Source organism: Solanum pennellii, chromosome 7, assembly GCF_001406875.1.
Source record: "Solanum pennellii chromosome 7, SPENNV200".
NCBI classification, from domain to species: domain Eukaryota; kingdom Viridiplantae; phylum Streptophyta; class Magnoliopsida; order Solanales; family Solanaceae; genus Solanum; species Solanum pennellii.
The window spans coordinates 77343191-77483813 of NC_028643.1; the positions used below are offsets into that span (position 1 = coordinate 77343191).

General features: G+C 31.6%; 19 protein-coding genes and 1 non-coding gene across 25 annotated transcripts; 13 read left to right on the forward strand and 7 right to left on the reverse strand.

Moving 5' to 3' along the window:
* Positions 1-5508: 5508 nt before the first annotated feature.
* On the forward strand, positions 5509-6713 carry LOC107025945. The gene is made up of 2 exons (XM_015226749.2): positions 5509-6074; positions 6476-6713. The coding sequence occupies exons 1-2, from the start codon at positions 5627-5629 to the stop codon at positions 6523-6525; spliced, it is 498 nt and encodes a 165-aa protein (XP_015082235.1). The 5' UTR covers positions 5509-5626; the 3' UTR covers positions 6526-6713.
* A 1769-nt stretch (positions 6714-8482) lies between these two features.
* LOC107025947 lies at positions 8483-11935 on the forward strand. 2 transcript variants are annotated; one of them, XM_015226752.1, is made up of 4 exons: positions 8483-8973; positions 10159-10327; positions 11155-11257; positions 11320-11935. In XM_015226752.1, the coding sequence occupies exons 1-4, from the start codon at positions 8600-8602 to the stop codon at positions 11676-11678; spliced, it is 1005 nt and encodes a 334-aa protein (XP_015082238.1). In that variant the 5' UTR covers positions 8483-8599; the 3' UTR covers positions 11679-11935. The 2 variants fall into 2 exon arrangements, with proteins under 2 accessions (XP_015082238.1, XP_015082239.1); XM_015226753.1 differs by having other exon boundaries at positions 11326-11935.
* On the reverse strand, positions 11793-15824 carry LOC107025946 (putative beta-glucosidase 41). Of its 2 annotated transcripts, XM_015226750.2 has the most exons (13): positions 15519-15777; positions 15240-15306; positions 14967-15025; positions 14251-14326; positions 14017-14088; positions 13842-13929; positions 13409-13664; positions 13107-13222; positions 12791-13014; positions 12674-12705; positions 12493-12595; positions 12313-12421; positions 11925-12217 (listed from the first exon to the last, which is right to left on the reverse strand). In XM_015226750.2, the coding sequence occupies exons 1-13, from the start codon at positions 15639-15641 to the stop codon at positions 12022-12024; spliced, it is 1521 nt and encodes a 506-aa protein (XP_015082236.1). In that variant the 5' UTR covers positions 15642-15777; the 3' UTR covers positions 11925-12021. The 2 variants fall into 2 exon arrangements, with proteins under 2 accessions (XP_027773986.1, XP_015082236.1); XM_027918185.1 differs by having other exon boundaries at positions 11793-12217; positions 12493-12705; positions 15519-15824.
* A 5446-nt stretch (positions 15825-21270) lies between these two features.
* Positions 21271-23243, forward strand: LOC107026236 (60S ribosomal protein L8-like). The gene is made up of 2 exons (XM_015227135.2): positions 21271-21771; positions 22741-23243. The coding sequence occupies exons 1-2, from the start codon at positions 21332-21334 to the stop codon at positions 23081-23083; spliced, it is 783 nt and encodes a 260-aa protein (XP_015082621.1). The 5' UTR covers positions 21271-21331; the 3' UTR covers positions 23084-23243.
* A 1017-nt stretch (positions 23244-24260) lies between these two features.
* LOC107024101 (organelle RRM domain-containing protein 2, mitochondrial) lies at positions 24261-28300 on the forward strand. The gene is made up of 4 exons (XM_015224996.2): positions 24261-24490; positions 26297-26365; positions 26455-26561; positions 27847-28300. Exons 1-4 carry the CDS (start codon positions 24331-24333, stop codon positions 27970-27972), a joined length of 462 nt encoding a protein of 153 aa, XP_015080482.1. The 5' UTR covers positions 24261-24330; the 3' UTR covers positions 27973-28300.
* Positions 28301-30089: 1789 nt separating this feature from the next.
* Positions 30090-30804, forward strand: LOC107025362. The gene is made up of 2 exons (XM_015226154.2): positions 30090-30438; positions 30631-30804. The coding sequence occupies exons 1-2, from the start codon at positions 30140-30142 to the stop codon at positions 30686-30688; spliced, it is 357 nt and encodes a 118-aa protein (XP_015081640.1). The 5' UTR covers positions 30090-30139; the 3' UTR covers positions 30689-30804.
* A 2168-nt stretch (positions 30805-32972) lies between these two features.
* On the forward strand, positions 32973-33758 carry LOC107025684 (organic cation/carnitine transporter 4-like). Of its 2 annotated transcripts, none has more exons than XM_015226446.2 (2): positions 32973-33393; positions 33504-33758. In XM_015226446.2, the coding sequence occupies exons 1-2, from the start codon at positions 33090-33092 to the stop codon at positions 33578-33580; spliced, it is 381 nt and encodes a 126-aa protein (XP_015081932.1). In that variant the 5' UTR covers positions 32973-33089; the 3' UTR covers positions 33581-33758. The 2 variants fall into 2 exon arrangements, with proteins under 2 accessions (XP_015081932.1, XP_027773952.1); XM_027918151.1 differs by having other exon boundaries at positions 33564-33620.
* Positions 33759-38562: 4804 nt separating this feature from the next.
* LOC107025443 (organic cation/carnitine transporter 4-like) lies at positions 38563-41783 on the forward strand. Of its 2 annotated transcripts, XR_003579602.1 has the most exons (4): positions 38563-39012; positions 39903-41074; positions 41188-41239; positions 41569-41783. XR_003579602.1 is itself a non-coding variant. In XM_015226229.2 (3 exons), exons 1-2 carry the CDS (start codon positions 38601-38603, stop codon positions 41066-41068), a joined length of 1578 nt encoding a protein of 525 aa, XP_015081715.1. In that variant the 5' UTR covers positions 38563-38600; the 3' UTR covers positions 41069-41074; positions 41188-41396. The 2 variants fall into 2 exon arrangements, 1 of the variants encoding a protein (XP_015081715.1); XM_015226229.2 differs by lacking the exon at positions 41569-41783 and having other exon boundaries at positions 41188-41396.
* A 39-nt stretch (positions 41784-41822) lies between these two features.
* Positions 41823-45693, reverse strand: LOC107024323 (organic cation/carnitine transporter 4). Its single transcript, XM_015225281.2, has 2 exons — positions 45159-45693; positions 41823-43239 (listed from the first exon to the last, which is right to left on the reverse strand). The coding sequence occupies exons 1-2, from the start codon at positions 45586-45588 to the stop codon at positions 42068-42070; spliced, it is 1602 nt and encodes a 533-aa protein (XP_015080767.1). The 5' UTR covers positions 45589-45693; the 3' UTR covers positions 41823-42067.
* A 2324-nt stretch (positions 45694-48017) lies between these two features.
* Positions 48018-51305, reverse strand: LOC107024279 (scarecrow-like protein 21). The gene is made up of 2 exons (XM_015225229.2): positions 51118-51305; positions 48018-50047 (listed from the first exon to the last, which is right to left on the reverse strand). The coding sequence occupies exon 2, from the start codon at positions 49974-49976 to the stop codon at positions 48225-48227; it is 1752 nt and encodes a 583-aa protein (XP_015080715.1). The 5' UTR covers positions 49977-50047; positions 51118-51305; the 3' UTR covers positions 48018-48224.
* A 15629-nt stretch (positions 51306-66934) lies between these two features.
* Positions 66935-72078, forward strand: LOC107024316 (calcium/calmodulin-regulated receptor-like kinase 1). Of its 2 annotated transcripts, none has more exons than XM_015225276.2 (8): positions 66935-67143; positions 67861-68230; positions 68797-68950; positions 69654-69780; positions 70533-70618; positions 70851-70922; positions 71092-71295; positions 71493-72078. In XM_015225276.2, exons 2-8 carry the CDS (start codon positions 67917-67919, stop codon positions 71826-71828), a joined length of 1293 nt encoding a protein of 430 aa, XP_015080762.1. In that variant the 5' UTR covers positions 66935-67143; positions 67861-67916; the 3' UTR covers positions 71829-72078. The 2 variants fall into 2 exon arrangements, with proteins under 2 accessions (XP_015080762.1, XP_027773978.1); XM_027918177.1 differs by lacking the exon at positions 66935-67143 and adding an exon at positions 67326-67357 and having other exon boundaries at positions 71493-72074.
* An 827-nt stretch (positions 72079-72905) lies between these two features.
* LOC107026312 (50S ribosomal protein L24, chloroplastic) lies at positions 72906-75662 on the forward strand. Its single transcript, XM_015227222.2, has 4 exons — positions 72906-73102; positions 74511-74549; positions 74860-75090; positions 75274-75662. Exons 1-4 carry the CDS (start codon positions 73010-73012, stop codon positions 75478-75480), a joined length of 570 nt encoding a protein of 189 aa, XP_015082708.1. The 5' UTR covers positions 72906-73009; the 3' UTR covers positions 75481-75662.
* A 1631-nt stretch (positions 75663-77293) lies between these two features.
* LOC107024260 lies at positions 77294-80097 on the reverse strand. The gene is made up of 2 exons (XM_015225198.2): positions 78894-80097; positions 77294-78116 (listed from the first exon to the last, which is right to left on the reverse strand). Exons 1-2 carry the CDS (start codon positions 79543-79545, stop codon positions 77485-77487), a joined length of 1284 nt encoding a protein of 427 aa, XP_015080684.1. The 5' UTR covers positions 79546-80097; the 3' UTR covers positions 77294-77484.
* A 13725-nt stretch (positions 80098-93822) lies between these two features.
* On the reverse strand, positions 93823-100505 carry LOC107024649 (formin-like protein 5). Its single transcript, XM_015225642.2, has 6 exons — positions 99687-100505; positions 97769-98865; positions 97483-97682; positions 95531-95766; positions 94332-95346; positions 93823-94242 (listed from the first exon to the last, which is right to left on the reverse strand). The coding sequence occupies exons 1-5, from the start codon at positions 99822-99824 to the stop codon at positions 94357-94359; spliced, it is 2661 nt and encodes an 886-aa protein (XP_015081128.1). The 5' UTR covers positions 99825-100505; the 3' UTR covers positions 93823-94242; positions 94332-94356.
* A 2894-nt stretch (positions 100506-103399) lies between these two features.
* Positions 103400-105249, forward strand: LOC107024530 (21.7 kDa class VI heat shock protein). The gene is made up of 2 exons (XM_015225518.2): positions 103400-103764; positions 104766-105249. The coding sequence occupies exons 1-2, from the start codon at positions 103452-103454 to the stop codon at positions 105023-105025; spliced, it is 573 nt and encodes a 190-aa protein (XP_015081004.1). The 5' UTR covers positions 103400-103451; the 3' UTR covers positions 105026-105249.
* A 1348-nt stretch (positions 105250-106597) lies between these two features.
* TRNAA-AGC lies at positions 106598-106670 on the forward strand. The gene has a single exon. It is a non-coding gene; the product is annotated as a tRNA-Ala (tRNA).
* Positions 106671-111437: 4767 nt separating this feature from the next.
* On the forward strand, positions 111438-116773 carry LOC107026423 (kinesin-like protein KIN-14N). Its single transcript, XM_015227387.2, has 17 exons — positions 111438-111491; positions 111811-112065; positions 112154-112298; positions 112380-112489; positions 112597-112716; positions 112801-113004; positions 113476-113685; positions 113773-113847; positions 113952-114098; positions 114173-114311; positions 114416-114525; positions 114940-115101; positions 115195-115394; positions 115569-115650; positions 115743-115847; positions 115929-116033; positions 116283-116773. Exons 1-17 carry the CDS (start codon positions 111438-111440, stop codon positions 116460-116462), a joined length of 2403 nt encoding a protein of 800 aa, XP_015082873.1. The 3' UTR covers positions 116463-116773.
* A 2525-nt stretch (positions 116774-119298) lies between these two features.
* On the forward strand, positions 119299-122933 carry LOC107026335 (transcription factor ILR3). Its single transcript, XM_015227265.2, has 5 exons — positions 119299-119588; positions 121240-121302; positions 121907-121984; positions 122063-122225; positions 122411-122933. Exons 1-5 carry the CDS (start codon positions 119452-119454, stop codon positions 122669-122671), a joined length of 702 nt encoding a protein of 233 aa, XP_015082751.1. The 5' UTR covers positions 119299-119451; the 3' UTR covers positions 122672-122933.
* A 2909-nt stretch (positions 122934-125842) lies between these two features.
* Positions 125843-129427, reverse strand: LOC107024439 (probable galacturonosyltransferase 12). The gene is made up of 6 exons (XM_015225423.2): positions 128641-129427; positions 128314-128369; positions 128022-128177; positions 127001-127591; positions 126475-126777; positions 125843-126387 (listed from the first exon to the last, which is right to left on the reverse strand). The coding sequence occupies exons 1-6, from the start codon at positions 128849-128851 to the stop codon at positions 126103-126105; spliced, it is 1602 nt and encodes a 533-aa protein (XP_015080909.1). The 5' UTR covers positions 128852-129427; the 3' UTR covers positions 125843-126102.
* Positions 129428-130776: 1349 nt separating this feature from the next.
* On the reverse strand, positions 130777-138740 carry LOC107026162 (autophagy-related protein 18f). Its single transcript, XM_015227026.2, has 8 exons — positions 137881-138740; positions 134165-134629; positions 133659-134087; positions 133219-133455; positions 132309-133127; positions 132056-132222; positions 131234-131560; positions 130777-131024 (listed from the first exon to the last, which is right to left on the reverse strand). The coding sequence occupies exons 1-7, from the start codon at positions 138115-138117 to the stop codon at positions 131236-131238; spliced, it is 2679 nt and encodes an 892-aa protein (XP_015082512.1). The 5' UTR covers positions 138118-138740; the 3' UTR covers positions 130777-131024; positions 131234-131235.
* Positions 138741-140623: the final 1883 nt, after the last annotated feature.

The window sequence follows — 140623 nt, forward strand, 5'->3', positions numbered from 1 at the left end:
AAGCATAATGATCCAACAACAAAACTATTTAGGGGAAATTTTGGTTAATTACCACCAAGTATTTCAATTGATACTTTTAAAACGTGTTGTCGTGAGATGGTTTGTGATATTTTATTTTTAATGAATGATCTCAAATTTGAGTCTTTCAAATATATGTGAAGAAATCTTGTTAGCTATGAGTGATGTCTCATCAGAAACTAACCATGCAATGTATAAATTTAAATTTAGTCTGATCACAATATAGATACAAACATCACAAAACACCAAAATGGAAAGATACTTTTTTATTTTTTCAAATAAATATATGTCGTTTTAATACATACATGTATATATGTGTGTAAAATGACTTGAAGTGACATTTTTCAAAGAAAAACATCTTCTTTTAGAAAATATAAAAGTATGCAATCAAATTTTTTTTTTTGTATTCATGTCGTATCTAATTGCTCGAGAAGTTTTTTTTTTTGTGAAAGGTCAATTTATATAAATAGTATCTTTTTATTTTTTATTATACGTAAATCTCAAATTACATTATTGATTTTTGACATCAATTTATATCAATAGTATCTTTTTATTTGTGATTGTATGTAGATCTCAAATCATCCTATCAATTTTAGCTTTATCATCTTTGGAATTGAGATTTTATTCAAATGAAAAATCTCTAAAATATTAAATTCAAACAAACAGAAATTTTAGGTGCTTATGTTAGATTTTCTATGTGACTTTTTCATCGTTTCGTTATTTGACATTTTATTGTAAAACAGTTGTGAGTCCAAAAATGATTTGACCTAATTAGTAAAATGAAAATTAATTATGGACATAAAATAATGAAACAAAAGGTCTACGGAAACATATTCATAATTTGTACTGTAGTTTTCAAAGGAGAAATTTGATTTAATGACTAATGTGTTACAATTTAAAAGTTACAACAATTTATGAATATGTATTCGTGAAAGAAAATCGTACTCAAATTTAATTAAATATAAATTTCTGCATTGCGAACCTTATTTTTCTAATATTAACATCCCCTATGCCAGTCCAAACATTACGTTTTTTCATTTTAATCACCCAAGATCATATATAGCAGTAAAAAAATCTCAATCATTTCAAAAAAAATATTCGTTCACTTAGCTTCGTTTCGTCCTTTTGTAATTTTCCTCTTTTATTTTTTTAGTTGCCATAAGTTGCAATAGAAAAAAGTCGTAAAAGTCTTCTTTGATAATAGTGTTTCCCCCTTATTTCAATGAGTTATCACTTTTAACCGTAACAAATAGATGAATTAATGAATTAATAAAGAGTGTTTAAGTTTGTATTGGTATTAACTAAGTGACATTAGATGTAATATCGCTAATTGTCGCTATTGAGCTATTGCCGTTAATTAATTGGCAAAAAAATATTTTTTTTGTAGTGTATTAATTTCTCTTATTGGGTACTCGGCTCCTCCCATATTAGCTAATCATTTTTTTATTATTTTATACGCATATTATAAATCATAACTAAGAAGACAATTTTACTAATTCACCCCTTAATTTTTTTTTTTAAGTTTTACAAAAACAAATATAATATGAACACTTTTAAAAACAATTGATTGCAAGGGTGACATAGAAAAAAATTCAATTAATGATTTCTTGTGTTAATAAGTTGGACAACTAATATGGGTAACTATTTCTAATAAGATGATCAACTAATATGTGACGAAATGAGTATTGTTGGATCAATGTTGATTTAGCATAACTCTTTAAAAAAAATTAAAAATAGGAGTATAACTAAACAAACTTTATTAATGATGTTTTGAAACTCTAAATTTGATTAATAATTTAATATAAATGGTAGAAATCAAAGGAAAAACTACAATAAAACTTTCATGATATTTTAGTTGGAAAAATAAAATGAAATATATTTTTTTTATATAAAGGCCAAATAATATGAAATGGAGGGAGTAATATATATATATATATATATATATCATGACTCGCGTAGAGCTACATGTTTGTTCAAACATATATAGATTCTCAAAAATTCAGTAATTTTGATTTAATTTTGTGTGTACCTAATATATTCGAAGTTTAATTAATTTACAATTCATTTGATGTCATTAACTCATTATCAAAGATTTGTTTTACTTTAAAGTATTAATAATGCTGTTAATGACATTTTTTTCATGCTACGAGTCCATAGTATATTTTCACACGGTATTTTATGATAGATTTAAATGGGTGCGTCATTTTCCAAATCTCTTTCTACGACAAATTTCAAATCTCTGAAAATCCCAAGGGTTTGTTGTGTTTTTGTTTTTGTGCTGACTCCCTTGGTTTGCCGATCCCTTTTCCCAATGGGTTGGATACCATTTCCGATAGTAGTTTCAGATTCAGAATTTTTCTACTAATAATAACTATAATCATAGTATTTACAATATAAATATACCATTGATTTTTCAAATAAAAAATATAAAAAAAATCAATGAACTTTTATTGATTGGCTATGAGAAAATCTCTACTTTTTTAGTGACATATGTTTTTTTTTTAAAAAAAATAACCTATTTAAACAATATAACTTCTTAATAAAAATGTAAATATCAAGTATTGCCCTACCTTGCTTGTATGAGATCATCTCTCTCTAGAACCAATTAATCTAGATTTATCTCATGCATAGCTTATTACAAATAAAATTAAATTAAGAAATATATTTTATTTATATCGCTCGAATTTAAGATTATGATTGAAGAATAAATATTATTCATTAAATTTTAAATTTTCATTCACGTTATTCAAATTTAAGACTTTCAATTAAAAAAATAAAATATTTATTAAATTTGAAATTTTTATTCAGATTACTCGAATTCGAGACTTCTAATCGAAGGGCGAAGGTACTCATCTATCCCTCTACAACCTTGCCAAAAAAAAAAAAAAATTTGCCGTCAATTTGAAATGTCATTTTTTGTTCTTTCATAAAGTTTTTCTTTTATCAAAAATAGTCAACACTAGCCAGAAAGGATATATTATATTGCTCAACAACTAACCAAAAGAATTATCCTTGATTAAAAAATTCTAGATATTGTACGATTATAAGAAAAAGTAAAAAAAATAAAATTAAAGTCAAGCCAATGATCGATGAAACAACAGAAACATTCCTCCCAAGAACAAGACAGAAGAAAATGCCAACAGATTTCAAAATTTTAATATTTTTACAACTCTACGTTTCAAAATTTAATAATATATTAAAAACTCCATAAAATTGCTTCACCTAATTTAATAATTTTTAATGTACCGCAATATTAATAATTACCACTTTAATAGGACAAAGAAAAAAATGACATTACCACTTTTAACTTTGACTATGAAAAATGAGAAGGTACATTAATAAAGAAAAACGTTTTAGATATGAATTAATTATTTCTCTATTTAATAGCATCCAATGTATTAATAGGTCATATAGTTCAATAGGTTATATACATTGAAGTCATAAGCTAAAAAAAAAGTTATTACATTAACAACTTCTTGGGGTTTAATGAGAAAGGACTTCGTAACTAAAAGATTCAAATTCGAGACATCTGATTAAAAATAGAGTAATTCTTACGACTTCAACACAATCTTAATTGATCTAATGAGAAAGACTTTCACTAAAAATTATTGGAAAGATACTGCTATGTTTGTTAAATGAAAAAATACTCCTCTTTTTAATAAATATGAGTATTAGTATGTATGTATAGAAAAAAAATCGAAAATCCATTGTTATGGCTAATGAATATGAGAAATAAAATCTCAAAATTTCATTGTCACGTTTTATCATTTACATATTCATTACGTATGATTGTATGAGGAGTATAATCACATCAACATAACCAATTTTAAAAATGATTTAAGTTATATATAAGTATTGATATTGTAATTTCATATATTATGGTTAATTTTTAATGGGAGATTGGTTACTTTTTCAATGGTCATATTATCAATTAATATTTTTTATATTCTAGTTAATTTAATCGTTATATATATTTTATCTAGTTGATGTATGGAACTTGAATTCTTTTAGGAAATAGAAAATAAATTGTCACTGGTAATAGATCAAATTATGATCATTATTTGAGACCACGTTGAATAATGAAACCTAGTACTAATACATAAAACTAAATGATGTTTACTTAGAAAAAGAGTTACTGTATAAAATAAGTTAATATGGAGTAATTTTTAAAAATTATGATGTTGGAATATATTCATAGAGTGTGAAAGTGGAAGTTTCCTTGTAAATTATTGACAGGATAATGATATCAAATATTTCAAAAGCAGTTGATAACGACGGTGATGAAATGATTAAAATTTATTAATCTTTAATTAATCTTTTTTTTAAGAATAAAAAGAGAAAAAAATGCTCAAATTACATATAAATAATGTACGCAGTATATAAATGTGAATGAATCAAATATTAATACAAATAATTATATTTCAAAATGAAAAATAACTAAAAAAAATTAAAGGCAGACAAAGTATATATAATAGCCAGCGTGACGTAGAATAATAATTCATAGTGACCCCAGGACCTTATTATAAGGAGAAAATAATTGAAACTTTGAAAGTCGTTAAGGCCCAATGCAAAGGCAAATAAAATCAATCAACTCAACTTTTTTTTTTCTTCTAGTATTATTTTTGATATCTCAATTATTAAAATTTTAAATTCAGATTTTTTAGTTTTTGAGATGTCCAGCTTATAATTAAAAATGTAATTTTTAATTAATGAGAATGTGTATTTTTTGAAAAATCATTCCTCTGTAAATATTTATACATTTATCACGATTATTATTGTTTTATCATTTATTTATTGATATTGTACTATTAAGCTTGTATTATTAATTTCACATTCGATATAATATAGTAATTCTAAAATATTTTAGATATAGCATATTTCCTACGCAAAGAAAAGAAGAAAAATATTCAATTAATTAGGAATTAGATATGTTATGTCGGAATTGGAAAGTTTAGTTTGATAATTTCGATTTTTAAAAACGCTCTAATATTATCATATTAAAATTCATTTGGTACTATACGATAAATTTAAGTTCGATTATAATATTTTGTGTAATAATAATTTAATAACAAAATTACTTAACTTCAACTTACATATAATCATATACTAACATCTTAAACATATAATAATATTTAAACCAAAGTGGACAAAATATCAAAATTTAAATATTTCAATAATTGTGTTTATACTAATACTAGTTTCTAAGAATATTAAATACTTCAACATTTTTATAATAAAACAAAACCAAATATTATATCAAAATACCAAGAAAATTTAAACACATACCAAATATTAAAATATTTAAAATTTCCAATATAATAATTCAAATCATATCAACCCCATAAACGAAAGGTATCTCAAATAATTAAGGAAGCAAAATTTTTTATTTTTTTATTTTTACCTAATCAATTCAATTGTAGATTATTATCTTCAAAGGCAACATAGTAAAATCAGCCTTAAAATCCTCTTTTGCCCTAAATAATCTTTCTATTCTCCCAAATCTCCCTCCTCAAATTTTTTCCTTAAACCATCAAAAAGGCAAAAACACAAAACCCACAAACAAAAAAAATCACTCTCTCTCTCTAATCTCTCTCTTTCATCATTCATCATGCCTTTTCTTCAAAACAATTTCACACAATTTTCACATTTGCTTTTCTTATTCCTCCTCTGTTTTTTACAGTGTAAATTTGCTACTTCTTCCATGTCTATTCACGATCTACTAAAATCAAAAGGATTACCAGCTGGACTTCTTCCTAAAGAAGTGAAATCTTACAATTTATCAGATTCTGGTTTTCTTCAAGTTTTTTTAGATGGGCCTTGTTTGGCTAAATTTGATACTATGGCTTTATATGATAGTGTTGTAAGAGCAAATCTCACTTATGGTTCACTTGGTGCTGTTGAAGGATTTTCTCAACAAGAGCTTTTTGTTTGGTTACCTGTTAAAGGAATTGTGGTTGATAATCCTTCATCTGGTCTTATACTTTTCGATATTGGTTTGGCTCATAAACAACTCTCTCTTTCACTTTTTGAAGATCCTCCTAATTGCAAACCAGATGGTAATTTCATTCCTCTGTTTTTTTTTTCGTATTCAAAACTCATTAATTTGTATATTTGGTGTTTCACGAGATCTGACTTAAAATTGAATTTATGAGCTAAATTGCTCCATAGTAATGCTAAGTTTAATCTCGAGATCTTCTCGTTAAAAATGAAAAATGAATTTGTCAATTTCACTAATATCCAGGGGACAAATGTCATTTTTAAGTTGAATTGTAAACTACTAGTTTTCCATGTGATTTTCTGAATTGTGTTTCTGAAAATGAAATGATTTAACTTTTTTTTTTCCTGAAATTAGTACTAGTGAGTGTCAAGTAGTTTTCATTATTTTTATTTGAATAAAGAAATTATATTTAATTGTTTAAATTTTTAAGAATTGATTTTTTTTTAATGGAAAATGCAGGTGTTTTGAAGAAGAATGGTAGGAAGGAGAAGGGATTTGAAGATCAATAATAAAGAAATGTCCATTTTGGAAAATTATTAAATATCCATAATAATTATGGATTTTGTGGGTGGGTGGGTGGGGGGTTTAAGTACAAATTACCATGGCTTGATTATAGGTTTATTTTAGACTCTAAATGAGATTTGGGGATGCGGCTGTAAAGATTTTGGGTTTATCAAAATATCTTTTTTCCTATTTTTGGATATAGTTTTATAAATTTGTTATTTATTTACTTCTCTTTTTCGATCGAAAAATAGTTTCTCAACTCTCTAAAAATCTTCATTTTTACGTTTTTAAGATATCATATCATAATATATAAGATCTTTTTACAATATATCATAAAGAGTTCTAATGCGTACTTCTCACCCTGCATTGGAGGTCGAGAAATAAAACACCACAAAAGTATACCTTATATAATGTAATGGGTTAACATTCATACGTAAAATTTCATAAATAAAACATTCAATATAATGTATCGAGTTATAAAGTTTCATAAGTAAAATTTCAAAATATAGATTATTTTTCAATTATAGAAATCGGAAATTGACTATTTGTGTTTTATTTTTTTTCATGGCCTGCAAATTTCATAGGATGCTTTTTCGTAACGTGCGTAAGATGGGCCCATTCAAAAAGGAGAAGGTTGTACAACGGGCCCATGTGGGCCCAATTTTATGGATTTTCTGCTGGACTTATTATAAGTGGGCCCTTAAGGCTGGTCTTACTGGATCCCAATTGTATGATTGAAAAGCCCATCATCACAAGAAAAAGGCAAATAACCTTTTAAGTAGAATTTAGAATTTAATAAAGAAATCAATTGGAAACAACCAGAATGTCAATATTGATTAGAATAAATTAATGGAAGTTAGTGATTAGTACATAATCTTTTTAAGAGAATGAATATACTTTTTTGGTGTAACTTAGGTTAATATAAAATGGACTTGTGGTCTACTTTAGCCTAAAAATTAAATTTAGACATTGGGATTAATGCCAATATCAGCTAAAAATATAACTAGTTCCATCACTAACTATGGTGAAGGCCGAATATTTGATGAATAAGAAATGAGGTGCACCTAACTCAAATCTCACAATAAAACAAAGAATATATCACTTGATTTAGTTTCAAAAACCAATTGAAGATACGTAAAATAGTCGAAATTTATCGATGGGTGTAGTAGACTTAATCTAAGTAGAAAGTAGGAGAATTTATAGATAACATGATAATTTTTTACTTGATTATAACAATTACACTTAATTTGAAAATAAAATAAAAATTAAGATGTTTTATAAGATCAATCTCTTATCATGATTTTATTTTTTAGAACTTACATTTTGATAGTCGTTTTGTGTTGCATTTTGATTTAAGCAATAGCTTTTGCATGCTTTGACAAAAAAAATGCTTAACTTTGTAGATTATTATTACTATCTTTCTAAAGATAATACTATAAACTTACGTTTTTATTATAGTGAAAATTATTGTCAAAGTTAAAAAAATTTGGCTGCAAATTAGGATTTCAATTCTTTTTTAAAAAATATATTCGGCCATATATACATATTTAAAGTTTAGCCTTGTCGATCCCAAAAATATCAAATATTTTAAAACTTATAACATGATTTTTATAATTTCGCTGGCAGTTTGTTCTCATGTAGCTAAATTTGAAAGTTTTCTATAAATTTGCTATAACTTAAATGTTGGTTCTCGATGGGGCACATAGTAAAGCCCAATAGGCCCTTTATCATAATTTTTGGAAAATTTAGAGGAGAAAATCAGTCAAGATGCGCTTAATTAAACACACAAATTAGCTTTTTAGGAATATAAGTCATTTCTAATCACACTTATAGCTCACATAATCTTCTACTCGTTGAATCCAATTCACTTTTCGGCTTCATTAATTCAAATAAAATAATTCTCTAATTTAATAATCAAAATTATCCTAAAAATATCTTGCTAACTAAGCAAGCAACACTTAGTCGCCACGTGTCCCATCGTGAGAGTCCTATTTTACCCCAAAACTTATACGCAATCGATCTCTTCGTTCCTGAAGGGTTGCCTCATTCGTCGAATTCGAATAGATAATTACGAAAATTATGGGTGGCGGTGGAGCATTTAGAGCAGCGGCGAAGGTCGCCGGAGCCGCCGCTGTGAACAGCGGATTCCGCTCGGTGACGGCGGAGCATCCAGTCTATGCAGCCGCACGCAACGTCGCTCGTCCGGTGGCGATCTCAGGTTTATCGTCAACATCGGAAGATGTGAAGTCTGGTATGGTTACGGCTTCTCACGGTGGATCATCGGATGTGTCGCATGTGCCTAAGATGGTTTCTGATTTTGATGACTGGGAGATGGCCGGCGGAGAGGAGGAAATGATGGTTAATCCTGGTGAACCGCTGCCTCGACTCGTATTTGGTGGAGCTCCTTCTCTCCAGGAAGCTACAGAGGCTACTTCTGATCTCAAAGATGCTCTGTATAATTCATTTCTCCTGCTATTTACTCTGCTTGCAAATTTGCTTATCAATTTGTTATCTGTTATTAGTGTCTATGCGTAGTATTTCTTTGTTTTGTGTTTTATAATCATAAATTGCAAGTCTTTTGTGTTCTAAGTCACCACAGAGCATTAACATCCCCAGTCCGAAAGCTAATTTGATGGTATGTTGTTGCATTTCGTGAAACTTAACAGTGATTGAGTGATTACTCAGTTGATTGATTCAATAATGGAATAAAGTTACAATTTTTTGCTCCTTAGAGTAAAACGGGGCATGTTGGAGAAATATTGCAATGTCCAATTCTATGTTGCTTGTTTGAATATAGCTTTGAATTATCCCAATATGAAACTTCACTTTTGAAAAGGGGATAACTCTTAAAACTGATTGCAAAGAAGCACCTTGAGATAGCATTTGCTGTACATATATACTATTCCCTCTGTTCCAATTTATGTGGCATTGTTGGTCCTGACGTGGAGTTAAAGAATTAAGGGAAGACACGTATATTTAGCAAATTGCCCTTATAAAGTTCACTTTTCATACTTGCTTTTAGTTGAATTTTCTTCATTAAAAAGTGTTAGGTGGAACTCAACAAGTATGAATGAGGATGATGCCATTACATAGTTGCTAAATAAGGAAGGGTGACATTCTTTTGGGAGGGTCTAAAAGGAGAGGGTGCCACATAAATGGTGAATATTAGGCAAGGTAGATCAAGTAAGTCATTTTTGCTATTAAGGTGTTTTGGATGAATTAAAAAAAATCCGCCTTTTCTACTTATCGCCATAAGCTATGCATTCTCATAAGTACTATGGTTGGGTGACATTTCAGAGTCCAAATGCACTCTTCTGTGTTACAGTTTCAGTGAAGAGAGACTTAAGTTTTGGACCTGAAATAGATGAAGGGAAAAATGAAAATGAACTTGTCAATTCGGTTGTTGCTATACTCTTTTAATATTGGTATGCTTTGTCTTTTCATCATACTTCCTTTAACCTTTAACTTTAGTCCCCACAAGGTTAATGATATGGGATTTGAAAGGCTATTGGACTTAGGTTGCCACATGAATTTCTCAGTGTCACTCTGCTGTTATATTCCAATAGATGTATATTTGCTCTAATAGATGATGTAAACAACTATTTCGTGTGAATTTAGATTTTTTGTTAAACTTACAGGGTATATTTGTCTGGATCTGCTAATGGAAATGGGGGATCTTGTATATCTGGCTCAAGCTCATCGCCCGTCTCCAAAGCCTGTGTTGTCAGCGAGACTATAGTCACAAAGTCTGTTCCGAAACATGCTGTGCAGGCATATAGGGTTCTGAGTGAAATTCCTGCTGCTCAGGTTTTCTTCTTTGTCATTTTTGTCTACAAGTCTCTTAGTTTTCATATTCTATCTAGTGTTGTATGTTCATATCTTAGAAACTGGATATAGCAATTTTTTCTTTTAATCCTTCGGTATAAGCCATTACTAGGGTGAGGAATGATTCTGAATTTTTTCAATTTGACCAGATAAGAAGATCCAGTCAACAAAAACTGAACTAATATTGTATTCATAACATAAAATGTGGAACTATTTAAGCTAGCCCCTAGTCCTACTAGTGAAATCTCCTCGAACAGAATCTGTTTTCTTGGAATTGCTAGTGTCAAGAAAATTTAGAGCTCTTCATACTTGAGGGTGTGCAGCTCATTTGATTATTCTTTAGGTACTCCTCTCTAGATGTTGACATCTAGAAGAGTATATTTGAGTTGAGTTCAATACAGAAGATACTTCCTTAAAATTTCTGAAGAAGCAGAAGAATCTCAACGTCAAGATAACTTGACTCTTAGAATGTTCAAGTATTAGATAAGTCCCCTCCCCTTGTGGTTCTCATGCTGGTATTTCCTTAACCTTTTTTCTTAAAATTTTCTGCTGTCAAAGTGGCTTTCTTTATTCACATTTTAGTACGAAGTATGAACATAAAGTGACTTAGATGGGTTCAGGCGCTATAGATCTAAAAGAGGTATTTCTTATGCATTTTCTTGGTGTTAATAATGTTGGCATCTGAGTAGAGATTAGACACTCATAATAACTTCGTGAAGCTCTTTGGAGTGCGGAGTGCCGTCTTTGTTGTCTGGAGGTTACGAGTGTTCCAAGTCTGCTAATGTTTACTTCATTTTTCTCCTTCCCAGAACGTTGTTGCTTCAATTGCTTGTGACCCAAATGTGTGGAATGCAGTACTGCAAAATCCAGCCCTTCAAGATTTCCTCGAGTCACAGAGATCCAGTGAGAAATGTATGTCCTTGATTTTCCTCTAATCTTTCATAATGATCAAACTTCTTACTACATTCCCATAGTTGCAGGTGCATCATTCCCAGACTCGGATCAAGAGAGAGATGAATCTGTTGCTAATACTGATTCCTTTTCTGAATCATCCCCATTGAAGGCGATTCCTGAATCTAAGGCGGAAGAGTCTAAATCCGGGAACTCTTTTACAAGCTTTTTGCAGAATGTTACCCAAACAGTGACACAAACGGTGGTTGATATGATGGACAGCTTGTCAGATTTCTTTAACAATCTCTTTGGAGGCAATAAGTTTTTTGTTGATGCTGATGGAACTGCTAAATTTGGCGCGGTGGAGAAGACACTTGGAGCATCTTTCATGGCTTTGGCTGTCATGGTTATGATGGTGGTTGTCTCAAAACGCAATCACTAATGATGTCTTCAATGTTTTAACTATTTGAATTTGCCGAACTTACATGACCAAGAGTTACAGTTTCTTCTAGAATACAGTTCTAAGGTTTTCGTCGAGGGTTTCTGGTCCAATGACTTGTGGAAGTTGCTTGTAAATAAAAATAAAATCATTATAGACAATGTTTCTGTTTTTGTTTCTTAGCTTTCTCATCTCAAAAGTTGAATTTTGCATTCAGCTTCTTTATGGTATATAAGAGTGAAGTTGCACTTTTCAGCAAACAATGATGCTATTGCACACAGTTCAAACTCTACAGTATCATCTTCATTTGCTTCTAGCATTGTTGGAATCAAATGAAAAACACATTTCATAATAACGCGTCCAGATATCTTTCCGTTGTCAGCATGCTTTTGAACCACTTAGCAGAGGATTTTGGTGTCCTTGTGAGATTGTTCTTGAAGTCTACATGGTATAGTCCAAACCTTACAGTATAACCTGAGTTCCATTCCCAGTTATCAAGTAGTGACCAAACAAAGTAGCCTTTGATGTTGCAGTTGTCTTCCCTGTGTTCATGTGATTTTTTCCCAGGTAAGAACAGAATAGCAAAGAATCTCGAAGCATAGTAATAAAAAGCAGCTATTGATTAAAGTTTGAGCACCTTATTGCAGCAGAGAGATTCGAAAGATAGTCTCTGTGGTAAGTTATTCTCCTTTCATCTTGTAAAGCATCGTTTAACGCTATATGTGATTTGTTAGGTTCATCCATACCTGAAATCAAGTAATCCAAGTTTTTGGCACTCATGTTCTGTTTGTTGCTTATGCAGGATGACATTTCTTACCGTTTTCAGTAATCATCACCAACGGGTTTCCATATTTATCTTTGATGTGATTCATCAACTTACGAATGCCCCAAGGAACGATACGTAGCCAACCAGATGCAGCCTGGGGGAAGATATGATCTTTAGGACAACGATCAGCAGTTCTCAAATATAGACGTATGAAACAACTAATCAGGTTTACCTTTTCTCCTATTGCGACTCCGCGTCTGTAAGCTGAAGTAACAAAGGTGATGATCAGTTGATAACAACTCGACATATTGTCCAATTTAAATAGTCAGTACTAGTTTTGATATCTTACGAGTAGTTACTACAGCAGAGTCGGAGTAAGCATTGTGAAACATGAACTTCATGATCCTTGCTCTATCGTTTCGTGCATATAACGTTGTATAGTGATTGATCCCAAGGAAATCAATAGATCCCTTTATTAGTTTTGCCTCATAGGGAGTGATCTTGGGCAGTCTTTCAGCCACCAACTTCTGCATTGAAAGAGGATAATTCCCAAGTAGTAGTGGATCAAGGAACCTGAGTCACTTTGTTTTTGTTAAATCGTTACGTTAAACACAATTTTCTTCATAACTCCATCCACATTATAAGAAATACATGACAAAAATTACCAGCCAAGTCCAAAATCCATTGCTCTACTTGCAGCAGCTCTGTCCTCTTTACAATCTGAACGTGGCTCGTACCATTTTGAATCTAATGCTATCCCAACTTTGCCGCGTTGACTAGCCTGGAATCAGTGGCGAAGCAAAACAAAGTAGTCATTAGAATAATTGTCGACTACCCTTCAGTCCATATGGCTACACCACTACCTGGAATACTAGTTACAGAATGTCCATACACTATTTCGCGTCCCTCTTTTTAACTCAGTAGTCATCAAATCGATCAAAAAAAGTTCTTTGTTGAACTGAGGTACCTTGAACATTTTGTGGTAAGCATGATATGCAGCAGCATGAGACAACAGAATGTTATGTGCTACGATATATGGCTCAACAGACGAATTTCCTTTCCTGCAGAACAAGTGCAAAAGAATAGAGCACCTTCCTGGAGCTTGAATTCCAAAGTCATAACCTTGAATTGTAAAACCGTGAGGCTCGTTAAAGGTGATCCAATGCTTCACTCTATCTCCAAATGCTTCGAAACAGGTAATAGCATATCGTTCAAATTCCTTTCTGCAATGAAATAGAGTTCATATATCAGCTTGAAATTTGTCTACTTCACTTATGCAATAGACTAATGGGTGATCAGTTGAACACCTTTCATCGAAATTAGAACATTATACTGCAATTTTTTTGTCAACACTCTTAACGAAATCCTCAACTGGAGGACTGTAAGCTATATATACATACATTATTCGATTGCTCAAAAATCCCTCGTAAGAATCTTCAAGCTTTTGTGGTAGATCCCAGTGAAATAAAGTTACATAAGGTTGAATTCCTGATCATATTACAATAATTATATAATTAGTTTCATATAAAGTTTAGATTTAATTTTCATATAACATGTTCTATACTTCAATTGAACCTTTTTCTAGTAAGGCATCTATGAGATTGTTGTAGTATTCAATTCCTTCTGGATTTGGTATCCCTGTTCCATCTGTGACATGTAAGGTCGTTAAAATAATATCTACACGTAAGTCTCCTTAAAATATGGAACTTATTACCCACTACAAAAGGTAAAGATACTTGTAATGATAATGACGTATATAACTTAAACTCGATAGGACGAGTAAATGATGATGAAAGGAGTAAATCTTACTAGGGAAAATTCGTGTCCAAGAAATTGAAAATCTATAGGCATCCATTCCTATATTCTTCATCAAGTCTATGTCACTCTGTAAAATATCATCAAAGCTAAAGTCATCTCATACAGGTAAGTTAAATAACAACAAAACAATACTTTTTTTTTTGTCAGACAAACTTATTTTCACAAAAAGGTTTTAGCCTCTATTATTTTTTATTTATTTTTTTGTACCAAGGGAATACTCTAATGTGGAAACAACTGGTTGTTCTTATCTTTTTAAAAATGATAAGTCCCATTTGTACTCTTTTATTTTATTTTCTTGTCGGTGCATATTAATGATATGATTAGGTGACATTACTTATCCGTAAAGTACGTAAATCACAAATTAAACATTTCAACTTGTGTTTCTAATAAAGTTTAAATTTAATATACTACTATTTCCGTCCATTTTTAATTATCATAGTTTCTTTTGTTATAGTCAAATTATAAAAAAATTTTGACTAATATTTCATAATTTTTTCATCATATTAATATGCAAAAATTTGTTGTTTATAGACGTCTTTTCGAATAGTTCTTGAGTAATTAATTTTTTTTATTTAAATTATTAAATTAATACAATCTAATTTATCTTTAAATATAAATAAATTGACTTTCGAAAAGCATAGTATAACAAATAAAAATGAACTGAGGAAACACTTTTTTTGGTCTAAGTAAATTGTTGGAACTTTTACCTCAAAACGATGATATTGATCAACCGCTGTGTTTGCATTGCTGAAGTCCAGTATTCTTCCTACAGAATTAGAAACAAGATGATATATCAAAATTTAAAAAGTAAGTGTTCAGATATTTCATTAAAAAAAAGGTGTTCAAGAAATTCTAATTAAGCAATTGAAAATATAATCAAATAAAGAATAGTTTGTTGAATATAATAGTCGAAGATTTTAGATGAGATGATTACGAGTTGAAGATTTTAGATGAGATGATTAGTGAATAAACGATTTTACCTGGTCTTTTGATGAAAGTATCCCATATGCTAATTCCCTTGTTTCCTTCCTCCACAGCACCTTCAAACTACAAGGCCAAAAGAAACAAAGACGGATTTAAAATTTTAAGTTTATGAATTTTGAATCGTGGTAGTTTTTGCTTATGGAGTTTTGAACATATTACTTATAAACACTAGCTTCATTTTCGACTCGTCTACAAAACATGAATCAGAAGCTACTGAATTCTGTTGAACCTGTAACATATATACGCCCCTCGATTACGAAGGGGCTATAACAAACCTGATAAGCTGAAGAAGCAGTTCCAAAGATGAATCCCCCTGGAAAATCAGAACGGCTAATGGACTCAGAATTCACCAATAAACATGATAGGCAAATGAAGAAGAAGGAAAATATGATTTTCATGGGGGTTGAAGAGTCTTTTTTAGTGTAAATAAGGGGGTAATTAAAATATTTAACTTTGGTTTAGTGGTGTTTTTTATAATACAAAAAGAAGTGCAAAATCCCAGCCTTAATATAGAGAAAACCTTTTGTATACTTCAAGAATCAGGCAAAACATTTGGAGTAGTTTTATATATGTTAAAATTTGGTCACGTAGAAAAGGGGACAAATTCTGTGTGACCATATTTTAACATCACTCATCCTTCTCTTAGCGTCATAGGAGGACTATTTTTTCACGTTTTCATACTCAGGACTCGATATTCATACTGAATATAAATTCAATTTAAATTTGTGAGAAATAAAATATTTTTCATAAATAAAATACTCAATTACCCCCCTAGCCTATACCCAAAATCCCTACGACACACCTTATCTTTGATTAGGTCCTATTACCCCCTTCAACTTTTTTTTAAGTAATTTATTACCCCTTGCGTGCCTACGTGGCAATAATAATCTGCAAGGTTGAAGTGTTTGTTGAACACACGCCGGGACCCACTTTTTCAGCTTTCGATAAAGTAACTTTACACTTCCCAAGTTTGAAAAGCTGGCGTTTTGTCTTTTCCAAATTAATTTTACCAAAAAGTAGATGAAGTAGAAAGAGGGAAAGTCTTGCATGTGTGGACGGGATCGATTTCAAAGGTTAGAAATTAGATTTCCAACTGAAATTTGATTTTCGATGTTGGATTTTGGGAGTTAATTTTAAACATTGTCAAAACTTATTCAACTCGGATTTTGTCATAACCCTAACTTTATAAACATTGTCAAAAAAAATTAAGAATTAATAATCGACATAAAAAGATGTAAAGAATATATTAAATTTTACTTTACCTTTTCAAATCAAGGAGCTATTTAACTTGAATGATAATGGATGGAGCTTCTTCAAAAATGAAGAACCATGAACATGGGGTTATTTTTTGAAAAGAGGAAGAAGAACTTGCTTTTGAGAGAAACAATTTTTGAATTTTTTTTCAAATTGCTTTGACATGTGGCTAACTTTTATTGGTCATTGTTAGTCAAAATCTGCACTCACTCTGCACACACTCTGCACTCACGCGCCCTACATGGGTGAAATCACGATTATTGCCACGTAGGCACGCAAGGGGTAGTAAATTACTTTAAAAAAAAGTTGGAGGGGGTAATAGGACCTCATCAAAGATAAGGTGTGTCGTAGGGATTTTGGGTATAGGCTAGGGGGTAATAGAGTATTATCCCCTAATATTTATATTCAAAGCTTGAAATTAAAATTGATGATTTTATTATATCATTTTTCATTTTTGTACTTTTGCTTATGTGTTGCGATACGATAGTGACAAGTGTTGGCATCCGCCGATTGAATTCCTATGTCTTTGCCTTCACGATTATTATTCCTCATGAAATATTTTGAACTCTTAACATCTAAGTAAGCTTCGAGGTTGCTACTTCTTTGGTTTAAGTGTTAATCATCATAATTAACCATAAAATGTGAGGTTCTTTTAAGGAAGCGATGTGCTGGATTTTAAATTTTTTATTATTATATCATGGAAATAAGGATAAATAAATTTTTAAATTATCGTAAATGGTATGTGGATACGCTTCCTCACACTTTAAGTATATTGGTGTTCCTATCGTTCAAAAATTAGACTATATATAACCTTTACATTAACGAACATATACGTGACATAGTGTTATCCACCGATCTGACATTTGATCGATGGATAAGATTGCACCACGTGTTCCTATTTAGTCTTCCGTTAGAGTTAAGGGCATATATGCTCTAATTTTTGGATGGCAAGGACATTAATATTTCTAAAGTATGACAAAGAATATCTGCATACCATTTACAATGGTTTAGAAATATATTTATCCTTTTTCCGTATATCATTGGAGGGGATAATGAAATGAAATGTATGCTATTGATGGGATTTGAACTTTTCGTTTTCGAAGTTTTCAATTATGTGTATGACCTAATGAAGTGGAATGAAAAATCGTGTGGTTTCAATGAATTGTTGATCAAACTAAGTCATAATATAAAGTAATTTATCAAAATAATATTTTTTTAAATTTTTTACAAAATTAGTATAAACGTATTTCACAATAACGTTTTAGAGTATATTTTGTTTTTAAAACACTAACAGCGTTAGGTTGATATACGTAACTGTAAGTAACGTTTTACTTTTAAAACGTCATTTTGAGTAACGTTTTATTCCTAAAACGTTACTGTGAGTAACATTTTAGGAGTAAAACGTTAGTCTAAGTAACGTGTATCAATCTAACACCGTCAGCTTTAAAAAAAAAATATATATACCCTAAAACGTTACTGTGAAATACGTTTATACTAGTTTTGTAAAATTTTAGAAAGACGTATTATTTTGGTGAATTACTTTATATTATGGCTTGGTTTGGTCAAAATCTCGGTTTCAAGATTAAATAACTTATTTTTGTTAAACTCGATCTATTTTTGTTTTATTATATAGAGTTATTTAATATTTATTACCGAAGAAGATAAAAATAAATATTGTATAAGCTAATTGAGATGTGCTTAAATTAACTCTAGAACGAGTCAACTATTTTAAATAAATAAATAATGGCATCTTTAATGAATTGAATCCATAATGGTGTGGAATTAAGAGAGGATTTTTGATGAACTCCAATTGCAGAATATTATACTGCAACTATAGTAAATTTCATTTTAAATGAAGTTGTACTCATTATACTCCACTTTTTAATACCACTCGTCAACACTTAATGTCTTTCATAATAAATTTACGTATAAACTCATTATATATAATATGTTTACATTATATGATATATCTCTATTTACATTAATATATGTATTAATTATTATTTTAACGAGCGACTACGGTATTAGTTATTTGTGCGTGTAAGTGTGTGTTTTTTTGGAGAAAAAAAGATTCAACAGAAAATCTTTGAGTTGGTCTAGTGCAATCATAAGAAAATTAATTAATTCAATTAATTATGTATTCAATATGGATTAATTAAAATTTTGTTACACCAACTATGAAATTAATTGTCTACAAGTGGAATTTTGATTTAGACATATTCTTGTTCCTGTTATTTTTTTTTTTCTAAAATTTTTAAACAAGAGGAATTAAGTTAATTAAATACTCTATTGTTCCATGACAATTTTTGTTTTATAGTTGGTTTGGGAAATAAAATATGTGGCTGAACCGAGAAGGAGGAATTTTTGTCTGTGTGCCACACGTTTATTAATAAAATTATATTCAAGAAAAATATAACTTAAAAGAATAACAATTGACGTTAAATCGAATACTACATTTATCTAAAAATGATAAAAATTTCATAAATGAATATCACAAAGTTATTTAGAAAAAAAAAAAGAGCTATTAATATTAAAAAATAAAGAATATAGATTATTGTATGGCAAATTTTAGTCCATATTACATTGAAATCACGAAATTCCTACAAAATATATTTGAGCTATTAGTATCAAAAAATAAAATATAGATTATTATATGGCAAATCTTAGTTCATGTTATATTTGAATCACGAGATTCTTAAAATATATACTTGAGCTATGAATATCAAAAAATAAAATATAAACTATTATATGGCAAATCTTAGTCCATGTTATATTGAAATCATCCCTAAAATATATATTTGAGCTATTAGTATCAAAAAAATAAAATATATATTATTATATGGCAAATCTTAATTCATGTTATATTTGAATCACCAGATTCCTAAAATATATACTTGAGCTATTAATATCAAAATATAAAATATAGACTATTTTATGGCAAATCTTAATCCATGTTATATTGAAATCACGAGATTCTTAAAATATATATATATGAGCTATTTATATCAAAAAAATAAAATATAGACTATTATATGACAAATCTTAGTCCATATTATATTGAAATTACGAAATTCATAAAATATATATTTGAGCTATTAATATCAAAAAATAAAATATAGACTACTATTTTGCAAATCTTAGCCCATGTTATATTGAAATCATCCCTAAAATATATATTTGAGCTATTAGTATCAAAAAAATAAAATATATATTATTATATGGCAAATCTTAATTCATGTTATACTTGAATCACGAGATTCCTAAAATATATACTTGAGCTATTAATATCAAAATATAAAATATAGACTATTTTATGGCAAATCTTAATCCATGTTATATTGAAATCACGAGATTCTTAAAATATATATATATGAGCTATTTATATCAAAAAATAAAATATAGACTATTATATGAAAAATCTTAGTCCATATTATATTGAAATTACGAAATTCATAAAATATATATTTGAGCTATTAATATCAAAAAATAAAATATAGACTATTATATGGCAAATCTTAGTCCATGTTATATTGAAATCACAAAATTTCTAAAATATATATTTGAGCTATAAGATAACAAAAAAAAAAAATAATTACCAAATTTAGGCCGAGCTGTGATAGCAAAATTCCTAATTTTCCTAACGCGATTCTATCATTTTTATCATTTGTGATGCATTTTGTTTAAAATGCATTTTTCGCTTACCATTTATTTTAATAATTTTTTTACTTGTAACAAATGACATAAAGAAACTAATATTGCCATAGAAAAATAATGTACTTAAGAATTGAGGCATAGAAAAAAGAACATTATATATATTAGCCACATATCATGAAGATATATAGTAATACTCTTTTTTATTCTCAGTATTTAAGATTTTATATCATAAATCTTCTTAAATTCTACCTATGTAGGATTAATATTGAATTGAGAGTTAAAGATTAAATAAATTGAAGTACGATAGAAGAAATTGGTAAGGTATTATAAGTAAAATGAAATAGATGTAGGGTAAGTGATTTAAGATAAATAACTCCTCCAGATTTAAGTAAGAGTTTAAAAATTTGAAATGTCGAAATAAACTTCAAATAAAATTATACTAAGTTTGAAACTACCAAGATTCATACACTCCGATTCTTATAAAACTTAAATGTCAATAAATTTGAAATCGATTCTAAAGTAGCTAAAATTACATATGTGCATTCTTAAAAGGAAAATTATGCGGTTAAGTAAAGTTATACTATTTAATTATTATTCATAGCTATACTTTGCTATAATTACCACTCGTGACTAACATTCTATGTTAATTACGTGGGCTGACTTTGAGTTTGTATAATTAATCACGTTTGTATATGTATAATTAGTCAGAATATAATACATATGTATAACATACGTTTATTTTAATAGATTTACATATACAATTCGTCTCTCTCCTCCCTCTCCCGATCTCGCTTGCCATCTATATAAATGCATATGTATGATATACAATTATCTAACCGATATAACTATATAATTCACCTCTCTCCCACTCTCTCCCCTCTCTCGCTCGCCTCTCTCCTCCCTATAACATGTAGTACGAACTGTAATTGTCAAATTATATCTATAGAGAATAATTAGGCTATTTTAAAATGGTTATATGTGAAAGTTTCTCATTCTTAAATGGACTTGCCCTGGACAGAAAATCAGTAGTGGGCCGAAATCCAAGACTGGACCCTGGTAAAACGAATCCCGGCCCAATTCGAAACTAGGTTTTCTTCCCTTCCCTTAAACCCTAATTTGTATTCTTCTTATAACCATTTCCTTCATCACCGCCGAGAGAGAGGAGAGAGACGGCGGCGAAATGGGTCGTGTGATCAGAGCACAACGTAAGGGAGCAGGGTCCGTCTTCAAGTCCCATACTCACCACCGGAAAGGCCCCGCCCGGTTCCGTTCACTCGACTTCGGTGAGCGTAATGGTTACCTTAAGGGTGTTATAACTGAGGTTATTCATGACCCAGGTAGGGGTGCTCCATTAGCACGTATCACTTTCCGTCATCCATTCCGTTACAAGCACCAGAAGGAGCTTTTCGTTGCGGCGGAGGGTATGTACACTGGTCAATTCGTTTACTGTGGGAAGAAGGCTACGCTCATGGTTGGCAATGTGTTGCCACTTAGATCTATCCCTGAAGGAGCTGTCGTTTGCAATGTTGAGCACAAAGTTGGTGACCGTGGTGTTTTTGCAAGGTGCTCTGGTGATTATGCTATTGTTATCAGTCACAATCCCGATAATGGAACCACTAGGTATGCATAATCAGTTCTTTTTCATCCTTTTTGTTAAGCTTTTGGTTACTGTTGCTCTGTTTTTGTATCAATTTGAACATAGAACTGGTCACCTTCTTAGTTTTAAGCTTTAGAATCTCTACTTATGCATATAATTGATTCTTCTTGAAAATAAATTCTATTGTGTTGTATTGTATCATTACATTATTATAAAACAGTAAAGATAATGACTCAACCAGACATCATAATGCAACATATATGTGACAACTAGGATCCAAACTATTTGTAATGGTTCTTTTTCATTCTTCGGTGACTGTTGTTCCGGCTTGCTTTTATTGGAACCTGAAAGTGTGCTTTATATTGTTATCGTTAACTTAGAATTGTTATACAACGGATGTAGGATCATGGAAGGTCATCCAAAATTATCTAGAGGTCTTTATAGTGCTGCAATCCGATTATGTGTCAATGTATATGGTGTGTATAATATTTTTCTCTGTGATGATGGAGCTGGTAGTTTAGGAAGGTGCGAGTTTTGATTAAATTTGTTAGATCAAGCACCTATGTAGGGTAGAAGCTTGGCACTGACTTACGTATGTCTAGTCTTGCATTTTCTTTTCTATAAGTATATCATCTGCGCTTACTAGAGACACTGAATTTCAGTTTGTGCCCACACACTGTTGAAGGAAGATTGTATCGCCTCATCCACTTAAGAATGAAACTTGCTGTTTGGAAGGGAATTTTCTGCAAGTTGTGTCCTTTAGGGTGAACCAGCTTCTGATAGTGTTGATGCTTAAATATTATATTGTGGTTGGGTCATTAGCAATATCATGAACCTGATATATCTTTTCTTGTGACAAACTGGTTATAGAGTGCATTTGCCCCCTAACCACAGCAGTGCTTTTTTTTTTGTCTTATCCTCAATGTGTTTTTGGGATTACGTTCAAACTTTCCTTTGTTGAAGCGTTCATTTGATTCATTTACTATTGACAGGATTAAGCTTCCATCAGGATCCAAGAAGATTGTTCCAAGTGGGTGTCGTGCCATGATTGGTCAGGTAGCTGGAGGAGGACGTACCGAGAAACCAATGCTCAAAGCAGGTAACGCATACCACAAGTACAGGGTGAAGAGGAACTGCTGGCCCAAGGTTCGTGGTGTTGCTATGAATCCCGTGGAGCATCCTCATGGTGGTGGTAACCATCAACATATTGGTCATGCTAGTACTGTCCGTCGTGATGCACCACCTGGTCAAAAGGTTGGTCTTATTGCTGCAAGGAGGACTGGTCGTCTTCGTGGACAAGCTGCCGCCACCGCTGCTAAGGCTGACAAGGCTTAAAAAGTTTACCTTATCATTGTTTTTACGTATTTGTTTCCGGATTAGTCTTTTAAACTATTTGAGTGCTGAAATTATACTAAATTTTGGTGGGATATTCAGTATTAAGTTTTGTCATCTAGACAAGTTTGCCAGTTAACATTATGATTCATTTTGCTCCTAACTTTTTCGTTTTCCATGATCTCAAAGCTATTGAACGATTTTTACAGGAATCTGTTTGTCCCTTTTAATTAGCAGAATCTATTTTCAACTTTCACAACTGTGCAAGTGATCAATTCACTTACTCAAAATTCCTTCTCTGCAATACTCATCATTAATATGAATTATGGCATATTAATAGATGGTATTTAAAGTCTGAAAGTGCCAACGAACCACACGTTCATGAATCTTTTGTTGGCGACAATTATTTAGTAAACAATCCTTTTTTCTAGTTATATTGAAAATCTAATTGAAATTGATGATTCGAAGAGAATTTTTTTTATTGATTTATCCATAATGGACTATTAGTTTAGTTATTTTGATAACGATTTTGATTTTTTTTTGTTATCAGTTATCGGTTCTTAGCATTTATAGGTTTTTTCTAATGAGTTAACTGATTGTAAATTAAACAATTATACTTATATCATTTGGAATGGTACTATGATGTCCTTGACTTAAAGATTGATTTCCTACTCTCGTTGTTGGTTGTCCTAAATTCTTGATTATTCTACAACATAAAAGTGTTTGTTTTTGAGAAAGATGTAACTTGTGAATAGGAGTGCATGGTTTATTTGGTTTGTCACCTTGTTTTAAAGTGTTTTTCAATGTTTTTTTCCAATCAAATTTTAACGTTTAAACTGATAACCAAATCGATAAAAATCAAAAATCGATTAACCAATACCGATAAATTAATATCTTAATATTCTATAACGATTTAACTAATAAATCAAATTAATAAACTTTAAAATCACATCGAAGCGAATCGATCATTACACATATTAGATAACATCTATATAATATGTGAACAAACATTATACTCAGAGTCTAAAATTGTCCGAGGACTAATTTTTAAAGGATTATATTTGTAAAAATGATACCTAAAAAAGAGCCCATGCAATCAGCGCCCTATTATGGGCTACGATTTTAGCCCATTGGACTGTTACTAGTAAGCCGACTTCACAGAAGTCATCTTAAGAAGCAAAATCAACAAACAAAACTCTCTCTTCTAGAAATCTCGGTAAAACCCCAGAGTCTAAGAAATTTAACCCATTATGGCCTTGCGAGCGGCGACGGCGGCGGCACCGGCACCGGCAGCGAGAGGTTTACGTGCCCTGTTATCTACCTTTTCCCCAAGCTTTCCATTTAATACACCCTCGAAGCAAGTTGAGAAGCCGCCACCAGCTGAACCATCCACCAATCTCTTCGTTTCTGGTATATTCCTATTTCATTCATCTTCCTCTAAATTTTCTCATTTCTGCTCACTTTTTTTCTAATTTTTAGTTGTATTGCAGATTCTATGACTATGTTTTGTAACTCAGTCTTTTTTTTTTAATTATAGCTATCCGTTGGTTTTAATTGATAGAATGAAAATATATTTTTGTTTGCATTTAGGTGCTTGCGTATATGCGATCTCGATTTTCAGTTAGCAGTTTCAGTAAATTTTAGGTTTAACAAATATAAAAATCATATTAGCACTTTAAAACTACTATTTGTAGGCATCTCTCGTTCGTAAAAAAAGCACAACGATTGTATATGTATGTATGTAACTACTATGTAGATGTATCAATGATTGTGCTTGCATATCGGTATAAAATTTGAATTTGTATGCTATTGAGTCGAAATAAATCATTTGTATCTCAAATATCTCTCTCGCTTTATACCATACAAATTATACATTGCAATTTGTATAATTTGAGAAAGAGAGAAAGTCAAAGAGAACGGGTAGGGAAACATCTGTATTTTTATAAATATAAATAAATATAAATGTATAAAACAAAAATATATATGTTTGAATTTGTATAGATAGTTTTCTCTTGCTTTATACAAATACAAACACAATTTATACATTAGATGCGAGAAAGAGTGTCGAGCAAGATTAGGGAGAGTGGCAAGCGAGATTTTTGGGGAGAGAGGCGAATTGCAAGTGTTTGCTAGGGATTAGAATTAAATGAAACTCTGGTTATAACATTTAATTTGAATTAATAGTTTGCTATTTTATACAATTTTTTAAAAAAAGTGACTCCACCTTCAATGGGAATAACCTTTCTAAACAAGCAGATATTGTGGCATAATATGTTATGGATGCGTATGTTAAAAAATTATGTTAAAATTTGGGTTATCCTTAATCATAGATGAATCATAAGTACCATAATATCTTTTTAGAAAAATGTAAACTAATTGAAACATTGTACTCTTTCTATAGGAAAGAAATCGAGTAGGAAAAAGGCTATCATCTTTTGCTATTAATAGATAGTATGTATATTCCTCCATCATGTAGGGATTAGATGAAATTAATTTAGGTGAAAAGCAAGAATATGTCTAGATTCTCTAATATATAATACATTGATACAACAATTTTTGGAATTGCAGAGCCTTAATTAGCTCTTTTGAGAAGTTTGTAGCCCAACATCTTGAACCCGATTTATCTCTGTCAATTATTTTTCGTATTGTTAGTTGTATAAGTTAAGAAACATTCTTGGATATGTTGTGTCAAATTGGTTGAATATTTGACCCTTCGGGGTCACCCAGTGGCTTGGGTTTGGAACTTCCATGTTGGAGGTCTCAAGTTCGAAACCTTTTGCCAGCGAAAGCAAGAGGTTTGCCTTCTGGGTCGAGCTTGTCGCACCGGGCTTACCTAGTGCAGGTTACTTCTCCTATGTGGTTTGCGAGCTATTACATGTGTGCACTCAAAGGATAGCGGCTGCGGGTTTCCCTTGTCATAAAAAAATAAAATAAAAAAAAATTGGTTGAATGTTTGCGATGGAGATTTGCATAAACTGAAGCTTTCAGGCTCCGTGATTTTACAGTGAGCAACTTCTTATTTTTGGGAATAATTATGTCTTCTATCACACATTGTGTTGTTAGTATTGTTAAAACATTTGTATGCGAGTTGCCTGTAATTCCTGTTCAGTACAATGTAATGGAAGTTGAAATGTTTTGGAACTTTTGTTTCAAATTGGGTATATGTTTAATGTCACCGGGATCCTGAAATGATTCCTATGTTTGTCCTTTTTCCAGGGCTTAGCAAACGTACTACCTCAGAAGGGCTTCGAGAAGCCTTTGTAAAACATGGCGAAGTGGTCCATGGTATGTTTTTACTTATCCTCATGCACACAATATGATAAGAATACAGTTTAAAGGAGGTGTAATGATTTTATTATCTTTTGTTTTTGCAGCCAGAGTTGTGACTGATCGAGTATCTGGTTATTCTAAAGGTTTTGGGTTTGTTAGATATGCTACATTGGAAGATGCTGAAGCTGGTATAAAGGGCATGGATGGCCAGGTGAGTTGTGACATAGAGGGAAATTTTCTACAACTGTAGTTATTGATTGCCCATCTATAAAATTCTTGTTAATGATTAAAAATATATTTAGTCACTAGAGAGAAAATAACGTTATAGTACTGAATTGAGTAGTAAAATATTTATAACTCTTTAGAAAATGATAACGATATGACGGGATGGGCTGAAATGGGTTTTGAACTTCTCAAATTTGTCGTCCTCTTTATAGGTTAAAAGTTCTATATGGCCTCAAGTTAATTAGTAACTTTGAGATCAAGAATCCTACAAATTATAACTTAATAACATATCTTTCAACCCTTTTTTATTTAGCGTAAGTCAGTTTCTTAGATCATATCATTTACGTTTTAGTAATTGTTATATGTATACATGTAATGTTTTATGTTGAATCTATGACTATACTTATCAAACCAAGATTGCAAGGTTGGCCTGGACTTGCTCGGTAAAATATTATGTCCTCATATTTCACGAGTTAGGGACTAAGGGTAAAGTTCGCGTATACTCTGTCCTCACCAGTCCCCATTTGTGGGATTTCTGTGTATGTTGTTGTTGTATAAATAGCTTCATGAACTTCCTTTCCTTATCCTAGTGATGCAACTGTAACCTTATCTTGTCTATGAATTATGATGAAGGTCTTAACTTGCTTCAGGATAGGGGAGACTGGAGAGATACTGAGATAGTAACTCCTCCTTCTCATAGGTGCTGTGGGGTCTAAAGTCTGAATTTTGTAAAACAGTGCATCATAATAACTGAGTTTTGTGGAGAAACCTAATAAAAGCCTGTTTGGATTGTCAGTTTTGACTTATAAGTTAATTCTAACTTATGACTTTTGGCTTATATTTGTCATTTTAGCTTAACGCTAAGTGCTTATTAGCACTTCATTCACTTATCCAAACACTAGAAAATTGCTTAAAAGTTATTTTAGTTTATAAGCACTTGTGTTAATCCAATCCAAGTAGGTACCTAAGTCTCACTAGTTTGATCCATTGGCAAACATAGTATTTTCATGAGATTCAAAAAAATGCCTCGTGCATCTAGGGGATCAAACAATATAATATGTACACAATTTTTTTTTTCACTTGCTCTGGAGTGGTTTAGTATTCTACTTTTATGTTTTTCGATTTATCATTTGATTCTCATGTTTCCTGTTTTTCAATTGATCATTTGATTCTCAAGGTGCCACCAATAAATAGTCATTGGTGATACGCTATAGTGCTCTTGAAAGTTAATTCATTACTCATGTTTGTCTGTTCCACCATCTGTTTTGTAGTTTCTTGATGGATGGGTTATCTTTGCCGAGTACGCAAGACCAAGACCACCACCTCCCTCAATGCAGAACAATAATACAACACCTGGATATGGCAATTACAATTCATCACCATATGGCAGTCAATGAGATGTAAACTATGATCAGTTCATCGCGATTTAAAAAGCGGCTTCCATGTTACAAGGAGGGATTTTTGGATCATGACACTTCATTGGTGTATACTAAACTCTCTCTCATTTAAGGAAGTAAAATTTCTGTTATAGATGAAATTTGGATATGATAATATGTTTGAAGTTTAATCTTTTATGAAAAAGACTTGCTACTTTTCATAACATTTGTGTTTCAGCACTCAATTTTGTTAAAGCACAAAAATTGTTCCATCTTTTGGATAGAATTGAAGTAGTGAAGTGTGAAGACAGATTGATTTTGACATGACATATATATTGAGATTAACATATGGTATTGCCTCGACTTCAATTGGCATTCAAGTTATATCAAATAAATGTTTCGTCTCTTTCAAAAATTTATATGGTTCTATAAGAGAAATTAATGTCATTTGCTTGTTACTTGATATTACATCTTTCCTCTTATTTATTCATTGTTTAATCCTAATTACTGCATTTGTTTCAATTTGCTTATTTGATTTTCATTTAATACAAAGTTCAATAAAATAAACTAGTGTTTGAAACTTTTTAGTTTAAACTTGAGTTATGTTGAATCTTGTTATCTTAATATGTCATATAAAAATTGAAACTAAAGAGTAATTAGAAAATGAAAGTATCTTTTTTTTTTTGAAACGAAAAAAAAAGAGAGTAAAATAAGACGGATGGAATACTAGTATTGGTCACAGTTGGCTAAAGATGATTCATTTTTGTTAGAATGTATGTAGTAGGATGTTGCCTTCATTCACAAGTAAACTTGATGTTTGCCATTGAGAGTAACTAATCATTTCTGATTTCTCATTTAATGAAAAACAAGTGGTTTGCTCAGTTTACCCCATGTGGCACTCCCTATGGTGTGTCATTGTGATCGATAGGTATGGGTCTTCAATAAATTACTTACTAAATTTGGCTACTCGATATTTATCTCTATTTATTTAATATTGTTTGAATCAACATGTAATTTAAAAGGTAATTTTATTAGAATATATAATCTAAAACCAGCCATATTTGATCCGTATAACTATAAATCGTTAAAATAATAACATGAAAAGTTATAAAATTAAAAAAAAAGTGTACCATATAAATTTATGGACGAGTAGTTGAGTACCACTACTTTGTTAGTACAACCAAGTAGTATATGTTGATTTTTTTTATTTTCTCATTTTACTTATTAATCACATTATTTATTAGTTTTAACGGTCACTTTGTGTGTGGTGTGTCACTTATTGTCTAATATAGCGGCCAATTGTGTGCAGGCTGGGTTGACAAATGCCAAAGTATTAATGGAGTAATAAAATAAGCATATGCTAAAATAAATAAAAGGTGGATTACATTTATTTATGTGACATTAGTGTTATTGCCTGCATCTGGGGTAATTTTGTCCACGTAATATATATATTTCTAGAAGTGTTGGATGTGTCATTATACCATTCTTAGATAAAATTCAATCATGTTTTATTTTGAATGTGACATTAACATGGATATTTTACTTACCAAATGTTGTGATGGTTCTGTAATGTACGAATTTAAATTAATCAGTGAATTATAGTTTTCTTTCTTACTTGATATATGTGTATTAGTGTTAAATTTCTTTTAAAAAAACAAAATACTTCCTATTTTTCAATATGATTCACAACTTCTTCCAATATTTTCCAATAAAAAAGTCATGACAACCAATTCAAATCTAAACTATTTGTTTTATTCTTAATAAGACAATTTTAATCACAGAAATGCTAATAATTAATTATAGATCACAAATAAATTCTCCTTGCTAAGCTTATCATTAAATAGTAAGATGTCTATTTGGATAAGTTCGAGAGCTGACCTCGAACTTATCCTATTCGTTCTTCTTTTCTAATCTTGACCCTAAGCGTCAATTTTGAATTTTTTTTTAAAAATAAATTTTATATCCAGATCAAATACTGTCACGAAATTAATAAGGAGTAAAAGAAGGATAGAGGTGGAAGTTGAGAAAACAAAAAAAAACAATAATGGGATGTGGAAACCAGAGACAATAACAACCAACTACTTTTGGGTCCCTCAATTATAACTCCAAGATTTAGTAGTTAGCCTTTAAATACAAAGTTTAATACAAATTAGCAAACTCTCTGTTACCCAAAAAAGAAAAAATAATCATGAAGTTCCTTTTGGAACTCATGGCCTGCTGTGGTTGTTCTTCTCGTTTGCCTCCACTTGAAGACATCGGGCCTCTCGTTCCTGGCCCGGCCCAGCCCATTAACCGTAAGACCAGAAGACGAAGGAGAGGTAGAGATAGACCAACGAGTACTGTTGATTCAGTACCTAATAATTGGAGGCCTTCACTTTCGGCCATTTCAGAAGACAACGCTCTGCCACCTAGAAATGTGAAGAGAAAAGTCATAACTACTTCCCCACCCGCCACTATACCCCGTCGTCGTAGTTGTGAGGATACTAGGTATGTACATTCTTTATTTGAAAGCTTAAATTGTTAGAAATAATATGTTTTTATTTATTTAATTTTATCTTTAACGAGTGAAAAATATTTATTTTTAATATCTGCATGTGTATATATTTTGAATCTCCTTTTAACGATAATTCTGATTTCACCACTCACGATTTCTTTTTCATCTTACTAATATTTTTGCAGGAGAATTCCAGTTTCAGCTTTGGCGCCAGCTTTCTCCCCAACTCCTTTTTTATTTTAATTTCTCTGAAACCTTTTTTTTTTGTGGGGTGGTATGTAGTTGTGATGAAGATGTATCATGTATGCATATTGTACTGTAAATGTTCTATACTATTGTCTCTTTTATCTTGTTAATTACCCTTTGTGATCTTCCATTTTTTTTTGCTCGATCTGTTTGCAAGTACTTCCTCCGTGTTTGCCCGGTTATAATTTGATACGTAAGTATAGAAAATATTTGAATCTTTTGATCTTAAACTAAAGTTAAAAAGTTAAAATGTCTTTATTTGAATACCTGTACAAAAATGTTGGACCTCCCTTGTACAAAAAATATTAAAGAAAGTATGATATTCAGTGCGACAAATGTTTTCACCGATTCAGCAATAGTCTTCTCTGATTTGTCCCCTTCAGAATACAACATCCTTTTCAAAGTATAACTCAAGAACTCTGGACATGATTTGAGTCCAAAGCTCCACAAAAGAGAATACCTTCCTTCAACTAATAAGAACATTATTTTTAACTAACTTTTTCACTCTATATTTTTTCTTATATGTTGTGTGTTCCAAACCAAATGAAGATCATCATTATTTATACTAGAAGAAGTGTTTCTAGAATGATGTAGTAAATAGTGAAGATAATGATCTTAGGAGTTACATATGTTACAAAAATAATGGAAGAATAAGAGCGAGGATAAAAGAGAAATAAGTTAAAAGAAGTAATGGCCATGTTTTACCAACTTCTGGGTCAAACAGTAACCTCCAACGGAATCAACAAATAAAGGGCAATAATGCCTATAGACATTGATTAACAAGTGAGTAATTAGGCACAAATGCAACAATGATTTAAAGGCAGGCTGCTCCAACATATACACTATTGTTAATTAATGTGGCAATTCAATGATACAAATAAATATAATATTAAAATGCCTACACTAACAAGTAGTACCAAAATAATTAGTTTCAAAGCATTCTATCAGTAAACTTAGATAAATCTCTTAATATTCAAAAAGACTTACTTATAATTATAAGAAATAAATGCACTTCTATATAATATATATATAAAATAAATACTGATATATTATTTATCTATAAAAATTAAGCTGTTGTATACCTTAAGTATAACGATATAACAATTTTTTTTGACAAGTGCTAGATATTTATTAATTAAGAATAAGAAGTATCCTATATGCATTATTTAAAATGTTACTCTCTTCGTTTAAAAAAAACCACTCCTACCAACAAAGAAAAAGCGAAAGAAATACTATCAAATTTCAATGATCAAGAAATAAGGAAAAAATATTTCAATTTGTGTATGCGTGTAAAAAATGTTACTTCCTCCGTTTAAAAAAAATGATTTATTTGATTTGAAACGAAGTTTAAGAAAAGAAAAAAATCTTTTTTAATTTTGTGATTCGTAATTAAAATTCATATCAAATATAACAAAATTTCCTTTAATAAGTTGAAGTTTAAGTACTGCAAAAAAAAAAAATATTCATTCTATTTTGAACAGACAAAAAAGGAAACAAAACCATTCTTTTTGAAATGGAGGAAAAATACTCTCGCAAGACATATACAAAAATCATATAGGTTTATTGATTTTTTTTTTAAAGGAAAAACGTGATTTTCTAAGAAGATAGAAATGAGATACTCAAGTGTGTATATATATATATATATATATATATATATATATATATATATATAAAATTGTTTACTATGTTTATAAATAATGAATTTATATAAAAATATTTGAACTGTATAAATGCATTCGCAAATTATGCAAATCTGCGAATTATACAAATGAAACCACTTAAATTATAGCTATAGCCCAAAAATATACGAACTCTAATTATGGTGCATAATTAAGATTATTATAGTGACTCTATTTGTGAAAGTTCCCCTTTTTAATAATCCATCAGCAATTCAAAAGCTACTCCCTCTGTTTCTTATTAGTTGTCACAATTTTCATTTTCAGAGTCAAACGATATATGAATTTTGACTAATAATTTGAGACGTATTATTTCATCATATTGATATGAAAAAAATAATTAATAATATTTTTTGTACAATATTTTAATATCTAAATTTGTATTTTAAAATATCAAATTAAAGTTATTCAATTTAAATTTTAAAATAAATAAATTAACCTCGATAGTCAACATGACAACTAAAAAGGAACAAACGAAATAACACATTAAATTCCTACCAGTATTTTTATAGTGACATGAGTTCCTCATTTCGTTTAAAAAGTCTACAAAAAGAGGTGTTTAAGATAAAATATACACAAATCTCATATTTGCAAGCTACACATAGGTTTTTGAATAATACATTAATAAATGTCATCGGCGTTATCTTCAAACAGCTGATTAGACAGAGGCGACCTCAGGTCGCCTCTCGTCCGTAAAGAAGCAAACCCAAAAAAAATTAACGATGGATGAGATGTTGAAGTACTGTGGGGATTTCGGGTTGTGGCAACTGAGACATCTTGTGTTAACCAGCTTGGCTTGGTCTCTAGAGGGGATTCACTCTATGGTCTTGATCTTAGCGGATCGTGAACCAGCATGGTACTATATGACGAGCCACGCTGGTACAACGAGCCGGTGTTCTTCAGAACCGGGCTCGTGGGAACGGACAGGTGGAACGGGAAGTTCTAACATCGAATTCGGATTAATATGTGGAGAAAAGTATAAGGTTGGGCTTGTTCAATCTATATTTTTTGCTGGCTGCATGATTGGTACGTACTCTTTTTTCATTTTATGCAACATCATTTAATTTATGTTTTAAAAAATGAAGAAAAAATTAGTATTGTATATGTGACAACCCCCTCGGGATCCACATATTCAGGTATTGTCTCTGCCATGGGCGGCCATTCGCTCTTTTTAATCCCCTCTTATTGGCATGCAGCCTCAAGGGAGAATTGAACCCGTGACCTATGGCTCCTTTACATCCCTCCCAAGAAGATCGCCTCTTACCAATTGAGCTGCAGATCGCCTTTATAATTAATTACTTTTATTATAAAAGTGAATTATTTAATTTATTATAAATAAACATAATTAATGAAAGAACATTTACAATAAAGACTCTTGGTATTATAATTTACAAGGACTCGCGCCTTTCTAATTTCTACTCTAAATATTTAAAAAAATCTATTTTTTTGACCTTCTTTTAGTTATAAATAAATATATATTTTAATCTATATCTATATTTACATAATATAAAACTATATGTAGAAAGTGATGTGGCATCTCTATGACCAAAATCTTGTTTATCTTTATTTTATTTTATTCTTTTGACATTTTTTTTCCAATTCTATACAATAATTAACTAAAAGAAAATAATTACATGGCCCAAGTTCTGTTTCCAATTCTATACAATAATTAATATAGCTTTCATTTTGTTTAATGAAAGAATGCGATCAAAACTATCTATTACATATTTATTCCATATAATATAACTTTTCTTCCATGTAATGAAAAAATCCGATCAGAACTATCTATACACAAGTATACTTATATATTTTACATATTCTTCTCATTTTGTAAAAGAAATTTCAAAGATTATCAATTAGTTGCAACATTTAGAGAATTATCCACCACTAATTCTTGCACATCACTATATTCATGAATAAATGATGAATTATATATATAATAAAGACATGCATAAATAAGATGACATAACTAGGGTGTGTATAAGTCGGTTTGGTTCGGTTTTCGGTTTTTTAAATATAAATCGATAAGATACTTTTTCCGGTTTTTGATTTGTCGGTTTTTAATCATTATCGGTTCGATTTTCGATTTACCCAATAAAAAAATGTCCGTAAATATTATATGTTTTCTCACTTCTCCAAATGCTTTGATATATTGAAACAAAAATGATAATGAGAAATTGCATCAATAAGAGAAAATATAGTATGAAAGCTATAATTACATGTTATCACGAAAATATAGTATGGTAAACTAAATTAAACTAGTCCAACGAAAATTAAAATCAAAATAGCTACAATTGTGAACCTCTTACTTTAATCTTTAGGTATGTAGTAAAAACTAATAAACTGTCCTAGTGTGAAGTTGTTAAAGTACTAATAATTTGATATAGTTATAGTGTCTAATTATATATTAAATTATTAGTATTTAATAATTAGAAAGGGTGAAATAATAAATTATTACGTCTTATTGGGTTATCGGTTTACCCAATAACCTAATAGTAAAAATCGATATCGAACTAATAACCCAATAGAATTTTTTTATAAACCCATTAAAAACCCAATAACCCAATAACATTTTTTTCGATTTGATTTATCAATCGATTCAGTTTTTGCACACCCCTAGGTGAAACGCCTCTTCATGGGTTAGAAGATTTTTTTCCTCATTTTTAAATTTTTTTAATTAATTTGCTATCTGTTAAAAAATTAAAATTTCACTCTCTCAATTAGTATATCATTAATTAATCATTACATCTCTTTAAGATCTGTATGAAGAAAAGCCATGAGATACGATCATCGATTCTTCTTAAGACATTTTATAACAATTAATGGCATTATTCATTGTATAGGTAATAATATTTGTTAAGTTACATAAAAAAAAATCACTTATTTGGATTTTCTATTTAAATAAGTCAGAATAGTCTGGTGGACCCTCGTACTTATATTGGATTGTGTTATGGATACTCATACTTAGACTTTTGTCTTCTGAACCTATCCAAACTAATATTTTGAACACTTTTTTTATGTGGCATCCTATGTAAAATTAACCCACATGAAGCGTGTGATTCAGTCGAAGGAAGAGCTTGAGACACCTTAAAAAGGCAATAACGGTCATATTTTGACTTTTAAAGGCTATTTCTTCTTCTTTAATTCTCTCAACACCCTTGTTAATGCTTTTTGAGCTTTTCTCTTTCTTTTTTTTTTTTTCAATTTTCTCTCTGTAAAAAGCTTCTTTTTTATTTTTGACGTCTTTTATTTTTTCCTTCAATCTACTTGTCTCTTTTTTCTTTTTTTTTGATTCTATTGTATTTTTTCTTCTATCATCCTCAATTTACTATGTTTAAGTTTCATATATACTCAACCACTATCTAAATTTTCACCTGATTGGCTATATACGACTAAAATGAATAGTAGAACAAACGAATAAAAATAAAACGTAATTGATTTATATGTAACCAAATTTAGCTCACCAAACTAATAGGGATGGAATTTGAAAAGAAGGCCTTAAAATAGGCAATATCATGCAAAGAATCTAGGGAATTCGTGCAAAAAAGGCTCTTTAAAATGTTAAATCTGCCGAAATTTGGAGTCTTAGCCCAATCATCATTGTATACTTGTTGTATATCGTCTCTCTAAATTTATATACTTGCTTCCCTTTTTATCTTTCATTTAATTCGACAGACTCAAATACAGATGTTCTAGTTTTATTCATACACATGCAAAAGAAAGAAAGAATTTTTATTTAATTTGATAAAGATCCTAATCAAGTGGTAATTTCGTCTCATGGTGGAGGAAATCAGTGTTTAACATTATGATATAAAATTTGCCTAATCAAATCGATATCTCTAAGGTTCACATTTAGCTTTTATTACGAATAAAATTAATTCGTGTAGGGATGAAAATAGAGTGGGATAGATGCGGTGCTGGATTGGTTTAAGGCTATGGAGGTGGGGCAAGTTAAAAGGCTATGCGGTTTGGGTGAAATGATTTTTAAAAGAAACAAATATAGAGCGGGGCAGGATGCAGGTATAAATAGTTTTATGTGAGTTGAAATTTGATTTTAAATTTTTACATGTTATAAGAGGGACAAAGCATTATGTATTAAGATAATTTTTCTAAAGCTACTAAAGATAATTAAATATATTTTTTGAGTCACTATTCTATTAAATTAATACAACTTAATTAAAAAAATTAATTTTATGAATTTCATTTTAGTATCAAACTTAACTAGAAAAAAAATATCAAAAAATGCAAACCGTGTTTATACATGGTAGATTAGGGCGGGCACATTGAAAATAAAAAAATTATGCAAGGCAAATATAATAAATTATAAATTTTACATTTTAAGCTCAATCCGCTCCGCCCTATTACCATCCTCGTGGGTGTGGAGAAAGGACCGAATCAATAACAAATTTGGTCCTAAATTGGACCAACTTTTGTCTCATTTTAGGTCCAAACAAATTTGCTACTTATAATTATTGTTTATTCTAATGTAAAACACTTCACACATCGATGTTCATCAAATAACTAAAATAATTTATAGTTATTATTTTGTTTTCCTAGTTAAAAATTCAAGCTTGTTTCATCTTAATTCTTTTTCTTTATTAGCATATGTTGAATCAAACTAGTTATCCTTTTATTACTGTACATTGAGAGGGGCTTCAAATTTTTCAAAATAACTATTAGAAATTACCTTCTGTTCACTTCTGATTCTGTCTTAAATAAAGAATGCATCTACCTCAATTTATTTCTATATGTATGCAATATGAATTGCAAGATATCGTTATCAAAGATATTGTCATTGATTTTAAGAATATAATAATAATAATAATGTGTGCATTTTCATTTCCACGTAGCCATTTCATATATCTTTAATCAATTTGACAATATACAAGTATCATATTTAATTTTAAGCTGTCTATATAGTTGCAGTACAAGAATTAATGAAAGCTATACGCACATCTTATCAATTAATTATTTATTATAAAAGTAAATTATGCAATTTATTTATTATAAATAAATATTTTATTAGTGAGAACATTTACACCAGAGACTTTTGGAATACCAATTTACAAAAGAGTAACTATTCATAACTTACACTTTTCTAATTTCTACTCTTAATAAATTTACTTATTTTTTCTCCTCTTTTTTACTTTTTTTAATTATAAAATATTTATAAATAAATATAGACAATGACGTGGCACGTCGCATCTTTCCGTAGCTAATATCTTATTCATCTTCTTTTTTTTCCCTCCAACTCTATACAATAATTAGCTACAGAAAAGTTTAAAATATTAAATATTTTATTTAATAATTTAATTTAATGATGGTGCGAAGCCCCTACCTAGTTATAAATATAAGAAATAAAAGTTTATCTAAGAGTCAATCTTTCGCCAAAAAGTTGACATATAAAGAAGAAATTAAATGTACTACAATAATTATTGTGATGTGATAGTAATAATTAAACATAATAGGAGTATTAGCTAATTAAACTTAAGAAGCTATTAAAAAGTCAATAAAATAAAATAAAAGACGGCCATTTGGACATAAATTTGGTTGGTTTCTAAAATTTTAAAAGATATATGGTGATTATTTTAAACAAGTGTTTTTGTTAATATAATTGATTCGTTATTTCAATTCCAAATTCCAAATACAATATTTTTATATTAACAAAAAAACACTTTTAACTTTCAAATGCTCTTTTTCCAGATAACTCCAATATTACTTATACAGACAATAGATGACTAAAAATTTGCAGGGAAATTTAATTTAAATAATAGTAAATATATACTCATCTATCAATAAACTTTCACCAATATGTTACTCGGACTCTTCAAAAATATCAAGAATACAGTACAGATATAGAATATTTTTTTAAAATAGTTTTAGATAATTCAACATTGTGACATCAAAAATAAATAATCCGTCTTACTTAGCTTATTAATAAGAATTCGATTCTACATGTAATTATTCACTAAAGTAGTCTAAATAATTAACATGTTCTACAGAATATGTAACTAAATACCTAGTATCTATATCTTATTCTTTTTCATAATTCATTAGTAGTTAAAAATGGTAACTATTATGCTACAGAAGGTGGTCCGTCATAAATTTCTACAGGAACTTTTATAATCACATGCATGTGCTATAATATAGGTGCACAATCTCATCATATTTGCAAATTAGTCTTTAAATATCGTTGTGGTACAATATAATATCATTAATAGGTAAAATAATAAATGTCTTCGGCGTTATCATCAAACCACAACTTACACGACGATGGCGACCTCAGGTCGCCACTCGCCTCCTCTCAGGAGGAGGCGAACTCGAAAAAAATAACAATGGATGAGATGTTGGAGAAGTATTGCGGGGAGTTCGGGTTGTGGCAGGTGAGACACCTAGTGTTAACCTGCTTGGCTTGGTTACTAGAGGGGATTCTAACCATGGTTATGATCTTTGCGGATCGTGAACCAGCGTGGCATTATGTGACGAGCCACGCTGGTGCAACGAGCCGGTGTTCTTCTGAACCCGGCTCGTGGCAATGGACAGGTGGAAAGGGAAGTTCTACGATGTCCGAATTTGGATTAATATGCGGAGAAAAGTATAAGGTTGGGCTTGTTCAATCTATATTTTTCGCTGGCTGCATGATCGGTACGTCTTTTCATAAATAGCCACTTTTTAGTTATTATTATTGAAAAATCAAAATCGTTACTTCGATATAGTTTGGGAGATAATTATTTACTAGATTCAGTAGGGATGTGTATTATTTAGATTATATTGAAAAATTGAATTGAATACTAGTTTGGATTGATTTTTTTGTTTGATTTTCAATTTATAATTTACTTAGATTGATTTCGGATTTAGAAAAAGAAAAATCAAAAGAATGATAATATATATATATATATTATGTTTTTAATTTTTGACATAACCAAATAACTAAATCAAAAAAATCAAACCGAAAAGGAAAAACAAAAACAAAAACAAACCAACTTTATTTTGGTTTGGATAGGGTACACTTTTTAAAAACCAAAAATCGAAAAAAAATAAATCGATTTGTAGAAAACTAAACCGAAATCGAATGCAGACCTTAGATTTTGGTGCGTCTAGATACGTTCAGATATGTCCACATACATGTATCTCGAGATAAATATGATTAAAATTAGGTGTAATTTATTCTTGATTTGTTGTATTCAAGTTGATTCGTGTATATCTTCGATACATTACAAATCTCGTTCACTTCCCTCACGCCGGTTGTTCCATCTCGCTCGTCACTCTCATATGCATATGATATCTACATACAAATATTTGCATTTATCTAGTGTGACTAGCATATATTTTGAATACATAACAATCTCCCCATCTCACTCGGCTCTCTCTTTTTTAATATATTCAATAGTAAAGATATATGTATCTAAATATATCTTTCTCAATATATAATAGAAATTTTTTAATTAGTAGTCAAATACATAATATTTTAAAAATATAGATAATGATAGTATATATGGTAACACATTTTTTAAAATTGATTTTTTTTTTCACAGGTGCGGGAGTATTTGGACATTTATCAGATACAAAATTAGGGAGAAAAGGCTCTTTAACTATAGTTTGCATTTTGAATGCTATTTTTAGTATTTTAACTGCATTCTCTTCCGATTACTCAACCTACGTCCTGTTCCGATTTCTCTCCGGTTTCAGCAACGGCGGAACCGGCCTTTGTGCTTTCGTTCTCGCCACTGAACCCGTTGGCCAATCATGGCGTGGCGTAGCTGGAATGTCCACTTTATATCTATACTCTACTGGAATAGTCGTTGTATCCGTCATTGCTTATTTCATCCAACCGTGGCGATCTCTCTACATTGCTTCATCAATCCCTTCCCTTATTTTCGTTATCTTCGTATTACCTTTCCTCCACGAGTCACCTAGATGGTACCTCGTTAGAGGAAAAGTAGACGAAGCTATGAAAATTATGCAGAAAATCGCGGTTTCTAATGGTAAACAAAGCATCCCTAATGACGTTGTTCTTGCCCTCGATAGTGCAGTAGTATCAAAGGACGATACTCCTAATAATTGTCGATTCAATACGAAAAAAGGCATAAACAGATCAATTTTAGATGTATTAAGATCTCCTGTCACGCGGATTCGGTTGTTGGTCGCTGTGGCTACTAACTTCTTTTGTTCCATTGTGTATTACGGGTTGAGTTTAAACGCGGTTAATCTCGGAACTAATTTATACCTCAACGTTGCACTTAATTCGGTTTCTGAAATGCCTGCCTATTTATTATCATCGTTAGTACTCGACAGGATTGGTAGAAAACCGTTAGCCATAGGGACAATGTGGTTCAGTGCGATTTTCTGCTTAGTAGGGAGTATTTTGAAGATCATCGATGAGACGTGGAAATTTATTCCTATGGTGTGCGGATTGCTTGGGATATTTGGAATTTCTGGTACTTTTAATTTGTTGCTTGTGTATGGCATGGAATTGTTTCCAACTGTAGTGAGAAATGCAGCACTAGGATGCTCGAAGCAAGCCATAAATTTTGGGGCAATTTTGGCTCCTATTATAGTTGTTTTAGGGGATGGAGTGCCGTTTGCTGTATTTGGGATATGTGGTATTATTGGAGGATTTTTGGTAATGTATTTACCTGAGACGCTAACCAAGCCACTTTACGATACGATAGATGGATTGCAAGAAGGTGAAGCAAATTAAACTTAGGTTGGTGGCTTTGGATTAGTTGAATAAAAAAGAAAAGTTATGAACATTTGTTCTAGTGTTCGAATTCATGGTGAAGTAATGTTGTAAACACTAATTTTTTTTAAAAAATGCAGGATCACCCACCATTGGCTACCACCTCTGTCGTATCAGTGAATAGCGGCTCAGGTATTTTAATGGCCTAAAGCAAAAATTAAATGGGGCCTTAAATTTGGATAACTTTTATATAATTTATTTCTTCTAGTTTTCAATTAATAATATAATCACTCATATTTTAAATTATATAGTACTCCAAATATGTCGAACTTCTTCTAATAATTCCTTCATTTTTCATGAAAAATTTATTTTTTCTATAAATAATATTTAATATTAATTAAAAAAATAACTGATAACATACTTTTTGTTAAAAATGAGGCACTTTAAATTTGGAGACCTAAGACACATATTTTTTATAACACTATCGAGCTAACTCTGTACTTTCCTTTACTATGTAATAGCCTGTAAACCACACCAGCAACATAAACAAGACAAAGTACGCGCGCAGTTACTCTTGTTTGGGTGCTTTTTTTGTTTGACATTATTGATCCAAATTACATTGAGCTGATTCATCTGTATGAAGCTTTAATAAATCATCCGTTAATGATTGAGTTTAGTTACTAATGTCTTGGATATATCAAACGAAATAATATTGCTTTTTTTTTTTTGCTTATCACACAATGATAGTTCATTATAAAGAATATAACATGATATATAACATGGTGAATGTTACTTTTTATAATATATTATATAATTTTTTCGAAAAGATATTTATCTGACCATCCTCTATCCTTCTCCACCACTCACCATAGAGCACAATTTCATGCTTACCTTGTTATGACCAGGCATATGCCTTATGACAACCTAACATAAGATCAACTCTTAGCACTACAATCCAACCCAAAATTACATTCAACAACTAAAAGTACACACAAAAAAAGTTCTCAAAAAACTAGCAAATTAAGATAAAATGCTTGGTTTCTTTGCTTCAGCTTCTTCCATTCCAGCCATTGTATCATATAATGGCCTGTTTAAAGTCTCTGGCAAGTAAATTACCAATAAGCCTCCTGCAATTCCACAAAATGCAAACACAGCAAATGGAATCCCACCCCCTAAAACAACTACAAAGGGGGCCAAAATGGCCCCCATTTGTGACGCCTGCGTTGCACATCCCAACGCAGCATTTCTCACCACGGTAGGAAACAACTCCATCGAATACACGAATAGTAGATTGTAAGTCCCCGCCATGCCAAATATACCTAGCACGCCACACACCATCCGAACCAACTTCCACGTACGATCATCACCCTTCGCCAAACTTCCAGCTAAACAGAATATACCGCTGAACCACATTGTTCCTATCGCTAACGGCTTTCTACCAAGCTTGTCCAACACTAATGCTGTTAAAAAATAGGCAGGCATTTCAGCAACCGCGTTAAGGGCAACGTTGAGGTAGAGGTTGGTCCCGAGGTTTACAGCATTCAGGCTCAACCCGTAGTAAACAACCGAGCAAAGGAAGTTGATCAGCACAGCTAAGAATAACCGAAATCGTGTCAAAGGAAGCCTGAGTACATCTAATAAGGATCCGTTTAGGGCTTCTTTTGATACGGATTGAGAATCAGGAACATCATCATTCACTTCACTATCTAGAGCAACAACAACGTCATCAGGGAGATGTTTACCGTTAGATCTAGCAATTCTGTTCATGATCTTCATAGCTTCGTCAATTTTCCCCCTCACGAGACACCAACGAGGTGACTCGTGAATGAAAGGGAGTAGTAAGATAACAAATATAACTGATGGAATTGATGAAGCTATGTAGAGTGATCGCCACGTTTGGAAGAAATATGCAATGGCGGATAAGGCAGCAATTCCAATAGAGAAGAAATAAAAAGTGGACATTCCAGCTACACCACGCCAGGACTGGCCTACGGGTTCAGTGGCAAGAACGAACGCGCAAAGGCCAGTCCCGCCGGTGCTGAAACCGGAGAGAAAACGGAATAAGGTATAAGTCCAATAATCCGAAGAAGTTGCAGTCAAACAACCAAAGATTGCATTCATAATGCAAACTATAGTTAAAGAGCCTTTTCTTCCCAATTTGGAATCTGATAAATGTCCAAATACTCCAGCACCTGAAAATCATTAATTTCAATCTGTTTTAGCAAAATTCAGTCAAATTTTTCTTCATGACAACGGAAACCTGCGGCCGCTACTCTTTGGAGTAACACTACAACAAAAATAATTTTTGATAACCCCTGCTCCTATGCAATAACTCGCAAATTCAATCATATTTACTATCAAGTACTAATACAATCATCGATTTTAATAACAATTAATTAATATCGATAAAAATTTTAATACCCTTAACTAATATTTATATTTATTTTTGTTAAAAGTCATTTTTGTGATAGCATAAATTGTATTAATCCAATGTACAAATACTTTTGGACAAAAATTTGGTGGTGCAACATCATACAACATTCTTTTGGTGGTAGGATGTTAATCTTACACGTTTCAGTGATGCATGGGAAAATAAACAAGGTGTCATACGAAATAATTGAGTAAAATAAAATAAATATATGGACAAGTCAAAAGAAACTGCTTGTCATCATCATCAATGATAATTTTGATAAGGATTTGCTCTCTGGATCACTACAGTATTTATTATAATATTAAATCACTATAGTGATATCTAATTATTTATTTTTCTAGACAATTCCTGTTACAGGTAACATGACATGACATTACATTAATAAGCTTTCTCTGGTCCATACGTATATTTTATTTTGAGTAACAATAAATAGTAATAATTCATGTAAATCTCGATACACCTAACACCTCCTCCTTGCTCTAGAGTTTTATCTTTTTTTATATACCCTTATTTCATATTTCTTTTTAACTTATTTTAATATTTAAAATAGTTTAATTTTGTTACAAACTTTAATCCTTATATACACCTTAAGATAATTCATCTCAAAAATTAATTTTCAAAATTGAACTAAAACTTAATCTTTTATTATAATATATACTCGTTTCAATTCATAATTTACCACTTCTATTTATAATTTAATTTGAAACAATACTTATCGAATGAATTAACTTTTTAGATTGAGTTAAAACTCGATAGTAACAACTATCTACCTCACACATGGAAAGAAGGAAGATACGGCGGATCGAGCAAAGCATATTCTTAAGTATCCAAAAAGGGGTGGGTGTGTAATTAGTATGAAATTAAAAAAGAAAAGGATATTCTAATACTAACCTAAAAGTATATACTATATACTAAAAGTATATTTCACTTGTCAAGTTTATCCTGACCTTTTTTCCTTTTTTGCAAGAAGATAAATTTAACTTTAATATAATCATTTTATACGATGAACTTGATTAAAAAGAAGTAGGAAACCCATATATTATTATTATTGTCCTTTATCTTCAATTAATTACGTCTCTCTGACATACATTGTCATTTGTGTCATTAAATTTAATTGAGATTTTGACAAGACTTAGAATATGAATTATTAACAATTCCTTAGCAAACAAAGATTTGGATTCAATCATTGTACTTTTTTTATTCTTATACCTAAAATAAAATATTCCAAATAACACATCTTCGTCTACTTTGTACAAACTGATAAAAGAAACGACAAAATAATCCAAAGCATTTTCGTGTGGTAAATAATTAAATGTGATATAGCATGTGTCTACGCCTCACTCAGCATGCTTTTATTCTTATTCACCATAAAAAAAATTAAAATCAAATCAAAATCAAACGAACAAATTAGCATGTGTCTACGCATCACTCAACATGCTTTTTTTTATTCACGATAAAAAATTAAAATCAAACGAACAAATTAGCATGTCTGTGCCTCACTCAACATGCTTTTTTTCTTATTCATGATAAAAAAAATTAAAATCAAATCAAAATCAAACGAACACATTAGCATGTGTCTACGCCTCATTCAACATACTTTTTTTCTTATTTACGATAAAAAAAATTAAAATCAAGTCAAAATTAAACGAACAAAATTAACAGTAAAAGTAACAGACGTACCGATCATGCAGGCAGCGAAAAATAAGGATTGGACAAGTCCAACTTTATATTTCTGTCCACAAATTAAACCAAACTCTGATACCGTAGAACTTGCAGCTCCACCGGTCCATTCCCATGAACCCGGTTCAAGCCCGCACACACTTTTCGCGGTTGAATCGCACAACCGGTTCGGCGAACACCGCCAAGCCGGTTCACGATCGGCGAAAATCATAACCATAGTGTGAATTCCTTCTAGAGCCCACGCAAAGCTCGTTAATACAAAATGACTAAATTGCCACCAACCAAAATCGCCGCAGTATTTTTCCAACATTTGATCCATTGTTACTTTTTTTTGTTTTAAATATCCGGCACCAGCCGACGGAATAAGCGGTGCCCGAAGGTCATTCCGGTCACCGAGTAGATTTTGATCTACTGAAGAGGATTTTGACATTTTTTTGGTTTTTTTTTTATTTTGGATGGGATTGGCGGCTAATACATGTGTTTTTGTGAGTTGCAGGTTTGTTGGTGAGAAGGAAAAGAGAAGTAGCCCTGTTTTTATAGGGTGTTTTTTTTTTAAAAAATAATAAATAACAAAAATCTCATCTTTGTTAATTTTATAAATTTTCAAAATTTCTTATTTTTATACATTAAATTAATTTATTTCGTCTATCAAATTAACATATTATGTATAAAATATACATTAAATTAGTATATTATATATAAGATGTAATGTATCTTACTTAATAATTAATGTATCTCGCGTATCAGATTAGTGTATCAACGCTTATATTACTGTATCATTTGAGGGATTTTTGTCATTATAAACTTAAGAAGGACAAATGATAATTTTTCCTTAAAAGTATGTGATTTTTGTCTTTTGCCAAAAAAATAAGGATTATGGAAATGTTTAGGACATAATTACCTGTCAATTAAGTATATTTTTGTGGAAAAAAAAAAACATGTTTATTATGTTTCAGAGGGAAGTATTTGAAAATGATTTTAATTTGGTGTGACTTATTAGAGTTTCATTCCTGAACGGTTTATTGTCGTTAAACATATTTTTTTATTTAATTGATTGTATTTAAATAAACCTTTGATTTTATAACGTGAGTGAAATAAATACTGAATTTCTAGCAAAGTTTAGTAAATAGTTTTTTTAAGTTTTTTATTTAGAGCAAAATACTCCTACAAGAGTTTGAATATGTGAATCAAGAGTATATTTAAGTTTATTTATTTAATATAATAAATATTTTTAAGATTGTTAATAATTTAGAGATGAAATTAATAACTTGTCACACGATTATTTTTTATTTAAAAACAAATATGGTTATTTTAACAACCGAAGTTGTCACCACTACGACCCCCTCCTTTTACATGAGTTAATATATTTTGTGATCTTTCACGTAGATAGCAGAACAAATTTGTTGTTTAGTTTTCTAGTTGATGTATGTAAAGTATATATGTATTGAGTATTTGTTGAATTATTTTTAATTTAATCAATTATTTGAATGACCATTTTGATTAATTTTTTAATATCTTGATTCCCTTAGGAGAGCTTAATTTGACTAAATTAGATTTGGTTTCGATTTGATATCTATATATGAATCTAGCCATTGATTTAAGTCATTTATTTGAATTGTTTTCATTAAATTGAAAAGTGATTAATTTACATTAAACATTAATTAATTTACTTTTTAAGGATTAAAACAGAATGTGATAAATCAGTGAAATTATTTTTCTTACTAATTAGCAGTAGTATTTTTAACAAACATGAAGATATGCATCTTAATTACTTCTATATCGTAGCTATAAAATTTGGTGGAACTGCCATAATTGGACCCTACAAAGGATTTGGTCTTCGAAAGCATTTTGTCATACAAATTGACTTTATATTATTTTGGTACTTCTAAGTTTGTTCGATACTTTTATTTTATCGTTTAAACTAAAAAATTTATATTAAAAATTTCAACATGCTTAAATTGTGTCTATTAAGTATATTTTGCTGACATATCAAAAGACGTGTTTTTGACCTTTTACCAACGTGGAAATAGCCTAAATTATATATTTTGCTGACTGAAAATATTCTTATAAGAAAAATAATGTTATATATTTTGTTGGACGTATCATGATTCACGTCCTTAATGAATTGATAGATGCCTTGTTTAGATGGAAAAAAATATATCTAAACACATTACTTATTAATACTATAATGGGATTAATTGGTATATAATTTGATTTATGTATATTTATTGTGTGATACACAATATAACTTTTTTATATCACACACAAAATAGAGCTGGCATGCCAATTGGGCCTTTTATTTGTTTCTAGTTTCTATAGTTCACAAAGATAATGCTAAAAAGGAAATGTGATGTCCTCTTTGTAATAGCCCATTTTGAGCTAAAGGCCTACACAACTTTTATAACATGTGAGTACTTGCCTAGGGTGTCACACATCCCCTCCCCCTCTCTTTAGGAAAGAGCCCACCTCATTGTCTACTTTGGACATTTGTACGCCTTTAAAATGCGTTATTTGTACGACTTTAAAATGCGTTACTAATTACTGTACCCTTATATATCTTAGTCCTAATATATCAATATCTCTCGTGTTAAAATGCGTTACTAATTATTGTACCCTTATATATCTTAATCCTAATATATCAATATCTCTCTTGTGTTAAAATGCGTTACTAATTATTGTACCCTTATATATCTTAATCCTAATATATCAATATCTCTCTTGTGTTTTGTTGATGAGAAATTTATTAGGATGTTACAACTCTTATTTTGTTGTTGTTCGCACTTATAAAGTCTAATGTTTACAAAATACATTTCCGTGAAGATTATGCAAGAAAAATTCCAAATTAAAGGGACAAACAGATGAACATAATAAGAGATGTCTATAAACAATATAGTTTTTGATACATGAAATTATCTATGGAAGAGTGAAACTACATAACATGAAAGAAAGGCTATTTCATCTGCTGCTTTCTCCACTTACTGAACTTACATACTTGTTATTTGCTAAACTAGATCTTCACTAGACCCCGAGAGCTTAGTCCACCAGGCTGTCCTTTCGTAATTTTCTTCAGTGCCAAGCTGATGCAGAGATTAGGTTCCTCTTTTTCCATCCCAACAACATAGCTCCATCTTTCTCCACCAGTGTATAATGTTCTGAGTAGCACCTCATGAGGCTCTTTATCACCGAATTTACGTAAGAGCTCAAAGGATACTGGTGGAACCCTGCCATTGTGAACCTCAATTTCCATTTCCCTAATAGCTCGTGGCGTTCCACTCTTTCCATGCCCTCACATGCTATGACGTTAACTATATCCCTTGCCAAGCAATGCTGCTCCACGTTGATTCTTTCCTTCCTGTCCCTTTCTAATGTCACATCTATGGACTCGAACATTGCAGAATAGTAGTCTAGAGCTTCTTGAAATCGAGGGAAAAAGGGGGCGGTGTTTGTGTTTGATTCTTGTTCCACCAACGTGACAACCTTTGGAGAAAACGACTTCACCATCCTTAGAAGCTCATCCCTTGGATTAGTCACGTCAACGCTCTCATCAGGTGTGTGGTGAAGTGTCAAAGGGAAGTTTACTGCCAGAGCCTCACCAGGCCTCACATTAAGCATATCCCTGGTGACTTCAGGAGCGAAAACTGGTACAGCATGAAACTCAACAGGAATGTTGAATTTCTCAGAAATTGCTGCGAGCTTTTTCCCCACTACGGCCAATCCATCTCCTCGGGCGTATTTTGAAACTGGATCATCAATACCTGTAATACGTACATAAGGTGCACCGCTAGGCCTGGCCGCAAGAGCTTGAAGAAGAGTCATCCATTGAGTCCCTTGTGCAATTTGGAAGTCTATAATGTGAATGCGATTTTCATTTCTACACGCATCTGCTATTGCACCATTTGCAGCCATGTAACCGAACTTCAGATAAGGGCATATCTCATATAAGATATGCATGTAGGAAAGCAAGTCCCTGCCTGCTGGTTCCTTACACCTGAGAGCCCTGTATATGTTGGTTCCGGATGCTTCTTTTCTCGCTACTAGCCCTTCTACGATGTAAGCACCGAGACGCTGGATTGGATCACCAGTAATGGACACAGCACTTCTTGCCTTGGCAATCAATTTTTCAAAATCATCCAAGTTGTTCTCAGCAAGAGCTCTGGCACACGCGATAAGCAGCTCGTTTAGGTTGCCAAAAGGAATCCCCTGCAACGGATAATCCACCATCGGTTTGTGATGCTTCTCACTTTGAATTATATTGCCTGATATGCCAAAAACAGAAACATGTGATGGCTGTGTTTCAATTCGATACGGAACCTGGCCATCTTGGTGCCACATACCGGACCTCTGACCACCTGATGCTTGTGGCTGCTGAATTTCCCCTGCAGAGGGGCTGGATGTTGTGACTTCTTCTGGCCCCATTAAAGCGGTCTCTAACTGAAGCAGCGCATGTTTCATGTTGTGACTGTGATTTGCATACTGGAGTAAAGAATTATCACCAGAATAAACCAGAAGATTGTTATGGCGGAAATCTGGAGAGGGGCTAGGCCTACAGAAATAATGATTATAATCCCGCGAGGAATTACTGCAAGGACTAGTCCCTGATATATTTTCAGTAGAGCTGTGTTGCTCCAGGCTATCACTTAATGTGGTAGGGGTACCAGGATCATTATAGTTTGCAAATGGAGAATTCGGAGAATTTCCCGAATCAAATTTCAATGTTCCCAACAGCCTATTAGGTATCGAAGGGGTAGTAGTCATAGAGTAAGAATATGGCAAATTCACATCAGTCGCACCATATCCATACAGATTGTGTGATTCCATACTATATGGCTATCATTACCTGCTCTAAGCACAAATCGCACTTAACAGCTTCTATCTGTTAAAATATCAACCTGCAAAAGATACAAGAACAAGCATAGATCAGTTTGCCAGCCCTCGCTGATCGAAAAACAGACTTTTCGAATGATGTAGAGAAGCAGAAAATACAAGTTCAAGCACAAGGAGCACAAACATGATTTTATGAGGCAAAATAAGATAAATCAATCTTGGTGATATTAACAACAGCAGGTAACACTAACAATAATGAAATGCACAATTAGATTGAAATTACAACTTCACAACCACAATCGTTAGGATTTTCGGAACACAACAGATACATTCAACAACAACATACCGAGTGTAATCCAACGAGTGAGACATCTATATCCCTCAACACACTTTCTACCCTACCATAACTCCCATCTCTGCTCTCCTCCCAAAAGAACATATAAACTTAACACTATGATATGATAGTCGAGATTAGCGTAAGCTGCGTTGGACACCACAGTTGTAACAACAATCAATGAAAAAAAATCTCTAAAACTTATGTCAAAACTAATAACTTCTTCGTTTAAAAAAGAATACAATATTTCCTTACAGCTCTTATAAAATAAATGACACTTCCATTTCCTTTAATAACAAATTTGTATAGCTACACACGCATTATGTCCACGAGTTCAAAAAATCTTATAAATATCAGTTTCGAGTAAGTAACTAAATTTTCATAATAAACTAAAAAACAAACCTTTGTAGCAGGGAAACCTTATTAAGCTACTAGTGTGAAACTTACATTGTTCAACTGAACTCGATAGCTTTAATTTAAATAATATTCTTTTATTTAAAAAATCATTAACTGAATTCGATAGCTTTAATTTAAAGAATATTCTTTTATTAAAAAAACCATTAAATATGTACAAATTATTTAGTTTAGAGCATACTAAACTTTTAAAAAGGCAAACTAAAATATTAAACCTATAAATTTCAAATTCTGACTTCGCTTCTTAACTACAATATTCATGTCAAATCCAGTCTCGATACAGCAAAACCTAATCAGTTAACTAAGTCGATTAGCTATCTGAACTTTCACCAAACTCATAACGAAGAACACAAACACTTGAAAATTGAAATTGAGAATGAACAATACCTGGTAAAATTTACAGAATATGCAACGCAAACTCGAAAATTCTTCAAAATTAGCAAATTCTATTATTTTTTCAAGTATGAATTTTTTGAGATATAGAAAGGATAATTGAGAAGGAAAATGAGAAATTGCTTTGTTTTTATGTTGAAGAGGGTTGAGCTGACCCTTTGGTTTAGTAAATTTTGAATGCAAGTATTAATAGGGTTAAATTTGACGGAAATACTGACGGAATATTTTTAACGGAAGGTTTCGCCGACCACTAATTTCAACAATTGCTGAATGTTCCTGGGCCACTCACGCGCTACTTTGCTGTGTATAAATCACGATGTTCGTATTTTTTATCTAAAAATAAATCGTAAAATTTTAAACATGTTTTAATTGAAATTAATATATAATCAAAAAAGAGGAGAAGTTATCATAATATGAATACTTACTGAGTTAACTCATGTGTTCAATTAGAATAAATTCAAATACTAAATGAAATTTTAATTTATTTATTTATTTAATTCTATAATATTCGTTTTCTTTATGATTTTGAATATATTATAGTAATCTCCTTTATTTCAAATTTTGGAAAGGGCAATTACATAAGATAAGACATGAATCTAGATAGGAAAAAGTGAAGGAAAGAGTAGAGTGTTATCGCCGCATAGTGGTACCATTGTAATATTTATCACATGCTGACTCTACACTATTTTTCTTATTAACTGTTATGCTTTTTTTTAATTGTTTTATTTTATTGTACTTTTTTTTGGCTTTCCATTCGGTATTTCGATCTACATTGGAGCTTCGACTAAATTTGAATTGCGCTCTGCAGACCTACTCGAGGGTTGTGTTTCCATACCTAGGGCTCGAACCCAAGACATCTGGTTAAGGGTGAAGCATTCCCACTTGTGCACCACAATTTATATTGATTTTTTTTATTATACTTAAATTTAATGTACTTAAATCAAGACTCTTTGAAAAGTAATCTCTCTAGCTTCATAAGGTAACAACAAAATTTACGTATATTCTACCTTTAACTTCTTATTAAAATTTCTGTTCTGATATATATTATATCGCATATAAATATAAATTTAATCGAGCCTTAATACTAATCAAAATCTGAGGTAAATAAGAGTAGGAGATGCAAAGTGATGATGAGAATCACGTGTGAGGCAACATGACAAAGTGTGGGCCGCCCACTGTATAGAGCTGAGTAATTTCGCCAAGTGTTTAATTCAGCCAACACATATTCACCAATTAAAAACTACTTATTAAAATTATTTTTTGTATTTCTTTATAATAATAACTTTAAACTATTTATATTTTTGACCCTATAGCGCGTTACGCGTTTTAGCTGACTTTCATATAATATATTATGGGTCTTCTGCAAATGTTACTTTTGTTTTTTTTGGGTCAGCATGACCTGAAAAATGTCATTTATTTTACCATCACTTTTATCTAGGCACCTCTCTCTGGACTCACACGTGACATTTCTAACCTCGTCCGTTTAATATGGATCAAGATAATGGATTATAATATATACATATATTATTTAATTTAACTTTTCGCGGACATTTATATGTGATCTAAATTTGACCGTTCATAAATAGGAAGTTAAATTTGTATAGAATTGTACAATACACATAAAACATCATTCTAGCTGGATTTAAATCGAGTACTTGCGTGTGAATCCTCTAGCTTGCAATAAATAGCATAGTGACACTCCTATGCTTTTCATGGTTGCACTGTTGATTATATCTTAATGTTTATCGGTTTTTCAAAATAGATATACATATATATACATGATTTTTCTGAAATTAACGAATGCACAAGTATCTTACCTAGAGGGGTGATTCTGTCATCTGTCTCTGTACATGGGACATACATTGTCTTGTATGATATCATATACGTTGGACGGAATGCATCTAATTGTTTAATTTTATATAAATTTAAATATTTTGTTTGTAAATACTTAAGATTAAATGATATAAATACCAAATAAAATCAAGATTAAAAAATGCGTTTATGTATAATATCGAAAAAAACATTATGCCCAAAAAAAAATTATAATGTTGAAATTTCTTCTGCCGTAGATGCCTTTGTTGGGTTTTAGATACTGTATGAATGGCAATAATTGAAGAGTTCAAATGAGAAATTTGAAAATTAAAAAATATTTCTTTATTACAAGAGAGTTTATCTATTAATTGGCAAGGCAAAACAAGACTAACAAGCGTGTTGAAATTTTGAATATTCTCTATGTGTTATCAAGCAATTAGCTTGAAGTGTTATTTGCGTTCGTGAATATTGGTATGTGATCAATCAGATTAGATTAGATTTGAAAATAATTATATTTATCAAAAAGTGCAAATATCACATATTAATAATTAAATGAGAAAATCTGGTTTAAAGATGAACTGTTTTTTTTTTTTATCAACTTATATATGCATAGGTCATAAGTATGAAATTATAGTAAGTAGAAATGTTTTTTTTTTAAAAGAAAAAGAAAAAACTAAAATCACTTAGAAAGAATAAATGCTTCGATTTAGTTAGATAATATTTACTTTGTCCTTAATTACTTGTTCACTTTTCCTTTTTTTAGTTATTCATAATTACTTGTCCAATTTAACAAATCAAGAAAGGACAATTTCTTTTACCTATTATATCCTCAACCTCAATCTTGAAAATCTTAAGTTTTTATTTTATCAATTTCATAATTAGTAAGAATAAAATGATAAACTCAATATGTCAATGTTATTTTCTTAATAAGTGTGTCAATTTAAAACTGAACAAGAATTAGGGATAAAAAGGAATAACATCAAATACATGAATGGGAGGAGTGATGAATATGATTAATTTTTATTTTGAGAAAAACGAGTTGACCCCTGACGAAATTATCTTTTTTTTGAGAATAAAAAGTTTGTTGTTATATGTCCAATATTCTTTAATTTTATAAATTCAAAGTTGACATTTGATTTATAAATGACATTCACATATAGCCACTTAAAAATAATTAATTACTCTCTATAGTTATAGTTTGATAATTACAATTTGTAGTTATATGTTATTTGGTAAGAGAGGCGAGCGAGATTGGGAGAGAGAGGAGAGAGGCGAGAGAGAGGGGGAAAAGAGTGGGAAAAAGGTGAATTATATATGTATATTGGTTAGATAATTGTCTATTATACATATGTAATTGTATATATGGCAAGAGATTGGGAGAGGGAGGAGAGAGGCAAGCGAGACTAGGAGAGAGGTGAGAGAGATCGAGAGAGGCAAGCAAGATAGGGAAGAGAGTGGGAGAAAGGTGAATTGTATATGTATATAATTGTATATAACTGTATCTTATACATATACATTTGTATAAATGGCAAGCGAGATTGGGAGAGAAAGAAGAGAGGTGAGCGAGATTGAGAGAGGGAGGAGAGAGGCGAGCGAGAGAGGGCAGAGAGTGGGAGAGAGCTGAATTGTATATGTATATAGGCTAAAAAGTTGTATATTATACATATTTATTTGTATATCCTGGCGAATTATACATATACAAACATGACTAATTATACAAACTCGAAGTCCGCTCACGTAATTAATGTATAATGTTAGTCGGAAGTGGTAATATAGCAAACTATAGCTATAATAAGTAATTAAATAATATAAATTTGCTTATCTGCGTAATTTTCTCTTTATAAATCTGGATACAATTTAATTTTAGTGGAATATCAAATTCAATTAAATAACAGAAAGCATATGCATCACATAGAATAGTGTATCTAATGATCCTCTCGTTTCATTAATTTCCTCTAAAAGAAACAAAAAATAAATTAAGGAGTTGTTGAGTAATCATCCAATGCATTTCATCTAACGCGTTCAAGAAATAAGTTTAATTGCATTTGGATGTACTCTTGGAAAAATAATTAAAGGATGATTAATCAACTTTATAAGCAAATTAATAATAATTGAGGAATTAGTGGATTTATTTTGGTTAGTGAATGATGATTTCCACTAAGAAAAAAAAAGGAATAAGATGATAGATGGGATTGGTGATTCCGACCTCCTTAAAATAATGAAAAATAAATGATTAACTTTCTATCATCGTCACTTCGTGGATGTGTTCGAGTAGATTGAGCAGGGAATCTCTTAAATGTTTGATTATGAATTTGATAGCATTTGCACGGTTGATAGTCTTGCACGACGCTAAATTAGTATAGTTTGTATTTCATATGTGATTTACAGGTTGTCATACTAAAATATAACTTTATCAAAGCATACTTAAAGAATAATAAAGGCGAATTTTCTTGTAGTTGAAAAACACTTTTCATCATGTGTATCCAAGATAAGACCCTTTTTAGAAATTTGAGGGAATGAAATCTCATGATTGATTGGAGTGATAAATACTTAAAAAGATGTTTTATTATTAATCAAAAGACTTTTATTCTTAATCATGAGTCTAGAGTTCAAGTCTTAATTACAAAATTGTCTTTGTTAAAAGAGATTCTCCCTTGATTTGAAAATTTTTAATGAGAATTTAAGTTTAATTAAATTTCACACCTCAATATAGATAACAAATATTATAGTGGTGAAACTATTTCATTCTTAATCAAAATTTTTATATTTGTCACCACAAATATACTCTACAGGGTACGAATTTAATCAACGCTAAAAAACAAATATATCGAACGAGAAATCAAAACAAATCCGATTCTCTTACCAAGTTACACTAGGAACCAGCCACATGACCTAGTTCTTAGGCAACTTTTTCCTCTTTATTCCTCTTTTTCTTTTATCTGCATTTTTACTGATTATGACCAAATACATATGATTCTTCCTAATGTTTATCAAATATAATATTCTTCTAGATTCCCACAATTGAAAACCCTTAATTAAATAGTCATCACAAAATAAAAATATTCATAGAATATTTATTATGAGACATGATATTTGGCGAATAAACTTTTCTAGAATAACTATTCAAGTGTTTGTGAACTTTGGAGTATTTTTCTATTTATACAATTTTTAAAAAAATGATTTTCATATCACGACATGGAAATACTAAACATTTAGGGTTCATTAAACAGTGAATTAAAGTTATTTAGGTATTAGTAAAATTAATTTATAAATTATTTTTTATCATTTATAAATTATATTTCATCATTTATAATTAATTTTTTCATGTATTATTTATTTTACTTTTTATTCTGCATAGAATAAATAATAGATCCTTTCATAATTTATGCATGTATTAATTATATATAAAAATTTCTAAATTAAAATTTAAATGAAATATCCTATTATTTTTATACTTTTGTTTGTAAATAACTTATTCGCTAATCAACTATTAAAATATAATATTATTTATATTAAATTTAATATCTACATAACTCATCAGCTATTAAAATACTCATAAATCTTCTTTCTAGTTTGATTTTTTTCAAAATTGTTTCTTATGAATTATATAAAGGTGGGAATGGAATCTCATAGTCATAGCTATGAACCTATATTTTTTTCTATTTTATCTTGTCATTTAATTTTTGTAAATTAGGAAAGTTCATGAAAAACGATTATAGTCTATATAGTCTAGTGGTCGTAATTAAACATGCCTAGTTGAATTTAGATGGACTAATAGGTTAAATTAAAAACGAATCAAAATTCAACTCGTTCATATTTCATGAGTCGTCGTCAAAAAAGAATTATTTTTTAGTATTAAATCAACTCATATTTAATTTTATTTTAAATGGACGGATTAAAGATGAATTGACCATAGAGTTGGACAATTTCGAGTTGAATTATTTATCATCACAAAATTCTAGTCTAACCTTTACAAGTCTACATGTCCTTATCCATCCAAAAGTCACCATAAATTATACCCTTTTTTTTTTTCAATCAAGACTTTAGAATAAGGAAAGTGACCTACGTTCACAATTTTACACGTGCAAATAAAAAGTTTTCGTCTCATCATGTATGTCGATGGCCGTTAATTAAATTTCATTCATTAAAAAATTATATTGTAGTGATAGATTTTATAATGCATTATATATATGTACGATTACATTATGTAACTTGGAGTATATTATAAGTTCGATTTCAAGCTAGTGGGTTAAAAATTCAAATAAGTGAACCTAGAAAAAAATTATGACAATGAAATTTAAAAACTTATGTATATGCATATTGCAAAAGGAAATCATGTTTACCTTATATACATAATATATAAGTTTTCCACTAACCCCTCCAACGTTTCAATAATTTTATTTTCTGAATATATAACTGAAATTCACAATCTTAAAATTAAAGATGAACGTTATTTAACATTTATCCGTAGCACATAAGCTAAGAATAAACTATAAAAGCCAGGAAAAGTTCACGTTGACTGTTTACCTACCTAAGTTCATGCATTTGAAGACTTTCATAGACTATATTTTATAAGTAAATGTTACATTATTAAAAATGGAACGGATAACTGTTTGTATTTTTATTCAGAGATTTTAAATTTGATTTATAAAAATATAAACGATTCTAATAGAATAAATCAGATTACCAAGGACATGTGAAAAGCTAAACAAAAATGGCGATAAAATATGGTACTATTATAATGGAGGCTTCATGAATAAGATATTTGGAGAATTAGTAATTGTTAGTCCAAAAAAGAATATGAAAGTGATGTAAGTATGAGTTTAAAAAGATTATAAAATGCTAATATTATTATTTCGATCTAGGACCATCTAATTAATATTCGTATGAAACGGACAAAAAAAAATATTTTTTTTTTAATTTGTTTGTTTTAAGACTTATATATTGCAATTAGAAAAAAAAGCACACATAACACATGGGAAAAAAAGAAAAAAAAAACGGTAACTCCAATTAGCACCATGTGTTCTCACTTTGCATCACTAATATGGGCCCTCTTAAGACTTAGACCCTCTTTTTATTTTCCGACCAACAATTAAAATAATAATTTTAACGAGTCTGTTTGGATTGACTTATAATATATGAATTATAATTAAAAGTTTTAATTTTTGGGTTATTTTAGTTTTACAACCTTTTTTGATATAGTTTTCGAAATAAATTAGGAGTAAAAATAACAAAGTTTCAACAAGAAAAAATATTGAAATAGTTTTTTTTATATAGAACAATAGAAGAGCAGATTTTTCGACGTGCCTTTAAACGAAGAGAAATTTTGATTTATATATAGGTGGAGTTATAATAGCTACAAGATAACAATGTAAGACGTAACATCTAAAACATAACTAATAATTTTATTGAATTAGACATCACACATGTATCACATCAAATCTTCTTTCATGCACGAGCCCAATCTCCTTACTAGTTCTTTACAAGCTCAATAAAGTACAAACTCTTTATTACGTGAAGGAGAAAAAGTTGTCTTTATCAAACGATGATGACCTTAGGTTTCGAGACATCATATAAGGACTTCTTATTTTAACTAATCACATCAAACCGTCTGTCAAAATTAGAAATGAATTCATAATTTGAATTCTACATATGCGAGGTTTATTTCGTAAAAATAAAATATCTCTTATAATGTATTAACATTATTTTATAATTTTTGAATTATTGATTTTTCTAGTAGGTGTACCTGTTAGGGGATATATGTGAGGTCAATATGCAAAGTCTTGAGATTATGTGCTGTCCTTTTCAAAAAGTAAAAATTCAAATTGCTTATAATATATTCTTGAACTTAAAGATACACCACACAAGTATTTTTATGTGGCCTTTATCATTTATATTTATAAAAAAATACTCAAGATGTAAATAGAACTATATCAGGTGAAATAAAATAAATTTGTTAAATATCAACAAGAAGATACAGAGTTAATACCTCAGATGGTCACTCAACTTTGCACTATTCTCTCAGAAAGTCACTCAACTTTCAATTTTCCCTTAAAAGTCACTCAACTATGCACTCTTCTCTCAGAAAGTCACTCAACTTTCAATTTTTCCTCAAAAGTCACTCAACTATCCACTCTTTCCTCAGAAAGTCACTCAACTATCCACTCTTTCCTCAGAAAGTCACTCAATCTATTAAATTATTTTTAATTAAAATTTATTGATATTAATTATTTATATAACAAATCAAAAATTTTAAAAAATAAATTAAATCATTTAGTGATCCACCCACCTAACCCGACCCATTAAAAAATATGATATGACCCATTTTATTTTATCTTTAATCCTAAATTAATCTAATCCTAATTCAAGGTTAAAGAGAGGGATTAATTTAGGATTAAAGATAAAATAAAATGGGTCATATCATATTTTTTAATGGGTCGGGTTAGGTGGGTGGATCACTAAATGATTTAATTTATTTTTTAAAATTTTTGGTTTGTTATATAAATAATTAATATCAATAAATTTTAATTAAAAATAATTTAATAGATTGAGTGACTTTCTGAGGAAAGAGTGGATAGTTGAGTGACTTTCTGAGGAAAGAGTGGATAGTTGAGTGACTTTTGAGGGAAAATTGAAAGTTGAGTGACTTTCTGGGAGAAGAGTGCATAGTTGAGTGACTTTTGAGGGAAAATTGAAAGTTGAGTGACTTTCTGAGAGAATAGTGCAAAGTTGAGTGACCATCTGAGGTATTAACTCGAAGATACAAGGAGAGGAGTGTTCTCTAAATTTAGGCAGCCATGATGGGCTTTGTTATTTTTACTAAACTTGACAAATGAGCGGTTTGAATTGGAATTATCAAATGGACTCGTTAATATAGAACTAATGAGGTAGGAGTGTATAAAATTAAATAAAAAATCGAATCAAATGGCAAATCGAGTCAAATCGGAAAAAATAGACTAGTTGTTTGGTTTGACTTGGCTTGGTGTTGGGAAGAAAACTCGACTATATTTGAGTTGGTTTAGTTTCAACTAAAAAAAACCAACCCGAGACCGAACCAACCCGCATTACATATATAATTTTAAAATTTTATTTTGTACGTAAAAATACTTACTTTGATATAATTTTTAAATATCTTTTGTACTTTTATTTTTTTATATATTTATTTCATGTTTGAAAGTTGGAATTCTTAATGATCTAATAAAGATTATAATCCATACATGTTGGTAATTATAATAAAGTTTAAATGAAAATCAAATTAATACTAATAAAAAAGAAAATCAATTCAACACTAAGAATGACAATAATATTGAATATTTATTTTTTAGTTTTACATAGATTTAGACAATTAAAATACATTATCTAATTTTACTTTCTTTTAATATTTAGTCATCTAACTAATACTTACTAAAATTATTTTAGCATGATTTAGTACTTTATAATGCAGTTGCACGACCTAATAGAGCATGAAAAGGCAAAACAAGAAACTGAAAAATCATGGCGACAAAAAATTTCTCCATGTCTGCTCAGAACTCTTTTAGGATAGTTCTGATAATAATGTTCGTCGGGCTACTTCATACAATCACAATGAATCATACAATTGTTTCTTTGTATAAATGTATAGCGAAATAGGCATAGCTTTCAGTTGTATATGTATAACGAATTATACAGATATATGTTTGCTATGGAACGCAATTATGCAAACTTTGTTATAGCATACAAATTTGAATTTTGTGCTTGTTATATGTGTAAGTTGCCCATTAAATTATCAAATGAACGAGTTATTAACCCATTCAAATTTTAATTGGGCTAAAATAAGCACCGGGTCAAGATGGACTAATCAATGGATCACAGCTCACCCCGTCCAACTGGACTGGTTGTACTGGTCATTTGGACCCAACATAAAGCCCAAAGTAACAATCAATTCAGGAAGCCCAAATATTAATTTAATAGTTGCTCAATTTAATAGAAACATTATTAAACAGATATTGAATGAATATTATAAAATTAAAAAGTTTAACACTCATAATGGAATGATTTTTTTCTTTTAACAAAATAAAATAACTAAAAATTAGTTACCTGTTGTGTATCCAAGTAGGTAACCTAGAAATTAAAGATTATAGGTAACCATCGAGAGAAAATGGCAACATTATATATATTGTTCGTGTATATTACTTATATCTAATATAAATTGGACAGAAATTTTCTATATAGTTACTTACGACAGAATTGGAAGTAGAAAAATTCTATTATTAGAAGAGAAGAATAATAAGATAAGAAAGAAAAAGATGGAAAATAGAGTCGTAAAATTTTTCTGTTGACATGAAAACGGTTAAAAACTTGAGATTTTGACTTGACTTGTAACTAGAGAATCTCGATTTTGAGTTTTTAGAATAAATATTTTATTGAGAGTGTCGTTCCCAGAAATAAGTTATATTACACAAATCCAATTTAATTGATCAGATATCACACNCATCTTTGCTTATAATGATTATATCATTCTTTTTCCCTTCTCTTTTTTAATTTAAAAATTAAATGATATATAAATAAAATAATTACTTATAAAAAAGTGTGATATGATAATTTGATAGTATAAAGAAAAAAAAATTATAATTCAAACATATATCCAATGATGGAATTATTAAAGCAAAATAAATTAGAGCAACCGTTACAACTTAATTACAACTAAAACTAATAAAGTAAAAATCTTCAATTTAATTCGATTTGCAGGTTTAGTAAATCAAATTAATTAATTTCAAAATAATCAATTCAAACCCAATTAGAAATTACTTTTCCACCTTATTATAGATAGTCTTCCATCCAATATTTCTTAAAGTTACTATATTCGTTTTATTTTATTCTACGCTTATATTAATACATTTTATCAAATTAATACGAATTAATTAATATGAAACGAAGCGATTAACTGGTATAAAACTCCGCGTTACGACTTTTAAGGGTATACGGCGGAATTTTGGGCGTTGGCTCTAATTTCGGTCTCCTCTTTATGAAACAGTGATGGCATTTTTATAATTCCCCTTTTAAAATTATTATTTCTGCTTTTGTTGCTTTAATAAAATTATATTATATGATAGAGGGTCATATTCTCCGTTAAAACATTCTACTGTTTTGGAGCATTGTTCTATGCACCATTAATGACCTGATTTTTCAAAATATAGTTGACATTTATATCCCCATCTCTCTATGTAGTATGAAGTTACCAATCTACCCTTCCTTTTCATTTTTTATTTGTTCAAGGGGAGTTTTTTTTTTTTTTTAAAGTTGAACTTTAAAAAATATGTTTAATCATAAAATTTTGGTATTCAAGTTGAAGTTAAATTTCAAAATATTTAAGAATATGAAAAATAACACAAATGTATTTTTATTTCAAATTACTCATAAAAAGTCTAAAATAATTTCGATTTGAAAGCATGATCAAACACAATTTCATTTTATAATTTTTTTTTTAAAAAATTTAAATTGAAACATGATCAAACACACTTTTGTACTTTTTATGTTTCATTTGTTTGTTCTATTTTCCTTTTTAGACAGTTGAAAAAAAGAGAATAATTTTTTCATCTTTGACAATTCTTTAGTTTCAATATTTCATGTAATATGCTCGACAGTTGATAACACTAAATTAATTAAAAGACATTTTAATATATTTGACATATTTTTTTATTTACGATCACAAGAATTTAATTTCTTTTTAACTTTCTTAAATAACATATCAGATTAAAACAGAATAAACAAATTGAAATTGACGGAATATAAATTTGTAGTTGGACATTTTGTCATGAGTTAGATGTTGAATTCATGAATCTTGAAGAATGGGAGTGTGTCTGTGATTGTGACTTTCCTGCACGTCTTTAGATCCAAAGAAATCTTTATTATCATCAACCACGTTTTCTTCTCTACTCAAAATTATTATTAATGTTTATAAAGTAAATTGATAAACAAAAAAAGAATTGCAATATATTCACATGCAATATATATATATATATATGTGTGTTTAATCTTATTACATCTATGCATTTTCTCTCTTATAATTTCTTGCTTATTTTTTACTACGTGCATTCAGTATTTCAACATGCAAATTAATTTTGATTAAGATCTATCTTTATATTTAAGTTTATCTATGTATTCTTAATTTCCCCCCTAGATATATTATAATTTATACATTTATAATTACCTGTCCACAAATTAATAGTTGGATGAAGGCTATTATTGAGCATTTAAACTAACTTTTTGAACACACAAAAGCCTAAAAACAACTACTAATATATTATTTTATATATATAAAAGACTATCGGAGATCATGAAAAGACAAAATAATATATATATATATATATATATATGTATATATATATGTATATATATATATATATATGTATATATATTATTCATAAAGGAAATTTGTGTTATACATTTATAAAACAAACGAATTGATTAATCGAATCATCCATTTTACTTATATGTCAATCCACAAAAGTCATATAAAAAGCACTATTCTAGCATATGTTTATGATATGTTATTTACGAATACAAATTTCATATTCTTCATTTATTTTAAAATTTTATATTCAATAAATGGATTCACATAGATAGAAAAATACATAGAATAATACTTGAAAATATAAGTTCTAGGGTCATTTTTTTCTAGGTCAACTTCTTAGTTTTAGGAAAAAAAACAACCAATTAGTAAAACACATATATGACGTATAGAGTTGGAAAATGGAAAATTAGAATAATAAGGTGAAGCTATGACACAACTCTATTTACGTTCACATTGCTGATTTTATATCGAGTGTCAATCAGAAATAATGTCTCTATTCTATAAAAATCAAATAAAATTATCTATATCTTTTTCTTCTCAAGTCAGTTATTTTAACGAATACACTAAATTTATTATTATAGTTAAAAATGTAATTATCACAATCAAAAAATATCAAGTCACCAATATTTTTATCGTTTATTTTTATATATATGGAAATCGTACTCAAACATGGTCCAACGTGGTAGCTGTTAAATGTATGCCATATCTTGTCGTGTTTGAAATTAATGTCTTCTAAAATTTTTTATATATCAAATTCAACTTGATTGTGTTAGGTTGACAGTTGATTACTGCAATGACTATTTCTTCTCATAAATAAACCCTCTATATTTACACTTTATTTATTTATTTATTTATACTATTCATTTCCAAAACTATAAAAAAGGACTATAGTTCTAATTAATTAGTTGGAAATGCAGATTTAGAGTCCTAATAAGTCAGACCAAAAGATTCTGACTAATTAAGCATCCATATTTAGGTTAAATCACATTATAACTAGTAATATCGTCTTGTGTGGTGTATGATAAATATCAAAAGTGCTTATAAGTTAAAATAGTCAAAAAGGTATCACCATAATAAGAATAATTTTTACCGGTAATTAATTAACAACAATTGTTTAATTGTCATTAAATATGTATTTTTAGGTGTAATTAATACTCTTTGTGTGTGTCCCTAAAGATTTTAGCGACATTAAATCTAATAATACTTAACTAATGTTAGTAAAGGGATCACAATACTCTTTATTAATGTGCTTATTTATTATCATTAAAAGTTATTTTTGTTATAGTGTATATTGAATCGGTATCGCTATTTTCCTATAAGTGGAGTCAACTTTTTTTTTTTTAACAAAAAGTTATATTTTGTAGGTACATGTATAGGTTATTTTTTTGATTTTTTTTCCATATTAATTAGAATTAAACCTTGTAAGTTCATATCGATTGGTTGATTCAATTTGTACTTTATTAGTACGATTTTTTTTATTTAGTAGTATGACTTTGATACTTCATATTTGAACTTATGTACCAATTATTTGAAGATATTTTAAGGGAGACTTATCGTATGATGTTTGATAATTTAGATAAATGGGTTGGTGAAAGTTGATATGACTTAATGTAATTTTATCAGTAGGGTTTACTTTACCAAAACCAATTATAAAAAAAATAGAAACCATAGTAAATTTGGTAAATAGAAGTCATTTTCCGGAAAAAAAAGATATACATTAAATGAAATATTTTTTTCCCCCAAATACTATATTTTCAATATCAAAAAATAAAAATAACTTTAATTATTATAAGAAATATCTATTTGAAAAATGAAATTTATAACGAAATCAACGTATGATAGAAAAAAAAAATATGATTGCACAAACTATTACTACGAGTATTATTTCAGTTTGAAAGAAAAAAGAATTTGGAAAGAATATAAAAGAACAAAAAAATAATAATTAAAGACCATATTGAATTTTCTCAAATTCAAATACATAGAAAAATATTTTTTGAATTCCATTGGCGCTCTACGTCCTTTTATTTTCAAAATGTAGCTTTTCTATTTTGTTTATTTATTTAAAGGGGGCCATAAAATGTCATGTCAATCTTTTTGAAACTTTAAAAGAAGTTGCAATATTGTCTAATGAAAATAAATAAATTTGTATATAAAAAAACTATCCGTTATTACTGTTACATCTTGTAATGTAATAGTATCTAATTATATTAATTTATCATCGTTTAATAAAGTAACGAGCTAGTTTAAGATGTATATAAACTTAAGTACTAATAACTATCTAATCATGATTAAGTAAAATAAATTTTGAGCACCCACATATTATATGTTTATGTTAATTTGATTATATATATTGGGTGCAAATAATAATTTTTACCTTTGTAATCTTTGTGTAATTGGATAGAGTAAAATCTTGAGACAAAAATTGGATAAGCATTATTAAAAGACAATTATTATAAAGGTAAGTTAATGTAATCGTAAAAGTTAAGAAATATGCTTTGCTGGATTAAACCCAAATAACGGTAAACGTGGATTCACTTTATCATGTAATTATGAGGTTTTGTCCTATATTAATTTATTTATGAAATTTAAGAAGTAAAAAAAATAAATAACGATAGTTAAATAAATTAATTACTTTAAATTTTTATCATGTCAAGTAGAAAATTAAAATAAAAAATTATTAAAAATGGACAATTTTTTAAAATTTAATTGAAAAAAATATAACAAACAATTTTACACAATTATTTAGATCAAAATATAAAAAGAAAAATTACAGAGGATAAAAATTGTTAACTACAAAACAATAACGATAAATCCCAAGAAAGAAAGAAAAATATTAAAAATATATATTGTAAATTAAAATGATTATTATCGACCTGTACTCCATAAATTGATTTACTCTCTCCTAAAGATGAAAACTATATCATACATAATTAATTACATAATAGTGAGGTTAAGTACACAAACAACATTCAAATTATAGATTTATAGTTAGCATATTTTGTTTAAATATTTTTTAACTCATGTTCAAAAATGTATCTATCAAAGGTTAAAAATCTTATCAGGACAAATCATCAAATAAAAAATATATTTTCTCCGTTTTATTTTGTATGTCATATTTTTACTTTACACATATTAAAAAATGATGTATCTTTATCCTTTTATTCTTATTTAATATTTTCTTAAGTCAACTTTATTAATAATAAATAAAAAAATTAGTTAACTACTCTATGAAAAATATAATAGACAAATATAGTAATTTACACATAAATTTAAAATAAAAGTATTGTGGTCTAGATAAAAGGGACGAAGAGAATAGTAATTTTTTTAAAAATTATTTCACTATTAGAGGAAAATAATTAAAAGTCCTCAAATTTTTCATTGAATTATATGCTATATAATTCAAATTAATCCGATCTACAAAATGTTTGTGTCTCTTAATCCATTTTTTCCTTTAACACGAGAAAAATAAATCACATTTATATAAGGGGCCTAAAAGTAGATAGATTATCATTAATTCTATATTTATTAATTCATCACAAGAAGAAAATAAAAAAAAAATGAAAAAGACGTTAATATTTATATAAACTAAAAAAGGGTATTATGGGAAATGTAAAATAATAATCATCATCATCCGTCACGCGCGTTTTAAAAGTCTCTCAACGTAAAAAAAAAAAAATGTCAGAAGGAGACCAGTTTGCCTGAAACAACACTCTGCTCTTTTGCCTCTTCCAATTGAATTTTCATTTTCATTTTCATTTTTTCTCTATATCGGCAAATTCCAAACACGGTCTTAACCAGATTCCTTCCTTTTTTGTTGCTTCTCAACGTGCCTAGATCCTTCTTCATCACGCTTTGTTAACTGCTTTTAACTCAAGGTACAACAATGGAGGAATGAATATGCACTTTACAGTTTTTCGCCTGAAAATTTGCGCTTTTTTGAGTATACTTTTTACTTTTTCGCACTAGTTTTTGATCTGTTCTGGAATTTAGCTTTTGTACTAATCATTATGTTGTTTGCATTTGATTTGTTGTTTTGGAACATTTATTTGTAGATTTTCCTTTTTGGCTGCTGGTGGAATAAGCTTAGTCGTAAGTTGAAACTGTCAGTTTTTCCGGCGTGTTTTGACCGAATCTGGATTTTTGAACTAATGCTTTTACGATGCTCTGTTCGGAAAATATATTTGTGAAAACTGAAAATTGTGTATTGTATTGCAGTTTATTGTCTCGGTTGGAGAATTAGTAGGAGGCATGTTAGAGTATTTTTTACGCTTTGAGCTGGATTGTCTTTTGCACTTGTGGTTTCGTATGTTTAATTTTAGTTAGCAAGCAAGGCTAATCAAAGCATGTTTTTGTTTTCTTCTCGAATTTGGTTAATTTTTATACTCATGAAAATGGAGATTGTTTTAGGATAAAAATTTTGTTTATTATTTTTCTGGACTGTTGTTTTGGGATGAAATTTGTTCGAATGGAGCTAAATTGGTATTGAGGATTCATATGGTTGATCTCGACTAGTTTAGGATTGTTGGAAGTTGTTGTAGTGAACTTTTTTATTCATCCTGACTCAGAAGTTAACTGTTTTTTATTTCTTACAGCTATTTCTCAATGGGACCAATGCTTAGGTAGCTGAGAATTGAGGAACACGGAAGAGATGGAGAAGGAGTCATCTGGATTAATTATAGGCATCTCAATTGGAGTGGTAATAGGAGTGCTTTTAGCTATAGCTGCATTTTTCTGTTTTAGGAGGTACCATAGGAGACGTCCTCAGGTAGGGAATAGCAGTTCTAGGAGGGCTGCCACTGTTCCTATTCGTGCAAATGGTGTAGATACATGTACAGTATTATCAGACTCCTCAATTGGTACTGAGTCACCAAAGTCTATCCAGAATGGCATGTCATTTTGGTTAGGGAGCGTCAGGAAGTCGAATGTGGTTTCTGCATCCGGTATTCTCGAGTACTCCTACAAGTATGTATCTTTGATAAAATGGAAAGAGTATTGCAACTTCTTAGTTTGGTCTACAATCTACTGCTCTCTCATTGTTTGTGAAAAGGAATGGTGAACTTGGCTAAGACTATTATTTTATCATTGGGGAGATTGTTTAAAATCAGTACTTTTATATTATTATAGTTGTTTCGATCACTGGAAGTAGAATACAGTATAAGGATCTTACAAAATCCAATCTTCCACTTTTGCTCAGAACTTGCCAAAGAAGAAATGATCCATTTTTTTTTTGTCTCTTTATCGAAGAAACTGTCTTTAGACCATACAACTTCAATCAGAATCCTGAACAATGTACTGTTTGGACGTTGTGCAAAACTAGGAACATTCTCCCAGTAGCAAGACTTTGCGTCTTTGTCTCATGGCAATATCCTATTATAATGTGTTTGATTCATTACTTTGCTTCATGTATTGCAATTCCGTTCATACTATTTGACATAAATTGCAGTCTTCAATAAATAGACCTTGCATCTTAGGGCCATGAGTGCATGACTTCTTAATTGAGATGATGATCATTTACTACTTATGGGCAGGGATTTGCAGAGAGCAACCTACAACTTCACCACATTGATTGGTCAAGGGGCCTATGGTCCTGTTTATAAAGCTCAGATGTCTACTGGTGAGACGGTTGCTGTCAAAGTGCTTGCAACTGATTCTAAACAAGGGGAGAAAGAATTCCAAACAGAGGTACTCTAAACATTACAGAAGAATTCTTTTCAGGACTATATCCGTGTGTTTGACAAGTCAACTTGTTCAAACATTTGTTGTAAATTTTGACAACCTTTAGTAATGTGCAACAACCATCTCTAGCAAGCTCTAAGTTAACACATGGAAAGGCCAGTTCACCAAACAACCAGTTGGTAAAATATGGTGTAGCCGTGTAGTGGAAAATGCTAAATAAATTTACTTACTTTTTGTGCTTCATAAAAATGTTTACCTTAAATTATGAGCATCACTTAGACAACATGGCAGTAGTACAAGGCCAAGTGATCTTTTACAAAAACATCTGGTTTTCAGATAAAAAGAGACGGGTATATTTACTTCAACTGCCCTCATATTTTGATTCTGTCTCTGGTGAGGTGCTTGCAACTGATCATAAGCAAACGGGGACTAAAATGGGTGTACCCTCCCTCTCAAGTCTCAACATGAACAATGCTTTCTCTAAAATTTCATAGCACACTAAAAAAGGTTTAGGCAAATCCTAGCATTTGTGAGTTAATATTTAACAGAACTTTTCTTTCTATAGGCTTCTAGATATCATATGAGCGCCATCCTTCTATTTATATTTTGTGCTAAACTGTATGTTTTATGATGTAAGAGCTGAACTACATTGTCTGATGTAAATGTTCTCTAAAACTAAATTGACTTCCATCTTCTTTTGTTTCCACAGGTCATGTTACTGGGAAGGCTACACCACAGAAACCTAGTGAATTTAGTTGGATACTGCGCAGAGAAGGGTCAGCATATGCTTATCTATGTTTACATGAGCCGAGGCAGTTTAGCTTCTCACTTGTACGGTATGCTATTGAGAACTCTGTTTGATTATTTTTGTTGCAAGAGAAAAAGATTTCTTAGAGAGACAGTTTTGATCAAGCCATTTTCCTGCAACATTCTTAAATTTAAAAACATTTCTCTGGTTGAATGATGCTGAGATTACCAAATATTGCATGCCTATATATGTGTACTTTTCACCTCAATTATGTTCATTGAGTAACATATATCAGTCATCCATCAATCAACGCAATAATTTCAAGTAGCCAATTTGCAGTAAATGGAACTATCTTTATATGGGTGAAACTAGATTAGTCTGTTAAGAAGTTTACTGCCACCAAAAGCAAGTTTTGGATGTAGTCAGTCTCGTGCTAACCCACTGTGTGTCCTAGCAGTGTAGATTTGAGCTCCTTTCTGAACAGTATTCCTCCATTTGCATGCCCTTCAGCGCTAACAATTTGATCAACTTATAGCAAGGCTCCCTATTATCCAGTTTAGCGTTGCTGGTTCTTAACACTGGTACACTGAATGCTAGGGATTGTTTATGTGACTACTTGAAGATATCCCACCTCCTCAAATTGGAAATTCTCCTTTGTGTTCTGTGAGATGAGATTCATGATACATTGACATTTGTCTTTTGACTAGCATATGTACTCATGCAATCAAAGTGTTCATAGCAATGTAAAACATGGGAGTGTAGCCAGATTTTTGCATCCAGGATAACCTCTCACATGCATGATAATGTGTTAGTATTTTAACAATGGAACTACATTGACAGATGAAAAGCTTGAACCATTGCGCTGGGAGTTGAGAGTTCAAATTGCTCTGGATGTGGCTAGGGGCTTAGAGTATCTTCATGATGGGGTAATCTTTTCCCGTAATTCATATTTAATTGCTGACACATGATTATAACCAGTCTCTCTTCGGTATCAAGGATCCTTGAAATAAGCATAAAATACCAATATACTGTTGACATACAAAATAAATTTTGGGGGGAACTTAATTTCTGAATCATGTGTGTCCTAGTGGAAACTCTCCTGCTACCATATATTGCTGATTCACTTAACTCTTTCTTCTTTGTTATTTCCTTTTTCAGGCAGTTCCTCCAGTTGTACACCGGGATATTAAATCATCCAATATTTTGTTGGATCAGTCAATGAGTGCCAGGGTAGGTTTCTTTTTTCTCTCTCCAAAGTGAAGTAGGCGGAATAGGTTTCTTTGGTTGATAATAATGAAATGGCACACTTTGAGGTGGTCACATTATCATAATGAAAATGTCGACGCCATTTTGAGCTAATGGTATTAAGCATAACTGCAATCTTGGGTGTAATACACAGGTTGCTGATTTCGGGCTGTCAAGGGAAGAAATGGTCAGTAAACATGTATCCAACATCCGTGGAACATTCGGATATCTTGATCCTGAATATATATCAACTAGGTCCTTCACTAAGAAAAGCGATGTTTACAGCTTTGGGGTTTTACTATTCGAACTTATTGCTGGTAAAAATCCTCTTCAGGGGCTTATCGAGTATATTGAACTAGTAAGATCTCTCTCTCTTTCTCATTATGTGATGTGAAACTTTTTTTTTTGTGGCACATGTAGAGAGCACTGATCTCGAGTAACTTTCAGAACCCCTCCACTCCTTCCCTCTTCTCCTACAACCTCTTTTATTGTGCATATGTTTCTGAAGCCTATTCAGTCATATAGAAACTAAGCTCCAATGATTGATGATTGTAGGCAGCCATGACTACAGATGGAAAAGGCGGATGGGAGGAAATCGCAGATTCCCGTCTTGATGGGAAGTATGATCTGCAAGAACTTAATGATGTAGCAGCACTTGCATACAAATGTGTGGATCGTGCCGCCAAGAAACGGCCTTCCATGAGGGACACTGTGCAGGTTCTGTCAAGGATACTCAAGTCTAGACACGAAAGAAAACGCCAGAAGCGATCTTTATCTGCAACAGCAGAGGAGATTACCATCAATGTTGAACAAGTAGATCATCGGAATCCAATCTCTGGACATCGACGTGTTGAATCTATAGATAGCACAGCTGACTCGTATGAAGTTTAACTCAGTTCTTCCATTTGTTTATTTTTTTGTTTCATCTTGTAAAATTGGTCAGGTTGTTAGGTTTCTTATTTACAAAAACACACTTTTGTCTTGGTGAGTTCGTTTGGGATACTTAGGGGTATGTTATAGTCTGAGTGTATGATAGCCTTTGTTCCCAATTTTGTTCTAAGTTTTTGTAAATTTGCTTGGAAGGTTAATGAATGGTAGAAAACGGGGAAAATCCCACATCAGGCTTTTTTCACTTCTTCTACATTAATATCCTATTCAATCTAATTTTATTAAAAAAGAACCAAGCTTTTTCTATTTTTTAATCCCCCGATATTTTTTCAATATATATATTTGTTCAATTCGTCTTTTATATGTTTTGTCAACCTATAAAACGTTAAAACTTGATCATTTTTCCCTTTTTAAATTAGGGCAAATTATAGGAATTATTCTTTAAAAGTTTATAATTACAAAAAATCCTCAAAATGGATACAATAATATAAGCGTTGATACATTAATCTAATGCGCGAGATTCAATAATTTGATGTGTGAGATATACTAATCTGATGCACGAGATACACTAATCTGATGCGCGAGATATATTAATTTGATGCGCGAGGTACATTTTATACATGATACTAATCTGATGCGCGAGGTACATTTTATGCATGATACACTAATTTGATGCGCGAGATATACTAATCTGATGCGCGAGGTACATTTTATACATGATACACTAATCTGATGCTCGAGATGCACTAATCGATGCGCGAGGTACTTTTTATACATGATACATTATATGATGCTCGAGATACACTAATCTGATGCGCAAGATACATTTTTATACATGATACACTAATCTGATGCGCGGGATACAATAATATGATTCGGGATATAAATTAATGTGATGCGTGAAAATTGTGAAATTTTAGAAATTTGTAAAACTTATAAGGGATAATGATAATAAGTAAACTAAAAGGTGAGATTTCCGTAATTAATCCATAATCCCAAATAGCTAAAAAGGGACTTTATAATTGGGCCGTACTCGACCCGTTGAAGGTCCAATTAACTTGGATCGGGTGTCCAGGGATAGAGAGAGAAGAAGACGAAGGTTCTGGTTTTTATTATCCTATCCAAATATTCAGCTCAGTGTTGTTTCTTCCTTCACAAAAGGATTTTGCAGAAGGTTTTGAGCAATGGCGGCTCTGCAGAGCTCCTTTACTGGTCTCTCCATCTCCTCCACCTCCTTCTTCGGCCAACGCTTCTCTCCTCCTCTCTCCCTTCCTCTGGTATGCTTTCTCATAACTTCAACTATCTGGTTTTCAAACTGAACTATCTCAAATGTTAATTGTTTTGTTTCTACAACTGTATCATTCGGTCCAGCTTGCTCACAACTCGACTAATCACGTAGAATACCTGCTACCTCTAGCCGGAATTGAATTGTGTTGCAAGTAACTTTCTCCATCCAGTCTTACATAAATGCGAAGAAATAAACTAGTGTATTGTGATTTGAACCAATAAATCGTAGTTGTTCACCACTGCATTGACCACTAGGCTATGTCCTATCTGTTTATCTCAATTTCAGTTGTCTTTGTGAAAGGTCTTTTTTTGAATAATTTGATTTCTATGTATTAGGGATCATAGGAACAAAGGTATCCATTTCCATTGTACTATTGATTATAAATTAATTTTATATTATTTGATTACAATATATTGTGAACTTTTTCTCTGCTTGGTCACCATTGCTACCTGAGTCCTTTCTCATATCATATGTTTTTTCGCTATTATAAGTTTTGACTGCGTGTTTGGTACGAAGGAAAATGTTTACCTAGAAAACAAATGTGGAACTTACTAATCTTCTAGTGTTTATATAGTAACTAAGCTAGATAATATTATCCCAAGAGCATTTATATGTTATATATCCAACAAAATACTATGGAGGCGAGATGGGATGGGGAGTGGGGATTCGGGGACGGACAGACGTGATATGGTCAAGAACTGGGAGTTGGAGGAATTGGGTGATAATAACTCGAAATGCTACTTATCCATCTTGTTTTCCTTACTTCCACTACGGAAGTCATTTTCTTCATTTTGAACTTGAACTTGTTTTCCTAAAGAAAATATTTTCGGAACACAGGAAAGTTGGAACTACATACCAAACACAGTGTATTTCTAGCTGCAAGAGAATAATTTTATATATAAAGACATCTACAATTCAATACAGTAGTTCCTCAAAAGTTCTTGAAAAAGTCAAGTATATTAAGAATATGCTAATTGGTTAACTTAAACTTACCCCCTCTGTTGCATTGATACTCTTCCAAGTTCCAACATAAGGACGAACCCTGTATTTGACTTAAGGTTCGAAATTTTAATATTTGGACATATTTAGCAATTTTTTAATATATATATATAGGGTCTGAGTTAAAGCTACTGGGTGCTGCTGAACCCATATTATACATATGCCTCTGTGTTCCTCGATAATAAATCGTTCTCATATTATAGTTACCTGTATAATCACAAGTTATTGGAAGCAAATATGGAATAAGATCTGTCTCCAGAAAATGCACTTGCTTGTTATTCGGTTAACACTTTGATGTATATCATGCCTTACGCAGTTTGTCACTTTTTATTGTGTCAACTGTAAAACTGGAGAATCTTTTGCCACTTTAATGACAACCTCCATATGATGCCGTGCAGGTTAAATCAGCAGAAGGTCCATGTTTGATTACAGCAAAGGTTGGTATCTTGATCCATTTTGGTCCTTTAGTATGTGTGTCCGAGATAGACATTTCCCGCAACTACTTTTATAGGGTTGCTGTTAATGTGGTCATGCATTTCTTTTATAACTTATGATGTAATGAAGGAAGTGCTGAAACTAACTTGTCAACAGCTTTTAAAAATGGCCACCAAATGTTTGTATTGCTAACCTTTGGTACTAATTTTTATGGGTATGATATTCTTTTAGCTGAAACAACAGTTACTGAGAATTGTGATTAGAATTAGCTTTATCATTGAATAAGAGCTTCTTTTTATGTCTATTTTGCAGCTTAAGCGATGGGAGCGTAAAGAATGTAAGCCAAACAGCCTTCCAGTACTACACAAAATGCATGTAAGGCTGGGTGATACTGTAAAGGTAATCTCCGGCCATGACAAAGGTAAAATTGGAGAGATTACCGAGATCATCAAGCACAACAGCAAAGTAGTAGTAAAAGAGGTGAACTTGAAAACCAAGCATGTGAAGAGTCGGAGTGAGGAGGAACCAGGCCAGATAGTCAAGGTTTTATCTCGATTTCTTTCTTCTCTATCTTGCCTAAAAATTATTATCTTGAGATTTCATTTCGTCGTGGCTAGCATCGAATTCATCTTTGCCCTAACAAGAAAGTAAAACTTTGTGTTAAGATTTTAGATTGAACTTCCCCAACTTGTTTGGATTGAGACGTAGTTGTTGTTATTGTTTCAGATTGAAGCTCCTATTCACAGCTCAAACGTGATGCTTTACTCAAAAGAGCAGAAGGTAGCCAGTCGGGTGGGTCACAAAACGTTAGACAATGGAAAAAGAGTCCGGTACCTCATTAAAACTGGGGAAATCATCGATAGTGCAGAGAACTGGAAGAAAGCAGTCAAAGAGAAGGGGAAAACAACAGAAGCAGTAGCTGCTGCTTCCTAGGAGATCCACTGGTCTGTAAATTCTAGTTCGATTTTGCTAATTTTGAATCTTCTCTCATTGATATATTATGATTCTGTTATCACCTTCACTTTTTTAAATCAGTAACATAAGATTTTATATTAAAGTACATTTACTCAAAAATTCTGTTTGCCAGTACATTACGTACTAGAGTTTGATGGTTAACGGGTCGAGGACAATGATCTTTTTGTGCTTTATAATTCGAGTTCGTGTCCATTTATCAATGATTCTTTCAACTGTTTCAAGAATGTATGTATGTATGTCATGATACATATTATCTCAGGCTTAGATAGATGCAACATGGCTTGAAGGATCGAAACTATACGTTTTTACTTACTGAAACTGGAATATATCTATAATACAGGGACCAAAGTGGCTATCCACAGGAACAATCTAAATCAGCATTAATGAAATGCCTACTGAAATATTCCCCAATTGCATTTATATTCAGTTTTCTGAACACAAAAATAGACAAGGGTCCTTTCAATCAAAATCAGATGCATATACATACTTAATGAGTTGGCATTTCCATGTAACAGTTATCAACAGATAGCTACCGTTCAAAACCAAGACAGCAACAAAATGATCCACGAGAGAGATGTGGATCTCGATTCGAGTTCTTAGTAAGGAGCGTTTCCTCCTTTGTATAGGGCTCAAGCTAGTTTATATCGAACTTCAGATGATTATATTATATACAACAAATACATATTAACTCGTTAAGATATACAAATGGATCTCTTAAGCGCACTCACAACTTGTTATCTCAAGTAGGGGTCAAAATTTAAAATTTAAGAGTTCAAGAAAAGAAACAATTGGGTACCACATTTTTGGTCATATTAAAAGCAAGAGGAAAAAGTTGGTTCTTTTTTTTAACTTATCTTATGAATCTAGTTCATTTCTCTGAACAGCAGTAGTGATAAATTAAGAAGAAAAACAATGTGCAGAGAATAAGAAAAAGAGGATCACAACATTTTTCTAGCAACACTAATAGTAGCTCTAATAAGACACATAAAAAATATAGTCTGCCAAAAGAAACATAGACAGTGACTTATTATCTTCTTTATTTGTGTACTTTAGCATTTTATAGAGCATGTAGCAGTACCAACTTGAGGACCACATTTTGGTTGCTGCAAGTGGATTTCATTGAGTTGATGATGTAACAAAAATACAATCAGAATCTGAAGAGGATAGAATGTACGTAGATTATATGAGGAACAACTGTTACTTCATATTTGAGTGTCATACAACAATTACAGACTCTAGAAATAGTCTCACCTATATTGTATCCTCCAAAAATGCACTATTTTTGAATGATCCGACTATATTTGGAATGATTAGACACACGTCCAACAACATTTATTAAAGAGTCTGCGAAACATAGGTGCCGGAAGCATAGCTTACGAACTTCTAAAGCCTTAGTCCAACCATTTGTTTTAGAAGTCACAAGTGTCTAGTCCAAAACTACTCAGATTTGTGATCAAGGATTTATTCTAAAAGCTGAAATGGTCCCAAATCTATAGTTGTCTGTATTACTCTGTACAATAAACGGTATTCTGTTACACCTATACATCATACATGTACAAACTCAACCAAAAATCGTCAGAGACACAGAAAAAGGAAGTCGACAAGTGAGGCTTGTTCAAGTGGTTGAGCACATCCATCCATCATTAACCTGTAGATTGAGGGCTAATCGAGTCACGCTGGAGGGTAGTGGGAACACTATTAGTCCTCCTGGGGTTGGGTGGTTGAAATAATAAAAAGGGGCAGTCACTCCCCACAAAGTCAACAAAAAAACTATCAATGGAACTTTTTGATCATCTTGCTTTGCCAAATTTTGGTAATAACAGATACAGAAATATGCAGGAAGTAAGAATTTGGACTCCAAGAACCAAAAGTTCCTGCAGAACATGTCGAAAAGAGAATCCTATACGTGACGCGAAGTCTCACTACTAATTCAAACATTCTACCATGTCTTATTCTTTTTCCTTAGGCTTTGCAGATTACCACAAAACAAGGAAGAAGAGCCTTGGGATTAAGCAAGTAAAGCTCCTCTATGTTCGAGTACACGCCAACCTTACCTGCCAAAGAATCGAACCCAGTTTGGCCAGCCATTTCTTGAATGTTCTCTAGTGGCCTATGCACTCGACCTGCAACTACTCTGCAGACGATTAATGCTTTTCTTAAGGATGGATCATCTTCACTCATCTCGATGCATTCATAAGCACTTCCACTTGTGGAAGTGGTGAAGACGCCAATCCCGCCTTTGAGTTCCTTCTTTGTGGAGAAACCGTTTCTGATAATTCGACAGACGCAGCATTTATCAGATATACAGAGACAGCAGGATCCGTTCATGCCAAGGCCGCAAGCCAAAGTAGTTCCATAGAACCTTAAAAGTTCATTTCCATCAGCTATACATCGAGGATGTTTCTTAGGGAGCTTACTTGCTTTGCTCTTCACCATCTCCCTATGTTCTTCAAACCGAGCCAGAGTTTTCTGTGTGTTATGAACTTTCAAGACCCTTTCAATCCGTCCAACTTGGCTCTCGGATTTTAACCAGCTTGAGCGACAGATAATTTCTACAATCTTCCTTGAAGAATCACCCTCCAAAAGTTCACTCACTGTCCATTTGAGCAAAAAACAAGCTAAGAAGCCTTTCAAAACCATTAAATCAACAAGTACAGAAAATGAATACAATAACAACTACTATAACAATGCCGCCTCAATCCAAAGCAAATAGGGAGCAATGTGCCTAGGTGAATGCATCCAAACGTATTCTGTACTAAGAGGATTCATCCTAAATGGACATACAAGTGACGGGAAGCAAAATCTTTTCTCATCCAACAGCGCAATGCAGGTGTAAGCGCAATGCACATAGAATTTCACAGTTAAAATTTTATGATTTCTTTTCCTTCACCTTCCTACACCACCAATCCATCAAAACTAATCAATATTATCTCACCTTGAAGCAAATTTCAAACAAATTAACTGAAAAAGGACACATCTTTTTAACACTAAAGACAAAGTCAAGAAGTTCCAATTCCTAAGCAATGGGGTTCAGAAGCTCCAAATGTACGATCTTGTGATGTAGGCTACACACACATAATCAAGTACATTTTTCGAGAAAATCTTAGTAGGTTGACAATCTAAACTTTCGCCTTGTTAGTGCGAGTTCGAATAAGAAATACTATTAACCAACATATTAAATAAATTACTATAAATTATTCATCACCTTGTAATCCACTTTCCCTACCCTAATTTTTATTTTTATTTTTTAAAAAGGAGTATTTTTTTTCAGACAAAGAGCATGAAAAAGGAAATAAGCTATAGTGTAAGCAAAAAAGCATGGATTTAGGAACATGAATGATGAAAAAAGCAAAAAGGCAGGATTTTTTTACCAGCATGCTTAGAAAGATGATGCTCTTCAAGAGCTTCCCATTTCCCAAATTGCTCTCCACACTTATGACATGTGACCCCAGAAGAAGTTCCATTAACATCATTATCAAGTGAATACCTAGTTTTAGAAGCAAAACTACTTGTGTGTCCTTCTTTATCAACAAGAAAAGATGTACTCCTCCTTGTAGGAGTATTCCTACAACCAGAATTGAAATAATGCATTGTAGGGTGCCCTCCTGGACCTGGTGTACCAGGCCTTAAAGTACCCACTAAAGTTGAACCATCATTAGTACTCACCCCACCTCCACCCCCATTACCACTTTCTTGAAATCCATTAAAACTAGTGATTTTCAGCTCACATCTTGAATTACTCAGAATAACTTCATGAGTTATTGGATTAATAAACTCAGTACTACCAATAGATCTTGGACTACAACTAGGTGGTTTATCCAAATGTCTTTTACTTCCATGGATTACATCTTTAAGATTTGCTATAGACCTTGAACAACCAGACCTTCCTCCTCCCTTTTTAGTCAAAATTGTGCTTAACTCTTTTCTTGTTTTTGGGTCATGAACATCTGATGGCCCTGATTTACAATGCAAAGATCTCTTTAAAGTAAACCAAACTGCTGGCATATTCTTCTTCTCCCCCATTTTCAAGATTCTATCTTTTCAACAACCCTTCAATAAAACTCAAAAAAAGTAACTTTTCCTCTACTTATACTCAGATAACTTTCTAAAAGAAATGAACTTTCCTAAAGCTATCATCTTTTTCTACCCCCCATGAAACTCAAAAAAGTTAGTCAAGAAGATATCTTTCTATTCTTGACTGACATTATCTCCTTATGAAAAATGCTTCTTTTTAGCTATCAGAAAACAAACCCCACACAGCATTCTTCAAAATGCCTTGAAAAAGATTAAAACTTTACACAAATTAAACTCACTCAAGAAAATCCCAACTACAAACCCAAAAAAAGTTAGTAAAAATCCCCTTTTTTAGCTATCAGAAAACAAAAGTGAACACCCATTGCTCTCAAGAAGACAACCCCAAAACAACATTCAAAATGCCAAAGAAAAAAAAATCAAAACTTTACAAAAAAAAATTAAAGTCACCTCAGAAAATTTAACTAGAAACCCATGAAGAACAAGAAGAAAAAAGCTTTAGAGGCAAAAGAGAAAGAAGAGGATATTGTCAATTAAATGAAAAAAAACAAGAATCTATTGGGTAATTATTAAAGGAACAAGACAAAAGAAAACATGAAGCTTTAAAAATTGGCATAATTATATAAATGGACAGTCAAATTTAATATTTTAGCATTTCTTCTAAATCATATTAGTAATTGAAATTTAAGACAATATACTTATAAAGAAAAACATTTAAGATATAATTAAAATTATGCTTTACATTATTATTCTGTATTAAATTATAGATATAATTTTTTAAGTAGTTTAATTTATCTCTTTAAAAATATCAAACTTTATTAAAAGAAAGAGTAAATATGGAAAAAATTTTAAATATTCACTTTAAACTTTGAATAATTTAATATTATTTATAACAATAAAAAAAGCCTAAAAAATTCATTTAATATAAAAGTAAAAGTATACGTGAACAATTTAACTTTGAATATACTTCAATTCATTTTTATTGTGTCAGTTGAACACTTTGACTTATACATAAATCATCCAAAAACTTATACTAATAAAAATAAATTAAAAATATTTAATTGTCATTTAATATAAATTAAAATGTATATATATATATATATATTTAAAATTTTAGTATTTATTTATAAACTTAGTTTGTTTAAATTAATGAAGACAGTAACATAAACAAAGGTGCACACACAGTATAAAAGAGTACAGAAAAGACAGGCTAAAAATTGAAACTTCACTCTGACACTAAAAGAGTCACATTCTCACTCACCTCACCTCACATTTTTGAATTTAATGAGAATCACATTTGAATTTAATGATATTACTATATAGTATCATAGATGAATAAAATATATTATTTTTTTTAGAAAAAATAACAAATAAGGTAATTTAATTATATCACAAGTCTCAATAAATTATTTTTCCCTATTTTAAAGAATCCAACAACTAATTTTCATGTTAATAGTAAGCTCTCTTGTTATGTCCTTCTGACAGATTAAAGGTAAAAGTAGACAAACATACAAGCCCCACAATTTTATTGTTAGTATCCTTGTTTAAGTTTATTAAAAAATATTTTTGGAGAATGAATAAATAATTTTTGAAAATAAAATAAGATCATTTATTGCACCTAAAGAGAAAAGGTTCAACATTCTATAGCACAGTGACATTAATTTTCCAGATTTTTGCTTGGGAATTTCAAATGATCAAACATTAAAAAATGAAATAATTATTATTTTTTCGAAAAATTTAATTGTTCCATATAATTGATATTTGCATTGTGAAACTGAGTTTTATATGTGTGATTGTTTGCAGGTTCTTTAGATGGTTGGGAATTTTAGAAAATGCCTATTATTGCTTTAAAAATGAGCCCATCAAATTAGATGGCCTAAGACATCAGCTTTTTTTTAGGCTTGTCGAGGTGATAATAAGTTAGTCATTTAAAACATGTCATCTCGTTTTATTATATTATCAGTTTCAAGTATGTTTAATTCTTCTGCTTCATTTCTCTCTCGTTTCAATCTAGGGTTTGGTATTTATAAATTTAACATATATATGATCATTTGTAGGTACTTGAATAGACTGGAAACATGATGAGGGATTAGGACTACTAATAAAATTGAACAAATTACTTAGAGATGTGACGATTGCGAATGGTGGTGAACTAATATGAATGAAAAATTTAGTCAATGAAGAAACTCTACTTTATGTAAAAACTTTTATTGTTGCTCTTGATTTTTTTTTCTTTAGACAAATGTATGTTTTGATATCTAATTGTGTTTATGATCTGCTACTCCACTTGTGTATAATTAGCCAAAAGGGAAAATAACGATATATCTAATGTCATTTCACAAGTGAAGACTGAAAAAGTCTAAATATATATAAATTTTATTTCTATCGTAAAATATAAAATAATATTACTCTTTTCTTAAGTATTTTGCGCAAATATTATGTACAATTGTGCATATATATATATATATATATATATATATATATATATATATATATGTTAGTTTAATTAAGAGTAGCAAATAAATATTTTCTCCATTGCATTCATCTTATTCAATCCATTCTTGCTAATATCAAAGTTACTAGTAAAGTGAAAAAAGATACAATCCTTAATTGGCCAAATAGCTAAATTAATGAAAGGATATTGCCAAAGAAATTAATAAGCTATTAACAATAATGGAAAAAAATAATATTATATTATTTCATAAAAATACTTAAAAGGAAGAAGAAAAATTAGGTCTCTATGGGTTATAGTTCTCCCTAAAACATGCCCTTTGTAATCTAATTAAGTTGTCCTTAGGATCGTATATCATCATAATATTATTAAACATAAGCAAAAATTCACCTATTTTTGTCAAATAAAAAGAATGAGAAAGCAAATAATTTTTATGCGGAACACCAAAATAGTGATGAAATATTTACTGAATATTAAATAATGATTTGATTGTTGATGAAAATGATGAAAAATTAGCTCAAGATAACAAAGTCACGTGCTTTTATACTTCACGATGTATGGAATGATGTTTGTTGCACTCACTCCAAATTATCACATTACTCTAGTGTTATGGACACTATTTGTTATTGTTGTAGCGAACATCCAATTGACTTGTAAACAAACCTATAGTTAGTTTTGATAGTTTGAGAAAAGACATAAAGTGACACCTGAAGTTGTCCCGAATTTTCGAAAAGACACTCTAACTATGCGGACGTCCTATTACCCCACAAAAGTATTCATTACATTTGTAAAGGGACCATTTCGACACGTTTTCTCATCAATCCAAGAATTTTAATAGGCGAGTGACCCTCACCTTCCATTAAATTAGTTAATTTAATTTAAATATTAATAAAGCACAGGTTGTTGCTATGTGGATGTCCTTTTCCGGAAAACGACGACATAAGGGCTTGGGTTGTTGCTTCTTATCTCCGAGCTTGCTTTGGCGATTCATGGGATTTCCTTAGAACCTCTTGGGTTGATGATTTTAGTTTCTTGTGAGCTAATTTATCTCCGGTTTTTTGGAGCACGCTTTCACTTTTGGGATTCAACCGTTTTTGTCGCCATTGCCACCATTGTTGTTAAAAGTTGAGCTTCGTTGACTTCTATAGGTTTGGGTTAGTTTGCGGCACTTTTGCAGAATGAAGTAATATACGACATCGATTATTCTCATCATTACAAATACGAATCAAGATTTGCATTTGCTATTATAAAAAATATTTTTCCTCAAAATCTAATTACAAAAGCTAAATTGATTTCTCAAATTTTAAAGAGATAACTAAAATTTAACAAGTTAGAAAGTTCTTCCATTTTTGGGTTTTTTTTATTGGAAAGAGAAGATTTTATCTTTAACTTTAATTTTTAACCAACTGGTGTTTTGAATGAATTGGGGAAGATGGTGTATTTTGAGAGAAAGTAATCAAATAATAAAGAAAGAAATGACACATGGCATTTCTTAATTCGTTTTTGGAAGAATTTTTTTTCAACCACGCGCGTCATCCGTGTGAATACAAACATAGGCAGAAAATGAGTTAAAATGGTGTATTTATAAGGGCATTTAATACTTTTATGGGGTAATAGGACGTCCGCATAGTTAGAGTGTCTTTTTAAAAATTTGTGACAACTTCAGGTGTCACTTTATGTCTTTTCTCTTGATAGTTTTTAAAACTTATGGGTATAAATCATATTTTTCTAAAAAGTTGAAATATATTTTCCAAATCCTATGGCCAAACACATGGTGTAATTTCACCAAATTTTCACTCAAATAATATTTACCAAAAATAATTTAGAAATCTATGGTCAAACGCTAGCTTAGAATGAACTGTGTGAATGAAGAGACAAATCGTCCCTTGCTAAATTTATAGCAAATTCATCTCACTAAAATAAATAAAACAGTGTACTAAATTTCATTTTAGATTATCTCTTGTAATTAAAAATGTAATTAATAAAGCTGAATAAGTCATTATACGAACAAATTTTCAACTCATAATAACAAAGGCTATAAATGCTGAATGACCTTTTTTTCAAAATGAAATAAATTAGCCTTGTAATGTGAAATGGTCAATAATGAAGTAAATTCATTCTTATCAATTATTACTTTTGGTTAAAAAAAAATTCATAATAAATATAAAATGCTACCTCTTCTACATTTTTTATATATTATATGACAATGAGAAAAATAACAATGAGAAAAGAGATAAATACATCCCTCAATTTCATAAATTAAATTGGATATACTTCTCGTTAAAAAAGTTATATGAAAATATTTTTATTGTTTTACAAATGATGCATATATACTTCACAGTCTAACAAGTGATGCATATTTATCCCTTTAATTCATGGCTGGGATAAAAAAATAAAAATAAAAAACATTTTTTTAATCCAAAAAAATATTATGTGGCTTTAAAAAAAAAAATCTCAGCCAGTTTATTTAAGAAAATAAAAAGAATCTGAAAATAATTTAAAATTTGTGGTTGAATATCTTTTTTGGTCTTTCTACATCATTTCTCATATTTTGCTTCTTTTTAGATAATCAATTGGAAATTTTCACACTAAGTAATATTATTATGTTTTTTGTTTGTGGAGTTGCACAGTTTTTGTGCAGTTATTATCGGACATAAGTGGATGATAATTAAAAGAATCTAAGACTTCAACAATAACAAAATTTTTGCTTCAATTATTTAGTGGCAATCATATAATTATCGCTATATTATATTTAACGTTAATATAAAATTTGAGTACTTGTGAAAAAACACTCTATAAATACCATTAAAGACTAAATATTTTTGCGACAAAAAATTTATAGCCACTAAATATCGCTTTCGTTGTAATATGATTACGATGTTATTCCTTAATAATGATTTATATCTAATATACATATCCTTCTGTCCTAACTTGTAATATCCTTTGTGTCAGTTTCTTTTAACATCAAGTTCTGAATAATCATTTTAGTCCACTAAGTAATACAAGTCTTTTTCACTTGAGAAAAATTCTGGATGTGATAAAGAACTAAAGTAATTATATTATCAAATTAAAAAAAAATCACATTTGGAAAAAAAAAGAAATGTTATTATATTTTTCTAAACAAGTGACTAATATTTATGTAGTAAAAAAAAGATGTCTAATTTTTTTAATGCTATTAGATTATCATTAAATGTAATATTATGATGAGAGAATAGTGAAGTCAAGATGTAAATTAGTGGTCAACAAAGTTGGATATAGTGAGACCAAATGTTCAAAGAGGCTAAAAAATGCTAAGAATTATTTTTCCATAATTGTTCAAATCATTGGTGGATATAAACTTTTTGAGTACATGTATAAGTGTAAGTATCAAATGTAAACAAATTAATTGAGGTGCGTGGAAGTTATCGATCACGTATAAGGTGGATGGAGACCTACTTTTGACCAATATCAAGCTTTTTCTGTGAGTTTGTAGAACGCGTCATTAATAAAACAGATTCATTCACAAAATCAACTTTGGAAAAGAGAATATTTTCATATCAAATTAAAATAATCTTACACAATTTCTAATCCACAATGAACTTTTAGCTGAAATGAGAAATACAAAGAAAAACAATTCAAAATGCTTCTATGAAGACTTAGACCTAAGAATTAAGAATGGATCAAGACCTTGAGTTTCTGAAATTGTCATCAGTTTCGTCGATCTCTCTGTCAACTTGATAATAGTCTCCAAACCTAACCCCACAAACCCATGGACAAGTTGAAAATTTCACGATGAACAGGGTTGTTTATATTAGGGTCATATCCTGCAATTCTCAAAACAGCTAAGAAACGCCTTTCTAATAGAACGATCTTGGCCTTCAATGCCAGGCCACCAAATTTCAAGTTGGGAATTGAAGCCTCGATATAATTGATAAAATTTTCAGAATAATTAGGATATGGAATCATCCCATGGTTGAAGTAGTAGTGATAAATCGACTTCAAGATAGCTAGATCTTGATAATAATCATATTCTTTTTTCAACTCAATTTCAGATGTTCCTCCCTGTATAAGATTGGAAAAATTAGGGTTACTGATAGTCTTCAATTCATAAAATTCCGGCATGGGAGACTTCCCTTTTTCTATTGCTTTTTGATCAATTTCATCTTTTGCAGATTCAGAAATGATCGATTCTACATTGTGTAGACCACTTGAGGAGATAGGTGACCAAACTTCAGATTCTTGAGTTTGGTCTGAAGGTAGCATTTTAGCATATGAAAATAGTCTGAGAATGAGAATGTTCTTTCTCTCTTAGGTAGATTTATAGTGTAAACATTTGACCAAAATCACTAAAACATTAATGATATTAGATCTAAACTTTAATTTTTCATGCCATAAAAAAAAAGGGGTCATATTTCATTCCATAATTCTAATTATATATTTACTCTAGATTATTTTGGTTAGTTAGACATTAAGTGACCTTTTTCAAGTAAAATATTTATTAATCTGTCATGATTTATGGCTAGTAAATATTTGACTTATATATTACAACGCATATCGATAAGTCATCATCGTGATATCATATATTGTATATACTATATGGTCCTAACTTCAAAATTGCATTACAAATTTAGCTCTACAGTAAATTAAAATCTAATTAAATGGTCATGTTTTATTTACGTAAGGATAGAAGCAGAAGCCTAACATTTACATTTAATTCATTTCTATTTAGCGATGCATGAAAAATAAGATGATTAAAGGAGTTAGAATTGAACTGAAAAGTGCAAATATTGGTACGATTCAATTCAACATTTTCTTCTCTCGGATTTGATAATCAGTTCATCTATTCCAAAGACAAAGTACTTAAGCACGTTAGCCAACATTCACCTCAGAAGGTTTTCAAATATCGGGTTCAGTTGGACTCGTGCTGTTACTCCTCAGTTAGATTTTCGCCTTCCTAAAAGAACTAACATTTCCGATTCTATAATTAAGTTAACGAGAAGATATCAAACTAAAATGGAAAGTGAAACAATTACAGAAAATTCAAGTGACCTAAAAACTGAAGTTGAACTGAAAATGCAAGCAAATAACATCAAGTACAGCATCGTGATGAAATTGTGAACATTACGATCGTTCTCACATTCTAATCAAGTACAGCATCGTGCTCGTAGTTGTCAACTTAATCATATTCTCCGAAATTAACCCCATAAACCCATAGACAAGTAGAAAATTTCGCGATAAACAGGGTGGATTTTATCAGGGTCAAATTCTCCGGCTATTGTCATAATAGCTAAGAAATTGTTCTTCAACGTAACGATCTTAGTCTGCAATTCCTGGCCACGAACTTTCAATTTGGGGACTAAAGCTTCGATGTAATTAATCAGCTCCCTCGACTTTTTTGGAAGTTTGCCACCATGATTGAAACAGTAGTGATACATGGACTTCAAAATCGCCAAATCCTGATCAAAATCATAGTCTTCTTCTTCGATATTTTCGGAAGTTCCAGCTCCTATTCCAGGATTTGAAAATGTAGGCACAATGTATTGAAATTCATATAATTCCGACATGGGACGTTTTCCCTTTTTCACTGCCTGCAATTTTTCTTCATTTTCTCGATCTTTGTTTCTCGTGATTACATCGACATTGTCAACTGGGTAATGATCTCGGGGATAACCCCATAAACCCATAGACAAGTAGAAAATTTCACGAAAAACAGGGTGCATTATAATAGGATAACGTCCTGCAGTAATTTCGATCATAGAAAAGAATTGGTACTCTAAAGCAAGGATTTTAGTCAGCAATTCGAGCCCATGAAATTTCAAGTTGGAAATTGAAGCCTCGATGTAATTGATAAAATTCTCTGAATAAGGATATGGAATTACCCCGTGATTGAAGAAGTAATGATAGATAGACTTCAAGATTGCTATATCATGATCATAATCATACTCATCTTCTTTCATCGATTCATTTTCGGACGTTCCTCCTCGTTCAAGATTGGAAAATGTAGGCTTATTAATGGACTTCAATTCATATGATTCAGACATGGGACGCTTTCCTTTTTCTTCAACTTTCGATAACATATACTTCAGTTCAGATTCTTGGAGTTCTCCTTTTCCTCTAGCTTTCTGGTCCTCTGTTTCGTCTGCAGAGATTGTCGATTCTTCATTTTGTAGATCGATGTTGAAGTGTGGTGGATGATGATCTTTTGATGATTTCATATCGAACATGGCGATTCTTTCTGAAAATGTTTGATCTGAGAAAGAAAGAAGAAATAAGAATTTTGAACTGATAACGAGGAGATGGTTCTTTCTCTTGCGAGATTAAAATGCGTTAATGTTTTACTCTTTAAGTCAGTTTTAGACGAATCCTATATGTAGTTCCTGCTACTGTCTATCTATATCATATTAAATACTGTACTATATATCGTTTAGATCAGAATAAGTAATAAAATAAAAACTACGGTACATGATATAGACATTCAACTGCTTTAAACTAAATATAGACGACAAATGTATAATATGTCTATAATCGTATATACCGAGTCACTGTCTATCCATTTAACTATCTTTTGGGATTTCTGATGGCGCGAGTTAGCATTCAAGGTACAGTCTAATCGAAATAAAGATAAAATTGATCATGGGAGACTAATGTTTTGTTTTTCATAATGGTTTAAATCCCAATCGAAACAAAAAAGAGTGCTCGGTGCACTAAGCTCTCTCTATGCTAAGGCCTTCCATCGATACAAAAAACACAACAATGTATTCTAAAAATGAAAGAGAAGACATCAAACAGAAACGGAAAAGAGAAAAAGTTGAAGAAAAATAGCTCATATATCAGATAAACTCACAAAATCAAGTTTTTAATTCTGCTGTAAAGTTTATACTATAATGAGTCTGAATATATGTATCGAAAGCTATATACCATCGCCAACATTGTCATCGGGATTACCCCATAATTGCTTAGACAGGTTGAAAATTTCTCGTTCAATAGGCTGTGCCATTTCAGGATTATCTCCATCCAGAATTAGAGCAGTATTGAAATCATCCTCAAATGCTGTGATCTTTACCGTCAAATCATCTCCGAGGATATTCAAATCAGGCATCAAATCCATGATGTGATTGTGTAATTCATCTGAGTGTGGATATGGTAAATGCCCATAGTTTAACTTGAAATCATACATGGCTATTAAAATATTCAAATCCCGATGATAATCATGGTCTTTGGGGCTCTCGTAGTTTATCTGGATATCGACTAATTCAGTATCAACCTTTGGTGTTGAAATTTGAATTTGATCTGTTTTAGTTCTGCGTGATGATTCTCCTTGTAGGAATTTTGAAAAATTTGGTGTAATGGGTACCAATGATGTTTTTTGCCATTTCTTAGCAGCTTGTTGTTTCTCTTCCTCGTCTTCATCTTCTTCGGATTCTTCGAATAATGGTCTTTTTCCTTTATCAACAGCTTTTTGTTTCTGTTCCTCTGTTTCTTTCTCCTCTTCTTCTTTTTCGCCATTGCCTCTATCCTCGTTGCCTTCATTTTGTTCAGAGTTTATACGATTGACATTATCTTCTCCTCCTACATTCTCTCTGTATTCTCCGAGATTGTGCTTTTCGCCTTCTTCTTCAGCTGTTGAAAATTGGGGCAATTCCTCTGTTTCATCATCTTTTTCTACTTCCTCTGTTTCGTCTTCTTCGTTTTGATCTTCTTCTTCTCCATTGTTGTTTTCTTGATTTCCACCCTTTGTTTCTTTCTCTTCTTCGTCTTTATCTTCATTTTCTCCATCCTCTTTGCCTTCATTTTGTTCTGATTCTTCCTCTTTTTTGTCGTTTTCTTCATTTCCGCCATCTTTTTCATCAGCAACTTCAGATTCTTGATTTTTCCCCTGTTCTGAATCTTGATTTCCTTTCTGTTCATCAATCTCCTTTTGCCCTTCTTCTTCTTCTTCATGAATTCTACGTAATTTACTCGAATCAGAAACAGCCTCTGTTGCATCGTCTTCTTCTTCATCAGTATGTAATCTCTTACGTTCATTCAACGAATCAGAACTAACAGCTTCTTCTTCAAGAATTCTACGTGATTTACTCGAATCAGAAACATCCTCTGTTGCATCGTCTTCTTCTTCATCAGTACGTAATCTCTTACGTTCATTCAACGAATCAGAGCTAACATCTTCTTCTTCGACTACTACTCCTTCCTCCTTGATAATTTCACTGAATGATTCATCACATAGTAGCTCTGTTTCAAGATTACTATTACTGTCGGCCTTTGGAGGAGAAGGAGGATCAGGATTTGAAGATGAAATTCCTCCATTTCCAGGAACTGCTTCTCCTTCACCTAACATTTGCAGAGAGAAAAAACACAGAATAAATGAGTAGAGATTTTACACCTTTTTTGAATATGAAGAGATTGTTAACAGCAGCTATATATATATATTTACTTATATGATCTGATCATAATGGGTATACTTGTGCATTTTTCCTTAAAAATCAGTAGTTAATTTGTTTCTCAAAAAGCGCAATATGACAATTAAAAAGGAATAGAGGGAGTACTTATAACCTAGGGTAGAAACCGGTATGATTTATTATATCAGTTGAATGAGGGCACAGATGTCACTTGAAGTAAAAGTAATAATGAGGGGACGACTCTTCCTAGATTTTTCATACACTAAAAGTGATACTTCTCGATTTAAGTGATACTTCTCGATTGCATATTAATTGAAGCATTTAAATGATACTTTTCGATTTAAGTTATACTTCTCGATTATATACAAATTGAAGAATTTAAGTGATACTTCTCGATTATATATGTAAGTGTTACTCTTCATTACTAAGCTTTCACACAACTGATTTTGTTCTCTTAAACTGTGCAGACTGATCGATTAGATATGTCAAAATTGAAACAATTCCATAATTTAGATCATTAACAAGAAGATAATCAAACTAAAGCGGAAAGTGAAACAATTTCAAAATTCAGATAACAAATCACCTTTCTTAACATACTATACATGTAAAGTTTATACTAAAATGAATCTGAAAATTAGTATCGTAACCTATTTCCATCTCGGGATTTCCTTCGTTCCCCATATTATCATAGACAAGTTGAAAATTTCTCGATCAATAGGTCGATCCATTCGGGGATCATCTCCTAGCTGTTCCCTAACATCATTGAAATTTTTACAGAGTGCTATAATCTTTTCTTCTAAAGCCTCTCTGGACATTTTCAAATCGGGGAATGAATCCTTGACGTAAACGAGTCGATTATTAAATGACGAAAGTTGAGGAGAATTTCTAATAATGCACTCGTAATCACACATGGCTTTTAAAATCGCCAAATTCAGATGATGATCCTCGTCTTCGTCGTGTAATTCAGTAATTGATATTCCTCCTTCATCATCCATTAGTTGTTTTCCTTTTTCAGCAGCTCTTCTTTCCTCTTCTTCGTCGTCTTCTACTTCTTCTACTACTACTAACCAAGATGTATGATTTTCGTCATATGATTCTTGATTTCCACTTTCATTTTCTTCAGAATTTTGATGATTCACATTATTTCCCGATCCTAAATTCTCCATATGTTCTTCGTCTTCTTCTTCATAATCGTCATTGCGATCTTCATCTGTTTCTCCTAATTGATTCCCTCCAGCTTCCTCTGTTTCTCTCTGTTCTGAATTTCGATTTCCATTTTGCCCTTCTTCTTCTTCATCAGTATGTCCAATTGCAGGTAACATTTTTTTTAAAATTTTTTGCAGAGTGAATCAAAACAGAGAGAAAAAATGAGTAGAGATTTTAGACTTTCTTTTTTCGAATATGAAGTGATTGAAGAAGATTAAGCTCCGCTATATATATAATAAAATTAATTATTGAAAAGATTATCTATTTGAAAACGGTTTTAACTTCCACTTAAAATTAGTGTTTTACTTTTTAAATTTTCTCAATAAATATATATGACTTAATAGTGTAAATTCATTTTAATATAAATGTGTAAAGCTTGTTAAATAAGAAAACCTTGAAATTTGAGTTGAATCGCATACATCGGAGGGCAAATTATATGAGTTGTTGAAGAAATGATATATCAAACATAAGTGAAAAGAAAATTGATTTAACAAAAATAGCATATTCATTTGTTCGTGCAAAGAAAGCTACTTCTTAGAACCTATGGTAGAAACTGGTACGATTTATTATATCAGTTGAATGAGGGCGCATGTGTCAAAAATAATTTTGCAAAATCACTGTTAACAAATAATGGCATGAATGAGCCTTTTCTTTAACGACAACGACATAAATGAGCCAACATTTTAACGGATGACATAAATAAGCCTTTTCTGAAAATTCGAGAGCCTTTTCCCAAATAAAGATGTCTTTCTCCTCCATCTTGTAAAGCTTGTATTCTTCTTCTATCAATTTCTTCTGCAAAATCATCAAAGTTGTCATCTGATTCTCTTCTTAAATGGAGCAATTTGGTGAATGAAGATCCATATAGCTTGGCTTCGTAGTTCTTGTAAAGTCCAAAAATAGTTCACATATGAAATTGTATTACATTATCTCTTATATATAATTAACGAATAAATAGTTTGACATAAACAATATTATTACCTGAAATTAATGAAGTAAAATGACTATAAATGACATGCATGTATTGACTTTTGTAAAATGACGATCAATGGAGACTAATGTTTTTTCCATAATGGTTTAAATCCCAAACAAAACAAAAAATGTAGTCTTTTGTTTGATGCTTGCGGGCGTATGAGCTTGTTGGTTTAGATTGTCAAGAGCACTATCGATCAAATCAGATAGCAATGCAGTTTGGATATGATCAAGACTTAACCTAAATGGATTCTCACTCGCCTTCAAGTCCAGAACTTAGTCGATCTATTGAATCTGATTTGAGATACTACTATCCGTCTAGGCAGTTTGAACCGGATGTAACTACATTGTGTTTGAAATGTTGGAGAAAAGCCATAATTATTTTTAGATGATGCATTGAAAGGATCGTCTCTAATACTGGAAGTGAAGTGAGAATAAGAAGACGACTCTTCCTAGATTTCATACACTAAATTGAGTGATACTTTTCGATTATATTTGTACGATATATCTTTTCTAGATTTACCCATATCAACTAATTCCCTCATTTAAACAAAAATAAATCATTCCCTTGATTTCACTAACTTTCCTATTTACTCATAAAATCATAGTTAGTAGTTTTATTTTTTTCCAAGAGACCCTTGTATTTGACTTTGTTTGTCAGTTAAACCCTTTTACTCATCACTTTGCCAACTAAACCCTTAAACCCATCAAATCACAACATTTTAAGTCATTTTCTCCTCTGATCCATGTGCGTGTAATAGACTCAATTACATGTGGAATTCTACGTCATTTATTAACGCCACATATAAAATTAAGTGCCAAAAAAAATAAAAAATAAAAAAAAATCAAATTTTCAAATTCCTCAAACTTTTCAAATAGTAATTTTCTTCATATTTGGTCACAACCAAATTCATACCCAATAGATAAAATTCTACTTGATTTAATTAACTTGTAAATTCAACTACAAGTTCACCAACACAAACTCAAATCAAAATTTTTAATTAATTTTACAAATTCACAAGAACCATTTATTATTTTTTTAAGCTTATTAGTGGAGTTTTAAAATTTTCAATACTCTGTCATCCTTAATATTATTTTATCATTCCTCGTTTTCTTGTATCGTGTCTTAAACTGTTAAATAAAATCATCTTACTTGTTCTGTTTTTGCTAACTTATATAGTCCCACTATTAATATGATATATTAAGATAACTTAATTTTTTGTTTCTAATTATTAATTAGTATATAATTAATTAAAAGACAAATTCAAACAATTTTGTGTGATGTAACAAACCATCTACGTTTTCTTTCTTGATAACAACACTGCATAGGACTAGTTCCATTCGAACAAAGAATTATCAGCAAAATCGACAAGAAATAATTACAAGAACAAAAAGAATGATCCTAGCAACTACTTTTTAAGTACAAGTGGAGCTGCAATTGATGCAGAACCATGCATGTAGCAGATCATCTCTGAAACCGTAGCGTTTGTCAGGTCTCTGCTCCCCTCAAGTTAGCAACGAGTCGATCTCTTCCGGGTTCTACCATGCCTGGCTTCTAAAATGAAAGAATATTCTAACCCATTTTCTTCGACCATAAATGGAACCAACATGCATGGACAGTAAGGATCCATATACCCGACCCCAACTTGCTTGCTTGTGTTGTTCTACTCAGAAGTCACATCCCTAAGCAAAACATAACATGAAAACAAACAAGTTACTCAACATTTTTACTATAGCAGGTGAAAACAAACAAATAAGAAAGAGCTAGGTACCTTGTACTTGGTGAGAAAAATGTATTTAAGGACTGTCATCGTCTGAACTAAAATCATCAATTCGCCGGTCTGCAATAGCCGGGAAAAGCTTCTGACGCTGATCAGGTCGTGCTGAAGGGATGGCTTGATGGGGTAGTGCTGAAGGGACGGATTGATCAGGTCGCGGTGAAGGGACGGATTGATCAGGTCGCTGTGAAGGGACGGATTGATCAGGTCGTGGTGAAGGGACGGATTGATCAGGTCGCTGTGAAAGGGTGGATTCTGAAGTTGTAAGAGTTACATTTTCTCTCCTTGGTGTGCTATTTATCTTTCTTGGAGCATTTTTTACCTCTCTGCATACCTTATCCAAAATAACTAGAAAATCTCTAACGATCACAAATAATCGCAAACCTTCATCCCTCTTAGCATTTCCATGGAAATAATCACCTGTGCTCTTAACCAGAGCCATTATTCGCTTTTCTTCCTCAAGTAATGACATGATATCACCCTCAGCATTCTGCACAAAGTTCTTCATGGTCTGGTGAAACCCCTCTTCCTCATCTACATTTTTCATTTCTGAATTCAGGAACTCACGTGCTTTTATAAGTGCATGGCCAAGTTTGGACACTATGCCTGTTAAGTTATCTGCGTCCAGAATTGCAGCTTTCTTCACATTTCCAAGATCACTACTCAAACCGGAGACAACTTGTAAACCGGTATTTCGATACTGATCTTCTTGATCTTGAGGCAAATCCTCGAGTAGATCATCAGACTTGATGCTAGACAAGCTCCGTTGATCCCTAGCAGCACGAGCAGCTCGTATACCTTCTGAGCGGATTATCTCCTGAACAACAAAATGTAACAATGTAGTTTTCCCGTCTATTCCTTTTACATCTGATAATTTCAGAAGCGTGTCAAGCTTAAATGCTTGTGCACCACCACGAAACGTTCCATCGTTCATCCGATTGCCAGTTTTTAAAACAGCCTCAAGGAGCTTGAGAAACAGCCTGCTATTCCGTAGTTCTATGCTAGCAGCCTGGACAACAAAAAAGCATGCATGAAACACCAATGTCAAAGGAATTTGGATGCCACAAAAATAGAAGCTTCTGTCTAGTGCTCATGCATGAAGTCCATTTAGATTAATATCGGAAGCACAAATTATTTTTTCCAATATGAAAACCACAAACAAGTTAGAAGATTTTCACTCTTTACGATCTCACCTCCAAGGTGGCAAATGATTCTTTGATCAGTGACGCCTCATCCTGAAGAGTGCACATGAAAAGCAATGTCTCTAGCCTTTTGAATGCAAATGGAACCTCAACCAAAGATTTCAGGAACCTCTCTGCCTGCCCAAGCCGAGAAAGTTCCCCATTGTAGACCCTCAGCTTCAGTTCTTCCTCAGCAGTTGGTGCCATCTTTATCAAAGTTTGAATGAGTTCAGCAGGAAGCTCATTTCCTGAGTAAATTAAACCATTAGTCACGCTTTGGTAGCTGCAAAGTCTAAGAACACACGACAGCCCATTTTCCAAGAAATATCACTCTAATTAACATACAAGTACATTAACGCTTTACCAATTGACAGCAAATAGCAACCGTATGTTGACAGTATTAGCATTGTGATCAGGTTACTCTAAGCGAAACTGCTACTTCATATTTATTCTGACATCAAATTTAGAAAATGTAACCATTGCAAGGTAAGGCTCTCAGCAAAAGTCTTGAGAAAAATGTGACATTGCAGATAAATACTGCATACTACAGTAGTGAAGCTGCTCCTAAAGAACATGTACGTGCAGAGAAAGGTTAAAGGGTGTCTCAAGGACAAATAAAATGCACAAATACATCAGTCTAGATATAGTTTCACATGAATGCATTTCATAACTTTACTTCCGAAGAGAGTCATCAGAAGTCGAGCATTTCATAGACTTCAGGTGAAAAGGCAATCATACTTCTAGCCAAGTTAATAAAGCAAAGAGCACTTATGTGGGGAAAACAAGAAAGAAGCCAAACTCGACCAATACTAGCACTCCTTCCTTCAGAAGTAACTTCCATACGTTCGAGAAAGTTCCCTCCTCGATGATATAATTGTTAAATTTGACAAGATTCAAAAATGGATTAATGAGAAGATATGGTAGTTAGGAGGATAATTCTTCATTAGTAGAAAAGTCAAGATAGCACCTTTTGTAGGTGAAATTTAGGTGAACCATAAATTGATTTCACAAGGTAAATCTTGACATTTTGACATATTGTGATGTCATGGATGACATCAATAGGAAGAATTCACTCCTATAAATAGGTAGCTCCTAATTCATTTGTAATACACCTCTAACTTGCCTTCTCATCTCCTAAGGCATTTGTTCTTCTTTCTCTCTTGTAATATTTCACTTGTACTCTTTCGGCAAACTTTTGTTTTCTTTTGCCGAACCTCGTTGATTCCTGGCATTCTTTTTGTTGTTGTCTCATTTACTATTTATTAGCTACATTTAGATATAGCAGTAATGATTCCATCACTCTCTATATTCGGCTTCCGCAACAATAATCTAATAAACTAACACAAGTTACATTCTAAACTACTAATGAGAAATTGTTTCAACTATTTCAGTTTCACGTTTGATACACTTTCATATCAATTATTAATGTGATGATCTCATTTAGAATATTTTTTCCAGTTATCTCTGCAGTAGTGAATTAAGACATTCTAGTTTAAGAGGCAGTATAACAGAGCATAAACTAATGTAATAAGGAAGCATGATCCACTTTAATCAGGCATCTGGTACAACTTCCAAGACCAATTTCAGAACGGACAAATAGAATACAAAAACAAGTAAATCTTTAAAGATCAACATGAAGCAGCGGTCGATACAAGATTTACCCTCAATAGGTTCAGAGTGGGTGCGGTCTATATACCTGGTTGTGACTGCACCTACTGCCGAGAGCTAAGATTGGCTCGTGGAATGAAGTTGTAAATAGTTCACCACAGAAGCATAGAGTACAGCTACAACTAAATCTTTTAGGACATTCAAAAAATTTCAATGATTGGCAGGAAGGAGATGGAAAATCGACAACCAGTAAAGCACAATTATTTCCTTGAATAACAAGATAACCAGCAAGAACAAAAACAGAAATATTGCCCAAAAACTTAAAACACTTGAAAGGTGAATGTGCAGATGATCACCTTCTTTCAGTGCATCACAAACTTCTTCAGTTGTAACGTTCAACGCTTTAAGAAGAATAGACAAATTTTGAGCCTTCTTCTGGTCAATGATTTGAATATATAGATTGGAAGGATCTTGGGAGGAGTCTTTCTTTGACCCATTCTTCTTTTTTTCAGCAGAGGCAAATCCAAATAGAGTCTCTATCTGCTCTTCATCGAACCTGTCAAAGGATATTCAGTGTCTATTGAACTCCTTCCTAAATTAAAATGATTTAAAGCTGCATAAAGCAAGAAATGATGGACTTACTGGAAAGATCCTGCCTTGACCTGATGCCAAACCATTGATTGGTCAGTGTTGGCTTGAACCTTATCCCAGAAGAAAGGCTTAAGCTTAGTTTTGGGATCGGTATCTTCTCCCTCAGCTGAAGCACTTGTGGATGCATTTGGTCCAAGAGGTGATGTTCGAGGTGGCTTCAAGCCCATGGAAGGTGGCCGAGGTGGTGCTCGAGGGCCAGGCTTCATAGGTGGTGGTGGAGGAGGGCCAGCTTTAGGAGGACTTGGGCCAACAGATGAAGGCTTTCCTGGTGGTGGAGGTGGTGCAGCAGGTGCAGGAGTTGTTGGCTTTGCAGGAGGCGGAGGTGCAGGTGGGGAAGGGGCTTCAGAATGAACCGCCCTACCAGGGGGAGGTTTCAGTGGAGGCATTCCAGCTGGTCCCGTCCTTCGAATCTCAATTTTAGAATCATCATTGGGATTGTTATTGAATGAATGATTTCCAGCATTAGTGAATGAATGATTTCCGGCATTATTGAATGAAGATCCTAAAGCAGATGACTTATGTGATGAATAGTCACTCGAGCTTAAGCTAAGAAGAGGTCTCTCATCATTCAAACCCTTTTTGGATCTCCTACAGCACTTACAACAACAGCATATGCATAGAAGTGCTATGAGAAGGGATATTGCGGCAGCAGCGGCTATAATTGGAACTCCAACCGTGTTTGCTTTCTTACTGTCTTTAGCTGAGGATTTCTTTTTTGAGTCTTGTGATTTAGCTGGCTTTGACTTAGGAGAGGCAGGAGGAGGATTAGGTGCTGCTTTCAATATGCGTCGTTTAGGAGCTCCGTGCAAGGAGGAGAGAAACTCTACACACCTGGCATACCAATTTGGCGAGCCCTTCTCCTCTCCGGATATAAGAAACAAGAGATTTTTTTCCCTCAAACAACCTAGAAGAGCTTGCTTAACCAGCGGATGCAAGTCACCGATATGCTTATGTTTTTCTGAGCTACTTTTTAGGAGGACTTTGTCTCTCACACTTAAAACTTCCTCCGCGACATAATACTCGAGATCTTCAACAGCTTTATTAGCTCGTGTTAACTCTATCCTACAGTTCAACCACAATAGCTCAGCCTGCAAGAGAAGATTTTATCAAACTTTCTCATAAATGCTCATTCTCAAACAAGTTCATATCAAATTAGTATTAACATCTCACAATAAATAATTTTACGAGAGTCACAGTGGAGTTCAGACTAGAGTCAAGCCGTGAAAGAACGCAATTGAAAAGGCTAGAGTGATCTGGAACTGTTCAGACTTCAGGCTCATCTAAAAGATTAAGTTGTTAGAGAGACCGCACTTTTATTATTTAATTATATTTTCAACATGCCCCTCACGTGCGGGCCTGATTTTTTTTTCATGGACCAAGCGCGTGGAAATTCTTTTTCTCAGTACCTTCAATACCTTTGCGTGCTCTAACATCATGTTGAAGTGTGTGACCATCTCATCCAAAAGTTTAAGCGCACACTTTTATTATTTGATTATATTTTCAACATTTACTTGGGGTTCTCTTTCTCAATTATAAATCATAGGGTGGACATGAATTATTTATCGTTATGGCACTTTGCACTAAATGTTTCTGCTTTGGTATTGAAGATATCAATTAGTGCGTAAATATTCAGGCTCAAAAGAACAGCACAAATGACACTTAGTTTATCCAGAAACGAGATCAAGCAATAGGTTGTTCAAGCACCAACAAAGAGTTGTTTCTCTGATTAATCGACACAACAGCATAAAATCCTTCCACAACAAAAGAAACTGATCCTATGGCGATTAGGAAACATATACTTCCCTTTATCACAAACCCCTACAACTACATATTCGCAAGTAATGTTCAATTAAGTAACTCAAAATTCTTCAAACAAACATTTGAAAAAGAATATCGAAAAGTGTGGTACCATGTCCCTATTAATCTGAGGAGAGTTGATGAGATCTGAGTCCTTCTTGCTTCCAAGTACTGCTACCAAAAGCATAAAGAAGAACACAAAGAAATGAACTACTACTCCTCTCACACCCATTTGCCCTTGAATCAGCATCAAAGAAGTAGAAAATCTTTTTCATTAGATAAACCCCACAAACCCCTTTATGCCTCAAATCCACAAAGGGCACAAAAAAACATCAAAAAAAATTCTGCATTTAACCTTCCAACTCTTCAAAAAAAAAAAAAAATTTCCACTTCCAAATGCCTTACTCACAACAAATCTTTCAAACCCACCTCCAAATTCATGCAAAAAAACTTAATTACAGTAACATCAAACACCATAAATCGAAAAAAGAAAAAAAAACTCTTTTTTCCGCAATAATCGAATAAAAAACTAGATAAATCAAACCCACCTCCCAAAATATTGTAAAATCAATGAATCACAATCTACAATGTCATTCAAAAATCAAAACCTAGGCCCCGCACCCAGAAAAAATCAAAAATCAGTTGAGGTTTTTGTATGCAACGAGATCGAGCAAAAAAAAATGCTCAAATACAAATAATCATACAAGGATTGGGTGCGGGTCAAGGAGGGGCATGAAATTGACCCGAAATAATTTCTTTTGAGCAGAAAAGTGAATTTTTGTTATTGTGTGTATATGGATAACTAGCAAAATCTACCAATCGTTTCTGGCATTTTTGTTGCTCTCTGTAATTCTACATAATTTTTGTTTAATCCATTTCTTTGAATTTTCCATACAATAGAAACCGAAAATGGCGCTCAAGAGATGCATGCATGGCATCTCAGCGCTGGTTCATTTTTATTTCATCTCATCATTATGTTATACATATTTTATTGGCGTCTTATATGTATTATGTCACCTAAAATATATAGGAAAAACAATCTTTTTAGTCCCTGTATTAAGACTATATTTTTATTTTCCAATTGGGTCGAGAAATCTTGTCAAATTTTTTTCCAATTTGATATGATATATAGCTACAATAACGTAAAATAATAATATTATTAGGTATCAATTACAAAATATTACAAAAGAACAAATAAAATAATTAAGTTTTGTAAATATTAGTTTGGTTTGGGTTGGGTCGGGTCTTGACCCGTTAAATAACTCATTTCCTAACTCATTTTGACCCAATATGTTTTGACTCGAGCAAATTTGGGTTGGTTGGGGTTGGATCTTGACTCAATTGTTGTCTAAATTCATTATGACCCACCAAAACTTGAGTTATCCCGCCCAATTGACACCCCTAATTTTGATGCAGGCATTAGCATAGTTAAAACTCAATTGCCCCTCAACTTTTTTTTTACATCTTTTTTCCTTTATTGTGGAGGGTGTCTTTGTAATTAATTTTTTTTTTTGCGCAACGCATGCTATTTATAATGCATCAAATCAAACAATGCATAAAAATAATTTATATATAATTTACATGCATTACTAAATACACTCTATTTACTATTATTCTTATACAATCTACCAAACGACTCAAGTATTTATTTGTGCATATCCGAAATTGGAGGGCAAAAATATTACTCCATCCATTTCAAATTGATTGAATTGTTGAGACATTTTCTATTTTTCAAATTAACTTAATAATTCAATTTTCAAGACTACTTTTAGAATGTTCTTCTATTTTACCCTTCATTAGTTAGTATTGAAATTAGTTATTTAATTAATGTTTAGTTATTTTAATCACAAATTTAACGCTATTAATAAGAATAAAAATGAAAAATTATGTCTAATTTATGTTAATCTTATTTTCTTAAAGGGTGTGAAACACTTCAAAAATTTAAGTAATTTGAGACAAAAAAAATAATAACTAGGATCACTAAATTAAAAAACATATTTATATATATCTCGTCAAAATAACATATGCATAAGGTTTTATATATAACTCAATCGTGACACATTGGCCAAATCCACATCTACACAAAAAAAACAAGTCGTAAATTTCTTCAACTCTGCTACGATGAGTGGATCAATATATTGACTTCTCACCATTGTATATTGTTTGAATTGTGCTACAACCTCTAGTAACGCGTTTGCTTTAAGCACCTAAATTTTGAGACCCAAAAAAAAAGGATGGTAAATATTATGATTTTTATTTTACTTTAAACAATATTAAATATTATTAAAAAAAAATGAACTATCTATTTTTTATGATGAATATTTTAGAACTTTGACTTAAACATTTCAAATTTTCATATTATTAAATATATTTTTTACATCAACATCCAACGTGATCTATTGGAAACAAATGTCTAATCTCTTTTCTTTTTTTTATATTTATTTTTTAAGTGTCAAGAATATATCAAATTGAACCATGTATGTATTTAAAAATGTAAGTTTGTCACGATTAGAGAGCATGTCTAGTCGTAACACGGCGTATTTTAGCTCGAATGGGTCTCATACAAGTCCTTAGCATAATCATCATTACATAAGACATTGAATAATGTGAAATTTTGAAAACTTTTTTACAATTAATATCAAACTCTTTCATATTAGAAAATAGAATTTCTAGACTCGTCTTGCTAGACTCGTCTTGAGGTGCACGAGTGCGACGTGCTGGTGCCGAAACAGCAAAGAACATGGTTCTGAGTGTGTGTATAGTGTACTGTCTATGTTTGGCGGGGCAGGACAAGGTTCTGAAAGAGCGTATTATATCGGGGAGTGCTTGAGGTGCACAAGTGCGGCGTGTTGGTGTCGAAACTGCACTAGCGGGGTACTGATGGTGTAGGAGAGGGGATGCTGATGTTGAAGATGCATGAGTGCGGGTTAATAAAGTGTACGGGTCTAACCGAACTATTCCTCAGTTTTATAAATAATAATATTATTATGCAAAGAAACACATTAAAAATAATGATAAATATAAGAAAAAAGTTATTTCGGCTTAGGCACAAAGCGAAAAATATTATCATTAAAATTTAAAGAAATTAAGAGTAGTTTATAAAAATATCTTTTTGTTTTCGGTATTTAAAAGAAATACTGGATTCCAAACTGAACTTTTTTTAATATGAATTCAAATTCCATCTGCTTATTTTTTTTTATTTTTTTTTTTGCCTTTAGTGGATATGCAGAAATAATGTTATTTGGTAAAAGCTACTTGAATTCCACAAATGAAAAATATCACAAAAAAAGTAGAAACAAACAATTGGTGACACTAATCATCATTAGTAGCAGATAATGCACTTTTAAGTATTCCTTTCACACATCTCTTCATTACTAGAATTACATTTATATCAATATAATATATGAAATTATCTATTTCATATAGAATGTGAGGTTATAATTTTAAAGATAAAGATTTATTTCGAATAAAAAAATGTCTTATATGACAATTGATTATCATATATAGTTGTGTTAGAATTTTCACTAAAAAATTTAATAATTAGTTGATTGCGGTAAAATGAGGAAGAACCCCAAAGGATTCAACTGTATAATTTTCCGTTCTAAACCCCTCCAGTCCTACCTGATTCCGTCCTGACTCTCAATTCAACGACAACCGTCGATTTGATTTGGTGTTCCACAAGTATTTTTCTCATACTTTTTTTAGAGAAAAAATCTAGAAAAGAAATATATTCTCTTATCTTTACAGCACATTTTTTCAAATATTCCATAAGAATTTGTTCTCTTCTTTGATTATTTGTACCACTAGAATTAGTATAAGAGAAATTCAAGTCACAAATTCTCATCCACCATTTTTTTCATCTTTGAAATTTAACTCAATGACTAGTTACAAACAACTTGAAGTTCAATTTGAAGAATCAAATCCAAAAAAATGGTGTGTTCCATTAAAAGAAGATGTTTTTGTGAAATTCATGAACAAAGGAAATTTTATAACACATAAAGCTTTGTGTGAAGGTTCATTTTTTAGTCCACTTTTGTTTGGCAAATTTTTTGATCCTTCTGATGCATTTCCACTATGGGAATTTGATTCAGATGTGTTATTATCCAATGCAAAAAGTTCCAATAATAATCATTACAAAGTTGATTGGATTCAAACTGAGACAGATTATGTGTTGAAAACAGAAATTCCAGGTGAGTAAAGAGATTTACTTATTTACTTGAGTTTGTGTTCGTTTTTTTTAGGCCAAACTCATAAACAGATCCCTTGTTGGGTTTCTTCTTTTAGATATTTTAACTACGTCATTTTTTTATTGAATCATTAAACCATTCATATTTTATTCCTTTTAAACACTGCTAACTGATTTTGATTGGTTTTCCTATTGTAAATGCCTTCAATTGTGTTTGTATTGTAATGATTTTGATTGAAGAAATGAAGACAAATTGTTTGTTAGTCTCATTTGTTTTCAAATGTGTTCAAGTGACTTCGAGTAAATACAATTATTCTCAAACAATTTCACTATCAATTGGACTAATGAGTTCTAGAACAACAAATGCATCATCTATCGATATCCCTCACAAAATTTGGTTCCACATCGGTCAACAGTGTTTAAAGGAACAAAATTATGGGTGGTTCAATAATTTAATAGGAAAATAGCCTAGTTAAGGTACCTGAGGAAAAAACCCAACAAGTTTATGAATTTATTTATGTACTTGGCCTTTCTTTTTAATGTACGAACATTCAAGATTTGAATTTTATGAATTCTGAATTCTATGCGCCCTGACTTACTTGAATGTCATTTAGTGGAACTATAGTGTTGAATTTTTGAACGATCCAACATGCATCTGACAATATTTTTAAAAAGTTCGATATTAATAAAGTAGGACTACATATAGGTGCTTCTAGTAGTTAGCACCCTACACACTAGAGATGTAGTTCTTTTGGCGGGCCATAAGCAGGGGTAGAGCTTCAGGTAGGATTGGTTCAGGTTTCCATTCATTAGAGGCGTCTCTATGATGAATTTAAACGTATTCAACTGAACTCATTGCTCTCGGCTATATAAAAGTTAAAGGTTAAAAATATATACTCTTATTATAGATTCACGTTCATTCAATTGAATCCCTTTCTTACATGTAGATCCGCCCCTGATTTGCAATATTAACTCGATTAACACTATTAACATTTGTTGCAACAGGTGTTGGTAAAGGTATCATTTGTGTCTCCGTTGAGGATGGAAAAGTTTTAGAGGTAAGTGGCCAATTTAGGCTGAAAGTAGAGACGGGGACGAAGGACTGGAGAGTGGGGAACTGGTGGGAACACGGCTGTGTTCGGAGGATCGAGCTGCCTGAAAATGCAGACTGGAAGAAAACAGAGGCACTAATGAGCAATGGTGATCACAAATTCTTAGAAGTTAAAATTCCAAAGATACCACCAAATATTTGTGATGTACCTTGAGGAAATCAATTATAAAAGGGGCAAATAAAGATGTATAAAATGTAATTTATATTTTTGATGAATGATTAATGTTAGGAGTATTAAGATATGGAGAAATATATATGATCAACAAAAGAAACTAAACAATGAAATAATGAAATGTATCAATTGGGAAGATTATAGGAACATGCTTGACATATTAATGTGCAGGATTAATTAGTCTTACTCAAAATTTTTGCTCTCAATAACATTACCGTTACGGATATTTAGTATAGAAGAATTACTTGAAATGAATGTCTTTAAATAAATAATTATTGATTTTAGCGATAACTTTTTATTTATTACAATTTATAGTAGTACTATGTTAAATCTATAATATGTAATGCAATATCTACAATATATATATATATATATATATATATATATATATAACTATTTTAAGAAATATATTATGCTTGTTTGGTAAGAAATTGACACATTGTGTTATAACTTATAAGTGTATTAAAATATGTGATAAATGTATTATCTATTAATAAAACTTGTATTATAAATTATTTTTTGTAATATGAATTAAAAGTGTATTAAAAGTGAAAAAGTAAAAAAAAATTATTGCAATAAATGGTAAATATTTTTTTATTTGTAGTATATTTATATAAGTTTTCCGTCCATTTGTCCGTTATAAGTTTTTAATGACCAAAATCTCTCAAAAATATAGAAAAATATGGATACATAATAGAGTTGATTCAATAAAAAGGTGGCGGATACATTATATATTTTTTGTTACATTTTTGTATTCGCCTTATTTTTTGTCACATTTTGTATCCGCCTCATTTTTTCATTTTTGTATCCGCCTCATTTTTTTCACATTTTTGTATCCGCCTCATTTTTTATCACATTTTTGTATCCGCCTCACTTTTACATTTTTGTATTTGTCTCAATTTTTATCACATTTTTGTATTCGCCTCATTTTTTATCACATTTTTGTATCCGCCTCATTTTTGTTATATTTTTGTATCCGCCTCATTTGACTTAAAAATGAAGGATTTTAGGTATTTTTAAAACTAATAAGAATAAGGGTACTAAGTAAACTTAAGGGAAGAATTTTTGTCATTTTTCCATATTTTAATGCGTCAATGTGATACCAACTTGTTATTTGTTTCTTGAGTGAATTTAGTTTTAATTTCTCCGACACCAACTAATGTTTGTTGATAGAGCTATATTCACAACTTTTGTTAATAAAAAATAATTGAGTTATTGACAACAAGAATGGTAAAAGCGATAGCTTATGGGACTAGTAAAATTAGGTAATCGATCAAGTAATTTATATGCATAATAAAAGAGTATTATATGTTTTTATTCACTCTAAAGAATGTCAAGATAAGAGTCCATAACCTAATTCTGCTTTGATTCTCCGATAAAAAATATTGAAATGTCTTCTCCTACCCTATGGAACGCGACGTTATTATGTTTATAAAAAGCGAAATAGTAAAAGGAGTTTTTAGCGGAAAAGTCACCTATCCAAAAGACTCGAACTGTGGAGCAGTAACTTGTCTATATAGTAATATTGTTTCTTTGCAAATACTGTTCACACATGGGGATGTAGCTCAGATGGTAGAGCGCTCGCTTAGCATGCGAGAGGTACGGGGATCGATACCCCGCATCTCCATTCTTTTTTATTATATTTATTATATTTATAATATAATTGTGATACTTTAATTTTTTAAACTTTAGTTTAAAAGAAAAACTAGATAAAATCTTCTTGTTTTTTTTTCTTCATATGCTTAGCTATACTAATATAATTCTTATAATGTCTATTAATCAAGAAATTTTTCAATAAAAATGAAAAAAACGTATTCATTATTGTTCATTCATAATAATGAAAAACTTACTTACATTTGATATTTATACCAAGTCAATAAATGTACGACATGAATTATAGTTTGAATATAGAATTTTAGTACTTAACCATGGTTCATTAATATGCATCCTTCATGATTTCGTATAAATATCAGACGCAAAACAATTTTTCATTGTTATGATCAGAATAAACAATGCAACCCAAATTGGTATAATCTATCTTCCCAACTTTTTATTCTTTATTAGAAGTTACTTTTCTAACGCAAATACTTAATAAAAGGGTTAAACTAGAAGAGAAGAAAGATGTTAATACTTAATTTTCTTTATTTATGCCTTAATTTTCTGGAAGGATAGTTTATAAATCTTAACTTCAAAATTATCCTTTCAATATTTTAAATAGTTGGTCAAAAACAAGCTCATAAAATTGGTAGTTTCTTGTTAGGTCACAATTACAAAGCATAAAGATTTGTAAAACTGAGAATTTAAATTCAACGACCAAACGTACCAAAGTCGTAAAAAATTCAAGGCTACCTAGTCAATTTTCAACTACTCCTATCGAAATACTCGCGTACAAATGACAAAATTAATTTATGAAAATATGACTTATCCAAATTTACCTGATATATTCACAATTTATTTTCTAACTTTAAATTGTAAAACTCTCCAACTTCATAACTTTAAATTAGAGTAGTATATACAAAGTTAGTGATCGAAAAATTTCAACTTGCGGTCTAAATAAAACAAACTTTTGATCGAACTACATCCTTTGATGTGCTCTTGTTTAACTACTTTACTATGCCTATTTATGATCAAATTAAAATTCATGTCGAAAATAGATAACTTATAATTTAATGATTTTATTAATGATATTGTTTAATGATCATAACTTTATACATATCTCAATTAATTTCACGTAACTCTATCTATCGATGCTACAAAAAACTAGTGATTTCTTGCAGGCCACCAACTTTAATTTGGACGTTGCTTCTATGTCTTATTCAGTTTCTTTTCTCGTCAATTAATTAGTTGAGAAGATATTATTTTCAAGTCAATGGTCTCATTCTCCAACAAATAATTCATCTACAACTTAATAAATTTTAATATTTGCTACGTTTAACTATAATTATTTATCATTTGGCTTTCACAAAAAATAATACAAGAGTCGATGCATCGAAAAAATTTCTACTCTACTTCCCTTTAATATTTATAAATTAAAAATAGTCATAAAGATTCGAGAAAATGGGAGTAGTTATAATTTTTAAATGATATCACAAAGTATCAAGGATAAGAATAGTCTGACTCAAACTTATGTATACTTCGATTAATTAATTTTATAATACACTTGTCACCTCTTTCGGATAATAAATATCACGTGTACTAGATAATATTGTCCAACTATGACTAGAATGGAAGTAAAATTCTTTGCTCTCGTCTAAAATTTTTTTTTCTTTGCTATAATTTGAACTTGCATACATTAGACCTCACGATTCTCAACTCGCCATTTTATTTATTAGTTTCTTGACTTGAAAGGGACCTTTTAATTGCAAAGCAAGTGTGAAATGACAGTACATGCAAAACCTTGCCAATATATGTTAGGAACTACAGTATTATATACTGTTACATTAGCTTGAAAGGATTGTCATATATATTTGCCAAAAAAGCCACAATATATGGAGGAGTAGTTATAGTATCATAACAACTATTTGTCTAATCGTGATCGAGTGATAAATATTTCTTCAATTTTAATCAATATGATCTCGAATTTAAGTCATGGTCATAAGCGTGAAGTCGCCTTTGATAGTTAGAAAGTTGATGTTTACCAGCTTCCAATAAAACTTTCTGACGTGAATCTGAATTAGTCGAGGTCCGATCTGTATATATACTTTATATATATATGCCAAAGCCATAATATATGGAGAAGTAGTTATAGTATCACAACAACTATATATTACGCTTTCAAGTTCCATATATGATATTTATCCTAATGAGGCAACTACATAAATTTAATATTGCCTGCTCAAGAAGCAATGAAAACTTTATTATTAATATAAGCCTACTATATATATCTATACATAAAACAAAATTTATTTCCCACTTCATATATTATTTATTTGTTAACTACCTAGTCTACACTCAAAAGCCTATATATACAAACAAAACAAATCATGAACATTCTATTCTTTAGTTAATAAGATATATGGCTACATATATATATACACAACACATAAAAAAAAATACTTAATAGTATAAGATTTCGTGCGAGTCAATCTAAGCTACATATTTTACCCAAATAGCCCCAACGATTCGATGAATTAAATTGTTTGGTTTAAATTAAAATAGGTTGATTTGATAAATAAACAGATTAATAACTCAAATAAACTTGAATAAATTTGATCAATCATATTTTCTTGGACTAATTTTATCACTCCTCTATCAATAACATCATTTCCGGGTAGAATTAATTAGTACTATATTTTGACTAACTAATTCAAGAGTAATAGTGAAATTATAAGTACTTCATCCTAAATCAGATATCTTGAGTTTGAGTGCCGATCTAGATACAATATTGTCTTTTTTAGGAAGTATTTATCCAACATTGAAAATTTACGGTGTAAATTCAGATTTAGTCAGACTCCGATATAAATTCTGAAAACTAGGAAAACCAATTTTTTTTTTAAAAAAAATACTATTTCGTCTCCCCTACCCCAAGAAAAAAGGGATAAATTATAAGGTGGATGAAATGGTGACACCTAAAAAAGGCAAGAAGTTAACATCACACCTTTGAAAAAAGGTCCCTCGTGGTTGTGCTCTTTTAATCTTAGGTGACAACTAGAAATAATATGTGATAAAAACTTTAAATTATTAAAAAGCCTATGTACATGACAGTCTTTTACACATTTTGTCATGTTAACTAAACACGTTAGGCATAAATCAAAGTGTTAGAGATATTTTTTTAATAGTAAAAGACTATCTAATTGTGAAAATAACACATGAATATGTTAGGCTAATGAAGAAGATTAAGGAAAAGGTGTGTTGAAAAGGACTATAAGGATTAGTACAAAACACCAATAAGTGAAAAGATATATTACCAATGCTAATCTTTATAGCTATTATTGGCATATTGAGAGCACTATAAAAACATTATATTATAATTTTTATCCAATGAGGGAAAAAGTTAAAAAGTTAGAATAGTATTCTTGACACACATAAGACGCAAGATAAGGCAAAAGATCAATTCCATTTGTTTTGTAACTCAAGTTACCTAAGCATATATAGACCTTATATATTTTCTTAAAATTATTCAAATGTATGTTAAGTCGAAAAATACGAGTTTATAAATAATAGATTCTTTGATCCTAAATAATTCAAATTGATATCTGATAATTTTATTAAAAAATTATAGACGAAATGAGCTCGAAAAGATATTATTCACTCTTCTTAATTATCATATCTTTGGATAAGTATTAATTAGATTATATTTACTAAGGGTACACAATTTTAAAATGATAAAAATAAAGAATTAAAAAAAAATCTATAGTAAATATTGAAATATTTTAGAAAAGTCAATTAAAAGCTACACCAACGATTTCTAAGCGCCATATGGAGCCTCGTTGGAGGACCCCAATATTTAAATCCTCGACCGGCGAAATGTAAATGGAAGAAAATATAATTCCGAATAATTTATGTGATAATATTTGATTAGATATATAATTAAATATTTTAAAAAAAAATAAATTTATGATTTTATACGTATTTTTGGAATCTTTACTACTATAATAAAAGCACTTATATTAAATAGAGACAAATATAGCATTTATAAATCAGATTCATTTAAATCTTAAATTGTGAATCGACTTCTCCCAACAAAAAATATATTAAGAAAATTTACAACTATAAAAATAACATAACAACAAATTAATATAATTCACAACGATACGACAACATTAAATATGTACGCATACATTATCTCTTGATTATTTCGAATAACCACAACTCAAGAATAAATCTAAAGTTAAATTATTTGAAAAATCAAAATACATTAATTTTATATTTTATCAAAAATTAAGAAAATAGTGTCAAATGAAATCAAAAATAAAATTTAGGTTAAAAAAAAAAGTACATAATATAAGTGCAAGTAATGATGAAGTATTAAATTGGACCGTTAGGGGTATAATCGGTAGTCTACATTTCAACGAATCGAAAAAGGCCATAGCGCCTGCTTCCATTTCAAAAAAATTCAAAATTCTTCAAAACTGCGTCGTTTTTTAGCCAAACTTCCGTCGATTCAGACAAATCAAAACCAAATTACCAATTAGGGTTGCAGAGTGTGTGTGAGAGAGAAGACAGTAGAAGATAATTAATCTTTTTTTGTTCTCAAATTCATCAGTGTGGGTTTTTCAGTTTACTGCAATTCAAAGCAACGGCAGTGATAGTATTTGGGGGATATAGCTTCGATTACAATCCACGGACCCACTACTTCAAAGTTCAAAAATCCCCAAATCAAATCGTTGATTTTAACTTCTTTGTCTTTTCTCTCTCTTCTTTATCATTTCATAATTACGAATCTTTTTTCAGAATGGCTCCTCCCAGGAACCAGAACAGAGCGCCTCTTCCTTCTAGTCCTTCCAATGTAAGCAATCATTTCTTATGTATGTGAAGTTTTGTGTTTGTTTTTGGCTTATTTTTGGAAGATTGAAGAACCCCATGTTTTGAATTTGTGTTTTAATTTGTGGGTGTTTTTGAATTTTTGGGTTTTCGGGTTTTTTTTTATTGATTGAAGAACCCCATGTTTTGTTCTTGGGTTTAAAGTTGTGGGTGTTTTTTGAATTTTTGTTTTTTGGGGCTTATTTTGATTAATTGAAGAATCCCATGTTTTGTTTTTAGGTTTTGATTTGTGGGTGTTTCTTAAGTTTGATTTTTGGGAGTTTTTGAATTTTTGGGTCTTGCAGAGTAAGTATGCGACAGATGACATAACAGTAGAGAAGAAGAGGAAAATTGCGAATCCGAGAATGCCGACTGCAGCTACTGGTGGTAGACCAATTAGGCAAGCATTTGCAGTGGTGAATGCGGCTCCAGATCTGGCTCCAGCCAGTGGACCACCGAGTACTGCTGGTTCAGATGGCCCTGTCTTTGAGTTTACAAAAGAGGATGTTGAAGCTTTACTCGGGGAGAAATTGAAAACTAAGAACAAGTTTAACACTAAGGTGAGATGTTGAATTGATTCTTCTGGTTAATTTACCATTACTTGCTAGGTTGTAGAAATGTTAATTTGATTTATATTGTTCCTATCAGGAAAAGTGTGATCTCATGTCAGAATACATAAGAAGACTTAAGCTTTGCATTAAGTGGTTCCAGCAGCTTGAAGAAAACAATGTCACACAACAGGCATCACTTAAAAACTTGTTAGAGTCAGCAGAAAAGAAGTGCAACGAAATGGGTATGAATGTGTTCCTCTTGTACAAGTTAGTGCTGTCCAATGAATAACAGACTTATTTTAGCTCTTTTGCATTTTTTTTAGAGGTGCTAATGAAAGCCAAAGAGGAAGAGTTGAACTCAATCATAATGGAGTTAAGGAAAACTATTGAAGCTCTGCAAGAAAAGTGTGCAAAAGAGGAGTCAGCCAAATTGGTAGGAGGCTGGGCAAAGATCATGTTTCATAAATTTGGGATTTTTGTTGGAGCTTTCGCTGTGGCAAATAATAGCTTTGTCTCTGAATTATTTGACATTTTGATCAGGAAGCGATGGATTCTTTTAGTAGAGAGAAAGAAGCTAGAGATGCAGCAGAGAAACTGCAAGCTTCAGTTTCTGAAGAGCTCAAGAGATCTCAACAGGACAATTCAAGTGCAAATCAGAAGGTAAGGAGATGTACAAGGTATTGTTTTGGTTTGATTATAGTAGTGAATTGCTTGGTTGGATTTACGTCTTGCTTATATCTGCAGATTCAATCACTAAATGAAATGTACAAGCGGTTACAGGAGTACAATACAAGTTTACAGCAGTACAACAGTAAGCTCCAGTCCGAACTTGCTTCAACAAATGAAACATTAAAGCGAGTGGAGAAGGAGAAAGCTGCTGTTTTTGAAAATCTCAGCACTCTCAGAGGTCACTATACTTCTTTGCAGGAACAGCTCTCTTCCTCTAGAGTAAGTTTCAGATTTTCATGTTGGTTCCTTGTCTCCTGTTGTTAGCATCGATGCAGCTTATTTGTTTCCGTCTCCACTATTTGAATACTTATATGTAGCATCTGGTCAAGTTAACTTAAACTCTGCTGCAATGCAAATGTCTGCTTCATTTTAGGAATTAAAGAACTGCTTTTTCTTACTTGAAGCTCTCAGTTGCTTTCTGCAACCTGTAGCCACAACTAACATTATGGTCCGGTAGCTAATTTGACGGCATTATGTCACTATTCAGAATTCTAGATAACATTTATGATTCTTGGGGTTTTCTTGGTATGGTGTTTTTCTCCGAAGTAGCATCTGCTTGGTCTGTTGATGTCTCTAAGTATCTAATTTTATCATGGATTATTCTAAATATCTGGACTAGTAGGTTGTATAAGCTCTGAAGAATGGCTCTTGTGTTTGTCATATTCTTATTCTTCCTTCTTGCTTAAAAAGGCTGTTCAAGATGAGGCTGTCAAACAAAAAGAAACTTTAGCAAGTGAAGTTGGATGTTTGCGGGGAGATTTACAAAAGATGAGAGATGATCGTGATCAACAGTTGTGTCAAGTCCAGGTTCTAAGTGCTGAATTACTAAAATATAAGGAATGTAATGGGAAATCTGTTGCTGAGTTAGAGAACATGACAGTAAGGGCAAACGAGCTGGAGGTCCGTCTTGTTTTATTTGTTTGTCTTAACTTCACAAAGCAATATATATTTGTAGTAAACATCCTTCTTTCCTGGTTTTTTCCTCAGGCAAGTTGTCTGTCTCAATCTGAACAAATTAACAGATTGCAAGAAAAACTTACTTGTGCGGAGAAGAGATTAGAGGTGCGTTACAATATGGCTTGAAAACACACTTTCACTGTGTATATTGAGATTCATATACCTCATAAGCTGTAATATTTCTCTTAAATATTTTACCGTTTTGTCAGATGTCCGACATGTCAGCACTCGAAACCAGATCAGAATATGAGGAGCAAAAGAAAGTAATTTTTGATTTGCGTCAGCGTCTTGTTGATGCAGAAACAAAAGTTGTGGAAGGAGAGAAACTTCGGAAAAAATTGCACAATACTATACTGGTAAAGTTCACATACATGATATGCAACTAATATCTTAAAAGTGCACTGTAAAATTATGAATGTTTTTTATACAGGAATTGAAAGGCAACATACGGGTTTTCTGTAGAGTGAGACCTTTATTATCTGAAGATGGTGTTGGTGCAGAAGCAAATGTCGTCTCTTTTCCATCTTCAATGGAAGCACAAGGGAGAGGCATTGACTTGGCACAAAATGGTGAGTATGTGTTTCTATCACATTTAACCAGATATTATTTGTATTTCTGTAGAGTGCTCTTGATGGTTATCTGTTAACATTGATTTAATATTTCTATTACCAAGGACAAAAGCATTCCTTCACATTTGACAAAGTTTTCACGCCCGAGGCTTCACAAGAAGATGTTTTTGTTGAGATATCCCAGCTTGTACAGAGTGCTCTTGATGGTTATAAGGTGATGTATTTTTAAACATTGTACAGAGTGCTCTTGATGGTTATTTGAGTTACGCATTCTCTGCAAGTCTCGTGTTAATAAAGAAAAACAATTGATGTTTGCTGTCGTGTGATGGTTATAAGGTGATATATTTTTAAACTTTGTGTATGAATGCAAGTCAGTAGTCTCGCGTTAGTAAGGAAAAGCAAATGTTACTCTCAATGAAATGCTCTTAAGACCATAGAAATGTCATAGTATGTCTAAGGTCTTAAGTTCCAAGTATACTTTTGGTTTGTGTCAAAAGCTTTCTTTCTTTCTTATAACTCTATGTCCAGACAAATGCCGTTGTATTCGTTTTTCTTTTGATATGTCAAATCATTCAATTTATAAACATAAAAAGCCTCATCCATAGCTGATTCTCATCTATTTTTTCAGGTTTGCATATTTGCTTATGGACAAACTGGTTCTGGCAAGACGCATACAATGATGGGCAACCCAGAAAGTGCAGAGAATAAAGGACTAATACCCCGCACTTTAGAACAGGTATTTGAGACCCGGCAGTCTCTTCAAGCACAAGGGTGGAAATATGAAATGCAGGTGAGAAATTGTAACTCTTCTTGATCAGTAATTAGTCTGTTTCTCTTCTATTTGTTTGTCTTTTCTGACATTGGTTTTCCACATTATCTTTAGGTCTCAATGCTTGAAATATACAACGAGACTATTCGGGACCTTTTGTCAGGTTTCGATGCTTCAAGACCTGAAAATGGCGGAAAGCAATATACAATCAAACATGATGCAAATGGTCACACCCATGTCTCAGATCTGACAGTTGTAGATGTTCAAAGTAGTAGCAAGGTCTCTTCTCTTCTAAGGCGTGCTGCACAAAGCAGGTACAAAAATACAGCTTCTCTTTTTTCCTCAGCATTTCTTTCTTGATTTAGTACGAAAATAGGATGATTTTGAGAGGAACTTATTTTATTTTAATGCTTCTTGGTTGCTTTATTTGGTGGAACCCAAAAAGATTTTAATTTAGAATTTTTTATCTTACTGAATTATGCATGCAGGTCTGTCGGCAAGACTCAGATGAATGAAAATTCTTCAAGAAGTCATTTTGTTTTCACTTTAAGAATTTCGGGTGTTAATGAGGTGAGAATATTGTATGTAGCACGCCCATTTGGATCGTCTATTTCAGAACTAGATTTTTGAATGGACTAATAGTTTCATGTCTATGTATGTAGAGCACAGAACAACAAGTACAAGGCGTACTCAATTTGATTGATCTTGCTGGCAGTGAGCGCCTATCTAAGAGTGGGTCTACTGGAGATCGGTTGAAAGAAACTCAGGTTATTTGAGTTACTCATTCTCTTTACAAAGCTTCCTATTTTTAGAAATTTATGCTAAGCCTATTTCTGACTTTCATTTAGGCTATCAACAAGAGTTTATCATCTTTAAGTGATGTTATATTTGCACTTGCAAAGAAAGAGGAGCATGTACCATTTAGAAACTCAAAGCTTACATACCTTCTCCAGGTAAAATTTGCTTTTACTCAAATTTAAAAATAAGGATTGGCTCTTTATCTTATTTTGAGTCCTAAGATGTGTTGAATGAGTATGCTTTTTGAGCCTAACTAAACGAAAGATAGAAAAAAATTGACTGTTGTATCTGTTTCCAAAAGCTGAGTTGGTTGTTATGAAGTTATTTTGAGATGTAATGTCTAATGGTATTACTAATGCAGATTGTTGGGTACCTTTGTTTCTGACTGTTGCATGTTTAATCAGCCTTGTCTAGGTGGTGACTCGAAGACGTTGATGTTTGTCAATGTAGCTCCAGATCCTTCTTCTACTGGTGAGTCCCTATGTTCACTCCGATTTGCAGCAAGGGTTAATGCGTGTGAGATAGGTATTCCAAGACGTCAAACAAGCATGCGTTCATCAGATTCTCGCTTGAGCATTGGCTAATTTTTCATTTTCTGTGTTTATAGAACACTCGTTCTAGTTTTAGGAACCGCGTGTGGTCTGTATTATTCTATATGATTGGCATATGATTTTAACAGAAGTAAAACACACCCTCTAACCGAATCCACCTTCGATTTGTATAGTGTGGAGAGAGATGAATACTGCCTTATGTATCTGTAACAGCAAAGGGCCTTCCCCTTTGAAACATTTATCTTCTGATGTTCTTTCACGAAGTTACCCAAGTGTTGTAACTTTCCATTTTTACAACTTAAATCTCCTTTTGTTGTAACTTTATATTACATGTGTTTTTTTAGTCTAAAGCAAACAGAAATAAGATCTGTGATCCAAAGTTCATTTGATGAAACGTTCGTTCTTACGTTGTAGATCATGTAGTTGATCTGACTTGTTTGGATCTGAGACGTGATCCTTGTTTTTATGTCTATATATCATAATTGTAATTGTAATAGAAATGACAAATGGGCTTTTTGCTGGACATTGTCCATTAATGCATGGGCCTGTGATAGAAATGACAAATGGGCTTTTCCTATTACAACTTCTCTTATTCTTTTCGTCGAATATAATGATGCGAATCGAGTTTTAATTTGTTGTAATATGTATTGTCAAGTAGTTCCACTTTCTCGTTCCGAGGAACGCATTGTAGAATCGGATTAAAACGACAAGTAACACTATATTCGAGGAAGAAGATAGATGGATATCGTAAAATTTGGACTCACTTATTAAATTTCACTTCTTTATCCATAATTAGTCTCAAGGCAAAACAAAATTATAATTTTAAATGTATGTTCTGATTTTCCGAGTACTAGAATTAATCATTAATATTTGTATCGAATATTTCTTTTTTTATGTCTCAAATGTAGAAAAAATAATTTATTATTCAGAGCGAAAAATTATTGAAAAGTTTGTTCTGCCACAGAAACAGCATATTTCATTAATCAAATGTATGCTTTACTGGCATTGCAATTTACCTAATAGCAATCATATATTATAATACTAACCAAATATTATTTTATTCAAACTGCTAAGTTGATCCTGACGTTGTACTCCACATTACATAAGCATTAGTATGAATTTATATATAAAAGTAACATAACTTTAATTTATAATAACCTATGAATAAGTAATCGTTTGGAAGCAATTTAGTCACCCACCCACCCCCTATTCATGATCCCTCAACCCAATTCTCTAAAGAGCATGAATGGCTAAGAATAACGTATTTATTAATTTTATCATAAAAATAACGTATCTATTAATTTCATCATAAGTAATCTGTCTTATATTCATAATTATTTAGAATTAAATCATCGTCCATATGGAAAAAGTTATCTTAATCATATAACATTACTTCTAACATCCAATTGGATCCTACCTAACTAATTATTACTATTATTATTTTTATAGTTTATAGTCCACAAGAGGAATAATATGATATCATCATCATACAAAAGCTTATCATAGATAGTAGGAAAAAAGTACTCAATTATTCTTGTTTAGTGGCTAATCACAACTTGTATGACTGCAATTTATCCAAGTTTTTATGACATGTACAATATAATATGGTTTAACTTAATGATAAATCACTCAAGCTCACCAATTTTTGTGAGCTCAATGTCATTCACCAGCTATATTTCTCCGATTTATTAAAAAGATTGACTTTACTTATATTTTTCAATGAAATAAATACTATAATATAAAAAAATTATCAAAATAGAACCCTACTTTTATTTGAAAAATTCCCAAAAGTTAAATTTATTTATACACTTCTTCCCAATTTATGTACTAGTAGATTACTATGGTCTACATCATCTCCTAGATTTTGGACATTTTATGATAGTGATACTACATAAGGGCATTTTAGGCCACTTATTTTCAATCATTTTCTTCTTATAGAAGTTTTTATTAACCAATCACAGCATTACAACTAAGCATAGGTTCTATCTTCATTATAAAACCTTTACTTCACTCATAAACTAGACAAGTATTTTATTTGGACATCGTTATTTAATATATATTTCGCTTTTTAAAAAGTGTATAATTCATTCATAGTGCTCTAACAAACATTAGATATGTGATGTTTATAGTTTCATACGACTCAACTTTCAGTAAAAATAATTGAATTCAGTTATATGTGCGTGAACTTCAAGAAAAACAGACTAAGATCGAAGAAAGAAATTGAAATTGGATCTCATAAAAAGATATTAGTATTCTAAAATGAATAGACATACAAAAATTAATAAACTTATTACATAACTTAATCGTGACACGAAAAATCGGGTGTACAAGCACTTTCCCTTTTTTATCAGAAAACTTACATAAATATACTGTAACAAAAAAAGATTTACCATTTATAGTAATAACATTTTTTTCACTTGATCACTTTCGATTCATTTATAATACAAGTTTAATACATATTACAAAGAACAATTTGTTATTCACATATAATACAAGTTTTAATGAGGAATAATACATTTATCACACATTTTAATACACTTATAATATAATATGTCAAACTTTTACCAAATAAACATATATATTTCAAAAAAAATTATAATTCATAAAAATTGCATACATAATTCACTTTTAATACATATTGCAAGTTTAACATAATATTGCTATAAATTATAATAAATAAAAAGTATCGCTAAAATCGATAATTATTTATTAAAATATACTAATTCATGTAATTTTTCCATTTTACCCCGTGTGTGTAAGTTGTTAACCAGTCATTATCAAAGTTTTCGTCAAGACAATGACAGGCCCAAAGCACAAAGCCCAATCATGTGCCGACATCGTGGAAGCCCATTAGTTTTTTTTTTTTTAATTTTAATTTATAAAAAAATGCCAATATGAAAGAAAAAATTATGAATTTTACCCAAATACATTTTTCCAATCCAAACAGCAATTGGAAACCCTCATCGGAGAATTTACCAGGGAGAATTATTTTTTTCATCTTCTGACCGGCGACTGATCGGAGATGGTTTCACCGGAGAGTACCAACTGGCTTTATGATTACGGGTTTGAAGATAGTTGCGTCCCTGATTCGAATTTCTCAGCTTCTGCATCTGGGTTTAACTGGTCTGTGCAGAATTTGAATGGTTCAAGGAATGTTAGGTATGTAAAGTTCTTATTTTTTTGTGACTCGGTGAAGTTTGGATCTTTTAGCTGATTTATGAATCTGTGATGTATCTGTTATTTAGGGAACAACTGTGTTTTTCCTCTATATGCTGTGAAGTTTACAACTTTAAGGTCTTTTTATGTACATTTGGAGTTGATTTGAGCCCAAAGAAAGTTTAATTTGGCATGATTTCTGTTATTATTTGTGGTATTTAGAGTTGTATCCATCTAGCTCTACTTTCTCTTATTGTGATTTGATGCCACTGTATTACTTGTGTCTAAGTTAAGGATTGGAAACATTTGTTTTTTCATTTTCCAGATGAAAAATTACAACTTCTGGAAGTGATGGAGTTGGATTATCTACCTTCAAAGAAAATATAGTTTAAATGTAGAACTATATACGATGGAAAATAGTATCTTGTATAACTTTAGTCCTGTATCCTTATGTTAGAGTCTCGATTTCAACTATAGAACGGAGGCAAATGCTTTAAGTATCAAATTACTGGAAGTTTTCTCTTTATCCAAGTTATAGAGATAGAAAGTTAATGGTCTTGAGTGCAACCTAGTATAAGTTGCCTTTAGTGGAGGAGCAGGTTGAAGATATAATGTCGCTGCATATTTTACTGTCTTCCCTCGCATGCTACCAACTTTTCATTGGAAACTTGCATTAAGCCTACTGATGTGCATCATCAGAACCTGGTAGTAGTGGCAGAGATTGGATAAGAAACAATACAAAGGAGGATGTACTGAGGATGGAGGATAGGAAAATACTTAGGACAGAGCATCCAGTGTGCATAAAGAGGTAAACAGAATTAGCGCAGACATGATAACAAGGTTATAAAGGGATGGACAATATATCGTTAAACATCGTTTTTGGAAGTAGAAAACTGGAAAAGCTTAGTCTAGTGTGCAGAATCTTGACAACAGTTAATAGAGAAAGATATTACTTCTTAACTTATTGAGAACAGAAAGGGGGGAAAGCGAGGTGTAGAGTAGAAAGAGGAACGGATATGGAGGAGGAAGATAAGAAAAAAGATGTGTGTGGATATTTGAAGATAGACTGAAAAAAAGAAGGAAGCATAGAGGAGGAAGCTAAATAGCGACGAGATGGTAAAGGAGAATACCAACTAGTGCTGCTGCTTCTAGAACCACCACAAGAACAATTATACCTCAAGTCTCTTGCTAGTTGGGTCAGCTAATAATCCTCTATATTAATACTGATCTGTTTTGACCCATCTTATTACAATAGTCAATAATAGGTTTTTAAACACAAGCATCCAAGGGTGTGGCCTAGACTAGTTGGTGTTGCCTGTATGCATTTTCCTAAAATTACTAGAATTGTTAATTAAACACGAAATAGAAAAATGTTGTTATCTTGGCTAAACTTAGCATTCTTTCTGTGTGTTTTGGGGGGGGGGGGTCATTGTGTCTAGTATCCAGTTGAATGACTAAAACTTTCCTTCATCGTAAGCTGGATATGTTGGCTGGAAAAATAGAACAGTAGGGGTAAGTAGGGTTTCCATAAACATAATTTCCGTTCTTTCATGTGCCTAGTTCTTCTATTTCATGTTAGCAATCAAAGGATATCTTCTTTCTATTGTTTTTGTTTTGACTTTGGTTTTTCCTTCTTTTTTGTGCTTGTTTCTAGTTCTGAAATCGATGGGTCGATTGGTGAATCAGATTGCCCCAAGGAAAGTGGTTCTAAGAAACGGTAAGAATTTTTGCCTTTTCTGGACATTTATGCTGATCTCCATCATTGATGTTGAATAAACATGTGGTGCTGCACTCAATTGTTAAATGTAGTTTAATTTGATTAGCTTCTGTTTCATATAATTATTATTTAAAGTTGCAAGGTGACACATTTCCCACTCTCTTTCTAAGTTTTGAGTCTTTTTAAATCCTTTTTTATTTCTGTGATTCATCATCTTGAAAAATCTGTTGTATTCTGCTTTTAACTGGCAAGATTTGAGAATGTAGAATCCATTCAACCGATTTATATGTTCTTGATTTAAAAGCCTGCATTAGGTATATCTGCATAATTCAAGACATATTCTTAAGTCTCTATTCGAAAGAATTCACTATGCCCTGGCATTCTTCAAGTTCATAAACGCTTAAACATCGTGTGATTTAACATGTTACATGAAGTCCCACTGATATATTCCTAATCCTATAATTACAATCCAAGTTGAACGAATTTGTTGGTTGAAGTATTCCTTTTAGCTCCGGGGCCTCAATTTTACTGTTGAAAGGAAAGTCAGATGTCTTGACCTATATCTGTTTACTATTTTCTCTCATCATTTAGGTAATTGTTACAGGGCAAGGGTTGAATCATGTGCTCCAACAAGTTCCAAAGCTTGCAGAGAGAAACTGCGAAGAGATAGGCTGAATGACAAGTGATCTCACAACCCATTTCATAAAAACTTCTCCATTTTATTTCATCCTTAATTGCTAAAAATTGATCTACTTATCAGGTTCATGGAATTGGGTGCACTCCTTGAGCCTGGAAGACCCCCTAAAACAGACAAATCCGCTATTCTTGTTGATGCTGTTCGCTTGGTGACCCAGTTACGTGATGAAGCTCAAAAGTTGAAAGATTCAAACTTGAATCTGCAAGAAAAGATCAAGGAGTTAAAGGCTAGTATTAATTCCCCTCGCAATGCTCCTAGTAGAAAGTTGAATTTTTCTTAATGTTGCATCTGTCATTCCATTTGTTTAATGGTACCAAGGCTTTTCCATTTTGTAATGGTGACAAGACAAGCTAGAACAACATCACTTCACTCTTCTGCTCCTGAACTTCAAGCATGTGTTAACTTGTGTAGGTTGAGAAAACCGAGCTTCGAGATGAAAAACAGAGGCTGAAAGCTGAAAAGGAGAAGCTAGAGCAACAACTAAAGACTACAAGTGCACAGCCTAGTTACTTGCCTCCTGCTATACCTTCTGCATTTGCTGCTCATGGTCAATTTCCAGGAAGCAAGCTGGTGCCAATCATGAGTTACCCTGGTGTCGCAATGTGGCAATTCATGCCTCCTGCTGCTGTTGATACTTCACAGGACCACGTCCTCCGTCCTCCAGTTGCTTAACTTGTCGCAGCTTAATGCCTACAAAGGTTGCCTTCACTGTACCTTAAATTAATCGTCTAGTCAATGTCCTCCGGTTGCATTAGTTCTGGCTCAACTCCCCTTACTGTATTTTGCTGATGATAGATAAGTTGCGACTTTGAAACTGGTAACGGCTTAATGTTTGCTTTATGTGTAAAATTAAATAAATTTAACTATAAACTGTATCTACATTTTCTCGGTTCCATTAGCTAAATACTATCCAACTAGTAGGAATTACTCTCTTCGTTTCATTTTATATGATACTTTTTGAATTTCGAGACTCAAACAATTTTATTTTTTTACCGTAAGTTTTTCATAAATTTTTTAAACGTTTTGAATTATTAATTGTAGTGACTTATAATACATGGATGTGGCAAGAAATTGATCGTCCTCGGTTCATAAACCAACAAGATCATCAAAGGTTGGCGTCTTGTATATGTAATGTGGAATTTGATGTTGTTAGGACATATTTTCATACTCAGGTTTTCTATGTATTAATTTGCTAATCAGTGAATTCAGAAGGAAGATTTATTTTTTCTTGTTTATGTAATTACTAGTTTCCGAGAACGTGCGTTGCACGTTTATCCTAAAATCCTTCATATAAAGTTTGTACTGCAAAAAATAAATTTAGACTATATATATATATATATATATATATCAAGAATTAGCTATTATCACATTTGTTACCGACCCAAAGATATATATGTACATTTCACAAATTTCGTCAATAATTTATTTCCTCGTAAATTTAAAGAATAAAGTTACAGTGGTTCATATCAACGTATAAGACACCATTGAATCTCTTCATCTTCATTTTTATTCTCTTCATGGTAATTTTTTTTTAATCTTTCTTTAATTTTTTTGTTAGTGAGTTGGATTCACTTGGACAGAAATCACATCAACTTTTTGTCTTGTAGGATATTCCATTGATTTTCATGAATGCAGTGAGTAAGTTAGAAGTCTTTCTTCTTGTCCTTGTGTAAAAGACTCTTTTTTTTTATTCGAGAATCCAATTAAGTGTTCCGTCTCAACTTCTATATAATGATTTTTGTATAAAAATCAAACAAAAAATTTATTAAGACCACATCAACTTACATAGAAGCAATTAATTGCATGTAAGGAACAATGATATATTACCTGGAAATCGATACCACTTGAAACAGTTCAATGTGTGTTGCTTCACTTACTACATCATCACTATGAAATATTAACGTCATTTCTTAACTGTATCTTCATAAAAAAAGTCAAATTAACAAAATTCTTTAGTAGTTGAAATATTCAACAAATAGATGAGTTAAAATAAAGATAAATAAAACATTGAGCATAAAAAACTCATATAAAAAAATAATAGAGATAACATGATTACATGAGAAAGTAGAATACATAATATAGGAAAATGGAGAATCTGCTAATAGAAGATAAAAACGTTACAAATTAAGTGATTCAAGAAGTGACCTTTTGATATCTTTAACCTAACACCTTAATATGAGTTTTTTTTTTTAAAAAAAATGACAATGGTTTAAAGAGCATAATAAAAGTAGGTAACTTAAAAGGCTAAATCATTATTGCTATATTTTTGAAATTATTTATTCCAATGCATGTATATTTTTTTATCTAGTAAAATTTTATCTAGAAATCAATTATGAATGAAGGACAATAAATTTCCACTTTAAGAATTGAATTAGGTCTTTATTATGTTATTAATTTCAGTAAGTATTATTTAATAATATCTATCATATGAACTAATATCTAAAACATAATTAACTATTATAGGGGTAAAATGGTAATTCAACTTTGGATTTTGGAGCTTCACACTTATAATAATATATGATATGATTCAATATCTAATATATTTTCCAAAGTATTAAATTTAATATATTCAAAGAGTAATACAGTAACATTACTCTTATTATTTATTTGTTTTATAAATTTTATGTCAAATCAATATGCACAACTAATATCGAACAAAGAGAGTAAGAAAATATTAATAATTAATGAGACTATTTGTAATTATTTTAAATTATAAGGAGAATTAAAAATATGATAGGAATATTCGTGTGATTTGGTAGTTTTTCCCTAGTATTTAATTAATCAACGATAAAACAAATGCTTAGCCGCCAACAAGAATTATTACCAAATCAAAAAGTCCAATTATCCCTGTCAAAAAAAAGAAAATTTATGGTAGTTGTCCGAATTTCTAAAGATTACTTAAACTTAATTAAGGTAAATTTTCTTAATTCTAGTAATTAAGTTATAGAACAAGTTTCCAAGGTAACTTTTATTAATTTTACTAATTAAGTTATGGAACAAGTTTCCAAAATTATTACAAATCCGAAACTTAAACGCAAAACGACTTAAAAAAAAAAAAAAAACTTAAATCACTTCTTATATATTTTTGCATCCCTTAATATTCGCTTTTTCATAATAACTCTACCAATTTCGAGAACGTCAAAGAGATTTTAATTTCGATCGTAGCAACAATGTCGTTGGTGGAAAAAATATTGTATTTTCTTCCATGCCACAGTTCTCTGTTATTGGAAAAATCTGATCAGAAAGAAGTACAAGAAAGTGACACCAAAATTCAACAACTTGACTTAATGCATTATAACAAAATTAGTGAAACATCAATTGTTTATCGTAACTACTGTTCTCATGACGATCGTGCTCGTGTTAGACGCGGAGGTAATTCAAAGGTTGAGAAGAAACAATGTCCAAGATGTTGCAAATATTATGTTACTACAAGTAGTACTATCATTATGTGCATTGGTTGTGGCAAGAAATTCAATCCAAGATCGAATTTATCGTCCTCAGGTTATAAACTTGGTGTTAAATCTTACTTGCACCACAAGAAACAGAATCATCAAAGGGTTCGTTGATGCTGTTGAACGAGAAACAGAGTCAGAGGATTCAGAACGAGTGTAATTTTAGTTGATAGTTCCATTTTTTCGATGTATATATGAAATTTTGATATAACGATTGTTGATTAAGAACTGTGTTTTAATTACCTATAAATAATTAGAGGAATGATTTTACTAATTAGAGCTAGGGAGCATTAACATATGTACTAAGTAGGTTGTAGTTTATTTGAGTTTTTGATTTCACATATTTATCGAATAAATTTTGCATGATATACCTGGAAATCACGCGTAAAACTTGAAAATATAGCGTCTTTTTATGATATCTGTATAAGTATTTTTGGTTGAAAGAATGGATAATATTGTGTAGAATCTAAACTGCAAAATAAAATACATCAGAGAACAAGAAATTCAAGTAATCGCGAAGAGTTCCAGTGTGTTAAGATCAGGCCTATTGCCATTCCTCATCAGGAATTGGAGGCCTTTCCATTCGTGTGAACTCTCCCCTAACTTAGTCCTCTCGTTTATCAACAATACTCGTTCTTTTGCCAGCTCATTTCAAGACGCTCTAATATGACAACTTTTGATAAGTTTATCAGAGAAGTTAATGTATTTAGTCCACAATGGTCGAAGTTGTGGGAATGCTATATCGAGCCAAGGTTTAGCTCGACCATTGAAGTGAATCACACCAGCACTTTGAGCTTCTGCTAAGGTTGTATTGTCTTGGTACCCGAGTCCTAGCATGTGCCAGAAAGGATCAATGGTGTGTACGTGTCCATGAAATGCGATTAGACCAGGAGGTAATGTACCTAGCTGCCACAAACTTAGGTCTGATTTCAAGTTCTGCATAAAAAATAGTTGTATCAGATAACGAATTTGGGATATTTTCGAACTAACAGAGTTTTTTATTTTATGTTAGTTGTGTTTTACCTGTTGAAGCCAGTAGTAGTATGTGTGACTTATATTTGTTTTCCTCCATTCTTCTAGATCGAAAATGTTCATGCCATAGGCCCACGCGCATTCACTTGGATCGAAGTGTTCTGCTATCAATGGATGAGAAAAGTTTAAATAGCTTTTGAATCGCTTTGACATGACATACTTGTCCTCTCCCCTGCATGTCTCAACTGCCCCGTTCACCTTTCCATTCATGTCGATGTCCCATAGAGGTGAAAGATCCGTTTGAACAACAATGTCATCGTCCAGGAACACTATCTTATCCAGGCTGGGAAATAGCTGGAAAGAAATTCTTACATCTCAGTATAATCAATCACTATATGGATGTCATATGCATATATACACTAACCAATTACTACTTCTCAGTCTAAAACAAGTTGGGATCGGATATACGGATGTTACATGTATATACACAATAACATCTAAGCCTCAGTCTCAAACAAGTTGGAGTCCGAGATATGGATGTTACATGTATATATATGTTGTAGAGTTCAGGGCTTACCTCGGGCAAATGTATCCTTATGTGATTCATCAGTGAGTTATATTTGGGACTGAGGGCTTGTAATTTTGCTGCAATGATTTTAGGTTTCTCAGTTTTGTTTGCTACAATTGCTGATGACCCTCCTCTGAACTGTGACCTGGCTTTTTGGTCTTTCTCCATAGCTTCCATAACCGGGACTTTCCCCTTCGTGAACCAATCGAAATGATGCAACCCTTTAACCTCAATGACAGCAGGTGTTAAAGGATGCAACGAAAACCAAGCTTGCATAGGTGCATATGTTTTCCTATCTGTGATAATGTGAAGAACTATCTTTTCAGGCCGGATGAAATTTTGCACGAGTGATGATGCAACGACAGAAGCAGCAAGAATATTGTCAGAGGCAAGGACGAAATGGAAGTAAGAGTTATCAACAAGAGCGGGGACAAGCTCAGGCGATGGTAACTGGAGACGGGCATTGGAATTGGTGGAATGCTCATGTGCTAGCTTGAGAGCAAGGCAGTGCAGCTGTTTCGGGATGCTACTAGATGCCACATGACGATACAAATATTCTTGGATTTTGGCAGTTCTAGTCCTCTCTTCTAGCTGAGTGACCTGCAAAAAGAATAGACAAAAATCAGGCCTTGACCTGAACACAGGGAACATTATGAGGAACTGTTTAAACTAAGATTTCTTGTAGGTTTTCAAAGGCCTGTTTACGGAGGTTTACGTGATCCCAACAGCTTTTACCCAAATTCTGTATACGTATATTTAGTAGATTACCAATAAACCATTAATATTTGACTCTGACAACAGTTAGTACTGTGTTATTAACCTGAGGTCATTGTAGGAACTCATAAACCTAAAATCCTGGATCCGCGTCTGGCCTGGAGTACCTAAATATGGATATCTTATTGCCTTTTTCTTCACTACTAGTTCTTTGTCAACAGAAGTTTGTTGCCTATGACATAATGTGCCACTTCAAAATTATACTACATATATATTCCTATATATGATGTAGAAAGCATGATAAGAGTAAATATACCATAGCTTTAAGCTTGACAGCAAAGGTTTTCGCATCTGGTCTTCCATCCTTCATTTCTGCAATAAATTCTTCTAATGTTTGAGGAGATTCAGGCCTTGTTTGTGTATCAGTTTGGTCTGAAGGTTCCTCCAATACTCGATATATCACCTCGGGAACCTAACAAATGCAGAATAATATAAGAAACAAGACTATACAATTCCAATATTTGATACTAAACAAGCACACCATTAAGGAAATATCGAATATCACAGCAGTATGCACAAGGGAAAAGATACACGGCTCAGAAGCGTACAGTTGATTCAAGACGTTTCCCCAAAATCCTTGGTCCAATTTTTTTTCCCAAGCAACCTGAATCCAAATTGCAGAACAATTTTCAGCCTTTCTGTTCATTAAAGTTAACAAAGGGAGGAGCAATATTGAGCAGCATTGTTCTGATCATCATTTAACTCTCTAAACTTACTATGTGTTTGCTATTCTTTCCATTGTAACACGTACATTCCACGCGATAAACTTAGCATTACTTCTACTATATGTTGTAAGAGATAGTACTAAGTAGAATACAAACTTAACATAATATGTTCCAAATCCTGTATACAGAACTAGAGAGACAGAGAAGTACCTAAGGTCGAACATTTTCGTTCTCCATCAATAGTATCTATAGCTGTTAACACGAAGACAAACCGGAGCAAGAATGTAAGGAACAGAAGGCAGTAGAACACCATACGATACGATAATCTTTTGGAGCCAACTTTAACTTTAATGAACTCCTTGAAACCTTTAGCAGGCAGAACAGTAACATGCCTTAAACTTGGTGATATGTGAAGCTGCATTGCTCTTAACACTCAATAACAAAGTCAAAAAATTGATCAATCTGCCCAAAAATAGGCAGAAAGAAAAGTTCTTGAAATTTGACTATTAACAAGAATGTTGGTACTTTTGGCCTAATGATTAATTAGGCAAACAATAACTGAGAGAATAAGAATGCAGAATAACCCTGTAGAGATATGATGTAAAAGGAAGTACTAGGAGGGGTGGATGTGAGTGTTGTTTTCAATCACCTAACCTTGCTTAGCATGAAGGTTACATAACAAGTCTTGCAGCCTTTCTTTTTTTACCAAAGTTTATATTGATTTTTCTTAGTGAAGAAAACTCAAGAATTTTAGTTGTTTGAAGGAAAGAGACATAACACTACCTTTTACTAATAGTAAACTTGCGAACGAGCTACAAGCACCTACTCCTATCGATATGAGACCACTAGCAAGAATCAAACTTGTATCTATAGTATGTAAAGTTCTTTCCAGGAGTTGATTTCGTAGATGGTCACTCAACTTATTGTCACACCAAAGTTCTCAAATATCACAAAAGTCCCGAAACTATTTTTTGATATTACTAGACTGTATGAATTATATAGGTTTGATCTTAAAGAATGAATCTTATAGGAAAAAAAGTTATAATAAATGAGGATATATTATTATTTTATATTTTGGAATTAAAAGGAGAGAAGAGTTTGGTGTTGCTTCACTTTGCCTCCACATGTAAGTTGTTAAAGAATAGAAGCTTATTTTTCACAATGTGAAAGTTTAGGCACATTTGATTGTAACAGAGTTCCTAAAGTGGAAAATGACACACAGTCTTTCTTCTTTTTGTTTTTCTTATTGTGACTAAATTCTAAATACTGGTGGGGACAGCCTTAGTAGTAGTTGGTTTGTTGGTGCTAAACTTAATTTGGAAAACATTAGAATATTTAAATAATATTATTTGGTTAGTTAATTAATTTGATTATACTTAGAACAACAATAAAGTTATACTCGTATGACCTCTAGATCACGAGTTAAGCATGTCTACGTCACACTCTTTGAATTGTGGTTCTTCCTTGAAATATTTGAAAAGTTGTATGAACGATGTATTTATTTAAGGACTTAATAAAACTTGGCTTATACTAAAAGGTAAATCAACTTGAGATTTATTATTAGTTCAATTCTTTTCAAACTATGACAAAAAACAGTTTCACCAAAAGGATTTATAAATTCTATCATCCTTAGTTCTTTCAGACATGTTTAACTAATTTTTTATAGTTTTAAAAGAAAGAACTCTTTTTTTTTTCTTAATTAATGTATTTTAACGACTTTGAAAATTAAAATATTATTATAAAATCAAAAGGAATTATCAATCCATTTTCTTTTTTAGAGGTTTAGTCAATTCATCAATCATTTGGTCTGGACCTTTAATTTAAGATGACTCTTTTTTTGTGAATTGGTTTGTAGCAACAAATTCAACGTAATCTCATATGTGAGATTTGGAGAGGGTAGTGTACTTAGTTTTACCTTTATCTTGTGAAAGTAACGAGAATGTCCTCAATTAACCTCTGACTCAATTAAAGAATTGTGGAAAAAACAAGTCTAGCAATAGTAAATTTTCAATCCTCTAGACTCAATGATAAGTGATTTTATGATCAGAATAATAAATCTTGTTTTAAAAACATCAAGCACTTGATAATAGTAGTATTTCAGGCTCTTGAAGTGATGAAACAAACAGTACATATTCGCGAAACTCAATCTCATTTAAAAAGTCTGATCTCTTTCTTTAACGGAAAAAGTTTCTAGTTTAGATACTCATTCATTCTAAACCAAAACGACGAAACTGCACTGCTCGCGATGAGGTAGAGTTGCGTTGCAATGCAGCACACAACCTGTCCAACAGTGTATATAACTTAGATCCATCTCGAGATAATATATATACATTGTAAACAATGGACTGAAGATAAGGTGAAGATATAATAAAATAAAAGCAACAAGTTGCAAGATCCAGGCAATTATTTACACATTACAGCTAATTTATTGTTAAGTTTCATATCTAAATATCTACAATACAAAGTTAAAGCATCCACATTTTGTTCATTGGGTCAATCAAGGAGCCTAAAACCTCTTTCTTCTCTACATTTTCCAACACCCACAATATCAACACTTACAGAAACCTTCCGCGTAATAAACGAATAACGAACACCTGAGAAAATAAGAAGACAACGAATTAATCAACTGGCAAGAAGATGTAAAAAGATTAAAAAATGACTAATAAAATGAGACAAGCAATGTGTAATTTGAACTCGGGTTCTGGCGATCTCTTTCTCTCTTAAATACAAGAAAGGGAGAGTGCTAGGACTTGAAAATGCCAGCAGGAAGTAGTGAAAACAAGTAAAAAGCAAAATCGGTTACCTTTAATCAACGCCGTCAACTTCATCTTCGAAATGATCCTCCAATGCTGCGCCATCTAGGTTATTATTTACAAACTTCATGTTATTTACAAAATCTAGCTCGGCATCCGCTTTAGGGCTCTCACTACTATTTACAAAGCCATTAGCAGTTTGACTGGTCATTGGAAGACCATCCAACCCATTTACTTCTCGGCCGCAGTGAACTTCGCTCCTGGGACCATTCATGGAATGATGCAATTCATCAACACCATTAGCCATAAGATTGCAGTTATTGGAGACCTCCAGCCTAGGAAGTGACTGTTGGCTATTGTCACTGTTAACAGATACCCTATAACAAACATTTAACTTCAGAAACAGAAACCATATTCCAATTTCCAATAAGTATAGGCAAAACATTACAAAATGCAGCAGTAAACAACTAATGGCTAACCAACGAAACAGTCATTGCCCTGCCAGAAGGTTATGCATGTTCCAAATCCCCTGATCAGTATTTGCTATTATTACTCTCCTGCTATCGTATTCTTCAATTTTAGTATCAACTTACTGTTGTTTTCATTGCTTCAATTTGCACTATGTTCCCCTAGCACTTCATTTTGTTGTTGTTACTGCTTACATTTCCATATTCCTATTTTCAAACTACTTTGAGAGCCGAGGGTCTATTGACCCTCGAGAACATCCTCTTATCTCCACAAGGTAGGGGTAAGGTTTGCATACATTCTACCTCCCCAGGCCCTGGTTATGTTGTTGTAAACAAACCCAAACTGTTGGGCAACTTTCTATAACAAGGGCAACTCATTCACCAAAAAAAAAAAAGATTGATTACCTCCCTGGTTGGGTCTTGGAAGCTTGAATGAAATCAAAAACTGGGACTAAATCTTTTGATCTCGCCTCGACTAAATGAGTTGGAAATTCTTCTATCTCAGTCTCTCCTCCAAAAGCATAAACATCGCCTATCTTAACCTCATCTGCAACAAATGATTGAAAATAGATCTGCAGAACAACAAAAGCACAAAGTAGATATCAACCATTACGCGAAGCATGAGATTTACTGAAAGATTGTGATACCACACAAATACCTCTGGTTTTGCCCACAGTGAAATCTGACGTTTATGCATTTCAAGCTCCACTTCGGATATATACATATGATGTCTTTCATCAGAACTTCTCTTTTCTTCTGTGGTTGTATTGCTAATCTTGGAATAGAGACCATTTTCTACCTTCATTCGTTCAGGAAATATTTTACTGTTATCAGAATCTCCAAATTCACCATATATATCCATATTACCACCTCGTTCTTTGCGATTCTGTTTCTGGCAAATATTCCACTTCTGTATTGCATCTACGACTAATCTTGTATCACCTTCAACGCCTGACTCATATGTTGTGGCCACCACAGGAGTGGTGGTTGTAAGAGAATCTAGGCCAGAACACATCCGTAAAGAATATTGTATCACGCAGCCAGGGGAAGAAAAAACCAGCAGGTGATAATTTAATTTTAGAAAGGCTGGATCTGTATATTGGTTATGGTTTTTGTTGTAGTATTGAAAAGCTGAAGCAATGGACCCAGATAGAGAGCTCACGTTTCCAGTAGCAGCAGCAGCAGCACCACTTAGAGTATTTTTCCAACCATTACCTCCACTCCTTATCCGGCCAACAGCAGAAAGTGTCACAGGTGAACCAGATCCACCAATGCTTTGTTGAGAATTTACAGCCCTCTGAACTGCAGGCTTTGCCATCACCCCAGAGCTATTAACGCAAGCACTACGACGTGCATCAGATGTGTGAAAATCAACTGATCCACCTGAAGGAGATACCGCAAAAAGATGGCTAGTTCCTCTGGAAGAACTTATCATAATCCACCGGCTATCGTTACTAAAACTTATGTCTTGTATGACCTGAGATGTTTAAAAAGGAAATATAGTTGACTTCAATCCTCAAAAAGCAACAAACTCGAGAAAGAAGGGAAAGCAACATAGGCATACTTACCGCGTTAGTCAGTCCACGCTGCAGCCTATATAGATGGACATAAGAAGATCCAGGATCAGTAGCACAAGTACTTTCAGATAGTCCAGGCATTATCCGAAATACATTGATGTTATGACCTTGAACTGAAGCAGTCACCAGAAGAGTAGTGCTAGGATCAAAGCACAAAGCTGCAATAGGACTTTTATGTGCCCTAAACTGAGCAATAAGAGTTTTGCTGACAATGTCCCTGACTATGACCTAAAGATGCAAAAGATCAGACAAGCTAAATTAGAGTCCAATGCTGGTCAAAGCCAGTACTCTATATATAATATAATACAAAGGGCAAATTATAGGCATACATAGATGTCCACCGAACAGTAGACACTGCATGAGAGCCTTAAAATGGCCACGAAAATTTAAACCAACATCTTTGAAAGAAAGTTGACGAGAGTAACTCATACCGTTCCAACACTGTCTGCGTCTTGAAAATGACCATTAGGAGCTCCTGATAACTTTACACAAACATTCCCAGGCTGAGAACAATTACCATCTGGTCGCAACTCAGAATAGTACCTTGACAGCTTCTTGTACCCCATGTCCCCTAAAGTCACAATACCAGCAGCAATTTGCCTGCTTGATTCCTTTGCATAATGAGCGACAAGGCTGCCATTTGGCGCTGGACTTGGGAAACTAGAAGAAGGAGTAAGGTGCTGTGGATTAACTCGACCAGAATTGGAAACTGAAACTGGACTTCCACTATATGCTATCCACCTGGGACCTACTGCAAGAGGTCCCACACCTATGTTTCCAGACACAGGAAACCCCGTGACAACAGGATTAGTGACAATAGTATATTCCCTCTCTAGAGTTGCAGCATCAAAACAGTGTATCTGTAAATAAAAGCAACTTAACTCTTATGTCCATCCAGATAAACCTGAGTACAACTTTGTAATATCATGTTACATACCTGAGCTGCTTGTAAGATTGCAATCACTCGGGAGCTGCACCTCACCAAGTGAACAACTGTTCTGAATCTCAGTTGATGCACGTAAGAGTGAGATCTCATGGAAAAAAACCAAACAACAGTTGGCACAAACGTGGTTCTTGCTTGGTTATTATAATGTTGGAACGTTCCATTACAAGGAGTTTCTGTTCTCTCCCCACTGCTACTACCACCAGAAAAAGATACATCGGCACAAAGTATCAACATTGGGCGATTAACAGAAAATTTGTCATCACAATTCTTCGATGCTATTAGTTTTGGTAACACTTGAACGAAAGAAACAGGGCCGTCATGCCGGGAAACCAAGTTGTACACATTATCACCATCTTCAACATCCCAAACCTGGAAGCCATAACGACACCCCAGGAGCAAAATTTGTCTAGTTGTGCCTCCCTCACATTCCAACTTGTCAAACCCAGCCCAGAGAACCTGTGTTGTAGAAGAGGAATATGAGATACACTACCTTTCCCCTTGAAAGAGCATCAAAGTGTTGACCTCATTCACATAGCAATGTAATGAACATCATCTCTAAGCACTAGCAATAAAAATATTTTAAATAACCCATAAATCTATGGATCTAAAATTTTAATATCCAACAACCTATTTCATACGTATTTTAGGTGGGTATTATGCATTAGGCTCCTTAAGACAATTGCTCTAGAACTCTCATGGCATCTTAGCCATATCTTTGAAACCAGACTCCACAGTTAAAATTGCGGAAAAAGAGAATCACAATTATTGTTAATTCCTCAACTTATTAAGGCATAAAGTTAATCTACACTCGATACAACAGCACTAATATTCTCCGAGGTAATCACCAGCTAGGATATCCCCAAGGGCCCCCTGATTTTAATTAAATTTCCTTGAGCTAAAGTTACTCTTGCTGCTATCTACCGAAGTTCCATAAGAAGATTCCACATTGTAAAAGCCACTACTGGTCCTTTCCGGAGCATCAAGGCTCTATGTTATAGACCAAATAGGAGAGTCCAGCCCAAAAGACTAGTCCGATAGGTGGGAGATCTCATTTAGCCTATAAACTCATTTTGTCCAACCCAGATATCACTGCTGGAACCCCTCTTGGGTAGACCACCACTCGGAGTCATGGCCACATGCATGGATCGATCGGCTCTGATACCAAAAACAGAAGAGCCCAACCCAAAAGACTAGCCTGATTGGTGGGAGAGCCATTTAGCCTATAATTCCATTAACATTTCTATTTTTATCAGATGAGGGACAACTAGCATATAACACTCTACCTTCCCATCGGGAATTGAACCCAAAAACTTTTCCAACAGCACCATCAAATACTCAATTTCCAACCCCTGTAACTGGTTTCTAAAGTTTGGCATCTGCGTCAAAGAATCTTTATACAATTTGTATTATTGCCCACAAATACCTCTTGCTATTTTTCTTTTTGTTCTACGCACAAAAGGATCTTGGTTATTTGAATTGAGTGGTGGGAAGGTAAACATTTCTCTGGATGGAAATTCACAAGCAACAAGCACCAAAACACAAGTTCCCTAGGTTGTAATGCATTTGATTACATAGTCACATATTACTTAGAAACTTCTTTAAGGTCGGTCAAACTTTGACTACCTTTATTTGACCCCTCATGCAACCCCCACACTCAAACCCACCGAAATTACAAGGACATGGCAACATCATTTTGTGCCATCCATCTTCAGACTCCCATCCTCATTTATATGATTAGTACTTGTATTTGTAGTAATAAAGCTCAAGTGACATGTGATATGCATTTTAAAATTCCATTTTAAGATCAGGAAAAGGACAGTGAAGAAAATGCATTTTAAATTCCTAACTGCAACACAGGTATGCCACATATGTATAATTCGAGGAATCTGGATATACGACAACAATGAAAAAACAAATATGATTCGAGGAATCTGGATATACGACAACAACGAAAAAACAATAAGATTCGAGCAATCTAGATATACGACAACAACGAAAAAACAATAAGATTCGAGCAATCTGCATAAACGACAACGCCGAAAAGAAAGCATGATTTGAGAAATCTAGATAAACGACAACGAAAAGAAAATATGATTCAATGAATCTGACAACGACGATAAAAAAATATGATTTGAGGAATCTAGCTAGATACGACAACGACTAAAAAAATAATATGATTCGACGAATCTGGATATACGACAACAACGGAAAAAAAAAAAAAGGAAGAGGTCCAATTATGCATAAGGATCATTCATTCAGGAACAACAACCAGACAAAACACAGGCGGGATCTTAGACAAACACAACAAAACCGAAGTCAGAACTCCACAAATAAAGTAAAAAAAGTTAGCAACCTACACAAGCTGTACGAAAAAACCAAACATCACATTAAATAAAAAGATTATATGCCGTCACATAGCTTGAAAGCCGGAAACACTACAAGAATAAAACCTCTGATAGCATTAACATGCTTTTCAAAACGACATAAGAAGAACCCTACAAACTTATTTGTGTGTCCCAACAGCCAACTCCTATGGACCTATGATATTAAATTGAAGAAAAGGTTATTTTGAAATTACTCATATTCCCTGATCACAAATGCATCTAGAAAATTGTATTTCTAGTTCAATAAGCATGCATGCTCAAACAGGCCTCCCACAAAGACCCTAATGCTACACATAGACCAGTTAGGATATGTATGTATATCTTTTCTTTTCTACGAAGGAAAGAGACCACCAAATATGCATATATACACCATATACAGCATTCAAGTTGATCTCATTTCCCCTGCTGATCCATACAATGATATAATCATGGTGCAGTGCTAATTATATTTGCACTCAAGGTTGTGGACTGGTGGTCAATGAAGTGGGTTGAGAACCAGGAAGCCAACATAGATTTAAGAAAACAAAAAATAACTAGGTGATTTCTTCTCATTACTAGACTCCTAACCTAGGTGGATAGAGTTACCTAGTACTTGTTGATGATGGGAGGTGACAATTACCCGTGGAATTAATCGAGGTGCAAGCAAGCTGGCACGGACACCACCATTTTCAAGAAAAGAAAAAATTGTATTGGTCATAGGATAAAGAATGAGTCATGAAAAAACAAGAAAGTACATAGCAGATCAGTGAATATGGACTTTCAGATTTCATTCCCCTACTGATCCATATAAGGATATAATCATGATACATTTCTAATTATATTCCCTTTGTTGTGGCAAAAAGAAAAAATGCACATGATATGAACCCAAGAAACTTAACCCACATAAGTTCTAGTGGAGCTAATAACAACATACCCTATGTAATCCCACAAGTGGGATTAAGGGATCTAGAAGGGTAGAGTATACGCAGACTTTACCCCTACTTCGTAAAGATTGTTGTTCAACTTGGAGCTAAATTTTGTGAGAAGAAAACTAACCTAAAAAGAGTAGGAAGACACCATACCAGGTATATACTGGATCTAGTTATCCTCACCAGTTACTTACATAGGGTAAAAGTAGCATAACATTCAAAGCATTAAGGATTTGAACTCAAAACTGCATATACCAACTGCATTTCGATTTATGACATTCAACTATAAATACACAAGTAGCAAACTTGTCTTAACAAGAATAAAGTTTCAATCTTTCTCTAGAAAAAAAGCTATAAACCCTGATATCTAACACCAACAAACTACATAAAGGCATAAAGAACATCAAAACAGCACCTGATCATGGGTTGACTCGTTATCCCTTTCCGCAATAGCCGAAGCAGCTGATTTAACTGTGGAAGCAACAGTCGAAGCACCAGATGACACAATCTTAGATAAAGCTCGAAATGAAGCCGGAAAAACACCATTTTTGTTCCTTCCTAACGCAACATTCCCGCCTTCAAGAGGTGGTTTCTGCTCATCATTCCTCATTTTCTGATTCTTAAAACTCCTATTCTCTACTCTTCTGATCATAACCTTAGCTTTCTCCACACCTATATATATTACCGTTCTTGATAACCCCTAGGTAGAAGAAAACGTTATATCTCACACCTGTCCATACCTTTTACTTCCAACATCGCAAAAATCCAAAACCCAACGCTGCATAAAACACACCGCTTCTTCTCCTTCCAAATCACAACAGAATAGCAAAATAGTAATTGAACCCCAAATCTGTCTTCTTCCAAAACTTCAAACTATCAACACAACTACCAAACCCCACAAGTAAAAATCCAAACTTTAACTTCAAAACACAACAAATTTATCAAAAACCTCTTTTGTTGCAATCCTGTACATCAAATTCATCAATCAAATAAACTTTAATTTTTTGTTTATTTTTTACAAAGGGTATAAAGAATTCACAAAGAATATGTACAAATCTAGATCAAATGATTCTCAAAAAATTGAATCGTAAAGGGTTTTCAATACTTCAACAGAAAGAGAAATAGATTCCCAAATTAATCTTTTTAAAAAATTAAAAACAAATTAAGCTAATAACCATAGTAATTTTTTCTGGAGGATGAAGAAATGATTTTTGAAGGATCGGATAATGAACAAAGATGATTGAAGAAATTATAAAGCCTTTACGTCTCTCTTTCTCTCTCTAAAATTATATATATGTTTATATATATTTTTTTTATTTTATATTTACTAATAAATGCTATTTATTTATTTTAATTATCTTTCCTTTTTTATTTGTTGTTCAACAGAAGGAACCTCCCTTCACGTTTCGTCCGTCGGTCTTTTCACCGCCGGTGGCCGCTGTAAACAGTTAAAAGTTAAACTCCGTTTAGAAAAAAGATAACGGAGACGGTGACTTGGGGAGAACGTAAATTTGCAGAAAGTCCTTCCATTTTCCTTTTTGTTTGACTATTTCGAGAGACTGTTCGATATATTAATCTTTTCATTTATGAAATATAACGAAGGAATAAATTATGATAAATTATAACGAAGGAATAAATTATAAAATTTATTATGTTAATTTTATTCGATAGATCGATAAGAGATTATTTTCATTTGATTGAGTTCGTAATACTTTAATCTCTATATTGAAACTCTCGCCTAATCAGAAACGCGTACTGCATGATTCATTAAAATAGCTCTAAACTTAGCTTTCAAATTTTAACTTTGACCTCCAACTTTCATAATGCACAAACAGACACCTTAACTATCTAACTTTTAAATAAATAAACACATGTGTCCTATATGACACAATATACTTAGGACACTACGTAGGATAAAAAATGACATGTAGCATGATATGTAGGACATGTGTGTCTATTTGTTCAACTTTATACAAGTTTAAGTGTCTACTTGTGTACACCCAAAATTAAAAAGTATAAATATAATTCAAAGCCAAATTAATAAGTATATTTATATATTATGCCATTAAAATATGACGCTCTCGATAAGATTTTCTACGCGCCCGAATTTTTATTTCATTTAGTTGCCACAAGTTTGAAAGATATGTTTCTCTATGCAATAATTATATACTCCCCTTCTTTCAATTTGTTCTATTTTAATTATTTAAAAATAAAAGAAAAAATATCCTTTTTATAACTTTTTAATTCATTCTTTTCACGCATATATTTAGATTGTGAGGTTAAAAAATATACTTTACTATATTTTACGTATTTTTAATTTAAGATTATGAATTTAAATTATTTAGATTGTAAGGTTAGAAAATATACTTTAATATATTTTACATACTTTTAATTTAAGATTATAAAATTAATTTTTTTACTTGTTTATTAAAATTACATATTAAATCAAAATATATTAAAATAAAGAGATTAATTAACATTGGAGAGCATATTCCATTGTAATATTCATGATATTAACATTTTAATAGAATTGGAAAATGATTTAGAAAATTGGTAGTTAATATTTAAAAATAATCTTTTAATATATTAAAGTGGACTGATAAAAATGATTTTATTTTTAAATTAATATATTATAATAACATAATAATAAAACAAGAAAGGTAAATATTTACTAGCACCATCAAATAAATATCCTACCATTTTTAAGGAAAGTGATTGTCTTAAAAAAACAAATATCTTACATACTTGAAGGAAGCATTTTTACCCCAAAATTATCCAAATTAATTACATAATGCTAATGATAATAAGACAAGAGAAGTAAATATATTTACACTCAACATTTAAAACTATAATTGTAATTATAAATATCTTTTCATTTATCACAAAAATGTTCTTATCCAATATAATGCTATCAATTTTTTAAAAATATATTAAATATAAAAAATAGGAAATATAATATGAATGATAATAAAAATAATTTTATTTAGAATAGCATTATCAGATTTTAAAATAGATAATATCAAGCATAGAATTACAAAACAAAAAACATAATCTTTCTTAATTAACATTTTTTTTTTAAATCAATTAAAGATAAATATCAAACATAGGATTAAAAAAATAAAAACATAGTCCTTCTAGATTAATATTTTATCTAGATT

What these genes read in the sequence shown, in the direction of transcription:
- LOC107024530 (XM_015225518.2), top strand. Translation starts at nt 103,452, where the DNA reads ATGACTAGTTACAAACAACTTGAAGTTCAATTTGAAGAATCAAATCCA. An exon ending in GTTGAAAACAGAAATTCCAG is followed by an intron (nt 103,765 to 104,765) that starts GTGAGTAAAGAG and finishes TTGTTGCAACAG; the next exon opens with GTGTTGGTAAAGGTATCATT.
- LOC107025945 (XM_015226749.2), top strand. Translation starts at nt 5,627, where the DNA reads ATGCCTTTTCTTCAAAACAATTTCACACAATTTTCACATTTGCTTTTC. An exon ending in TCCTAATTGCAAACCAGATG is followed by an intron (nt 6,075 to 6,475) that starts GTAATTTCATTC and finishes TGGAAAATGCAG; the next exon opens with GTGTTTTGAAGAAGAATGGT.
- LOC107024323 (XM_015225281.2), bottom strand. Translation starts at nt 45,588, where the DNA reads ATGTCAAAATCCTCTTCAGTAGATCAAAATCTACTCGGTGACCGGAAT. An exon ending in TTTCGCTGCCTGCATGATCG is followed by an intron (nt 43,240 to 45,158) that starts GTACGTCTGTTA and finishes AATGATTTTCAG; the next exon opens with GTGCTGGAGTATTTGGACAT.
- LOC107025946 (XM_027918185.1), bottom strand. Translation starts at nt 15,641, where the DNA reads ATGAAAATCATATTTTCCTTCTTCTTCATTTGCCTATCATGTTTATTG. An exon ending in AGATGCCTTACTAGAAAAAG is followed by an intron (nt 13,930 to 14,016) that starts GTTCAATTGAAG and finishes TAATATGATCAG; the next exon opens with GAATTCAACCTTATGTAACT. An exon ending in TTTTTGAGCAATCGAATAAT is followed by an intron (nt 13,665 to 13,841) that starts GTATGTATATAT and finishes ATTTCATTGCAG; the next exon opens with AAAGGAATTTGAACGATATG.
- LOC107026312 (XM_015227222.2), top strand. Translation starts at nt 73,010, where the DNA reads ATGGCGGCTCTGCAGAGCTCCTTTACTGGTCTCTCCATCTCCTCCACC. An exon ending in CATGTTTGATTACAGCAAAG is followed by an intron (nt 74,550 to 74,859) that starts GTTGGTATCTTG and finishes TCTATTTTGCAG; the next exon opens with CTTAAGCGATGGGAGCGTAA. An exon ending in AACCAGGCCAGATAGTCAAG is followed by an intron (nt 75,091 to 75,273) that starts GTTTTATCTCGA and finishes TTATTGTTTCAG; the next exon opens with ATTGAAGCTCCTATTCACAG.
- LOC107026162 (XM_015227026.2), bottom strand. Translation starts at nt 138,117, where the DNA reads ATGATCAGAAGAGTAGAGAATAGGAGTTTTAAGAATCAGAAAATGAGG. An exon ending in ACGAGTCAACCCATGATCAG is followed by an intron (nt 134,630 to 137,880) that starts GTGCTGTTTTGA and finishes TCTACAACACAG; the next exon opens with GTTCTCTGGGCTGGGTTTGA. An exon ending in TCCAAGACCCAACCAGGGAG is followed by an intron (nt 131,561 to 132,055) that starts GTAATCAATCTT and finishes TGTTTGTTATAG; the next exon opens with GGTATCTGTTAACAGTGACA.
- LOC107025684 (XM_015226446.2), top strand. Translation starts at nt 33,090, where the DNA reads ATGGATGAGATGTTGAAGTACTGTGGGGATTTCGGGTTGTGGCAACTG. An exon ending in TTTTGCTGGCTGCATGATTG is followed by an intron (nt 33,394 to 33,503) that starts GTACGTACTCTT and finishes CCACATATTCAG; the next exon opens with GTATTGTCTCTGCCATGGGC.
- LOC107024101 (XM_015224996.2), top strand. Translation starts at nt 24,331, where the DNA reads ATGGCCTTGCGAGCGGCGACGGCGGCGGCACCGGCACCGGCAGCGAGA. An exon ending in CACCAATCTCTTCGTTTCTG is followed by an intron (nt 24,491 to 26,296) that starts GTATATTCCTAT and finishes TCCTTTTTCCAG; the next exon opens with GGCTTAGCAAACGTACTACC. An exon ending in TAAAGGGCATGGATGGCCAG is followed by an intron (nt 26,562 to 27,846) that starts GTGAGTTGTGAC and finishes TCTGTTTTGTAG; the next exon opens with TTTCTTGATGGATGGGTTAT.
- LOC107024260 (XM_015225198.2), bottom strand. Translation starts at nt 79,545, where the DNA reads ATGGGGGAGAAGAAGAATATGCCAGCAGTTTGGTTTACTTTAAAGAGA. An exon ending in TCATCTTTCTAAGCATGCTG is followed by an intron (nt 78,117 to 78,893) that starts GTAAAAAAATCC and finishes TCAAATGGACAG; the next exon opens with TGAGTGAACTTTTGGAGGGT.
- LOC107026335 (XM_015227265.2), top strand. Translation starts at nt 119,452, where the DNA reads ATGGTTTCACCGGAGAGTACCAACTGGCTTTATGATTACGGGTTTGAA. An exon ending in AGAGATAGGCTGAATGACAA is followed by an intron (nt 121,985 to 122,062) that starts GTGATCTCACAA and finishes TCTACTTATCAG; the next exon opens with GTTCATGGAATTGGGTGCAC. An exon ending in AAAAGATCAAGGAGTTAAAG is followed by an intron (nt 122,226 to 122,410) that starts GCTAGTATTAAT and finishes TAACTTGTGTAG; the next exon opens with GTTGAGAAAACCGAGCTTCG.
- LOC107024439 (XM_015225423.2), bottom strand. Translation starts at nt 128,851, where the DNA reads ATGCAGCTTCACATATCACCAAGTTTAAGGCATGTTACTGTTCTGCCT. An exon ending in ACGAAAATGTTCGACCTTAG is followed by an intron (nt 128,370 to 128,640) that starts GTACTTCTCTGT and finishes ATTTGGATTCAG; the next exon opens with GTTGCTTGGGAAAAAAAATT. An exon ending in GGAAACGTCTTGAATCAACT is followed by an intron (nt 128,178 to 128,313) that starts GTACGCTTCTGA and finishes TGCATTTGTTAG; the next exon opens with GTTCCCGAGGTGATATATCG.
- LOC107024279 (XM_015225229.2), bottom strand. Translation starts at nt 49,976, where the DNA reads ATGGAATCACACAATCTGTATGGATATGGTGCGACTGATGTGAATTTG.
- LOC107024316 (XM_015225276.2), top strand. Translation starts at nt 67,917, where the DNA reads ATGGAGAAGGAGTCATCTGGATTAATTATAGGCATCTCAATTGGAGTG. An exon ending in TTTAGCTTCTCACTTGTACG is followed by an intron (nt 69,781 to 70,532) that starts GTATGCTATTGA and finishes CTACATTGACAG; the next exon opens with ATGAAAAGCTTGAACCATTG. An exon ending in TTATCGAGTATATTGAACTA is followed by an intron (nt 71,296 to 71,492) that starts GTAAGATCTCTC and finishes TGATGATTGTAG; the next exon opens with GCAGCCATGACTACAGATGG.
- LOC107025443 (XM_015226229.2), top strand. Translation starts at nt 38,601, where the DNA reads ATGTCTTCGGCGTTATCATCAAACCACAACTTACACGACGATGGCGAC. An exon ending in TTTCGCTGGCTGCATGATCG is followed by an intron (nt 39,013 to 39,902) that starts GTACGTCTTTTC and finishes TTTTTTTCACAG; the next exon opens with GTGCGGGAGTATTTGGACAT.
- LOC107026236 (XM_015227135.2), top strand. Translation starts at nt 21,332, where the DNA reads ATGGGTCGTGTGATCAGAGCACAACGTAAGGGAGCAGGGTCCGTCTTC. An exon ending in CCCGATAATGGAACCACTAG is followed by an intron (nt 21,772 to 22,740) that starts GTATGCATAATC and finishes TACTATTGACAG; the next exon opens with GATTAAGCTTCCATCAGGAT.
- LOC107024649 (XM_015225642.2), bottom strand. Translation starts at nt 99,824, where the DNA reads ATGCTGATTCAAGGGCAAATGGGTGTGAGAGGAGTAGTAGTTCATTTC. An exon ending in CTCAGATTAATAGGGACATG is followed by an intron (nt 98,866 to 99,686) that starts GTACCACACTTT and finishes CTTCTCTTGCAG; the next exon opens with GCTGAGCTATTGTGGTTGAA. An exon ending in TTGTGATGCACTGAAAGAAG is followed by an intron (nt 95,767 to 97,482) that starts GTGATCATCTGC and finishes TAATTTACTCAG; the next exon opens with GAAATGAGCTTCCTGCTGAA.
- LOC107026423 (XM_015227387.2), top strand. Translation starts at nt 111,438, where the DNA reads ATGGCTCCTCCCAGGAACCAGAACAGAGCGCCTCTTCCTTCTAGTCCT. An exon ending in AGAACAAGTTTAACACTAAG is followed by an intron (nt 112,066 to 112,153) that starts GTGAGATGTTGA and finishes TGTTCCTATCAG; the next exon opens with GAAAAGTGTGATCTCATGTC. An exon ending in AGCTTACATACCTTCTCCAG is followed by an intron (nt 116,034 to 116,282) that starts GTAAAATTTGCT and finishes ATGTTTAATCAG; the next exon opens with CCTTGTCTAGGTGGTGACTC.
- LOC107025362 (XM_015226154.2), top strand. Translation starts at nt 30,140, where the DNA reads ATGAAGTTCCTTTTGGAACTCATGGCCTGCTGTGGTTGTTCTTCTCGT. An exon ending in CGTAGTTGTGAGGATACTAG is followed by an intron (nt 30,439 to 30,630) that starts GTATGTACATTC and finishes ATATTTTTGCAG; the next exon opens with GAGAATTCCAGTTTCAGCTT.
- LOC107025947 (XM_015226752.1), top strand. Translation starts at nt 8,600, where the DNA reads ATGGGTGGCGGTGGAGCATTTAGAGCAGCGGCGAAGGTCGCCGGAGCC. An exon ending in GTGAAATTCCTGCTGCTCAG is followed by an intron (nt 10,328 to 11,154) that starts GTTTTCTTCTTT and finishes TCTCCTTCCCAG; the next exon opens with AACGTTGTTGCTTCAATTGC. An exon ending in ACAGAGATCCAGTGAGAAAT is followed by an intron (nt 11,258 to 11,319) that starts GTATGTCCTTGA and finishes ACATTCCCATAG; the next exon opens with TTGCAGGTGCATCATTCCCA.